The 144,179-nt window shown below is 38.4% G+C and overlaps 2 protein-coding genes across 5 annotated transcripts; both read left to right on the top strand.

The window, feature by feature from the left end:
- Positions 1-23,633: 23,633 nt before the first annotated feature.
- SLC35G2 (solute carrier family 35 member G2) lies at positions 23,634-27,694 on the top strand. The gene is made up of 2 exons (XM_036746235.1): positions 23,634-23,649; positions 26,439-27,694. Exons 1-2 carry the CDS (start codon positions 23,634-23,636, stop codon positions 27,692-27,694), a joined length of 1,272 nt encoding a protein of 423 aa, XP_036602130.1.
- Positions 27,695-34,876: 7,182 nt separating this feature from the next.
- NCK1 (NCK adaptor protein 1) lies at positions 34,877-123,255 on the top strand. 4 transcript variants are annotated; one of them, XM_036745816.1, is made up of 5 exons: positions 34,877-34,965; positions 72,078-72,127; positions 109,397-109,640; positions 117,132-117,844; positions 120,006-123,231. In XM_036745816.1, exons 3-5 carry the CDS (start codon positions 109,415-109,417, stop codon positions 120,198-120,200), a joined length of 1,134 nt encoding a protein of 377 aa, XP_036601711.1. In that variant the 5' UTR covers positions 34,877-34,965; positions 72,078-72,127; positions 109,397-109,414; the 3' UTR covers positions 120,201-123,231. The 4 variants fall into 4 exon arrangements, with proteins under 4 accessions (XP_036601711.1, XP_036601710.1, XP_036601712.1 ...); XM_036745815.1 differs by lacking the exon at positions 34,877-34,965 and adding an exon at positions 35,804-35,968 and having other exon boundaries at positions 120,006-123,255; XM_036745817.1 differs by lacking the exons at positions 34,877-34,965; positions 72,078-72,127 and adding an exon at positions 35,817-35,968 and having other exon boundaries at positions 120,006-123,068.
- The last annotated feature ends 20,924 nt before the right edge of the window (positions 123,256-144,179 follow it).

Genomic DNA, 144,179 nt, shown 5'->3' with positions numbered 1-144,179 from the left:
CTATTTGGCATTTAATGAATGCTTTTCCATGCATTTGAATTTTATTCTTTTATGGGGAAGAGGAAATGTGCAAAATAAGGCACACAGCCCTGTTCTTAGGTCAGACCCCCAAGTAAGAGAAACTAGATATCTCACTATGAGATAAACTATTTTGAACAGGCTGAAGTAGCCTTCCTGAGTTAAAAAAAAATAGCTTCTGGGGTTGGCTGACAGTACCATACTTAAAGATAACAGCCTAATAATGCTGTGGGATTTTAGGTTAAATTTTCCTCTGAGGACAAGAGGTGGAAGAATCTAGGTCAGAGCGGACCTAGGAAAAAAATAAGGTCTTCCTAGTAGAGCCACAAGGCCCAATTGATCAGACCTCTGAAAACCAGTAAATCTTTCCATAACTTATTTTCCTCCTTGTATTCACCAGTGGAGTGGACTTCTGAAGGCCTGATTCCACTGCTGACCTTGCTTGTGTAGCCCTCTTCTCAAACCAGTATCCTTCAATTCAGCCTATAGGAGTTAACTGGGGAATAGGGATTAATGAAAGCTCCACTCCCCCCACCCCCAACCCCCCCACTCTCCCCGCTCCTCCCACCTCCTGCCCCCATGAAGCCCTCCTGAATTCTCATTCCAACTCCTTCCTTAATGAAAGTCATTTTCCTTTCTTAGTAAAACCTGTGGGATTCACCTGGGGAGAACTGATTTTTAATTGTTCTAGCACACCTAAATCCTAATTAGAAATGCAGGATTACCGCATTGAGTGGTGGTCCAGAAGTCAGGAAAATTCCTCTTCTCCAGTTCAGATCTGACCTCAGACACTTACTGGCTGTGTGACCCTGGGCAAGTCACTTAACCCTGTTTGCCTCAGTTTCCTCATCTGTAAAATGAGCTGGAGAAGGAAATGGCAAACTATTCTAGTAACTTTGCCAGGGAAACCCCAAATGGGGTCATGAAGAGTTGGACACAATTGAAACAACTGAACAACAAAAACAACAGTGAAGCTAAGGTACTTGTCCCATGGAGACACAACTATTAAGTGTTAAGTCCCTGGTTTGAAGCTTTATCCCAGGGCTCTACGCCAGATGCCCCTTCTACTATACCATGCTACTTCACCATTCCACAAATAACTCTGGAGAAAGGACATGCAGGCTGGAATGATTATGAAGGATAACATAGACTGAACAGGAAAGGAGAGACAGAGCTGAGACCGAGTAGGCTAATGTAGCTGGGGCAGCTAGATGGTGAAAGGGGGAAGGGGGCGCTGAAGTCAAGAAGACATGAGTTCAAATCCAGCCTCAGACACTAACTGTGTGACCCTGAGCAAGTCACTTAAACCTGTTTGCCTCAGTTTCCTCATCTATTGACTGGAGAAGTAAATGACCAACCATTCCAGTATCTTTGCCAAGAAAACCCCAATGGGGTCACGAAGAGGAAGATATGACTGTACAACAACCATATTCTACAAGTTTGTGAATGCTCGATAGTTTTCCTACAAATCCCTCCAATCAACCTTTCTGCTGTGAGCTCCTTTAGTTGCAATCTTTCAGAACTACCATTTGCCCAAATATAAACCTTCTCCTCAACCCGACTCCTCTCTCCAATGTGGGCCCATTTCATTGCACTCTTTAGAACCCTCTCTTTAATTTCATTATGACCTTCAGATCCTCGTCTTTACTGTGAACAAATTCCCCGTCTTCTTTAATCTCTTCCTCTTAGATTTCTTCCACTTCTTGACACTAATTGAAACTTTGAATTTCCCTAATATACCACATCCCATATCTCTCTCTTCAATGTTGACAACTCCTCTCTCGCCCTCAGATTCACAGTCCAGGAGGAAGACTTGCATAATCCTTGTTTCCCTCTGCCATCTTCTGATTTTTGTGATTCTACCTGTAGTAAATAAATTGTTGAATGTGGAGCTCAACACCTGATTTCAAATCCAGCTCCAGACACAGCTATGTTATCCTGGGCAAGCTATTTAACTTCTGTCTTCCTCAGTTTCCTCAACTGTAAAATGGGGATCATATTACCACCTATCTCAAAGGGATAGTGTGAGGAGCAAATGAGATAATATTTGTAAAGTGCTTATCAGTACCTGACACATAGTAGGTGCTATAGAAATGCTTGGTCCCTTCCCCCTTTCCCTTTGAAGTTCATGCCCCCTAAACACAGGCACCTCCAAGGGCTATTGGTTGTCTTCTATTCTCTCTTTATACTTTTCTCATTAGCAATCTCACCTTCTCCTGTAGCATCAAGGAGCACTTTTATGTAGATAGCTCCCAAGTCGCTATGCCCAGCCCCAGTATCCCCCTTAAACTCTGGTTACAAATTCTCTAGTTGCCTATTGAGCATCTCCACCTGGATAACCTCAATCTAATGCAGCTGCCTCTGGGGAGCACCAAATAGTGCTGGACTGGGAATTTAGACGCCTAGGTTCTAGTTCTGATTATACTATTTGGGTGCCCTCAGCAAATTGCTTAACCATTGTAGGCCTTCACTTCCTCAACTTATAGATGAGGTCGTTAGACTAGATGATTTCTACCGGCTCTTTCAGTTTAAAAAAATGCTGTAATTCTATGATAACACTATGTTCATACTGATTGAGGGAAAACAGCAGCCAAAATAGGCTGAAATCAGCCTAGGATATATACTTTTGTATGGGACAAATAATAGGAGAGACATCTTTAAGAGAAACAAAGTAAATTTATTCTACAAACCTTGCAAGATTTGGGCACACCTCCATAAGGGAGGAGGCGAGGTAAAAGGGAACCTGCCTTAATTTATAAAAAATTCCCACCCACCTCTATCCCTTCTCACCATTGGCTGGGAGGCGGGCTTACAGTCTAGGCGCGAAAACTACACAGAGGACCAAGATTGATCCAGTTCGTTCAGGTTTTTCCCTATCAGAATGAAAGTCTAGGAGAGACCCTTCCTGGATCAGAGAACAAGTAGCTCACAGGAAGTTCATTATCTTCTAATATCTGAGAGAGAGAGGGGGAAGGGCATACCTTCTCAAAATTACAAGGCCAAATCCCAAAACCTCTCCATTAGACACACCCTGTGAAATCTTCACAATTATCCGTCCCATGCACTTTGCTCAGCAAAACAGAAAATTTAGTTACCAAGATACTACCACAAACTGGAATCACTTGAAGCCACCCAAAGACAGAACCTTATACACAAGTACTATACTAAAAAAAATATCTCTTTAGATGAGCAGTATCTCAGTGGGAGTCTTTGGTCTCAGTTGCCAGGACCAAGAGTGTAGGTTTGGGGACAACATTGCTCCACAGCATGCCTTAATGGTATTTGCATTGTCTATTTTACAAGGTTAGTATGATGGAAGTACTTTAAAAAATTAAAGTGCAAGCTGGGAATGATTATTATTATGTGGGAAAAATTATCAAACACAGTTCTGCATTGATGACTAGACAAGCAAATCCCTTAAGCTATAAGATGGTAGATGCCAGAAATCTCTCCAACTGGAAGCTAATAGCTCTATCTCCTCTGAATTTCATTAATCAAATAAAGCTGAAAAATTCTTCAGGAGGAGAACGTGGAAATTCACTTCAGTTCAACAAGCATTTATTAAGCAACTGGTACTAAATACCAGACACTGTACTAGGTAGTAGGGATGGAAAGGCAAAAATGAAACAGTTCCTATTCTCAAGGATGTGGTTGTTCAGTTGTGTCTGACTCTTCGTGACCCCATTTGGGGTTTTCTCGGCAGAGGTACTGGAGTGGTTTGCCATTTCCTTCCAGCTCATTTTACAGATGAGGAAACTGAGGCAAACAGGGTTAAATGACTTTCCCAGGGTCACACAGCTAGTATGTCTGAGGCCAGATTTGAACTCAGGTCTTCCTGATTCTAGACCAAGTGCTCTGTTTATATTCCCAACATGGGGTTAGGGATGATGGACAAGTATACAGATAAATAAACTCAAATTATATACAAAGTAATGTGTAGGAGAGGGAGAGCATTAACAATTAGAAGGAAGAAAAAAAATAGTACCATGGTAAGAGCACTGGACTGTATTTGGAGTCAGAGACCTAGCCTTCGAATCTCAGCTCTAACATTCACAACTGATATTACTTTGGGCAATTTCATTTAATCTCTTTGATCTTCACTTTTGTCACCTATAAAATGATGCAATTGAATTAGTCTTAAGATTCCTTCTAGCTTTAAACCTACAATCCTACAATCCCTTGCCATCAAAATTTTTCAAAATTTCTCCTATGTGATGGGTCCCAGTCCTTGTTTGACTATCCCAGTTAATTCTACAAGGACAATTCCCTTAGGATGGACACAAAATGTGTCCTACCCTTTTTTTTTTGTTTTTTTGGCAGGGCAATTGGGGTTAAGTGACTTGCCCGAAGTCACACAGCTAGTAAGTGTGTCAAGTGTCTGAGGCCGGATTTGAACTCAGGTCCTCCTGACCTCAGGGCTGGTGCTCTACTCACTGCACCACTTAGCTGCCCCCTACCCTAACTTTTAAAAGAGAAATCCTGTGTTATTCCAAAATTACAGACCAATTGACTCATTGTATAGTCTTTCAAAACATTATATATCAGCTTTCATCTCAACAAATTACTGGACTGAGTTTCACAAAGAAGTATCTTATATGTATAAAAAAAGAACCAGAAACATTTATTATACATATTTCTTTTTTTTAAAAAGTAATTTATTTATTTTTAGTTTTCAATGTTCATTTCCACAAGATTTTGAGTTCCAAATTTTCTATCCATCTCTCCCCTCCCCCCTACCCCAATATTGCATATATTCTGACTGCCCCTTTCCCCAGTCTGCCCTCCCTTCTATCACCCCACTCCTCCCCCGTCTTATCCGCTTCCCCTTTATTTTCTTGTAGGGCAAGATAGATTTCTATACCCCATTGCCTGTATATCTTATTTACCAGTTGCAGGTAAAAAAATGTTTAACATGTTTTAAAAACTTTGAATTCCAAATTCTCTCCCCTCTCCCCTCCCCACCTACCCTCATTGAGAAGGCAAGCAATTCAATATGGGTTATATATGTATAGTTAGGCAAAACACTTCCACAATAGTCATGTTGTGAAAGACTAACTATATTTCCTTCCATCCTATTCCTCCCCCCCATTTATTCTATTTTCTCCTTTGACTCTGTCCCTTTTCAAAAGTGTTTGCTTCTGACTAACCCCTCCCTCAAACTGTCCTACCTTCTATCATTCCCCCACCCTTCTTATCCCCTTCCTCCCTACATTCCTGTGGGGTAAGATACCCGGTTGAGTGTGTATGTTATTCCCTCCTTAAGCCAAATCTGATAAGAGTAAGGTTCACTCATTCCCTTTCACTTCCCCCCTCTTCCCCTCCATTGTAACAGCTTTTCCTTGCCTGTTTTATGTGAGAAAATTTACCCCATTCTATTTCTCCCTTTCTCCTTCTCCCAACATATTCCTCTCTCACCCCTTAATTTTATTTTTTAGATATCATCCCTTCATATTCAACTCACCCTGTGCCTTCTGTCTATATATATGCATATTCCCTTCAACTACCCTAATATTGAGAAAGGTCTCATGAGTTACAAATATCATCTTTCCATGCAGGAATGTAAACAGTTCAACTTTAATATGTCTCTTATGATTTCTCTTTCCTGCTTACCTTTTCATACTTCTCTTGATTCTTGTATTTGAAAGTCAAATTTTCTATTCAGTTCTAGTCTTTTCATCAAGAATGTTTGAAAGTCCTCTATTTCATTGAATATCCATTTTCCCCCCTGAAGTATTATACTCAATTTTGCTGGGTAGGTGATTCTTGGTTTTCTTTTATTATATTTCTGACCATGCCTGTTTATAGCTTTTTTCCCATATCATCCAGAGATGTAGAGTTGAGAACTCAACACTATTTGAAATATTCATCAGTCTATCAAGAATCTTGAGTTCATCTTTGAACCAAACTGTACAATCTTGAGATGGATCCTAGTCTATTTATGCTTCTTCACCTACTGAATCATAATCAGAGAAGACAAGAATGGGCTCATGACAGATACTTTTTTTAGTACTAAATAATATCAAATAAGGCTTTGTCTTAAAATGCCTCTAAATAATCTTAGCTCTGAACTTAGCACAACTATTAGGTGAATTAATTGTCTTGTTGCTAGAGAAGAAACGGAAATGAGCATCTTCCCTTATGCTCATAACAATTATATTGTCTCTGACTAAGAGTAGCTTATGAGGTAGTTGGGCCTGTTGACAGAGGGAGTGGCTCAGCCTCAATAATAAATTAAAACTGTTGTGCTTGGGAGGCATTTAATGAGTAATCTTAACCCCAATTATTATTCTTTTAAAATTTTTATTGATACATTTTGTTTTTATATCTTAATTTCCCATTATCCTTCTTCTCCCCTCCCCAGGAGTCATCCTTTAAAACAAAGAATAAAAAAGAAAGATGAAGAAGAAAATAATTTCAGCAAAACTAACACAATAACCAAATCTTACATTACACGTAGTGTTACACACCCACAGACTCCATTTCCACAAAGGACAAAGAAAGGGGAGAGATGTATTTTCACATTTCTTTTTCAAGGACAAGCTTGTTAAATAGCCTAATTTAAACTCATCAAGACCAATACAGTTCTTACTAAAATTAGACTTTCTATAGGAGCCAAACAGAGGCTCTTTTGTGGATAATGTGGCCAGATAGTTAACACCTGTCCTAAAAATGTTGTGGCTAAACTGAGTCTTCCATTTCTATGGTGCAGAAGTTTGAGGGTCTCTACCAAGAACTTACTTATATAAGTGCTTAAGAATATCCAAACCTCTTCCATGAAGAAAATATTGGCTCTGCCCATGAAAATTCATGCTATCTAGGGTAGTACTGAAATGTTCTGGCCTTCAGTTTGGGTAAGAATAAAGGTCTGACTGAACATAATGAGTAAAGAAAAGGATGGAAAGACTAACATGGACTGACACAAAGGGAACTAGAAGAGCCAAGAAAGCAATATACACAATGACCATAACAATGTAAATAGAAAGAACAACAATCACTAAACAATTAGAAACGAATGTTGCAATATTACAAAAAAAATTTGGTCCCCAAAAAGAGATATTGAGAAGACACTCAGGTTACTCCTTTGCAAAGTGGTAAGAGATATGGAACACTGTATATATTGTCAGATTTTTTTTTCCCAATATATTAATTGAATTTGCTGGGGGGATTTTCCCTCTTCTTGTTTTTCTCCCCTTTAAAAAACCCTTCCTTATTATATGAGTTGGTTCTCTAGTATTGAAAGGAAGGGAGAGAATGATACAAGAGGAAATTTAGGAGACATAAAAAACAAAAGAAATCAATGAAACTTTGTTTTAAAAAATACAAGTCAACTTTTAAACCTTCACAGCACAATGATAATATCGGAACTAACTCCCACTCCCCATCCTCAATGTCTGATGCCTAAAGCATATGCTTTAATCAACTGTACAAAATTTCTGAATTACAGATATTTCTTAGAAAATTGAATTATGCATTGGTTTCAATATAGCACCTGCTATATATAGATACTACATCTAATATCTGAGAGATTATCTAATAGACTATTTCTTCCAATAAATCCTACTCCAATGTGTTATTGCAGTTGAGTTGACCTTGGGTTCTTAAAGTCAATGCCAGTGCAAAATAAGCTCTGGCAGTTTTTGACAAATTAGAAAGGCTTCAAGAAAAAGCTTAGTGATGTATTTTGCTTAGTGACAATATCTTTTGTTTTTAATATCACTGGCTAAGTATATTAGGAAGGCAGAATTTATGATTTCAAAGAGAATCTCATATGTGCCTAAAAGGTCCGGAACCGCAGGATATAAGGAATTCTCTAGGCAGAAGGCAGGAGAACTAAAGCATGTATTTACACTCCACAATAACAAGCCCACAAACCAGCATCCCCATTTTGATATTTTCATCAAAAGCTTCCAGGCCCAATAAGTGCGCCTTATAAGAGTAACCAGGAGGCCACAGAGAAGCTAGATGGTATAAGGCAAAATCGTATACATGCTTCCCCTCTACGGTAAGAAGATTACCCACTAGCCTCTAGTCAGCTCTGCTACCGGCAGCTCAGCTTCGGCTGTAGGTGTCTCTGGCTCCAACCGGAAAAGGAAAGGAGGATCTTCAAGCTGTCCTCTCCCCTCTTATAGAGTTTTTGACATCATCAAGCGCCGCCTGAACGACCAGGGCCGATTGGTTCTTGACTTGGCCCCTCCCCCAGCGTAGACCACGTTAACACACCTCCCCTCAGCCAGCGCCACGACTCATCACACAGGAAGCTCTGGTCCTGCCCCGGAAGAGCAAGCCCCAGTGTCCAGGGAAGCTCAACGAGGCGAGCTGAGTCATTCAAAGAAAACAAAGTCCATTCTGGCTACACTAAGTTGGAGACATCAGTGGTTGGCCACATTATGATATTTTTTGAGCATATTTGTCTCCAAATTTATTTTCTTAAGTCATAAAATGGTTGAACTCTGCATTGGTGAAGGGAATAACCATCCTGCTGAAATTACAGGTCCTACTAGTATTGAAGTCCATCTATTGGATATATTAACTCTCCATGCTATCTAGATTCTAGTTCATTCTCTGCATGCCAGACCATTAGTGAACAAAGATCCTAGACGTTATTTTAGCTCTCTGCAGAAATGTCTTTATTCAGTTAGGATCTACTATTATGTCCTATGTCTTTTAGAGGGTTGGTAAATGAATCATCTCTTTGAACAGCACTTCTATTGTGTATGAAAACAAAGTTGAGGGTATTGTCTAATGACCTAGAGTCCCTTATACTAGGATCCATGTGATAAATTCCTGTCTGAATTTAGTTTTAGGAAAAAGTTTTCCTTCGCTAAAAAAAATAATTTGTTTTGTTAAAAAATCAAAATAAAAAATTTAATGTTCCTTCCTTTGCCAAGAAACAAAAAGCCTTATTTAGTGCCCAATTGCCCCAAATCAGTTTATCTCAGGTACCAGGTAGCATCTATGCAGTCTACTTCTACTTAGTAGAAGACAAAGTAAGTGCCATAAACAAACAGATACATAGAGACAGATGGAGAAAGAGAGAGAGAGAGAAAGAGAGAGAGATGAAAAAGCAATCACATGAATAAATAAGCAATCACAATGCTCTAAGTGTTCTAGATTCACAGTGAAAATTTCTCACCATAAAATAGACTTAAGGGAAATACCACCTGGACTTTGGTCTAAACACATTACATTTTGCTTTTTAAATGGTGTTAATTTCCTAAAAATAGCAAAAATATTTTCTTCTTCATCAGAAAGACTAATACCCTCATTTATATAATGTAGAAAGGCTTTAATACTAGCATGTTTATTTTTAGGTTGTATGAGTTTTTATTGATGGTTGTGGAAACTTATATGGGTTGATCATAAATCTATGGAGTTTCATTCAGCTTTTTTGTCAATCTCTCTTTAAAACTGAATCTCTATATTACAGCAGCCACTCTCAGAACAATCATAATACTGATCATAAAAGAAGCTTTAACTTGCTCTGTTTTTCCAGCCAGGACCAGTTCACTCCTATAAGGAGGGCAGCCTTGTGGCCCTCCATTACTAGGAGTTTTCTGGCTTTAGTGAGGATATCCCATCAGTTTTAGCCTTATTGCAGTTCAGAACTGCTGAATTCAGGTGGTCCACCAACCTCAGCCTCTACCACTCTAGACTAGTTCTTTTGCCAGGGAGCTCATACCACAGCTGAAGTAAATAAGTGACCCATTCTATTATGTGCAAAGTAGAGCTGGTAAACAAAAGAAGCATGAGGGAAATTTATTTAGAGCCAAGCTGGACAATGCTTTAAGCATGTTTTTTTCTGAGCTCATGGTATATTTAATTATTGTTCAGGGGTTCCCCTGGTCAGTGCAAACTGAGAGATGGACAAGGAAGGAGACAGTGATGTTTTAGTCAAATTAATTTTCACTTAGAGTTGAGCCTGGCACTCTGGAGAGAAGCTGACTCTAGCACTTTATATAAATGAATGAGTATAATTTAATTTGGAAAAGCAGATATGAATTACTCAATTCATTCAACAAGTGTTTATCAAACACTTTGTGCAAGGCACTATGTTAAATGCTGTTGGTAATACAAGGAAGGATAAGATGCCATCCTTATTCTCTTGGAATGATGCCATCTAGAAAGGCATTTCATTAGAATTTAGTTCACAGAAAGCTGGGAAGTGTGGCCACAGAAAACAGTCAAAGGGAGAGAGGCTGAGAACAATGATTCTTTAAAGATATGATCTATAGAACTTGAAACTAAGTTTTGTTGTCGTTGAGGGAAGATAAGGGAACTTACCATAAAGGAAGTCTTTATCTGGCTAAGGTTCCTGTTTGAGCTAGAAGCTATTCTGATTACTTTGAGGTAGTTTTAGAAATTAAATGGATATTTCATAAATCAGTTTTATTAAGTGGTACTTATAAAGATACTATTGTTAATTAAAAATTTGCATTGTTGAGAAAATACTGGCCTACCTGTAGCTCTTGAAGTCCAGGAAACTGGAGAATAGAAACTGCCAAAGAGCTTCACCTAGTGGTAAAATCAGTATACTACATGATTGTTATTTTTTGGCCTAAAAAAAATCTAGAACACAGTTCCCCAACTAGTAGATTTACTAATAGACCTCAAATCTTTATTTAGTAGATGGCCACACTGCTGTGGCTGCTACAGCAAGACTCCCCACCTTCTCCCACCTTCTTTTTGCCTCTTTCGCTATAGTTTGTAGGGATTCTCAGTGGAAAGAAGAGTATAGCTGGAATGATATCCTCTTCCCCTGTTTTACTTGGAAATCTTTCTACTTAGAAAATTATAGTGAAATCATAGAGATTAAATGAACTTTAGAAAGCATTTTGTGGATGATATATCATCCTTACCTTCTCACTCACTCTAACCACCACCATGTCCAATCAATTGCCAAGGTTTAAAGTTTCTGCATTGGAAACATCTCCTGTGTTTGCTCCCTTCATCACCCTAACCCGTGTTGCACAGGTCCTTATTACCTTACTGAAGGATTATTCAAATAATGCGGTGATTGGTCTCCTTGTCTCAAGTCACTCAGCTGTCAAATTAATCTTCCTAAAGTGCAGATCAGTACGTATCACCCCCTGCCCCCCATTCAATAAACTCCAATGGCTCCCTATTACCTCCTGGATCAAATATATAATCCTTGGGTTGTCTTTTAAATCCTTTCATAAGCTGGCCCCTTCCTACCTTTCCAGTTTTCTTATATTTTACACCCCTCTATATACTATGGGATCTAGTGTTCCTAGAACATGAAACTTCATCTCCCAATTTTGGGCATTTTCACTGGCTGCCCCCCCGTGCCTGGAATACTCTCCTTCCTCTTCTCTGATTCCTGGCTTCCCTTGCTTCCTTCAAGTCTCAGCCGAAGTCCCACGTTCTACAAGAAACCTAGTTCTTAATCTTAGTGCCTTCACTCCGAGACTACCTCCACTTCATCCTGTACATATCTAGTTTGCACATGGTTGTTTGCATACTGTCTCTCCCATTAGATTGTAAGCACCTTGAGGGCAGAGACTGTCTTTTGCCTTTCATTGTATCCCCAGTGCTTAGCACAGTGTCTGGCACATAGTAGGTGCTTAATAAATGCCAGCTGACTTACTGACTTGAGGAAACTGTGCCGATATAAGATAAACAATGGGTTTGAGATTACTCAATTCATAAAGAGTAGGCTTGGGCTTCAAACCTTAGTCTCCTACTTCATGGGTTATTGTGGTTTTTTCTTTTTGTTTTCACTATACCATGAAACTTTACTGTCAGCACACTTTCTTCCTCTTGCTCAGGGACTTTTACACATAGAACAGCTTCTTCCCACTGATGATTTCCAGACTTTTAGGGAAATTAAAATTAGTGTCTCCTTACAGAGGGGCTAATTAACTCCATCCTGGAACATAAGTTGAAAGCAGAATATGGAATCAAAAGTGAGAGCAATAGGTCAAATATACAAATTCTCCTTTAAGTTAATAAAATAATCCACTTTTCCTTTTCAAGTCCAGTTGAAATTTCCAGAGATGTTGTAAGGTTGCAATAACTAGCTCCCCTCTAAGGATTTCAAAGTACTTTCCTCATAACAATTCTGTGAGTACAAGGGACAAGTATTATTATTCCCAGTTTATAGATTAGGAAACTGAGGATCAGAGGTTAAGTGACTTGTCCAAGGTCATGTAACCAGTAAATATCAGAAATGGAATTAGAACTTGGATGTCTTTTGAATCCAGGTTCACTGGATCTGATTGTCTCATATCATGTTTGTGTAGGATAAGATACTCTCCATCACTATGGTTTCCATTTTTGCTCCTGTCTTCCTTTAGGCTTTTACTATCCTATGAAATCCACAATAATATTAGACTCTCAAAACCCAGATCACTCATTCCCAAGCAGTCCTGTCTTACTGATTTATCCAGAGTCAGAAGACCTGAGTTCAAATCCTTGTCCTGCAACTTCCTAACTTTGTGATCTTGGTCAAGTCACTCACCTAAACTCTCTGGGTTTCAGTTTCCTCAAATGAAAAATGAGACAGTTGACTGGATTAAGTGATTAATCTCTAAGGGCCCTTCTAGCCCTGAAGGTCTATGTTTCTATATTGAAAGGGAAGCAAGGTGTGAAGGACATCACAAGTAATAGGCGCTATCATAAACAGTAAGCGTAAGAGCTTTCAGAATGACAGGACTGGGGTTTCTTTAGCGGAACTCTAAAGGATAGAAGCATAGAATGTTAGAGTTGGAAGAAGTCTAAGGGATCATCCAGTCAAGGACCCTCATTTTCCAGATGAGAATCCTGAGATTCAGAGGGGTCATATAGCTAGTTAGTAGCAGAGCTCAGGTTTGAATTCAGGTTTCCTAAGTTCTAATCCATTGTCTTATTTTGGCACCATACTGCCTCCCAATTACGGTAATAATAACAATAGCAGTCTAAGCCCTTCTTAGGCCAATCACTTAAAAACTTCAAGATATTCACCCAAGTCATTCCCTCTTCTAAACTTTAGCTATCACCATGAAAAACCAGTGAAACCAGTCATATTTAGTACTTGCAAAGAGTATTTTTACAGTACTTTTGGAGGACTTTATTTCATCTTTGGTTTATTTTTAAAGCAACATATTTTTTTACATCACAAAAATTTTCCCCAATACCCCTCCCAGGCAGTCATTCCATATAACAAGTATTTTTATTTAATTTATCATTTATTTATTTTAAGGATTCTTTTCTTTTTAAATTTTAAGTTCCATATTCTCTCCCTCCCTTCCACTTATTCTCACACCCACTGAGAAGGCAAACAATGTGATATCAATAATACATGTAAAATTATGCAAAACATATGCTCATATTAGCCACATTGCAAAAAATAAATAAACAAATAAAAGCAAAGAAAGAAAACGTGAGAAAATTATACTTCAATTTGAACTGAGAATTCATCAGTTCTCTCTGGAAATGGATAGCATTTTTTCATCATAAGTCCTCTGGAATTGGATTGGATCATTGTAGTGATCAGATTAACAAAGTCTTTTATAGTTGATCATCATTACAACATTGCTGTAACTGGGCACAATGATCTCCCAGTTCTTCTCATTTCACTTTGCATCAGTTCATATAGGTCATGCTTTGTTTTTCTGAAACCACCACCCATCTACCCCCAGTCATTTCTTATAGTATAATAGTACTCCATCACAATCATATGCCATAACTTGTTCAGCCATTTACCCAATTAATGAGCATCCCCCCAATTTCCAATTCTTTGCCACCATACAAAGAATTGTTATAAATATTTTTGTACATACAGGTCCTTTTCGTTTTCCTTTGATTTCTTTGGGATACAGACCTGATAGTGGTATTGCTGAGTCAGAGAATATGCACAATTTTATAGACTTTTAGTCATAGTTCCATATTGTTCTCCAGAATGGTAGAATCAGTTCACTACTCAACCAACAATTCACTAGTATACCTGTTGTCCTTCAATCCCTTCAGCATTTGTCATTTCTGATAGGTATAAGGTAGTACCTTAGAGTTGTTTTAATTTGCATTTCTCTAATCAATAGTGATTCAGAGCATTTTTTCATATGACTATAGATAGCTTTGATTTCCTCTTCTGAAAACTGTTCATATTCTTTGACCATTTATCAATTGAGAAATGGATCTTATTTTCATATATCTGACTTAATTCTCTATATATTTGAGAAATGAGGCCTTTATCACAGAAGCTTTTGTAAAATTTTTTGATACTACTTTATTGTCTTTGTTACCTTTTAGCAAAACATAATTTTTCTGATTATTTCTTTTAATTAGGTCTGCTTTTTCTTTTGCTTTGTCTGAGATTATGTTTACCACCCCTGCAGTTGGCCTAGATAACTTCTTAAAATATGAAGTTTAAGCTCTTTTTTTAATCATGGCTTTTTGGTAGTCTAATAATTCTTAAATTATCTCTTCGTGATTTATTTTCCAGGACAGTTATTTTTCTCATGTGATAGTTCACATTTCCTTTAATTTTTTTCATGTTTGACTTTTTTTTATTGTTTCTTAATGTCTCATGGAGTCATTAGCTTCTAATTGCCCAATTCTAATTTTTTTCTATTTTTTTATTTTTTTAAATTTAAGTTATTTCATATATTTAGTTTTCAGCATTGATTTTCACAAGAGTTTGAATTACAAATTTTCTCCCCATTTCTACCCTCCCGCCCACTCCAAGATGGCATATATTCTGGTTGCCCCGTTCCCCAGTCAGCCCTCCCATCTGTCACCCCACTCCCTTCCCATCCCCTTTTCCCTTCCATTCTTGTAGGGCAAGATAAATTTATATGCCCCATTGCCTGTGTTATCTGATTTCCTAGTTGCATGCAAAAACTTTTTTTTTTGTTTTTGAACATCTGTTTTTAAAACTTTGAGTTCCAAAGTCTCTCCCCTCTTCCCTCCCCACCCACCCTCCCTAAGAAGGCAAGCAATTCAACATAGGCCACATGCATATCATTATGTAAAACCCTTCCACAATACTCATGTTGTGAAAGACTAATCATATTTCGCTCCTTCCTAACCTATCCCCCTTTATTGAATTTTCTTCCTTGACCTTGTCCCTTTTCAAAAGTGTTTTTGATTACCTCCTTCCCCCATCTGCCCTCCCTTCTATCATCCCCTCTTTTTTATCTTCTTCCTCCTTCTTTCCTGTGGGGTAAGATACCCAACTGAGTGTGTATGGTATTCCCTCCTCAGATCAAATCCAATGAGAGCAAGATTCACTCATTCCCCCTCACCTGCCCCCTCTTCCCTTCCTACGGAACTGCTTTTTCTTGCCACTTTTATGTGAGATAATTTACCCCATTCTATCTCTCCCTTTTTCCCTCTCTCAATATATTCCTCTGTCATCCCTTAATTTGATTTTATTTTTTTAGATATCATCCCTTCATATTCAACTCACCCTGTGCCCTCTGTCTATACATATATATACACATACATACATACACACACACATATATACATATACTTACATACATATGCATATATATGTATGTATATCTATATATGCATATTCCCTTCAGCTACCCTAATACTGAGGTCTCATGAATCATACACATCATCTTTCCATGTAGGAATGTAAACAAAACAGTTCAACTTTAGTAAGTCCCTTGTGATTTCTCTTTCTTGTTTACCTTTTCATGCTTCTCTTGATTCTTGTATTTGAAAGTCAAATTTTCTATTTAGCTCTGGTCTTTTCACTGAGAAAGCTTGAAAGTCCTCTATTTTATTGAAAGTCCATATTTTGCCTTAGAGTATGATACTCAGTTTTGCTGGGTAGGTGATTCTTGGTTTTAATCCTAGCTCCACTGACCTCCAGAATATCATATTCCAAGCCCTTCGATCTCTTAAAGTAGAAGGTGCTAGATTTTGGGTTATTCTGATTGTATTTCCACAATACTCAAATTGTTTCTTTCTGGTTGCTTGCAGTATTTTCTCCTTGACCTGGGAACTCTGGAATTTGGTGACAATATTCCTAGGAGTTTTCTTTTGGGGATCTATTTGAGGAGGTGATTGGTGGATTCTTTCAATTTCTATTTTACCCTCTGGCTCTAGAATATCAGGGCAGTTCTCCTTGATAATTTCTTGAAAGATGATCTCTAGGCTCTTTTTTTGATCATGGCTTTCAGGTAGTCCAATAATTTTTAAATTATCTCTCCTGGATCTATTTTCCAGGTCAGTGGTTTATCCAATGAGATATTTCACATTGTCTTCCACTTTTTCATTCCTTTGGTTCTGTTTTATAATAACTTGATTTCTCATCAAGTCACTAGCTTCCACTTGCTCCAATCTAATTTTTAAGGTAATATTTTCTTCAGTGGTCTTTTGGACCTCCTTTTCCATTTGGCTAATTCTGCCTTTCAAGGCATTCTTCTCTTCATTGGCTTTTTGGAGCTCTTTTGCCATTTGAGTTAGTCTATTTTTTAAGGTGTTGTTTTCTTCAGTATTTTTTCCATATTTTTTTGGGCCTCCTTTAGCAAGTCATTGACTTGTTTTTCATGGTTTTCTCGCATCATTCTCATTTCTCTTCCCAATTTTTCCTCTACTTCTCTAACTTACTTTTCCAAATCCTTTTTGAGCTCTTCCATGGCCTGAGACCAGTTCATGTTTTTCTTGGAGGCTTTTGTTGTAGGCTCTTTGACTTTGTTGACTTCTTCTGGGTGTATGTTTTGGTGGTCTTTGTCACCAAGGAAAGATTCCAAAGTCTGAGATTGAATCTGAGTCCGTTTTCGCTGCCTGGCCATGTTCGCAGCCAACTTACTTGACCCTTGAGTTTTTCGTCGGGGTATGACTGCTTGTAGAGTAAAGAGTACTTTGTTCCAAGCTTGAGTGGATGTGCTGTTTTTTTCAGAGCTATTTTTATACAACCAGCTCTGTCACACCAGCACTCCTCCTTCTCCAAGAACCACCAGCCTGCACCTGACTCAGATCTTAAGTAGGCTCTGCACTCCTGCTCTGATCCACCACTTAATTCCTCCCACCAGGTGGGCCTGGGGCCAGAAGCAACTGCAGCTGTAGTTCTGTCCTCAGAGCTGCACCACCTCTGCTGTCCCCAGGGCAGTGGCCAAACCTCAAAATCCTTCCACTCTGTCCCCTGCAGGTTTTCCCACTAACTTTCTCTGTTGCCTTTGGTGTTCGTGGGTTGAGAAGTCTGGTAACTGCCATAGCTCACTGATTCAGGGCGCTAGGGCCTGTTCCGCAGGGCTCCTGGTCTGATTGGTTCTGCTGCCACCCACGCTGGGCTCTGCTCTCCTCCACTCCCAGCTCCATGCACAATAGACCTCACCCAGCAACTATCCAGGCTGTCCTGGGCTGGAGCCCTGCTTCCTTCTGCTATTTTGTGGGTTCTGCAGTTCTAGAATTTGTTCAGAGTCATTTTTATAGGTTTTTGGAGGGACCTGGGGGGGGAGCTCATGCAACCCCCTGCTTTCCAGCCACCATCTTGGCCCCATCCCCCAAGTCTAATTTTTAAGAATTATTTTCTTTAGTGAACTTTTGTACCTCTTTTTCTATTTGGCCAATTCTGATTTTTAAAGAGGCTTTTTCTTTAGTGAATTTTTGTACCTCCTTTTCCATGTGGTTTATTCTGCTTTTTAGGGAGCTCTTCTCTTCAGTGAATTTTTGTGCCTTTTTTTTACCATTAGGCCAATTCTGTTTCTTAAGGTGTTATTTTCTTCAATTTTTTTGTGGCTTTTTTTAAACCAAGCTGTTAATTCTCTTTTCATAATTTTCTTGCATCATTCTTCCCCTCCCCCCCAATTTTTCCTATATCACTCTTGTCTCTTTCTTTAATTCTTCTACGAATTCTTGCTGGGCTTGTAAACAGTTAGCATTTTCTTAGAAGCTTTGATTGTAGTTGTTTTCCCATCATTGTCTTCTTCTGTGTTTGTTTCTTGATCTTCTCTGCCACTATAGTAGCTTTTTATGGTCAAGTTCTTTTTTGTTTGTTTGTCTGTTTGTCCTTTGCTCATTTTTTCAGCCTATTTCGTGACTTTGACCTTTATGTTAAAGTTAGGCTCTGCTTATTTCGGGATGGGAAGGCATTGTTCCAAGCTTTAGGCTTTTTTGTGCTGCTGTTTTCAGAGCTAGTACTGGGGGTCTGCAAGTTTTTGGTGCTTCCAAGGAGACAAGTGGTTACTGCTTTTCTGTCTTTTCTCTGGTCTTTACTGAGGAAGCATTAGTCCCTTGCAGCTGCAACACTAGTATTTCTCTTTGCCTTGGAACTGAAATAAGGGACCCTGCTCCCTTGTGACTGATCACAAGCACTCCTCGCCATCCTGAAACTTCAATCCAGAATTGTATGTGGGCAATAGAGTTGCCAATCAGCACCAGCTATATATCCAGTACCAGTAATGGGTCCCCTGTATTCTCTTTCTGACCAGTTGTGCAACCCCTTTGCTATCTCTGGGCTGAGAGCTCCCAAAGCTTCTGCTAGTGATGTGGTCACTGTCGCTGCCACCATGTATGTGTGCTCCAGGTAGGCCTCTACCCCAGTGTCACAGACTTCTCCTGCAGAACTCCTAAGTTTTCTTAGGCCAGAAAATGTCTCACCCTGATCTTTTGTTGGTTCTGCTGCTCCAAACTTTTAGTCGAGGCATTATTTTAAAGTTGTTTGGAGGGGAATGTTGAGAAAGTTTAGCTGGTTTGCTGCTTTTAATCTACCATCTTGGCTCTGCCCCATAGCAAGTATTTTATAAAGGAAAAAAAAACCCATCAATACATCAAAAAAGTCTTTCTACAGTATTTTCAATTATATGTTATCATAAAATTTGATTGAGTGTGTATAATTTTATTTCCCCGCTTCTGTACCAATTAGAGACAATGTTTAAGGTTCCAAGAGGTTTGACATGGTATCTTATAGAATGATACTTGATTAATAGCTCTCCTTTATACTAGTCATCCAATACTTAATAAGGGTGTCGCTTCCAATAGAATACCTCCTCTGCTGGCTGCCAAGGCTGATGGGTGGGTAGTGGGAAAGAGAGAGAAATCCTCTCCTCATTGACCCAAGAGTTATTCCAGTATAGAACCTGGATTCTTCCTGCTGGCTCCTGCCTAATTGACTATAGAACTAGCAGCTCAGCCTTTTAAGGACCCCCAAAAGGGGCAGATCTTTGTGAGCCAATGTTCCAATTCAATCAGAATAAGGTGGTAAAGGGATTGTAGAGTATTAGAGCTTTGTTAACAAACAACACACCATCATCCATCTCTTTATATTCTATAACTACATTAGCTAAGTTGGGGGGAGGGGTTATCATATCTCCCCTCTCCCATTATGTGAATAAACATCGCTTCAAGTTGTTTTGGTTCAAGTTGATCATCAACAAGAATTTGTTAAGTACTTATTGAAGTCGGTTAGCTGAGCAAAGATATGATAGTAGGAAAATCCTATTCAAAAGATCCATGACTATCAACATAAAATGCAATGGCCACAAGAAAAATCCTGTACAATTGGACTGAAATACTATGTCTCTGACCAAGTGGATAAATAACTAATGCTGCATTAAAATATCCACCAAATTCAACGAGGGAGGAATCCAAGAAAGCAATAATTATATCTACTTGGGGGTACATGTTGAATTTGAGGGATAATGCAGAAGGAAAAAAGGCAACGTGAACAAGGTAAAAGAATATTAACAACAGACATTTATATAGCACTTACTATGTGCCAGGAATTTTACAACTATTATCTCATTTGATCTTTACAACAACCCTTCGAGGGATTAGCCCCATTCTACAGATGGGGAAACTGAGGCAGGCAGAGGCTAAATGACTTGCCCAGGGTCACACAGCTAGTAAGTATCTGAGACCACATTTGAACTTAGATCTTCCTGTCTCTAGGCCCAGCACTCTATCCACTGTGCCATTACTTTGAGCAGGCTTTACTGAGGCAAAACACCACTCTATTTCCTTCCATGACCCCAAGATGTGAAATGCTGGTCAACTATTCCTACTAATGAAAACAAGTTATTGACAAATCAAAGCAAAGGGCATTATGGAGAGAGAAAACAGCAGGAACAAAAGCTATCACAGGTGTGGCAGTCCAGGTGACAGTCAAGAAACTGGTCTGATAAGACAGACATTGGACACCAAGGTTCATGTTGTAGACAAGTAGTAAATAAGGTGGAGTTAGTCTGAGGATTATGGAGGGCCTTGAAAGTCAGACAGAGAAGTCTGGACTCGACAGAATGGTCAATAAGGAGCCACTGAGCAGGAAGTAGCATGCTAAAAGGTTTCTGTTGTTGCTTTTAAGCAGATGTCGTAAAGCAATACGTAGAATAGCTTGGAGTTGGTGAGAGGCTGGAAGTCAGGGAGACAAGTTGAAAGGTTGTTCAATACTTCAGGCAGGAAATGATGAGGGTTTAGACTAGGATGGTGGCACAGGAAATAGAGAACAAGAAATGATCTGAAAAACATTTAAAAGAAACAAAGAAACAACAGAACTTGGAAATTGACTGGCTATAGGGGATGAAGAAGAGAGAATGAATCTATGAAAACTCCCAGATTTTTACTCTGAGTGTCTGTGAAAATGGTGGCACAGAAACAGAAAGTCAGGAAGGGATGCTGGGTTTAGGGAAGAAAGTAAGACACTGAACTCAGTTTTGGACATATGGAATTTCAAGTGACAGTAGGATATCCAAATAGCAGTGTCCTGCAGATAGTCAAAATCACAGGACTGGGGTGTTTTTCAGTGATGTAGATCTGGGACTCAATAGCATAAAGATGAAATTTGAAACTATAGGAATGAGTGATTTCATATTTTTACAGAAGCACATAACTATAAAAGAAGAAAAGAGGATCAAAGACAAGAGCCCTGGGGGAAACTCAAGTTTACACAAAGTAGGGGGAATAATCAAAAAAGTCAGAAGTAGGAAATTGCTATGTTGGGAGGCCAAGGATTACTAGAAAGTGGGACTTGTTGCCTGTCAGATGTTACAGGAAGTTCAAGGAGGATAAAGTCTAAGAAAAAGTCATTGGGTTTTTAATGAATGAAACAATCGAAAAGCACTTGTTAATAATTTACTATGTGCAAAGCCCTGGGACTACAAGTATAAAAGAAAGATATTCCCAGCTTCTAAGAAGCTTACATTCTAATAGCAAGATACACAGGAGGTTTCAGCCTCGTCAGGATAGAATGGCCAAAGTCCTTAGGACACAACAGCAAAGTGGATGGTAATACATCTTCTTTAATGTTATTTCTGCTGATAAAACATATCTGTTTCTGATGTTGAACCAAGAGTATGGTAGAGTCATGTCTAACCATCTGGTTCTTACATTTTCATTGTGAGCATTTACACCTCAGAGATCAGTAAGTGCTACAAATCAGAGCTTGATTTATTGTTTTATTGATTGTATAGACCTAAGAAAGTGTTAAAAATGCAAATTAAACTTCAGCACGTATGCATATTTTTTTTTCCTCTAGAGGCTGGTTTTTTAAACATTTTCCAGCACAAGCCTGTATTGCTCTATTGACATTGCTTGAGCTTAGCAGGAGTGCAGTCCAAGACTCAGGGAATGAGGTCATCAGCAGCCTGGAGGCCTGGTGACTGTAGGATAATATTCCTCACAATAACTGTCATTTACATAATGCTCTAAAGTTTTCAAAGTGCTTCACATCCACTACCTTATTTGAACTTCACAACTGTCCTGTGTTGAACCATTTGACAGTGATGAGGACTTTGGCGGGGAGATCTTTTTCTCCCCTAGGTCTTCAGTCCCTGAGGGTGCTGAGGAGTCTGGGGTATAGGATCTGAAGAGATAGTAATTGCCTTCTCTGCAAGAGTTGATCTCATAGGGGCGAGGGTAGAAAAAAGCCTAGTGTTCTGGGAGGTGCTGCCATTTTCAGAATTCTTGTTGGATAGAGAGATAGCCTTAAAACCATGAAGACCTAGGTCTCCCACTTCTTACACAGCCTGATTGTGTGACCTGGGGAAAGTGTCCCAGGGTAAATCACTTAACCTCTCAGAGCCCTAGACAACTCTTTAAGACTATGAGTTGCAGAGACAGTACCAGTCTGCTTTGTTAGAAAAAGTTTAATCACTCAGGAGTTCTCTATATCAATTAAATCATAGGTCCAGATTCTATGCCAACAGACACTTTTGGAGTCCCTAATAAATGCTTTTAGAATTTGAAGATGAATTCACTTACCACAAGCAATACCAAAAACCTAAACAAGGCAGCTCCCTGCCCCGTGGGGTTTTATTCTGGGTCAAAAGGTTAAATTACATTAATATGTCAAGTTTTTCAGATTTATCTAGACTTTTTTCCTCTCTTTTCAAATTTCAGTTCAATTTAGCAAACAAACACTTTTTATGTGACAAGAAGCTTGTCTGTCTTCTACCAATTTAGAAAGAAGGAAATTGTCAGTTATCTTAAAAAGAGAAGGCATAACAGGAAAACAGACTACAATGGATTAAGAAAAGAATTGCTGGGTAGGAAGCTGAGGCAGCAGGTGTAGACCAAATATTGAGAAGTTTATTTTCCAAAGGAAAGGCAGGAAGAAGACAATAGCTTAAAAAAGGGCAATTAGATCAAGTGAATGGTTTGTTTTGTTGTTTTTTTCTTAAAGAGAAGTGAGACCTGGGCAATATATGAAGAAGGAAGAGAAAAGAGAAAAAAAGCCATCGAAGAAGGAGTACAAGAGAGTAGAAAGTGTGCTAGATTTAGAGGCAGAGGTTCTTTGTTTCAACTGAGTTCTGACATTAGCTCTGTGACCTTGGGCAAGTCATCGATTTCCTCTAGGCCTCAATTTCCTCATCTGTAAAATGACGGGATTGAACTAGATGACCTCTAAGGACACTTTCAGCTCTAAATCTATCATCCTCTGATAATTGTGTCCTAAAGGAGGTATTCTGGATGGACTCCAGAAGAAAGATAGAGGCAGAAATTTCAAGAAAGAGAAACAAAACTTCTCCATTTGAGATCAGATGGAGGAGTGAAATGTAAAAAAAAAAAGTGATATGTTAAGGTGAAATGAAGGTTTTTGAGGGAGACCGTAGGGATGGTCTCTATCTGTTTTTTTTTAAAGAAGTCAAATAGATAACCCTGAGGTAGGGCAAAAGATAGAGACAAAGGATTGGTTTCTTAAGGACAGAAGATGTTTGGAGTAATGTCACGGGCAATACACTAAAGTGTCAACAAATTGTAAATGAGAGAATACTGAGAAGCAAGGAGAGTTAGATGAAACTGGAAAACATCAATCTTCCTTCAGCCAGGTTTGTATGTCTGTTCTAGTTATTTTTGTCAGTGGAGCAGGAGGGGAGACAGTAGAGAGTGACCAAAATTGGTGTACTAGGTTTGGCATAAGGGTAGAGTGCTGAAGAGATCAATAATGAAGTAACTTACTATGGATTTTAGGTTTAGGAGGCAGTCCAGTGTTGACAGAATGAGGCTAATGGACTGAACGACGTTGAGCTTGCCTGACTGATTAAATATCAAATTGAGGCTAGAAAAAATAAGTTTGGTTGGTATGATGAAGGAGCAGAAGAGATATTTCTGATCAGAGACGGAGGGGGGAAATGCCGGGATTTCGGAGGTAAAACAATCCCCTGAAGTGACAAGCCTCACAATTTACTGATTTATATTATTTATGTGATGCTGATTTATAGCTGATGTGGAATAAAAAAGGTTTGAAGAGTTAAAGTAGGGTGAGAGGCCATGAGATTCAAGAGTCTGAATACTCATCAAAACAGATATTGAAATTGCCCAGGATGACTATGGGGCACAGGGTGGAGAAGAAACATGGATTCCCATTCTACTTGCTCCATTTCCTTTAAGAAGGGGGAAACGATTGATAAAAGCTGAACTCTCAATGAGAGAGGGCAGTGGAGGATGTGGTGTCATATACAAAGGGTACTTTATTCATTTCATAGTGTGGGTTCTATAAGGCACAATGGAGAGAGGCAGTGGGGTGATAGAAGGAAATGGGGGGAGGGTGCACTAGGGGTATGAAAAGAATGAGAGTTAGGCTGGTGGCAACAAGAATTGAGTTTAGTGGCTAAAGTGGCTGATGAGAAGAATGGGCTAATGAGAGCTTTCAAGTGAAGGGCAGAATGTTGGGGTGGGGAGGGAGCAGAGGGAGTCCTGACGTAACAGGATATGGTTACCCAAGGAAACATAGGTAACTAAAGAGTACTGAAGGTTCACTGAAAAGAATGGGTTAAAATAGTTTGGTTTGGTTAAGATTTGGGTAAGGTACATGGACAGTCTAAGTCACACTCTAGCATGCCAAATAGGATGTTAAACATTTTTTTTTCTCTCCTGGCTGGATATTCAGAGTAGTTTGGTTTCCTCTGTGCTATTCCCTAGCAGAGTGTCACCAAGATGAAGTTTCAGAAATATCCTCTTTTAAAATTATTATCATGAAGTTAAATAGATTTTCAGATGAAAAGTTCCTTTTTTGCTCTTTAGAGGGGATCCCTGAGGAACAACTGAGATAATTTGCCAAAAGTTTCCTTTTCTCCTCTTCTCCTCATCGGATACAATTCAGATGTTTTCCATCTCTCACGAAGAGGTGGCTCTCCTCTACATGCATCCTTGATCCCATTCCATCCCATCTTCTCCAGAAGATTACTCCCTCTTTAATCTTCAAACTCTCCTTTTTTTGCTTTTCTTTGTATCCCTAGAGCTTAGTGCAGGGTTTGGCAGATAGCAAACACTTAATAAATGCTTGTTGACTGACTAACATGAAATGCAATACTAGCTCTGCTACTTGTGTGATCTTAGGCAAGTCACTTAATTTTCTGAGCATCACCTTCCTCATTAATCAAATGAAAGTCTGGACTGAATGGACATGAAGGTCTTTTCCAGCTCTAAATCCTATTAATCTATTTGAAATTAAAAAAATAAAATAAAAGCAATTCCAAATTAGGAACAAAGTATCACCTAGACTCACAGCAGTTTAGAATTTGAATGATAGTAGGATCATAGCTGTAGAACCAGAAGGAAACTCAGAAGCCTTTTAGTCCAACATCAACGTCTTAATTAATAGATGAAAAACCTGAGGCCCACCATCACACAGATAGTTGACATTTGGGGTGGAATTTGAAGGGCCTCTGACTCCTGAGTTAGCATCCTTATCTTTCCACTGTATTACACTGCTTCCTAGAAGGTCGGTTCTTCCTATTTTTCTTATAATTCTGATAATTAACAACAATCTAATAAGACAAAATATATATGAATAATGAATAATAAAAATATATGACGAATAATGGGACACTCCAGATCACATATAAAACATTTCAATGTAATACGCCTACAGAAGCTTTCATTGTTTTTGATTGTTTTTCTCAATGCTTCACTCATGGGGCAATTCTATTAAAAAAAAAACAACACTGTTTATTTATTAAGTGTCAACTTAGCAGGCAGGTTTCCTCAGCAAACCTAAAAATATTGTGTTTATCCAATTGTCTTGCAAGGACTTTTGGCACTTAGTCTGAAGTCTTTTACTAATTGATTGATTAATTGGTTCTTAAATATTCTTACAAGGCGCTGTACCAGGCAAGGGGAATACAAAATAAAATGAAACAAAAAGAAAAAGACTCTTACCTTAAGACTTTACATTCTAAAAGAAGGATCAACTTGTATATTTTCCAGATTCATATTCCACATTGCTGCCAATGCAATATTCCTAGAGCATGGGTCTGACCATATCATTTTTTTCACCATAATCCAGTGGACTAAGTAAAATCTAACTCAGGGAGAGCTGGGCATGCAAATATTGTTACTAGCTATTCAACACTCACAGATATAAGATTTCTCTATGGATGTCCTAAGTATGATCCTGGTATATCCAATGTTTTCATGAAGATAGAGTGACTGGGCATTTGGAACTTATAATTGGTTCAGAGCCATTTTTTATAAGTTTTTGGAGGGTCTCCGTAGGGAGCTCACATTATTCCCTGCTTACCAGCCGCCATCTTGGCTCCGCCCCCCGCATTTGGAACTTATAATACAGACATAATGGACCCAACAGCAAAAAGAAAAGGTTTGGTAAACTTGCTATTTTTAAAATGTATTTTCCTTGCAGGATAAGTGGGGAAGGGGGCTGCATAAAATAAGATTAGAATTTGGAATGAGAATAATGTCTAGTAAGGAAATAATTAGACAAGTAAAGGTTGAAGGTAGAACAGAATTGTTAATATAAAGAAAGAAAGAAAGATCTAGAGTGCTAAAGAAAGACACTATAGGAGATGACTAAGACAGGAGGAGAAAATGGGTGGCTCATTCCATGGGGTTCACGGTTCTTAAAAGGCAAATTTAGTTAGAGACTTTTCTGCAATCCCTGCTGCTGCCAGTTCACTTATGCTATAAGAGCTGTTTCTCCACCAATGAATTGATATGTAGATATCATATTGATTGAATTTTCAACTGAGCAAAAGTGTAAATCTATTTTTTTCTTTTTTATTCAAGTGTAGATCATTTACCTGAAGAAATGGATACTTCTCCCTCCAAAAAATATCCGGTTAAAAAACGTGTGAAAATACACCCTAACACAGTGATGGTACAATATACTTCTCATTACCCCCAACCGGGAGATAGTGGATATGAAGAAATAAATGAAGATTATGGAAGCTTTATGGAGGAAAATCCAAAGAAAGGACTTCTGAGTGAGGTGAAAAGAAAAGGAAGAACTTTCTTTGGGACCATGGATAGTCGAACCCCACCAACTGAAGACCCAAAAGTCAACGAGATTGAACAATTTCAGAGCTTTGCAGAAAGAAATATTTTTCAATCTAGAAAGACTTGGATAGTGTTGTTTGGATCTGCTTTGGCTCATGGATGTGTGGCCCTTATCACTAGACTTGTTTCTGATCGTTCCAAAGTGCCATCTCTAGAACTGATTTTCATTCGATCTGTCTTACAGGTATTTTCTGTGTTGGTTGTGTGTTACTACCAAGAACCCCCTTTTGGACCCAGTGGATATAGACTGCGGCTCTTTTTCTACGGAGTATGCAACGTCATCTCCATCACCTGTGCTTATACATCTTTCTCAATTGTTCCACCCAGCAATGGAACGACAATGTGGAGAGCAACAACCACTGTATTTAGTGCTATTTTAGCTTTTTTGCTGGTAGATGAACGAATGGCTTACGTTGATATGGCTACGGTTGTCAGCAGTATCTTGGGTGTTTGCCTCGTCATGATCCCCAACATTGTTGATGAAGAAAACTCTTTGCTGAATGCCTGGAAAGAAGCATTTGGTTACACCATGACAGTCATGGCAGGACTGACCACTGCTCTTTCCATGATAGTGTACAGGTCCATCAGGGAGAAGATCAGTATGTGGACTGCCTTATTTACCTTTGGTTGGACTGGGACAGTCTGGGGAGTATCTACTATGTTCATTCTTCAAGAACCCATCATCCCATTAGATGGAGAAACTTGGGGATATCTCATTGCCATATGCATCTGTTCTACTGCAGCTTTCCTAGGAGTTTATTATGCATTAGATAAATTCCATCCAGCTCTGGTCAGCACAGTACAGCACCTTGAGATTGTGGTGGCTATGATCTTACAGCTTCTAGTGCTGCACATTTTCCCCAGTGTCTACGATGTCTTTGGAGGGGCAATCATCATGATTAGTGTTTTTATCCTTGCTGGTTATAAACTTTATTGGAGAAAGTTAAAAAGGGAGGACTATCAAGAGATACTAGATTCTCCCATTAAATGAGACTCAACTTTCATGTTCTGAACCGTGTTCAATTATGTGCACTGCCGTGTCGTATTCATGTATCAATGTTTTTTGTGTTGTATAATGAACAGAGTTCTACATAATATATAGTTGTAAAAAGAGGAAAATATGCAAATGTAGAAAGATTTATATTAGCCTAACATTATAAATGCAAATATTAAATATATGAAATACTGTGGACTTTGATCTTTTAAAAAACCTACTTATTTAATTAAGGGTAATTGATAGAAAAGTACATGAGCCTTAGTTATCATCAATTTCTGCACTAATAGAAATTCCCCCTTATAAGAAAATTTAAGCTTATGGAAATTTACAAATTAGAAAAAGTTAAATGGTATTATGGCACCTTTCATAGCTATAGTTGTTTCAACATGAAACCTGAATCCCTTCATATACACAGTGTACATTCCTGAAAAGCTGGCTGTAAAAAGAGATTCTAATTATGAAACCTGATTTTCCCACTGATTTGCATTATTAAATTGGAAATTGGCAGTAGCAGAGTAGGGAATTGAGGTAGTGTGGTTGGGGTCAGAAGGTACTGGAGAAGGAAGGCTTTTCAGTGACTCAACTTTGGTTACACTAAGAAAAATCATGCCAAAAACCTGGTTTTTCCCTGGGTTGCCATGAACAGTGGAGGTGGGGCAGAGGTGAGTTTTTGCTCAGATTTTGTGGATCCAATGCACCATTCCATTGCTGAGGCAATGTTCTTTTCCATTTAGCTTCACAGGTTTACAAATCTCTCCTGGCTCCTGCCCTCTTACCTTGCAACAGAAGGAGTGCTCTGAGCTATTGGCAGAGGTGCCAGCAGTGGAAATAGCAAAGGAGTAAATTAATGTGGCATGTTATTTAAAGATTTTCCTCAAGGGAACCAAAAAAGTCTCAAAGGCATATATTAATGTGTCATAATACATTTGCTTTCTACTCTTATTAATTCAGTTAAAACACTGTTCTGTCTATTGGATTTGCATGGATAGGATATATCAATAATAGTTGAAACCTTATAACTAAATTTCAGCCCGTAGTTGACTTCTTGAAAATGAAATGAGAATGCAGAGGTGTTTTTTATTCTACAATAATTAATGGGTTATCTGACTTGCCATAATAATGCTTTATTTCAGATATTTAAATCCTGCTCATATCAACTTTCAGTTGACAACTGAGTTCACAGAGGTAGAATGAGGTCATAGAAAACTCACTGAACTGGGAGTCAAGAAAGTTGGGTACTTATGCCAGCTGGTTACTTCTTTGATATGTTACAACCTCTCTGGAACTCAGTTTCCGTATCTGTAAAATGAATTGAGGTAGATGATATCCTCCCTCCCCCCAATTTGAAAACTCTGATTCCTTCCTTGGACCTTTAAATAAATAAAAACATAAAAAACCAAATTCAACATCTTTCTGAATGAGGTACATTTGAGATGCTTTTAATTAATAAATGTTTGGTTGATTTTCTCACCCTTTGGAGTCTGAGTCAGTAGGGAAGGGAATGCAAAGGTATCTTGCTTGGAGTACCATTCTTCTAATACTAAAATCTGAATTTGCAATATATCTGAAGTTTACAAAACCATTGTTCGCTCTATAAAGGGAATCATTAGGCAGAGAGGTGGTACAGTGGACAGAGTGCAGAGCCTGGAGTCGGGAAGATTTAGCTTCCTGAGTTTGAATCCAGCCTTAGACACTTATTAGCTGTGTGACTCTGGGCAAATCACTTAACCCTGTTTGCCTCAGTTCCTCACCTGTAAAATGAGCTGGAAAAAGAAATGGCAAATCACTCCAGTATCTTTGCTAAGAAAACCCCAAATAGGGTCACAAATTGGGGTCACAAATTGAAATGACTGAACAACCATAAGAAAGGGATCCACTGTAGATTTCTTCCGAATAGATATCTTTTCTACTGAAATTAAACTATATGTTCCAAAAATTTAATTTATAAACTTTTAAAGGGTACATTTATTTGATCATTCAACAAATGTTTATCAAATACATATCAATTTGACAATATGTATCTATTTACTTATTTATTTATTGAGCAAAGACACTGTGCTAGGTATTATGAAGTCTACAACCAAGAATAAGAGAAGTACGGTCCTGTGCTTAAGATGTGAATAGTCTTATTTCAGAAACAAAGCATATTCATTAAAGTTAAAATAATATAGAGCTGTTTTAGTATTTTTATTGGCAGCTGTATGAATGACCTACTACTATGGTCAGGAGTGGCATCTGTGGTGATTGCCTTGCTGTATCCCCGATATTAATGAGAGCTCTTCACAAAAAAATTAACAACACGAATGAAGTGCCACATGAATGGTACAGATAATGAGTGCCATTGGAATTTAGAAAGTGAGTGATCAATATGGGCTAGAATAGACTGAGGAGTCTTCATCAAGAGGTGAGGCTGGATAGATGGGGAGAATCTGGATGGGTAGAAAGGAGAAGGAAATGCATTACAGGTTGCGAGAGAAAGAAGTAGAAATGTGAAAGGTATGTTTGAGAGAGAATTAATAAACTAATCTGGCTGGATCATTTTGTTCATACGGAAAAGATAAATTTGGAAAAAGATAGGTAGAGGGCAGATTATAGAAGGGCTTAAATGTATATTTTCTCAGGCCAGGGTTCTCAGACTAATCCTTCTGTTATTTAAAGTATATTATGTTGTTCTTTGTCCCATAACTCAGAAGAATACAAATTCTGGTTAACAAACTTTGTGAAATAAAAGTCTAGATAATAGTGGTATAAACATATTAAGTACTATTAATTTACAGGATAGTGATAGGTATTATACCTGTGATTTCTTGGTTATAGGGTATTCCCTGGAGAATGAAACTCCCTCTGCCAAGCCAATTGGCACTGGCTCTGAAATTTATGGTCTTAGAGACTCATCCAGAAGCATTGAGAAGTTAAATGACTTACCCAGGATCATAAAGTCAGTCTGTATAAGAAGTGAGACTTAAATCCAGGCCTACCGAAATTAAATTAATTTTAAAAAGCAGAAAATTTGGATTTGAGACCACTGCTTTAAACAATGGGGAGCCATTAAGTTTTTTTTTATTATAGTAACACAATGAAAGCCATATTTAGTAAGATTAATGTAGTATTGATATGGAGGATGTAACAGAGAAACTAGTGATAACTTCATATAATGGAAAAAACTTGGGACAGAGTCAGAAGACTTGAGTTCTGGTCCTTGATCTGATGTTAACTAGCTGTGACATTTGTCCCTTTACAGCCTCTCTGAGCTTTAGCTTCTTCATTTGCGAAATGAAGAGGTCAGAGCACATTATGTCATAGGTTACTTTCAGTTCTACAATTCTGAGATTGTAAACTAGCTAGAATGACTATTAAAATAATTCAGATGTGGGACAATATAAATAATATTGAATTTGGAGTCAGATGATCTGGGTTCAAATTCTAGCCCTGCAACTTAGTGCTTGTGTGACCTCAAGAAAGTTTTGTTTGGCTCTTATAAGGCCTCAGTAACCTCGACTGTAAAAATGAAAGGGTTGGACTAGATAACCTCTAAGGTCCTCTCTACTATCTCTAAATCTATGATTTTATGCTTTTATGATAAAATATGAAAAGGAAAGGAAAGCTTCAAGGGAAAAGAACTGAACTTAAGACCAAGAGACCCATGGATTCCAATTCCCCATCACTTATGACTAGCTATGTGCCTTGGACAAGTCATTTAACCTTTCTGTGTCACAGCCTGATCTGTAGAATGGGGATAATATTAAGTATACTACCTACTTCATAGGAGTATTGTAGGGAAAGTAAATCTTATATAAACTTATATGAATGAGTTGGGTTTTTTTTTGAGACATTAGGCAGGAAGAATCACAGGACTTAAGTGCTTAGTTGGATATATGTGACAAGAGAGAGGTTCCAAGTCTTTGTGAGAAAAAAAAAATGATGGTTCTATTGATAAGAGTAGGGAAGATTTGGGTGGCATTTTTTGGGGGAAAATGATAACTTCATTTTCAGTTCAATTCAACAAACATTTATTAAGCATATGCCTACCATGTGCAAAGCAATCTTGAGCTTGAGGTGATGGCATGAAAGCCATGTAGTTTAGAGGAGAGGTCAGGCCTGGAAACCTCTTTTTGGGAGCCATGTACATAGAAGCTATAATTGAAATGATGCATGGCTAAGTTCTATGAGATACAGTGTATATAGAGCAGGGCAGCGGGCCTATTCCAACCTTGCAGAAAGAAGAAAAATAGGATAGTAGGAGGAGAGTTTCAAAGAGGGGGTAGTTAACTGTTGAAGGGTAAACTGGGCACGAGAAGTGATCAAAGGTCATTAGATATAACATTTAGGAGATTATTGATGACCTTTGAGAGGTTAGAGCAGAATGCTGAGGGCAGAAAGTAATAATAATTACATCTGGATAGAGCTTTCTTCACCACAAGTCTGTGAGGGTTAATAGTTGGTATAATTGTCCCTACTATATGGATGGGGAAACTGAGGCCCCGAGAGGTTAAACCCAAGGAGGTAACATATGAGAACTAGAATTTGAAAGCAAGTATTTCCTAAATTTAAGTCTGGTATTCTTCCCATTACCTTGGCAGGTTTTGGAGTGAATAGATGATGAAGAAATACAAACAGCAGACAGCTTTTGGAAAAGGATGACTGTAGGAGGAAGAGGAGGAAAAGGAGACTAGGGAGAGGGGGGCATCTATTTTATAAATGGCAATATATATCTGTTGTATTACACCATCTAAAATAAACATTATAGTTTTTTCAAATTTAAAAAATTTACAACTGAAATTAATTGGTAAAAATTAATATTACAAACCATAGGATTTAAATTTATCATTGCTAGGCTACTTTCTATTTCATCCTAGGGTTTTAAGAACCTCAGGTGAGGGAGCGCCTTAGTTCTACAAAGTTCACCCAGCCTCATTGTTTTCCTAGACTACTTAGTTCCTTCAGTTACTTCCCCTCATCCCCACATCTCTCTCTTTAATATATATTTTGTTTTTACATCTCCTAAATTTCTTCTAGCATCCCTCCCTAGCCTCTCCTAGAGAGCCATTCCATACAACAAAGGATATTTTTTTTTAACAGAAAGAAGCAATCAGCAAAACTGAAAAATATATTGAAAAAATCTGAAAATATATGCTAGGTTCTACACCTGTGGGCTTCCTATTTCTTCAAAGGAATTGGAGGAAATGTCTTATGTCTCTTTCTTTGGGACCATGTTTGTTTTTTGTAATTTTGCAACACTCATTTTTGATTATTTTGTGGTGGTTTTTCTTTTCACTTACATTGTTGTAGTTACTGTGTATATTGTTTTCTTGGCTATGCTTACTTCGCTCTGCATAAATTTATGTCTTTCTTTGCTTTTTTGTAGTCATCCTATTCCTATTTCTTATGGGATAGTAATATTCCATTATATTTATCTTCTATAATTTGTTTAGTTTATAATTTGTCAATCGATGACTTTGCTTCTAGTTCTTTGCAAATAGTGATGCAATAAATATTTTGGTGTAAATTGAGACTGCTTCAGTTATTTCTAATTGGTTACTAGCAATTGTCACCAGTGGTCACACCCTCGAATAAAATGGTCAAATATACTGTGTAATTCAAGCCAGGGAGAAATCAGGAGGATTTTTCACCTTCCTAATTTCTAGCTCCTACCACTTATGGATAGCAATGAACATCATCCCATTTATCCTATAATCTTTTTGCCATTCTCAACCCCTTGATCTCATTCACTCTTCAGATCCAAACACACTGCCAATCTCGTTGCTTCTACATTTATAATATATGTCCCTTTCTACTCACAGAATTTTCATCCTGGTGTAGGACCATATCTTACAACTGACTATTTCAATAGATTTCTGGTTGGTTTCCTTGTCTCAAGTATCTCCCCACTCTAGTCCCACTCATTTTCTAGGGTAATTTTTCTAAAGTGTAGTTCTGGCTTCCTTCAAGACTGAGCTCAAATTTTACCTTCTGAGGGACTTTCCTGACCTCCCAACCCCTCAGCCACTGATGCTTTCCCTTTTAAGGTCATCTTTATCTCTGTATATATCTTTGATGTACGTAATTATTTACGTGTTGTCTCTCCCATTAGAATGTATACTCCTTCAGGGCATTTTTTTCTTTCTTTATGTCCCCAGGACTTTGCATAGTACCTGTCACATAGCAAATGTTTAATAAATGCTTTTTGACTGTCTGTGTGATTTTGGTCAAATAACTTAACCTCCCTGGTCCTCAGTTTTCTGATCGGTAAAATGGAGATGTTGGACTAACTGGCCTTTGAGGCACCTTCTAAGGTTTAGATTTAGATCCCTTGCATACAGCTCTGCAGGAGTGAAACGCCTAGCTCCAAAGCTTCTCTTCAGCTCTGATTCTAACCGCTCTGTCTCCCTAGACTGTTCTTACTTCCTAGCCCAAACAACACTTATTCTTGATTGGGGAAGCGGATTTGATGTAGTTCAAATACAGAACAAGCTTAAGAAGATTACGAGAAGGGAAAAGGACCAGCGAAAGATAATTAAGCTTCAGGGATGAGGAAGAGAATACTCTGGATAGGTCTCTGCCTCTATCACATTCAAGTATTACGTTTCTAGTGAAGGTATTCAATACATAACTCATCTCCTTTTTTTTCTTTCCCCTTTGCTTTGCCATCTCCCTCCCCCCCCCCCCCACCCCTCCACACCTTTTCTTTGCCTTTCTTGTCTCTTTCCAGTGAGGGTCCAGAATGAGAGACGAGAGCAAAACAAATCAACAAATAACAGACGTAGAGGCAACTGAAACCAGGCTTTAGAAGGATTAATCTCTTTCAAACAGTTGCTTCTATGAAGGTTGAACTACAGGGAGGAGGAACTACGGGATTTGAAGAGATGTAGGTTTAAATCTTGGCAATTAGACATAGAGGAAGTCAGATGACTTCCAGCCTTTAGCACAGTGCCTCGAACATAGTAGACATCTAGTAAATGCTCGTCAACTTGACTTAGGTTCAAATACCTGGGTAAGTTATTTAACGTCCCCAGGTCTTAGTTTCTTCACTTACAAAATTAAAGGGACTAGACAAGATGATTTCTAAGGCCCTTCTGGCTCTAAATCCCTCGAACACATCCTTTCAGTGCTGTACAGTCTCCTAGGCGGTGGTACCCATTAAATTTGCAGACTTGCATCCGAGTCAGGCGCTGATGTAGAAAAAGCCCTGGACCGAGCAGGTGCCAGGAGGTGGCATACCGAAAGAAGACAATGACCAAGTCACTGCTGGCTTTTTAACTTGTCAGGTAAATATCTTGCCTTTGTCCCCCTCCAGCCCCCCGCTTTTTTTTTCTTTTGTAAGCAAAAAAAGGAAGTTGCTGTTTAGGTTGGAGGTGGTAAGAAGTGAATCTCCCTAGACCACAGGCCTTATTGTTTTAGTTCGTGTGTCTTTGTTGTTATTGTTCTGGTCGACGAGATCGGGGTGAGAATGGGGGAGCCCGCCTGCCTGGGCTCAAATGAAGATGTGTCCACATTTCCATCCTCCACCAAAACTCCCAGGGGTCCTAGAACGAGGATGCTGCAGACTTTCTGCGTCGGGGACGGGGCTGCAGCTGCCGCCCAGCCCAGACACAAGCCGGAAGGGAGATTGCAATTTTAAACCTCCAAGGTCAGTTGTGCAACTACTGGGGAGGAGGGGGATGAGTGCCCAAAGGAATGCTCAGACCCAACTAGGAGACGACGAAGAAGCGGCTTGCTGCCCTGTCTCGGTTTTCGCCCTTACGGTCACACAGACAACGGCAAGGAAAGGTACAGGGCAAGCGAGTGACATCTGGCCCCTCCAAACCCCAGCCACCAGCCAACCCTTGGGCTCCCTCCCAGCTCGCGCGCGTGCCCGGCGACTTTGATTGACAGATAGCTCCGCCCAATCCCCTCCTGCTCTCCGAGCGCTCCTCGAGTCAGCGTCTTTGAGCCAATCTCCTGCGGCCAGGCGGAAGTTTCCTGGGGGCGGGGTACCGAGCTGGGGAGGAGTAGGAGGAGCGGACCAAACGGATCGGAGCGAGGCTGCCGCGGGCGGGGGCTGGTGGGTACCGTGTGCGCGCCCGTGCGCGCTCTTCCTCCCTCCCTCCTTCCCTCCCTCTCTTCGAGGTGCCCCTCCCCCTCCCTCTCGGGCAGGAGCTACGCGGCGGCGCCGAGGCCTCCAGCCCGGTAACGGCCGTTCCCCCTCCCCCATCCCCGCCGCGGAGGTGGCAGCGGCAGCGGTTTCCTCGTCTCCCCTCCAGCTCCTCGGCTGAGCGGCGGCCCTGCGGGGTAAGTGCGGGGCCGGCTCGCGGGCTGGTAGCCCGGCTGCCCTGAAGTTGGTCCCGGGTGGGGGGAGGGCAGGCGGGGGGGGGGCCCGGCCCGGCTCCCGGCCAGACGGCAGTCGGCCGTTCCCCGCCCCCTCCCGTTCTCTGTCTCATCTTCCCTCCCCCTCCCCCTCCCCGCGCCCTATCTGGTGTTCTTGCAGGCCCTCCCTCCCCGCACACTCCTCCTGGGCCAGCCTCCCCCCCGCCCTCTCCGACTGTTCATCCATTCCTCTGTTCCTCCCTCTGGGTCAGTGTCGGTCACTCATAGTCCACGGCGGCCAGTGGGGCCAAGCCGCCGCCCTTCTGGGACCATCCGGGGCTGGAGACGAGTCTGTCAGTCAGTCAGTCAGCAAGCATTTAGCGAGGGCTGGGTACTGTGCTAAGCTCCTGGGATGCAAAGAGTGAAAAACCAAAACAAAAAACCCCAAGTCCCCCCAAAACACAGAGCCCCCGCTCTCCGGGAGCTTTGTTTCCTTCAGGGAAGACCATATCTAGGTTAGGGATCCTTAACCTTTTGGGGTCTAGGTCCTAGGACCGCGTCTCGGAGCAATACTTTTAAATGCATAAACACAGGATTTGCAGAAAAAGACCAATTACATTTAAATAGTTATAAAAATATTTTTGAAACAACTAAGTTCACGGACCCCAGATTAAGAACAACCCTTTTAATCTAGGTGCATACCTGCAAAGGACAAGAGTCTGTGAAGGCGTTCTGAAAGGGCGTTAGCGGCTAGAGGGTTTAAGAAAGGGGGTATGATGGGGGGAAGATTGTCCGCCAGTTTTTTATTTCTTTTTAAAAGTTCTGTTGTATATTTATTCTAAAATCAGAAGTATAGTATAGTATCCTGAGAAAGAAGGGAAAGGTGAGGATAGATATGATAGGGGAACTCCCATAAGTTTATTATGGCAGAAGGGAGTTAGGCACCTAATGGAGACTTGCCTCCGTTTGGGAAATGCAAACCTTTAAAATTGGCTTTTCCTTCTCCTCCCTTGTTCCCCTCTCTCTAAGTCTTTTTTGTTGTTTATTGTTTTGGTAGATCCTGAGCCCCTAATAAATTTATGACTAGTGGAAGGCATATTTCTTTGAAATGGTGCTGCAAAACTTCATTGGTGGATGTTGTTTGTTTGAGGTCTGTGCTTGTATTTGGTAGTGTAGATTGGGAATGTCATTTGGTAGATGCACCTATTGTGAGTTTTGTGTGTCTTTGTGTAAAAATTAAGCTTAGTAGCAAGAACTTGGTTGTAGACCAAAGCTCAGAGGAATTGGGGGAAAATGATTTAGGACTAAGAACTCTACCAAAGCAGTCCTGAAAGAAACAGTAAGATTTTCAAAAGAATAATTTAAAAGTGGTGTGGTTTTTTACTTTTAGCCCTACCTAGACATTAGGTAACTCTAGATGATAGGTCACCTAAAGTCGAAAACAACATATTGCAGTGGGATCTAAAACAAGAGGAACTGGATTCAGATTCAGACTCTGCCATTTACTATCTGTGTATCTTCTGGGAATTGATTTTAAATTTTTAGACTTCAGTGTCCTCAGCCATAAAATGAGGACATTAGACTAGAAAAACTATGGCCTTTTCATCACTCTCTTTATGATTTATGATCCTAAAACTAGAAGGTCTTGCAGAAGATAGGAATAGAATCATATATGAAAGAAGTCTCAACTGGTTTTACCTTACTTAATTTATTAATTTTCTGATAAATTTAGTATCAAAAAACAAACATTTATAAAGTACCTACTTTGTGCCAGGCTGTGTTTGAAGCACATGTTAATTAATAGTTTATTTGTGTATTATTTTTAAGCACGTAGATCTGTAAACCTCACTGTTTATTATTACTTCTAAAGAGTACGTTATGTAACAGTGGTGACCTACCACTACCACCACCATCACCACCACTACCACCACTACCACCACTACCACCACTACTGTGTTTTATGTAATTTTCCAAAGTGTCTGCCTTTGACAAGACTGCATTCTAAAGGTATGGCAGTCCACAAAGAAAATTTTTGTATTTATATATAAGCACAATTAAATATCTCAATAACTCTTAGTGTATAGTGGCTACTCAATATGAGATTAGTTTATTGATAGGAAACTGTTGCAGTTAACTTGTTCTGTGTTGTTGACTTGTTTCAGTGGTGTCCAACTCTTTGTGACCCCATTTGGGATTTTCTTGGCAAAGATACTTAAGTGGTTTGCCATTTATTTCTCCAGTTCATTTTACAGAGGAGGAAACTGAGGCAAAGAGGGTTAATTCACTTGCCCAGGGTCCAACAACTAATAAGTGTGTGACCATAAATTTTAATTTAGGTCTTTCTGACTCCAGGCCCTGTGCTGTATTCACTTTGCCAACTAGCGGCCCCTAATTCATCTTGGCCACAAGATTTTTCCAGACTTGATTCATGACCATTCTCTGAAAATCTAGCAGCTCTGTACTGATGGCGTATACGTGTTCAAGCACACTTTCTTGCATCTGTGGGACTTAGAAAAGATCTTGGGAGGTCATCTGTTTCATCTTTCTGCCTCCTGTCTGGATTAAAAAGAATCACCTCTGAAGGAAGGTAATCTGCTCTAGTTTTGTGAAAGCTCACAACTTGCCTCTGGTTTCTTTGTAATGCTACTTAGGTTTTTGAAGTGGGGAATAGTTTTCTTTTGTTCTAGGTTAAATTTCTCCTGTTTCTGTGTGTTGGCCCACTTCTTTTTTTTTTTTTTACCTCTGAGGGGAGATGGCAGCCTTGGTGGGATAGGGGAAGAGAAGAAGGAATTAGCATTTATATAGTGCCTACTAAGTGTCAGGCACCATTCTAATAACTTTATAAGTAGTATCTCATTTGGGCCACCATGACCTGTGTTTGGAGCAGGGGAATTTTTCTTTTAAAAAAAGGTTACTGGATGCCATGTTTTTATATCACTTTATTTCCCTGCCTCTCTTCCAGAGTGAAAAAAGAAAGCAAAAAAAGTTAAAATTTATCAAGAAATACACCATTCAACTTGACATTATATGTAGTTGTCCATAGCCTATAAACCCCTAGTCTTCAAACAAAGGAAAGATAGATTCTCATATCTCTTAGGTCAGATTTTTTCATTATAATTACGAGCATTCAGTTTCAATTTATTGTTCTTCCATTAGGCTGTTATAGTTTTGTATGCTGTTGTAGTTATTTTGTACATTGTTTTCCTGGTTCTCTCCATTTTGCATCAGTTGTAAATTTCTTCCTATGTTTTCCTGTATTATATGTATCTTTTCTTGCAGCACAGTAATATTCCATGCATTTATACTGTTTGTTTAGTCATTCTCCCACTGGTGGACATCTACTTTGTTTTCAGTTCTTTGATACTATAAAAAATATTGCTGTAAATATTCTGATGTGTTAGAGATTTCCTTGGGGTATAGTGGGATATCTTGCTCAAAAGATAAGGATAATTTATTCCAAGTTGCTTTTTGGAATGACTGGACCAGTTCACAGCTCTGTCAGCAGCACATAGTGTGCCTTTCTTTCCACAACCCCATATGAGAATTTGGTAATTCAACCAACATTTAGCATCTGCTGTGTTCAAAACCCTGAGCTAAGTACTGTGATTGAAATAACTATTTTTGAAGGAAAAAACCTAATAAGAATTTATGAAATGTCCACCACTTGCCAGAACTGGGGTAGCCCCAGGGAATGCAAATACGAAAGTGAGATGGTCTTCACTCAAGGTCACTTTCTAGTTGAGTTTCCACCTCTAGGGAAGAGATCATCTGAAAAAGGTTTGGAGATTTTAGAATACTGAAAAACCAGTATAGCTCAAGTATGTTATAGCTGCCAAAAAATGTAATTCAGTCTTAGATTGCATTGAGAGGTATGATTTTATAAAGAAACTTAGAGTCTCTATGTATTTTGCTGTGGTCAGACCACAACTGGATTGTTATGTTCAGTTCTGGCCATCACATTTTAGGAAGAACATTGATAAACTGAACAATATCTAGAATACAGCAACTAGTATAGTGTCAATGAAAAGGATAGTTTGAAGGAACTAGGGATGCTTAGAATGGAGAAAGACTTTTGTAGAGAAGAGGCCTTTGGCTTGTTTTGCTTGTCCATTCAGTGTTGGATAGATTCAGAAGTGATGGGGGGCAAGGGTTGCACAAAAGTATATTTCTGCTGGATGTGATAGAAAATTTTCCCATTAGAATTATAAAAGTGGGATGAGTTGTCTCCGGAGATATGATACTGTGTTTCCCTTCACTAGAGGTCTTAAAAGCAAATGCTAGATGAACACTTCTTGGATTTGTTGTAGAGGGGATTTTTTTTTTCTTAAATAGATAACTTCTATTGATATATTTTTTTAATGTCACTACATTTCCCAATATATCCCTGAACATTCTTCCTTCCGGACAGCCCCTTATTACAAAGAATAAAGGAGGAGAAGGAAGTTCCACAATCCAGCCTAAAGTCAGACATTATATAGAAGTGTTCTATACATATAGTCCTGCTCCTCTGCAAAGTAAGGGGGAAAGTATCACCTCATATCTCTTCTTTGGGGCCTAGCTTGGTCATCATAATTTTATAGTCTTCATAAGATCACAGATGTAGAGCTAGAAAGGGACCTTAGAGGACAATCTTCTTGTTTTACTGGTTAGGAAACTGAGGCCCAAAGAGGTTAAATGACTTGTCCATGGTCACATAGGTAGTGAGTTGCAAAACCAGGTTTCATACATGTCTTTTTTTCTTAAAGTTTTAAAAATTTTCTCCACTTAATAGTCTTTAATTTTTTCCCCAATTACATGTAAAGATAGTTTCAACATTCACTTTTGTAAGATTTTGAGTTCCAGATCTTTTTCTCCTTCCCTCTCCTATTCCCTAAGACAGCGTGCAATCTGATATGGGCTATACATATGTGGTCCTATTAGACGTACTTCCTTTAGTCATGAGTCTTTTGGAATTGTCTTAGATCATTGAGGGCTGAGAAGAGCTAAGTCAAAGTTGGTCATCGCACAATGTTGCTGTTACTGTACAGTGTTCTCTTGGTTCTGGTCACTTCACTCAGCGTCAATTCATTTAAGTCTTTCCAGGTTTTTCTGAAATCTGCCTGCTCATCATTTCTGTGATATTTTGTGATCATTGATAATATTAAGTATCATTCTTTTTCTTCTAAGCTTCTGTGCCAAATGTAGGATAGAAGACTTATTTAAATCTCTATCTAGAATATATTTTTCCCTTTAAAAACATCATTTTATAGAAGTATGGAAGTTCAGTCTTATTTTTATTTATTTGTTTGTTTATTTTTGGAGGGGGGAAGTGACTTGCCCAAGGTCACACAGCTAGTAAGTGTGTCACATGTCTAAGGCTGGATTTGAATTCAGGTTCTCCTGACTTCAGGGCCAGTGCTCTACTCACTGTACCACCTAGCTGCCCCGTTCAGTCTTACTTTCACAGATCAATAAATTGAAACCCAGGGAAGCTCAATGACTTGCTCAAAGTCAGAGACATAGAGTTGGGGATTAAATCCTGTCCTCCTGACTCCCAGGGGTTCAGTGCTGCCCCCACTACACTGCATGACTTCTTTTGTGGTATACATCATAGAATTAAGATCATAGTTCTAGCTCTGGAAGATACCTCAGAAGCCATCTAGTCCAAGGCCCCTCATTTTACAGATAAGGTGGCTAAGGCCCAGGGAGCTTTAGTCTGTAGGTTAGTACTAGAAAGGTAGAGGTGGAATTTGATCCTAGGAGCATTAGAGATCATCTAGGTCAGCCGCCTCTTTTTAGATACAGGTAGTGTTGTACAGTGGGGAAAGAGAGCTACTAGGTGCCTGGCACTTTACAAACATTATCTTATTTGAGCCTCACTATAGCTCTGTGAGGTAGGTGCTATTATTATCCCAGTTTTACAGTTCAGAAAACTAAGGCTAACAAGAAGTGAAGTGACTTTCCTAGATCATACATCTAGTAAGTGCCTGAGACCAGATTTAGACTCAAGTCTTCCTGACTCCAGGCCCAGCTCTTTGTCAGGAGACCAGGGTTTAAATTCCACCTCCATATACTTACTAACTGTGTGACCTCGGGCAAGTCACTTAATAATAATAGATAACATGTATGTGGTACCTGCTATGTCCCAGACACTGGTACTAAGTGCTTTTTACAAATTATCTCATTTGATTCTCATGACAACCCTGGGAGGTAGGTGTTGATGTTGTTACAATTGAGGAAACTGAGGCCAACAGGTTAAGTGACTTGCTTAAAGAGGCGCACTAAGTGTCTGAAGCTGGATTTGAGCTCAGATCTTCCTGACTCCAGGCCCACTGTGCCACTTGGCTCTCAGTTTCTCAGGCTTTCATTTCCTTTTCTGTAAAATGGATATGCTAATACTTTCAAGATTTACTTAACAGATTTGTTGTGAAGAAAGTGCTTTGCAAGCCTTAAGACATTAATAACTTTTATTTATGTGTTATATTTACATCATAGCCATCCAAAGAATTGTAACTTGTCTAAGATGAGTCATCTATCTGGGAAGTGGGATTAAAACATAGGACTTCATAGACTGTCGTAGAGGAGTGGGACAGACCCAATCCTTGGAGACAGAAGATCAGAGCTCTAGAGCTAGAAGGGACCTTGGAATGCATCTTGTCTGGACCTTTCATTTAAACATGAAGAAACTGAGGCCCACAGAGGTTAACAGCTCAGTGTCACACAGGCAGTAAGTTAGAACTCAGGTCTGTGAATTCCATTTTATGTGCCTCGCCCTATCCCTTATCCGAAGAGTACTGTATTCCAAGTCAGCCTTTCTCCTTTACCCAGTGTGATCTTGCCTAAGTCACTTAGCCTCTCTGAACTTGAGTCTTCTCATCTGTGAAGTAGGGATAATATGCCTTTTGCATCTGCCTCACAGTTATTTTGAAGCTCAAATGAAATAATGTATGGAAAGCATTTTGTAAACCATTGAGCGCTAGGAAAATGTTTATTAGTCTAGTGTTCTTTTTTACTATTAACAGGATGCCTTCCCAATCATAATGAATATTTTTCATAGTTTATTATAGATGCAAATTTCATGCTTAGAAACTATATAATATATGTTTTGAAATTTATATTAATAGTTATTCTTATTTGTTTTGCAGCCATGCCTGAAAATAGATGACTTAATAAAGATTACTGAAGAAAAAATTTGGAGTCATTAGGAAGTAAACCACCACCAGATTAATGTTGCATATTGGTGGGGTATTTTTGCCATGAGATATTTATTAAGGCCACCAGCCCCCCAAATTAGGGTTGGGTTAAGGTTTTATCTTTCTGGACCAGACCTATGATTTCATTGGTATAGGGAACTTTCAATAAGGAAACTTCCTTTGCTAGTTCAGACTTGCATCTGCAATTTTTTCCCACTTTATCTCAGGATTCAGGTACTACTGCAGTCACAGCTAGTAGAAAAGTGTGTAACAATGAGGTGCAGGTGAAGAACCTGATTTGGACCCTCACATCAGGGAAGGCAAAATGGGAGTAAGGACAAAGTTACACTAATGATTGTGAGAGAGAAAATAAGATGAAGTGCCATGTTTCCATACTCAATATCTGAGCACAGAACAGACCAAAATAGCTTCTCAGAAATTCTCAGTTATCCTCAGATGTGTCTGGTTGAACTGCAAAAGAAATCACGCATTCAATGAAAGATAGTTTTGGCTTTAGACGCGTAGAAGAGGGAAACAGAGATAAGGGACTTGCAATGCCCCAGATGTGAGAAAAGCAGCTTTTGAATTCTCTGCATGGGAAGCCTCTGTATAGGGCCTTTTTATTTCAAAGTACTAAAAGTGGTTCTGGTGTGTTCTCGGCACCTGTACCATGTATGAGCAGATAGGGAATACATTTGAAAGTATCAAGGATCAAAAGTCAATAGAGGAAAAGAAAGGAGGAAATCAAGGCAGTAAAAACAACAAGAAATGTTAGTTTATCCTTTGGATATTCACTAGTGTCTTTTTAAAAACACTATTTATTCCCTATGTAAAAATTAGAATCAAGTAGCATGAGAATAGTGATAATTATAATCCTGGCAGTTCCTTTCCAAAACATTGCCAAGAGTAGAGAAAAGTCTTGTTCCACTTCTGTTTCTCATTTTTTTGGAACCATCTTCTGTCCTAGCCTGGCCCTTATGTAGCTTTCTAAGCTACAGATCTTAAGCACACTTGTCACCTTTGAGCCATAGTGGCATTGCCCTTGGCAAAAGTTTGAGCAGTAAGAGGGATTTGGGGATTGAGAATGGATAGGTGGGAGATAATATAAAATTTGGTGTGTTGTATCCAGCTACCTTCTTTTGTTATTTTAAGTTTGTGACAGGGTTATATATTTAAGGCATGTCATCATGACACTTAAAGATATTGAAACTTCCCATATTCTGACCAACAACCTATACTTAATATGTAACATTAAAAAAAAAAGATATTAGATAATGGGCGGGGTAACAACTTAGCATTTCAGTGTTTAAGTTCATTTCCTCAAAAAAAAAATCAAGAGTGATGGTGCTGTTAAATGATAGGATGGATAGAAGTGAACGATAATTGTGCCATGGGCTGACCAGTATCAATTGCTGCCATTGCTTGAAAGGCTCAGTGGATAGAGTACTATATCTGGAGTTAGGAAGACATGAGTTCAAATCCTGTCCCAGATACTGAGGGAATTGAGATTAGGACTGCAGGTGTTTAATTGTGGGAATTGACACTGACTCCTTCTTGTGACTCAGTTTTGGAGCTATCTCGGTTCCCTTTCTATTTAATTATGGTTGTAGTCCAGGGGTGGGCAGTCTGTGGCCTCGAGGCCACATGTAGCCCTCTGTATCCTCAAGTGCAACCCTTTGACTAAGTCCAGACTTCACAGTACAGATTTGTTCTGTTCCCCACTCCTGACTCTAGTCCAGTTTATTAGATCGTGGGCATTGGGAGAAAACCTCATTATTTTTGAACCCAGCTTTGTGTGACTAGGAAGCTGGACTGTCTCTATTTAGGACCTGAGTTATGCGACCAAAAACCCAATCAGACTCAAAAATTGATGCAAAGAGCTTTCTCACAATTGTACAGCTCAAGCAACCATATGTCTTTTCAGAAAACTGGTCCCATATTGATCAATCACTTGTTTCCATATTCTTTCCATTGTTTACAGATACTTGCGGGAGAGTGGGACATCTCCTTTTTCTGATTTCTAAATTGTACTTGTTTGCTCTCCTCCTTCCAACTTGGAAAGTGTCTAGTCTTTCGTCCAATTAGAAATCAGATTACCTAATGTTGTATCCTGGTTAATTGGCAGGAATGGATATAGAATAGTCAAATGGTTATGATTCCCCTCTCTTGGAAAGGGCTGAATCTACCTCTGAGTTTGATGTATTTCTTTATCAAACTGTGTGTGCGTGTGTGTGCGTGTGTGTGCGTGTGTGTGTGTGTGTGTGTGTGTGTGTGTGTGTGTGTGTGTGTGTGTGTGTGTGTATTCAACCCACTCTTGTCCATTTCTGATTAGTGAAGTTCATTCAGTGCACACTACTCCAAAGCTTAGTCTTTCTGTATTCTTCTTCTCATTTTTCCTGATTATGAGAAGTAGCAAGCTCCTTCTTCCTCCTCTCTATACTAGTTTATTCCTCTTTGTACCATTCCTTCTATTTCCCCTCAAACCCTCGGAACAGAATCGATCCACTCCGTGATGTTCTTTTTCTTATTTAGCTCCCTCAATATTCTTTGAAGATATTATGGTTCTGAAGGGACACTGGTTTCTTTTGCCCCAGTGGAATGTTAGTACTATATGTACATACAATGCCCTTTAATTATTAAAATAAATATACCTTTCTAGATTTCTCTGGACTCTTGTGTGTGCATTTCAGAGTTCTTGCTTATCTCTGGCCTTTTTATCAGAAGTGCTTGAAAGTATTCTATTTCATTAAAAGTCCATTTTTCCCTTGTAGGATAATATACTCACCTTTGCAGGGAAAGTTATTTTTTGTTATAAGTCTCTTTTGCCTTTTGGAATATTGTATTCCAAGATCTCCTCTCTTTTATTGTAGAAGCTGCCAGTTCTTTTTTCTGACTGTGGATCCTTGGTATTAGAACTACTTTCTGAATGGTTGCAGTATTTTTTTTCTTATTTTGTAGTTTGACCTGAGAGTTTTGGGTTTTGCCTATGACATTCACAGGACTTTTCCTTTTGGAATTCCATTTAGGAGGTGATTGGTGGATTTTTCTATTCTTTTCTGGTTTATTTCATGATTTTCAGGAAATTCAGTGATTCTTAAATTCTCTCTCAGCCTTTCCCCTCCTGCTCTTTTGGGTGATATGGTTGACTTTGGTTGATCCTCAGATTTCTTGAGCTGACCACCGCCTCCTGAGGTTTCTTCTCTCTTGTCTCCCCCCGGCCCCCCCCACCTCCCACCCCATACAAAATGCTCTGTTAGGCATTCAAAACCCTTCATAATGTAGCCCCTTCCTATCTTTTCAGTCTTCTTATACCTTACTCTTGCATATGTACTCTTCAGTCCAGTGACACTGGCCTTATGGCTGTTGAATGAACAAGATGAGTCCATCTCTCAGCTTTGGGTATTTTCTCCGGCTTTTCCTCATACCTGGAATACTCTTCCTCTTCAGTTTTGCTTACTGACTTACCTGTCTTACTTTAAGTCCCAATTAAAATCCTGTCTTTTCCTGGAAGCTTTCTCCAACCCCTTTTAATTGTAGTGCCTTCTTTCTGTTAATTATTTCCTATTTATCCTGTATATAGCTTACTTTGTATGTATTTGTTTGCATGTTGTTGCCCCTAGTTGATTGTAAGCTCCTTCGGAGCATGGATTGTCTTTTGCTTCTTTTCGTACCCCCAGCACCTAGCATAGTGATTGTAATATAGGAGGTACTTAATAAATGTTTATTAATTTATTGAGCACTGTGACATCAGGCCAGCACCTCTCAGATTTCCAGGGTCCCCATCCTGGAGTTTTCTCAGGAGGGCCCTTGGTTCTCCTTGCCTATAAAAGCTTTTCAGGCTATGTGTGGTCCCTAGTCATCTCTTGTGCTGGCACTCATTTTGGTGTAGGGGGCCTCCTTTCCTATTGCCTGTTGGCTTCCAGCCTACTTTTTTGCACTTATGGCGAGGAAGAAGTCATTTATTCTAGTTTCTCATTGGACTTCTTAATCATTACTTGACTTGGTACAAATTTTAGGGACCCAGGCAGTCTGCCTCTTGTTCAGACAGCCATTCTGGTAGGCTTTATCTGATTCTTGAAGGAAAAGAATTTTCTGAGTTCAGGAGGGAGTTCATTCTGGCCATAAAGGGGATGGCCTTTGTAAAGGTACAGAGATGAAAGAATGGAAGGTCTTGTGTGAAGAAGAGTGCAGTGTGGAAGGAAAATAATATACAGTGTTTAACGAAGGTGGAAAGATGGGGGGGGGTCAGGTTGTGAGGTGCTTTTAAAAGCCATTTAGAGGAATTTATACAGTTATTGCTTCCACATTGTAGGGGTTAGGGGTGCTACACAGTACTCTGCGATCTGGAAAATTTACATAAAACTTTTTGGCCCTCCCTTAGTACCGGAGAAGAAGTCTGAATTATTATGGTATTAAAAGATAAAATATGTTGATATTATACAATACTATCCATATATTTTATGCATTTCTAAGTTTCTGAACTTTTTCAGTGTCATATGCTGGTCTTCTCAAAACTACCTCAAAACTCCCATTTAATTTCTTATGCCCACCTGCGATATGTCAAGACTGATGGGGAAAGGTCATGATATGGAAGGGATGACTGTATTTTACTCTCGAGGCAATAGGGAATCACTAGTCTTTTCTTCATAAAATGTAAACTCCTTAAAAGAGTGGGGATTATGCTTAGTGTAGGGACTTGATGAGTCCTACTTGTAGTCTCAGCTACCAGGGAGACTGAGTCTGGCTGATCTTTTGAGGCAGGGAGACCCATTAGGAGGTCATTGCAATAGTCTAGGCAAGAGGTGTTGAGGGCTTGAATTTAAGGTGGTGAAATGGCTCTGTGAGTAGAGAGAAGAGGTCTGATGCAGGATATGTTATGGAGGATAGAATTGACAAGAGTTAGCAGTAGATTGAATATATGGGGTGGGGAAGAATGAGAAGCTTAACATAAAGATTATAAACCTGGGAGACTGGAAGAGTGACAGTTCCCTTGACAGACGTAGGAAATTTCGTTAGAGATAAAGTCCTTCTGAATACTTCATCACTACCTCAAATTCAGCATGTCTCAGACTAAGCTTATCATTTTCCTCCCCCCACCTTCAAACCAGTTCTCCCCTCTCAATTTTTCTCCTCATCTCCAATAGCATTTACTAAGCACATATATGTACATGTGACCTAGACTCCAAACCCCTCTCAGAAACAAATGATTATATGCTTCTTAAATTTTGAGATGTAACCCCCACCCCCAAACAAATGTCTATATAGATTCTTAGTAAAGTTAGTTAAGTTATATTTTAATGTTTTGGGGGATAGGATTTTTTCAATCTGAAAGGGCTCAACCTTTTAGCAGTGGCAGTTCTTCTGTTTTGGGTGCAATTTTTAACCACATCCTTTTACTTAAGCTTATTCCGGAAGTATTTATGTTGCAGGTGTTTATTTGATAAGCTTTGAAAAGCATTGTCATTTAAAGTTGTTTGTGTCTTTGCATTAGCAAGACCAGGATATTTTAAGTAGAATATAAACTTCTGCTATATGTCAGATCTCATTAACCAAATTTCATGGAATGTCTACATTGTTTATTCTAGAGGAATTTAGTTGTCAGAATACACTTCTAAAAGTCATATTATCAGTCTGCAAAAAGCTATTGCCAAAATATTTTCCTTCAGAAATAGCAAGTAAAAAAGGAGTGCCCTGAACATATGGGAAAGAAGGGAGACATCCTGTGTATCTGCCACATCCTCTTCCTGTGAAACTCCTGGATGTTTTTGTTCTGTTTCAGTAGGTGCTATGTTGGAAGGTTGGGGAGAGTTTGGGATTTTTTTATATACATCTTGAGGGTATAAAAATTCTGCATAGGTGGTGGTGGTGGGGGCAGCAGATGGTTATGAAGTGCTTTGAATGCCAAACAGGATTTTATATTTAATCCCAGAGTTTATGGGGAGCCACTAAAGCTTATTGAGTCGGAGGGAGAGGGTGACATGATCAGATCTCTGCTTTAGTAAAATCACTTAGGCAGCTGAGTGTAGGATAAACTGGAGTAGAGAGGCCAACCAGGAGGTTATTGCAATAGTCCAGGCATGAAGTGGTTGAGGGCCTGTACTAGGTTAGTGGAAGTATCAGAGGAGAGAAGGGAGAGTATGTAAGAGATGATACAAAGGTAAAGTTGACAGGCCTTGCCAACAGATGGGATATGGGTTATGAGAAATAGTGAGGAGTCAAGGATAATACCTAAGTTGCAATTTAAGAATCGTTTGCCTAGAGATGATAATTGAGTCTATGGGAACTGATGAGATCACCAACTGAAATGGTATAGATGGAGAAGAAAAGAGAGCCTAGGACAGAGCTCTCTGAGACACTCACAGTTAGCGGGCATGATCTGGATAAAGATCCAACAGAAAAAAACTGAGGAGTGGTCGGATAGGTAGGAGGAGAACCAAGAGGGAATGCTGTCCTGATAACCTAAAGAGAAAAGAGTACCAAGGAGAAAGAGGGTGGTGGATAGCATCAGAGGCTGCAGAGAAGTCAAGAGGGGTAAGGATTAGATTTGGCAATAAAGAGATTATTGGTAACTTTGGAGACAGCAGTTTTAGCTTAATAATGAGGTTGGGGGGAATTGTGGGAGGTTTGAGGAGGAATGAAAAGTTTGGAATAGTCATTGTGGTGAGTAGGATAGTAATTTAAGCAGGAAGATAGAAAGGGATTGCTTTGCCATAGTGAGGGCCCAGTTAAGATTGTGTAACAAATTTCTAGTGGACCCAGCCAGAACTTTTTCCACAATTTTTTTTAGCTTTATTCAGCAGTATATGAGTGAGAGGGAATCAGCAGATGGTGGGAATAATCCAAAGCTGAGGCTTGGCAGGGCTAGACTCATGATAAGATAGGGGGGCAGGGACTCTAGAGATGAAGACAGTGTGGAGTTGAACTTGTTTATCAGAGAGTTGATATGAGGAAGGAATGAGAGTGTAGCTAGTGCAGGGTTGATGCCCAGGGAATGGACTGAGTGGTGGAGCGATAGAAGACTGGGGTTTGGGTGTCAGAAGGAAGGTGGAGAGGTGGAATGACAATAGATTGTGGTCAGATAGGGGAATTCATGTACAAGGTGATGGCAAGAATCAAGGGTGTGACCATCTTTGTGTGTAACTGAGATGGGGTGGAGAAATAGGTCATGAGAAAAAAAGTAAATCGAAAAATTGGGAAGTTAGACTATTTAAGGGAATTGGTCTTCTGATTCCAAGCCTAGCATTCTATCCATGATGCGATCTAGCTGCCTTTTTATTATATATTTTGAAATCCCTTAGTAAGGGGGCAAGAGTTGGGATGGAGAGAAGAGTGTGAGCTGGCATTTAACTCATCAAGGAAGAAGGAGGATTGTCCTGGAGGTTGGTAGACAACAGCTATCCAGAATTTTGACTGGGTGCTTGATGCGGATTGTGTGACCCTCAAAGCAGAAGAGGTTACTGAGTGATGGTGGTAAATGGAGAACCTGTAAGTTGTAATGGGGTGCAAGGAGAATTCTAATTTCCTTACCACAACCAGTCATTCAAGGGGTATGAGTCAAAGTGCAACCAGTGCTGGAAAGGGAGGCCTTTCTGAGGAGTGAGCCTAGTCTCTTTGAAAGCCAGAAGATGGTAAAAGAAAAGATTTAAGATGAGAGCAAGTTTGTTACCTACAACAAGCATTTCAGAGAGTAATGTAATGGAAAGAGCAGGTAGCTTTACGGTGGAATTTAGAGAGAGGGGAAAGTTGGGTTGAGGGGAATGGAAGTAATGGATACAACAGTGGGGGACAGATAACAGGGTTTGAATTATGATCCCCAGGAGTTCATTGTAAATCATTGAGGAATGAGTTCAGATTCCTAGTCTGTTGATGTCGCTAGTTCAATACTACCCACTTTTGTATTGATACTAAAAGAACTACATAGGTAGCAGCAAAAGGCTATATAGTTCTCATTCTGTGTCTGTTCTTTCTGTTTTTGTTGATTTTGATTGGCTTTCTTTTCATCGAAAGAAAAAAATTCATGGAGGTTTTGGTAATTGAAGATATCAAGTAATTTTTGCTTTTGCTTCACCTCTGGTCTAATACAGTTATTAATAGAGCTGCAACTCCTTTCTAGTATGACTTGTAAAAGTGTGTGAAATCCATACTGGAGGCAAAACAGTTGCTATATTATGATTTTGGTATATTTTTCTTTTATGACATCACAAAACCATGTTGATAAGGTCCATAACAAATTTGTTACACAATCTCAACTGGGCCCTCACTTGGCAGCATAATCCTTTTCCACATCGAAGTCATCCCAGCATATATCCCAAACTTCTTTTTTAATCCCTTGTTAAACCCCCTATAGTACTTCTTCCTTCCTCTCCCTCTCCCCTCCCCTCCATTCAGCTGAGGACCCAGATTTATTCTTCACTGAAAAATTGAGGCTGTTTACCAAAAGTTCCCTCTTCTCAGCTCATATCACTAAGATGTTTTCCTCCATCATTTCCTTCTTGAACCCTTTTTGACATGAAGAAGTGGCCAAGACAAACCTTTCCACATGGCTCTGGATTCCATCTTACTGTGCAGAGAGCCCCTTCTATCATTCCCACTCTTATTAATGCTCAATCTCTTCTGGACTATAGGGTACTTCTCTGCTATCTGTAAACACATTAATGTCTCACTTAAAAAAAAAAAAACAAAACTCTCACTTGATCTATTCTTCCTTGCTTACTGTTGTCCTATATCTCTCTTCCCTTTCATAGCTTACCTTCTTAAAAGAGCTATCTATAATTCCTGCCTGCACTTCCTTTCCTTTCACTCTCTAAACCCTCTGCAGTCTGCCTCTGACTTTATTCAACTGAAGTACCTTTCTTCAAATTTAACAAATCTAATGATGTTTTTTTCAATCCTCATCCTTCTTGTTTTCATTGTAGCATTTGATTCTATCTTGTCTTTAGGATATATTCTCTTGAGGTTTTGGTGACCCTCTTCTCCTGATTCTCCTCCTATTTGTCTTTATTGTTCTCTTTTGCCTCCTCTTCTTCTAGGTCACATCCTTGGATGTCTCCCAAGGCTTTGTCCTGTCTCTCTTCTCTTCTTTCTTTACTACCTCACCCGGTGATTTCACTAGCTCCTATGGATTCTGCTGTTGTCTGTCTACAGACTAATTTCAGATCTATTTATTTAACTAACTTCCCTCCTGACCTCTCCACATTGCATAACATCTGTATACAGCTTTGATGGTGCAGTGAATAGAGCACTGGGTCTGGAGTTTGGAAGACCTGAGCTCCAATTTAGTTTAGATGCCTTCCACTTGTGTGACCCTGGGTAAGTCACTTAACTTCTGCCACAGTTTCCTCAGCTATAAAGTGGGGATAATATTTACCTCACAGGGTTGTTGTGAGTATTTTTAAAGTACTTAGTACAGTGCCTGAAACACAGTAGGCACTTAATAAAGGCTTATTCTTTTTCTTCCCTTCCCTTTAGACATCTCAAAGTCGATGTCTTATAGACATTTATAAAGAATACAGTTGACTTCTTCACCCACTAAAAAAGCCCCTGGGAAGCTCAAAAAAACTCTTGAGTCAGTCAGAGTAAGACCTGAAGGAATAGCCACAACCCAAAGCCCTCTTTTCTCTCTTGCAGAATTTGTGTATGTGTGTATGTGTGGGTATATGTATGTATATATGTGTGCAGTTTGAATATCAACTAGTTGCCAATTTCCTGTTTGCCTAGCATGAGTCAGCACCAGTCCTAAACCTTGACATATATCCCAGGTCCAAGCACCTCTCTTCCTACTTTCAAAGCTTGGTTCTGTTTGACATATATAAAAACCGTATAAAACCTCATGACACTTTACTAGTTGGAAAGAGGGTACCCTATTCTCTTTAGGACCCTTGTGGAGGGAATGGGGAGGGGTGTCCCATTTCTACCCAGAGCCCAGTGGACCATTTCTATTCTCCCTTACTTGTCCATAGTTTTGTAAGTATCTCCCCTCAATAAAAGCTGCCATGATTTACTGTCTCGTGAGCTCCATGTTTTTGGTTTCTTTTTTGGAGTGGGGGGGGCAGCGTTGTGGCATTTTGAACCTCAGGTCCAGCACTGAACTCATCTTTTCCCCCAAACCCTTCTTTCTTTTTAACTTCCCTATTACTGCCTAGGGCAACATTTCTCAAACTTTTTGGTCTCGGGACCCCTTTATGTTATTAAAAATTATTGAGAACCCCGCCATGAGCCTTTTGTTTATGTGGGCTGTATCTATTGATATCTGCTGTATTAGAAATTAAAGTTGTTCAGTAAAATTATGAAAATAATCTTGTCCTTATGGTCCACTCTGAGAGGGTCTTGGTGATCCCCAGGAGTTACCTGATCATACTTTGATCCTCTGGAATAGGGTGCCACTGTCCTCCCAGTCACCCAGATGCATATCCTAGGTGTTACCTTTGTCCCCATATTCAGTCAGTTGCCAGTTGCAGTATCTCTCGTACAATATACTTTCTTTTCTCTTCTGATGTAGCCAAACTTTTATCAGAGAAACTCTTTGCAAAAAAAATTTTCCCTTCTAATTTTTACTAATTAAATTTGTGCAAAAACTTCTAAATTTTATATAATCAAAATTGTCCATTTTCTCTCGTGTGATCTTCATTGTTGCTTGTTTATTCATGAACAAGATTTCTTCCCCATTTGTTAATATGAATGGCATTTTCTTTGTGCTTTTAATTTGTTTCTGGTGTCTGCCTTGGATAGGGTGGTGTTGTCCCACGACATCAGGTGATTCTTTGTGACTGGAAAACAGGGGTCGGAGATGTATTTAGTACCCTGGGCAGGGACAAGGCAAGCTCTGTGGAGCTGTAGGTGGCTGGAGAGGGTATTTGCAATGTGACAGAAATTGGCTTTTGTCTACTGCTGCTGCTTGCTGCTTCCACAGCTCAGCTATTTTTGTTTCTAGAGTTATAGCAAACTATATTGAGGGACACTTCTAAAATGTTAAGAGATTTCCCAGCCTTTTGCGTTTTCTGGATCCTGTTTTTTGTGGACATCTTATGACAGTTCAGACAGTTGAGAATTTTTTGATTTATTAGCCAGAGGTATTTGGATGGTGGTACAACACAATTTAGTTCTATTTTTCTTAGGTTTCAAGTGAAGTATACTGCTGCTTCTTACATTTCTTTTCATAATAGGATCCATATGTTTTCTTTTCATTTTACTAGCTACACCCCCCAACAACAAAAACAAAAAAACTCAACTCATCTCTAGTTATCAAATACTCACTTAAAAAAAAAAACCTAAATGAGGGATTTTACATTTATCTTTGTTGAATTTCATCATGTTAGATTTTAGACCATTCTGGACTGCTGATATATATGTATATATATTTGCATCTCAATTCCCTCCCCATTGTATCATATGCAAATGTGAGTCTCAAAAATATTCACATTAGTCTTAACCTGGTGAAGGGTGATGGTGTTCTAGATTTTTACACATAAGGTGATTATTTCATGTTAACGGAGGCTACCCAGATATATTCTAAGAAATAAATTGTTATTTTCAGGCTAGAATACTTGTGTGTGTGGGGTACGTTGTTTTCTGTTTTCATCTAAGTCATTAGTAATTGTGAATTACTAGGTTTGTATTGGTTGTTCTAACCTTTACAATTTCACCTGATTACTATCATTCAGTTTACGTTTTGCCTCCTTTAAGAATGTGATGGGAAATTTTGTCAGATGCTTTTCGGAAGTCAAAGTATACAATATTTATGCTATCTCTTGATCTACAAATCTAGTCAGAAAAAGAAAAGAGTAAACATTTCTAAAGAGAAAGTATAAACCAAGAATGAAAGACGTTTTGCAAAGGGGTTGAACAGTGGAAAGAAAGCACTGAATTTGAAGTTGGGCACTTCACTTTAAATGCTGGCTTTGCTACTTTTTACTACCTGTGTTTACTTTGGGCAAGTTACTTGGCTATTCTGGGCTTCAGTTTTTTCATCTGTAAAATTAATTTCTATTTCTAAATCCTCCATATACTGATTAAATTGCCTTTGAGTAATTCCAAGTATCATTTATTATATTAATTACAGATTATTTCTGTCCTATCCTTAAAGCATATTCCTTAAGGACCTTTCCTAGATAACATTTTGATAGCCTAGTTACAGTTAGGTTTACTTAAAAGTAGTAATATATAATCATGAAATATTTTTAAAAACTACAAAGTTTTTATTTCTTTAGCTTGGTTTTCCATCTACTAAGTCCAGATTAGTGAGGCTGTACTCTGTTGTTTTAAACATTGTCCTGGATTCCTACAGAATCAATCAGTAAACATTTAAGTGCCTATTATGTGCCAGACACTGTACTAAACTGGAAATTATGAAGGAAAAAATGCTATAAAGTTCATATTTGTGTTAATAAATACTTGTTAATTTCTGCTAAGTAAAGCACCCGACTTTTACAAGACAAACTTTTAATTGAGAAAGTGAAATTTAATTTCGTAGTTGAATTTTACACTTAAGTTGTCAGAAATATTCACTTAACCTCAGCCCCTGTGATGAAGGAGATTATTGATGGTGTAGATTTTCACATGCAAGGTGAATGTTTCTAACAGAAGTGACACGATCTCTTAAAAAAAAAAAAGTCCTGCTCCAAGCCAGAATAACTGACTTGAGGCTACATTCTCTACTACTCTGATAGGAGGGTGGAGGCCTAGCAGAGTGAAAGCTCAAGAGTTCAGGGAGTTAGAGTTAAGGAGAATTAGGTCAAAATACCAAAGTCAGTTCACTTCAACATCAACACATATTTCTTCAGTAAGGCATTATGTTAGGCAGTGGGGATAAAATGAAAAATGTTACAGTTCCTCACCTCAGTGTGCTTACAGAAATATAATCTGATGGGATAGGGAGAGGGAGATCTGAAATGTATACCATTAGGGTACTGGGTACTTGGAAATCTGTTTACTTAGGATTTCAGATCCTCAGGAGATTTCCATGTGAGCACTATGTGAGCAACACTAAACATTTATTAATTGCCTTCTAATGGTAATACATAGTTTTCGGCACTAATTAACATAGAAGAATTAAATAAGACAGAATTTATTATGTGGCTTGGAAGCCAAATCCCTGGCAATGTGAAGCTTATCTTGAGTCAGAGTGAATTCAGTATTGACGTTCTCTGTGAGGAAGAGACATTAAGAGAGTTTCTTAGATCTTTGAAGAACATTGGACGAAGTTAGAGGTTGGGCTTGGGAGGGAAAGGAGATAAACTTGCAGATGTTGAAAGAGCATTTTTTTGGAGTCAGCTGAGGGAAGGGGAAGAAAGAGAAACAGGATGGGTTAGGAATCTATGCTGAGACCAGGGCAGAACCCAGGGTTAGGGAGAAGGATATTAAGTTTGATTTTTGTATCCTTGATTTCTTGCTTCCTCTTTCTGGCATTTGAGAAAGTCATTTTAGCTCAGCATTTTCATGAACCCTCCCAGGTTCTAGTAGCACCACTACATTCATCGCATCTAGGCACAGCCAATAGAATAAGTATCTCCTCGTTGATACTGATTGAGAAGTTACTTAATTCCTTTCTTTTTCTTCTATTACTTTAAAAAGTATTCTTATTTTGAACTTAAACACCAAGACATTGGTAACTTTGGAGGATCATTTTCAGTTGAATGATGAGTTCACATGCCAGGGTACAGAGGAAATTTAAGAGAATGGAGAGGAAGGGAAAGCACCCAGTGTAGATGACTTTTTTCAAGCAGTTTAGCTAACAAGGGGAGGAGGAATATAAGACAAGAAAATAACTAGTGGAGTTGATGAAATCTCAAGATAATTTCTTAATTATGGAGGAGAGTTGGTTGTATTTGTACATGACAGGAAAGCACCCAGTAGATAGGTAAAAAGTTTAGAGATAGAAGGAGAATGATAGTGTAAGTAGCCTTAAAGTATGAAGGAATGAGATCCCGGGTACATGTAGAGGGGCTTGGCAAGGATAAGTACTACCTCTTTATCAGAGTCTGAAGTGAAAGATGAGTTAGTGAGTGATGATGTCAGTGATATGAGAAAAAAGTGTTTTGCTCAGGGTGAATGGCCTCAAATTTTTTCAGTGGAATTTGAAATGAAGTCTTCAGGTGAAAGGGTTAGTGCTGTGGGAAATTTGTGGAGAGAAGAAATGTAGTCAGTTTTTTGGTGAGAAGTAGATTAACTACGCAGGTTCATGCTATACTGATCTTTCAGAGGTAGGCTCACTGTTTGGCCTGAGAGGCACAGTTGGGTAGAAGTAGCTTCATTGTCTTTGGTCGGGGGGATCATATACAAGAAGGGATTGCAAGAAGGGATTCGTAATTCCCATGTCTAGAGTGGTGGTGGACCCATTCCCCAACCTCTGTCATTCTCGTAAGGGCAATCAGTTTGGTTGGTCAGTTCTCTATGGGGCACATGATATTTGTTATGGGCACTCATATATTCCCCAAACATATGCCTGGGGGAGGCATTAACAAAATTCCTCCATTGGTCTTGATCTCAAAGGATGAGAGCTTTTGATTGCCCAGTCTTAATCTCTCTAGTCCCTAGAACACTTACCCAGACCCTTTTGCCCTACCAAACCCAAGGCCTTCCCTAAATCCCCTGTCCCACTTGGTAGTTCCAATCCACCAAAGTTGCTGTATCCAGACTTGAAGAACAGGCAGGATAAGTTCCCCAGGGCAAAGGCCAAAGTTTCCCTGAGGTGTGGGCCATGCCAGCTATAGTAGAGAAGTGGGAACCAGAGGCCATAGGGCTAACTTGAAGTGACCTGAAGAAAGAGAGGTGTGCCAGAAATATAAGGAACTTCTGTATACTGGCAGCCAACTTACTATAATGCTGGGGAACCTCCAGTGGTCAACTGGGGCAGTGTAATTTCCCTCAGAGGTTTTGGGGTTAGACCACTGAAAGAAGAAGCATCCTTGAGTAGGTGAAAGTGGCTGGAAGACTCATACACCCTCTTAACTTCATCTTCCCACACACAGTTATGGTGGTTAGCATAGTGGGGAAGTGGACTTCATGAGTTCTTGGTGTTTATTTTGTTGCTTTTGGCAACATTTATATATTATTACTAACATAGCATCTCACATGTAACACATTCCTAAGAGGATTCATTATCTTTCCTCCTAAACCCAGCTACCCCTTAATTGCCTTATTATTGTCAACAGCATCACTGTCCTTTCAGACACTTGAATTCACAACCTCAAATCTTGACCCTCAGTCTCATTTATCCACATTGCCCTATTTTGCAGTTATGCAAGATACTGCCGTATCTTGTAGTTTTTACCTTTACAAATCTCTCTCGTACAGTGTCCTACACTCCATTCACATAGCCATCACCCTAGTTTGTACCTTTATTATCTCTTGCCTTAATCATTACTGTAGCCTTCTAATTTGTTTCCCTGCCTCAATTCTTTCGTTACTCTGATCCTTCCTCTACACAGCTGTCAGACTGATTCTTTTCATGAGCCTTTGATACTCCCCAATCAGTAGACTCCAGTGACTCTGTATTACTTCTAGAATCATATATAAAATCTATTGTTTAGCAACTAAAGCTCCTCTGCAGACCCCTTGGCACTGTCATATGTTAGTGAGTCTAAAAATATTTATCGAGTGCCTACTGTGTGCTAGGCACTGTACTAAGCTCTGAGGATGCAAAGAAGATAAGTTCTGTGCTCTCTAGGAGCTCAAAATCTAATAGAAGAAGATAACCTGTTAATGCCTTCCACTCTATGGTTATCCTCCATCTGCTCTGTATATATCTATGTACATGTTATCTCTCCCATTAGAATTCCTATGGTGACAGGAATGTTTTGGCTTTTACTTTGTATCCCTAGAACTTAACTCAGTGCTTTGCTCGAGTAAGGACTTAAAATAATATTTGTTGATATGTCATATATGTATCCCATAGAATGTAAGCTACTTGATCCCAGATACTATTTTTTCTTTTTCTTTGCATCTCCATTGCTTAGCCCAGGGCCTGGTATATAGGAAATGCTTAATAAATTCTTTCTCATTTCTTCCTTCTTTCCTTCCTTTCCTTTCATCCTTCTTTTACTCATTCTTGTCACTCTTTTCAAGAATCGGTAATTCATTCAATGAGCATGTTGAATGGGCCAGGTGCAAAAAAAAAAAAAAAAAAAAAAAAGCAAAAATAGCCCTTGCCCTCAAGGAGCATACATTATAACATAGGGACACAGTACGCATTGTGGAATGGTCATTAGAAATAGTGCCATTTGCCCAGTAAATGGGGTCTTCAATTTATCAAATGCTACACTACTGTGTTCTATTCTGTATGTTATATAATTAATTTGTTTCACTGATTGACCTCTCTTTTTCTTTTTTCTCTTTTAATACTATTTTCCCTATTACACATATAGTTTTCAACATTCATTTTTGTAAGATTTTGAGTTCTGAATTTTTCTCCCTCCCTACCCTCCCCAAGATAGCCAGCAATCTGATATAGGTTATACACGTACAGTCATGTTAAACGTATTTCCACATTTATCATGTTGTGAAAGAAGGGAAAAACCATGAGAAAGAAAAAACAAAAACACAACAAAAAAGTAAAATAATTTGCTTCGCTCTGAATTCAGATTTCATAGTCCTTTCTCTGGGTGTGGTTAGCATTTTCTATCATGAGTCCTTTAGAATTGTCTTAGATCATTGTATTGCTGAGAAGAGCTAATTCTATCATACTTGATCATCATGCAGTGTTGTTACTGTGTACAGCATTCTCCTGGTTTTGTTTACTTCATCAGTTCATGTAAGTCCAGGTTTTTTTGAAGTCTGCCTATTCATCATTTCTTTTTTTTTTAATTTCTTTTTTTTGTTAATTTAGTATTTTATTTTTCCCAAGTTACATGTAAAAACAATATTTAACACTCGTTTTTAAAACAGTTCCGAAGATGGTGAGTGGAAAGTAGGGACATGCCTAGGGCTCTCCCCCAGGACCCAATAAACACCGATAAAAAGTGGCTCTGAACAAATTCTAGAATTACAGAACCCACGAAATAGCAGAGGGAAACAGGGCTCCAGCCCAGGACAGCCTGGATGGTTGCTGGGTAAGGTGTATCGTGCACAGAGCTGGGAGTGGAGCAGAGCCCAGCATGGGCTGCGCACAGACCAACCAGACTGGGAGCTGGGTGGAACAGGCCCTAGTGTCCTGAATCACTGAACTGTGGCAGTTACCAGACTTGTCAACCCACAAACACCAAAGACAACGGAGAAGGTTAGTGGGAAAAACTGCAGGGACAGAGTGAAAGGAGTTTATGGTTTCGCCACCACCCTGGGGCAGCAGAGGTGGTGCAGCTCTGAGGACAGAACTACAGCTGCAGTTGCTTCTGGCCCCAGGCCCACCTGGTGGGAGGAATTAAGTGGTGGATCAGAGCAGGAGTGAAGAGCCTGCTTAAGATCTGAGTCCAGTCCAGGTTGGCGGTTCTTGGGGGAGGAGGAGTACTGGTGTGGCAGAGCTTGCTGTGTAGAAATAGCTCTGAAAACAACAACGCATCCCCTCAAACTTGGAACAACAAAGTACTCTCTACTCTACAAGCAGCCATTCCCCAACGAAAAACTCAAGGATCAAGTAGTTGGCTGGGAACATGGCCAAGCAGTGAAAATGGACTCAGATTCAGACTTAGACTTTGGAATCTTTCTTTGGTGACAAAGAAGACCAAAACATACAGACGGAAGAAGTCAACAAAGTCAAAGAGCCTACGTCAAAAGCCTCCAAGGAAAATATGAATTGGTCTCAGGCCAGGGTGAGCTCAAAAAAGATTTGGAAAAGCAAGTTAGAGAAGTAGAGGAAAAATTGGGAAGAGAAATGAGAATGATGCGAGAAAACCATGAAAAACAAGTCAATGACTTGCTAAAGGAGACCCAAGAAAATATGGAAAAAAATACTGAAGAAAACAACACCTTAAAAAATAGACTAACTCAAATGGCAAAAGAGCTCCAAAAAGCCAATGAGGAGAAGAATGCCTTGAAAGGCAAAATTAGCCAAATGGAAAAGGAGGTCCAAAAGACCACTGAAGAAAAATACTACCTTAAAAATGAGATTGGAGCAAGTGGAAGCTAGTGACTTGATGAGAAATCAAGATATTATAAAACAGAACCAAAGGAATGAAAAAAATGGAAGACTGTGAAATATCTCATTAGAAAAACCACTGACTTGGAAAATAGATCCAGGACAGATAATTTAAAAATTATTGGACTACTTGGAAGCCATGATGAAAAAAGGAGCCTAAATATCGTCTTTCAAGAAATTGTCAAGGAGAATTGCCCTGATATTCTAGAGCCAGAGGGTAAAATAGAAATTGAAAGAATTCAATGATCACCTCCTGAAAAAGATCCCAAAAAGAAAACTCCTAGGAATATTGTCACCAAATTCTAGAGCCCCCAGGTCAAGGAGAAAATACTGCAATCAGTCAGAAAGAAACAATTTGAGTATTGTGGAAACACAATCAGCATAACACAAGATCTAGCAGCTTCTACATTAAGGGATTGAAGGGCTTGGAATATGATATTCTGGAGGTCAATGGAGCTAGGATTAAAACCAAGAATCACCTACCCAGCAAAACTGAGTGTCATGCTCCAAGGCAAAATATGGATTTTCAATAAAATAGAGGACTTTCAAGCTTTCCTAGTGAAAAGACCAGAGCTGAATAGAAAATCTGACTTTTCAAATACAAGAATCAAGAGAAGCATGAAAAGGTAAACAAGAAAGAGAAATCACAAGGGACTTACTAAAGTGGAACTGTTTTGTTTATATTCCTACATGGAAAGATGATGTGTATAATTCATGAGACCTCTCAATATTAGGGTAGCTGAAAGGAATATACATATATATATAGACAGAGGGCACAGGGTGAGTTGAATATGAAGGGGTGATATCTAAAAAAAATCAAATGAAGGGATGAGAGAGGAATATATGGAGAGAGGGAGAAAGGGAGAGATAGAATGAGGTAAATTACCTCACATAAAAGTGGCAAGAAAAAGCAGTTCTTTTGGGAGGGAAGAGGGGGCAGGTGAGAGGGAATGAGTGAATCTTGCTCTAATTGGATTTGACTTGAGGAGAGAATAACATACACACTCAATTGGGTATCTTACCCCACAGGGAAGAAGGAGGAAGGAGATCAAAAAGGGGGGATGAGAGAAGGGAGGCAGATAGGGGGAGGAGGTAATCAAAAGCAAACACTTTTGAAAAGGGACAGGGTCAAGGGATAAAATTGGATAAAGGGGGATAGGATAGGAAGGAACAAAATATAGTTAGTCTTTCACAACATGAGTATTGTGGAAGGGTTTTGCGTAATGATACCCATGTGGCCTATGTTGAATTGCTTGCCTTCTTAGGGAGGGTGGGTGGGGAAGGAAGAGGGGAGAGAATTTGGAACTCAAAGTTTTAAAAGCAGATGTTCAAAAAAAAAGTTTTTGCATGCAACTAGGAAATAAGATATACAGGCAATGGGGCATAAACATCTACCTTGTCCTATGAGAAAGTAAGGGAAAAGGGGATGGGGGGAGTGGGGTGACAGAAGGGAGGGCTGACTGGAGAATGAGGCAATCAGAATATATGCCATCTTGGAGTGGGGGGGGAGGGTAAAAATAGGGAGAAAATTTGTAATTCAAACTCTTGTGAAAATTAATGCTGAAAACTAACAATATTAAATAATAAAAAAGATGTAAATTGGTTAAAAAAAACTGAGTTCCAGTTTTTCTCCTTTCTTCCCTCCCCCTTCCTCTTTCCCTCCATTGAGAAGGCAAGCAATTTGATATAGGTTATACATGTGTCTGCTCATCATTTCTTATGGAACAATTTATTCATATACCACAACAACAATTTATTCATATACCACAATGGCTAAACAGCCATTCCCCACTTAATGGGCATTCCCTCAATTTCCAGTTCTTTGCCACCATGAAAAGACGTATTTATATACGTTTTGTACATGTGTGTCCTTTTCCCTTTTTGATGATCTCTTTGGGATATAGACCTAGTAGTGGTATTGCTAGATCAAAGGGTGTGTACAATTTTATAGCCCTTTGGGCATAGTTCCAAATTGCCCTCCAGAATGGTTGGAACAGTTCACAACTCTACCAGTGATGCATTAGTGTTCCAATTTTCCCATATCTTTTCCAGTATTTATCATTTTTCTTTTCTGTCTTATTAGTCAATCTGATAGGTGTGAGGTGTACCCCAGAGTTGTTTTAATTTGCATTTCTCTAATCAGTAGTGATTTAGAGCATTTTTTTTGTATGACTATAGATAGCTTTAATTTCTTCATCTAAAAATTGCCTGTTTATGTCCTTTGACCATTTATCAATTGGGGAATGACTTGTATTATTATAAATTTGACACAGTTCTCTCAGTTTTAGAATGGAGGACTTTATCAGAGACACTGGATGTAAACATTGTTTCACAGCTTTCTGATTTCCTTCTAATGTTGGTTGTATTGGCTTTGTGCAAAAATTTTTAATTTATTATAATCAAAATTATCCATTTTGCATTTCATAATGTTCTCAATCTCTTTTTGGTCATAAATTCTTCCTTTCTCCTTAAATCTGACAGATAAACTATTCCTTGCCCTTCTAATTTGCTTATGATATAACCTTTTATGTTTAAATCATGTACCCCTCTCCATCTTATCTTGATATATAGGGTGTGAGAGGTTGGTCTATGCCTAGTTTCTGCCATACTATTTTCCAGTTTTCCCAGCAGTTTTTATCGATTAGTGAGTTCCTATCCAATAAGCTGGAGCCTTTGAGTTTATCCAACAGTAGATTACTATAGTCATTTACTACTGTGTCTTGTGTACCTAATCTGTTTCACTGATCCACCATTCTGTTTAGCCAGTACCAAATAGTTTTGATGATTGCTGCTTTGTAATTTAGTTTTAGTTCTGGTATAGCTAGGCCCCCTTCTTTTGCATTTTTTTTTCATTCCCTTGATATTCTTGACCTTTTGGTCTTCCAGATGAAATTTGTTAATATTTTTTCTAGCTCTATAACATAGGTTTTTGGTAGTTTGATTGGCATGGAACTGAATAAATATATTAATTTAGGTAAAATTGTCATTTTTATTATATTGGCTCGACTTACCCATGAGCAAATGATATTTTTCCAATTGTTTAGACTTTATTTGTGTGAAAAGTGTTTTGCTATTGTGTTCATATAGTTGCTGGATTTGTCTTGGCAGGTAGACTCCCAAATATTTTATATTGTCTACAGTTATTTTAAAGGGAATTTCTCTTTCTATCTCTTGTTGCTGGGCTTTGTTGGTAATATACAGAAATGTTGATGGTTTATGTAGATTTTTTAAACTATCCTGCAACTTTGCTAAATTTGTTAATTGTTTCATGTAGCTTTTTAGTTGATTCTCTAGGATTCTTTAAGTATACTGTCCTATCTTCTGCAAATAGTGATAGATTTGTTTCCTCATTGCCTATTCTAATTCCTTTGATTTCTTTTTCTTCTGTTGTTAAAGCTAACATTTCTAGTACAGTAATAATAATAGTAATGGTAATGGCATCCTTGTTTCACCCCTGGTCTTATTGGGAATGCTTCTAGATTAACCCCATTACATGCAATACTTGCTGTTGGTTTTATATAGATACTGCTTATTTTATTTTTTTGTTTTGGAGGGGGGAAAGGTGGGGCAATTGGGGTCAAGTGACTTGCCCAAGGTCACACAGCTAGCAAGTGTGTCAAGTGTCTGAGGCTGGATTCGAACTCAGGTCCTGCTGACGACTCCAGGGCTGGTTCTCTACTTACTGTGCCACCTAGCTGCCCTGATACTACTTATTTTAAAGAAAGCTCCATTTATTCCTGTATTCTCTAGTATTTTTAATAGGAGTGGATGCTGTGTTTTGTCAAGAGCTTTTTCTGCATTTGTTGAGATAATCATTATAATTTGTTAGCTTTGTTACTGATATTAACCTCTCTTTTTAAATAGTACAACTAGTGCAAAGGAAGATTATTATTTATCATTACTTGATCTCAGAGTGCCTTACAAAGGCAGTGATCATCAAAATGACTTGGTATTGATTAAAAAAAATAGAGGTCAATCAGTGGAACAGATTGGATCACAACATACAGAAGCAATCAAATGGAGTAGCTCAGTGTTTGATATACTCGAAGACCCCGTTTACTGGGTAAAGGACTCACTCTGACAAAAACTGCTAGGAATACTGTACAGCAGTCTGGCAGAAATTAGGTTCAGAGTAACACCTTATAGCATATGCCAGGATAAGCTCTAAATAGATACATGATTTAGATATAAAAAGTCACCTCATAGACAAATTAGAGAAGCAAGGAATAGATTACCTTTCAGATCTATGGATGAGGAAAAATTCATTACTAGGATACTGAGAGGATAATAAGGCAAAATGGAAAACTTTGATTATATAATTTTTAAAAAAAATTGCACAAACAAATCTCCTGGTTTGATTTTAAAATCTTTTTTTGTTTGTTTTTTTTTTTAAACACTTTCTTTAGGTCTTCTAGGCATTTTTGTTGGGCTTCTGTCCAATCTGCATTTTTCTTTGAGGCTTTGCTTATAAGCGTTTTCAAATCGTTATCTTCTTCCAAGTTTTTGGCTTGAGCTTCCTTGTCTTCATATAAGCTTTTTATGGATAAGTTCTTTGTTGTTGTTGTTTACTCATTTTTCCAGCTTGCTTCTTGACTTTGGATTTTATGCTCACCTTTGGGATGGTGGCCAACTTGAGTTTCTGCAGCTTGATATGTGGGCATGTACTCTTAGGTGGTATGATCTAGGGAGGGGTCTGTCACTGCCTTCCTATTCTGTGCTCTGGTCCTTACCCAGGTAGGGTCTCTGCTCCCTCCTGACTGTGACTACTCTCCACCGTGGAATTTTGACCCAGAACTGAGTAAAAGATTGCAGAGCTGCTAAATGGCTCTGGACCCATTGCTAACAAAGCAGGGGTGGCTTGGAATCTCTCTCTGAACAGGTATTCAAGTTGCTGGGCTGTCCCTGTGAGTTGAGTGTGCCAGGTGTTGCTGCTGCAGCTGCTACCTCCAAGGCTCACAGATGGTAGAGCTTCCACTGTAACCTGTATGCTTTGCTTTCAGTCAGCTTCCACCCCTGTGGCTACAGATCTCTCTTTCTCTCTATCTCAGCTTCCCTGGGCTGGGATAATGACCAAATCTTAATTTTTGTTGTAGTTCTCCAAGGCATATCTCCCAAGCTATCAATAGCCATCAGAAAAAATGCCCTAAATCAGTGCTAATCAGGAAATGCAAATTAAAGCAACCCTGAAATCCGGCCTCACGCCTAATCAGATGGGCAAAAATGAGAAATGTTGTAGGGAATTTGGGTAGAGAGACACTAATGCACTGTTGGTGGGGCTGTATATTGGTCCAGCATTTCTGGAAAGCAATTTGGAACTATGCCCCCAAAGTCACTAACTGAATATCCCCTTACCCAGCTATATAGCTATTTAAACTGATCCCACACAGAGATCAAAGAAAGGAAAAAAGACCCATATGTACATAAAGATTTATAACAACTCTTTTTTGTAGTAACAGCTATAAACTGGAAACTGAGTTGGGGCAGAGGGTCCTTGTTTTGGGGAATAGCTAAACAAATTATGGCATAGGAATGTAGCGGAATATTATGGTATTACAAGAAGCAACAAAATGAAGAGTTTCATTTCATTCAGTTTGTGGAAACTGGGAAAGACCTCTTTGGAGTGATGCAATGAAATGGTCATGACCTCATCAGCCATTTATACAATGACAATCTTATACAGAAAAACAACTTTGAGAAACTTCAGAATTGTGCTTAATGCAATGATAAATCATATTTCTAGAGCATTGAATGTGAAAAGGTGATAGATTTGAAATGCTGAATGAGACATACATTTTTGAACATGGCTAGTGTGGGACTTTGCTGTATAATGCATATTCTGAAACTTTTTAAAAAAATGTATTGTTCAGGTTGGGTGGGGGGAGGACAGAGGAGAGAGTGATAGTAAAGTCTTGTTTAAAAAAAAATCCAACGCCTTATCCCATCTCCTTCATGAAATCTCTCAAAACTCCATTCTATATTGGTCTCTCCTACTTCTGAACTTCTGTACCATTTATCTGTCACTTCTTGTCCAGCTGTCTCCACTGACAGCCAACCAAGAGGCAGCATGTACCAGAGAAATCAAACAACCATCACTATTGGGACCATTTCTCCTTAGATTTTGATGGACACATTCCAGAATCCTGAACCTGTCTGACTTGCAGTTGAAAACCTTCCATTTGTGTTGTCTCTCCCATTAGAATGTGAGGTGAGATCAGGGATTGTCTTTTTCTTTTTGTATCCTTAGCACTTTGGATATAGTAAGCGCTTGATAGAGGTTTTATTCATTCATCCATATAGACAGTAGCCCTAACTTACGTGTATCTTTTACATGTGGATTATCACATTAGAATGGCTGACCACAAAGACAACAGGTAATATTTTTAATACATGACACTATTGCTTGGGAATTACCTCCCCTCCTAGTTTTCTTTCATTTCTACAGGTCCCACAGCTGCCTGGGATTTCCCTGACCCTAGTACCTACTTTGTACTCAGCCCCAGTGGAAATCTAAGGCTGGATTTGAAGTGGTAGGAGTAGCTGGAGAAAAGGAAGAAAGAATTGGCCCCAGTGCTGGTCAAAAGGAGGGATCCTCTTGAGGTGACTTTGACAAAAGGTTTTTTGACCACAGACATCAAATTTATGGGGCCCTGACTTACTCTGTGGCCTTTTAGGTTTGGGGTCCCTAAAATTCGTATTGCACTGGTCAACACTGACTGACTAGTAGTGCTCATAGATTGTTCTGTGTCCCTGCAGTGTATAAAATTTGATTTTACAGAAATAATAAAAGTAGAAATCTTATGCTTTCAGATAATGGATTTGGTATTGGATACCTATTGAATAATTCTTTTAAGACTGAAATTCTTCATATTGAGTTACCATATATCAGGGTATAACTGCAATGCAGAATTTTTTAACTTGAAGTCTGAACTTGTTTAAAAAAAATTTTGATAACTGCATTTCAAAATAATTAATTGCCTAAGTATTTTATTTTGTACATTTAAAAGCATTATCTTGAGAAGGGGTTTATAGGCTTTATCAGACTGTCAAAGAGATCCATGACACTATAGTGGGATTAGATTTAAATCTGCATAACATAACAGTTGTACATAGATTTCCCCAAGCTTTCTGTTGTTATCTTTATGAAACCCTCTGACCTGTGGCAGTTCTGAGAAAATGAGGAATGGATTAGATGATCTCTAAGGAACCTCCTTAGGTTTATAAGTATAACATTAAATTCATAAAATTTCTTTAATATGGGTTCTTTTTAATTAAATTTTATTCTTCAATAAGCAGAATTCCATCCCCCTCTCCCAGCTGAGAGAAAAAGAAAAACAAACTAACAGATTTCTGCATTGGCTGTGTCCGAAAGGACACACACATATGTATGCATGCATATATGCATGTACACACATACACATGAATATGTGTATATACATACATGCCTATTCATATACACACATATTATATGTGTCTCATTCTGTACTGTATACTATTAGGAAGTAGGTAGCATGTTTTATTGTTAAGTCTTTTGGAGTCATAATTGATCAAGAGTTCCTAAGTCTTTCCAAAGGGTCTATCTTTACGGTATTGTTGTCATTGTATAAATTGTTCTCCTAGTCTATTCACTTAATTCTATATCAGTTCATACAGGTCTTCTAAAGTTTCTCTGTCAACATTTCTTAGATCACAATTTATTCCATTTTTGTATGCCATAACTTGTTCAGCCATTCACCCCATTTCACTTCTTTGCCACCTCAAAAAGAGCTCTTTTTTGTATGTCCTTAGAGTTTGTTTAACTTAAGACTTATCCATCCCTTAACCTACCCTCCTTCTAATTTCCTTTTCTCTCTTTTCCTTCTTATTTTCCCTGTGGAGTGACCTGTATTTCTATACTTAACTCTGTGTGTGTGTGTGTGTGTATCCTTCCCTTCTTTGATCAGTTTTTAGATGAGAGTGAGTTTCAAGTATCAATCACTTACCCATTCCTACTGGTTTGTATTGATACTTACTTGCACACACTTATTATGTGACATGTTTTCCCTAACCTTCCTTTTCCTCCACCTCCCCTACTTCACAGTATATTCTATTCCTCCTCCCCTCTCTTTCCACTTCTAGTTTTTCTGTATAATTAGACTCTCTTTATGACCCCTGTTGATGGTAGGTTTCAGAGGGGACATGAATCATTTCCCCACATTTGAATTTAAGCAATTTATCCTTTAGTTCCTTATAATTGTTCATTTGTGTTTGCCCTTTTACATTGTACATAGTGTTTCAGCTTCTGCGATTATACTTCAAAGTTCCTCCATAGTTCTGATCTTTTCAACAGGAATGTTTGGAAGCCCTCTCTTTTATTTTAAGATTCGTCCCCTCCCCCACCCCCGTAACATTATACTCAGTTTACTGGGTAAGTTATTCTTGACTGTGAGCCTATATCCAATGATTTCTAGAACATTGTAATCCAAGCTCTATGCTCCTTCATTGTGGTGGTTGCTTAGTCATGGGTGATCCTGACTTATGACTCCTTGTTGTTTGAATCCTTTCTTCCTAGCTGCTTTCAGTATTTTTGTTTTGATCTGGAAGCTTTGGATTTTGGTTACACTTTTTCTGGTTGTGTTCATTTGGAGATTTCTTTTAGGAAGTGGTCAATGAATTCTTTCTATTTCTCTTCCCTCTGGTTCTAAGAGGTAGTTTTCTTTAGAAGAAATAAGGAAGGGAAAGAGGAAATGCATATTTATTTAGTCCTTGCTACGTGCCCAGGTACTATTCTAGACAATTTTACAAATATTTTCTCATTTGATCCTCATAACAATGCTGCACGGTAGGTGCCATTTTGCAGATGAGGAAATGGAGGCAGATAGAGGTTAAATGACCTGCCCAGAGTTACAGAGCTAGTAAATAAATGTCTTGAGTTCTGATTTGAACTTAGGTCTTCCTGACTCCAAGCCATGTTCTCTATCCATTGTGCCACCTAACTGTCTCTAAGATTTCATGAAATATGGCTGGATCTTTTTTTTTTTTTTTTGCGGAGGGGAAGGTTTCATGGCTTTTAGGTAGTATAATGATTCTTGAATTTTTTTCTCCTTGATCTGTTTCTCAAGTCAGTTGTTTTTGCTGTGAGATTTTCTTCTATTTTTCTTCTACATTTTCTTTTATTTTTTTCAGTCTTTTGATTTTGTTTTTAACTTTGTAGTATTTTTTGTAATCTTATGGAGTCAGTGGCTTCTGTTTGGACCGTTCTAGTTTTCAGGGAGTTTGTTGCTTAGGCAAGGTTTGTACTTCTTGTGCCAAGTTGTTAATTTCCTTTCCTTACCTTCTTCTATGACACTCGTTTCCTTTCCAGTTTTGTCCTCTTGCATTATCTTCTCATATGTGTAAACATTTTAAACTTTTTGTTTTTAACCTTCGCTTCATATCTTTGAGGAATTATAATTGAATTTGTGCAACACCTATGGTTTTCTTCAAGACTTCAGTTGCAGATGTTTTAGAATCCTTCTGTTTTTATGGGTTAATATTTTGAGGGCCCTTATCAACATAATACCATAATGCTCTTTCTTCCAGCTTACTTTTTGACTTCAGACTTGATGTTAGGGCCAGGTTCTGTACACTTTTGGAGGGAAGGTATGGGCTGATGCTGTTGCTGTTTTCTTGGGCTACTGAGTGTTGTGTTATTTCAGAATCTCAGGGTCAGCTCAGGCCTAGACACCAGCAAGCTTTCAGCACTCTGAAAATCATCTGATCTAGGGCAAAGTCTGATAACTGCCTGGTTGTCTGAACTCTGCAAGTTCCTGGTCTGGGTTTTGGTCCAAGCAACAATAATATGTTGCTTTACTCATCACCGTCAGATAGCTGGAAAGCCAGAGTGAAAGAACTGCAGGCTTACCCTTTGGGCTGGGATTCCTGCCCTGATTATTCGTTTGCAAATTTCAGACTAAGATGGAAGCTATAACTAAGACCCTGCTCTGCTCTTAGTATCTGAGCCATACCACTGCTGCTTGCTTTTGAACTTAATCCTTTCCATATGTCTCCCAGTGTATTCTACCCTTTCTTATCCCTCAACCACTGGGTGCAGATCTTCTCAGTCCACCCTGATCTGTGACCTTAGACTTAGATAGTGGGTAATAAAACTGCTACCTATTCCTGGATATTACATGAGGTCACAGTAGGGGTGTGGGATCTCTACTTGCCCTGGAGCATAGCCTGTGCTAGAATGCTCCATTTTGTGGTGTTTCTGTCCACACCACCTCCCTAATGTCTGTAGACCTTTCTTTCTTTGTCTTATGCCTACCTGGGCTGGAAAAATGACTCACTATGACTTTTTCTTATATTTCCCCATCAAAATTCAATCTGGTGTATTTTATATATCTGTTTAGAGGAATTTGGGTGAGAAAACTTAACTACTTCCAGCTACTCTGTCCACTTGGCTCCTTCCCCTGTGAGTTATTTCTGTTGAGGAACAATCAGAATGTAATATGAAAACTGGGGACAGCTGGGTGGTGCAGTAGATGAAATGATGGGCCTAGAGTCAGGAGGACTCATCTTGAGTTCAGATCGATCTGGCCTCAGACACTTAATAACTGTGTGACCTGGGTAAGTCACATTACCATGTTTGCCTCAATTTCCTCTTTTGTAAAATGAGCTGGAGAAGGAAATGGCAAACCACTTCAGTATCTTTGCCAAGAAGACCTCAGATGAAGTTGTAAAGAGTCAGATGCAACTGAAATGACTGAACCATGTCAATAATATAAATATTATGCTAATATTTTTAGTAGTTATTGTTTATCAAAACTTGATTGATTTGATGTTAAGTGCTTTGGATAAATTCCATAAATATTGACTAGAATTTCTCTTTTCATAGGCACACACACTGAATGTAAATTTGAAGTAAGAAGAGTTAATGTAACAAAGGTATGCATGTCTCAATCTTTGCTTTGGTAAAGTGTAGAATATATTGCTTTCCTACTTTGAGTAATTTTTATAACAATATCTTTAATTTATAGCACAAATAGTCAGAAAACTAAAAAATTATTTTAAAAGGCAGTGGTGCCCTGATTATTATAGCTTCTTTTATCTTTGAAAAATTTTTCTCTGACTATATTCAACAAGCATTTATTAAACACCTACTATGTGCAAGGTAATTTGATAGGCACTGAGAATCCAAAGATAGAAAAATGAATTAGTCCTTGATCTGAAGTAGTTTACTATTTTCTGGAAGAACTGCACATATATATGTAAGTAAATACAAAGTAAGTGTAGGGTATATATAACTAGTAACTTGAGGAAGGACCTCTTGTAGGAGGTGACAGTGATCTGAGTCTTGAAGGAAAGTTTGCCTTCTAAGAGGTTGAGAATACATTCCAGTGCAAAGGCAGGGATGTAGTGTGGAATTTCCCTGGATGGGAAACAATAAGTAGACTAGTTTGACTGGATATAGAGTGTGTGAGGGACTGAGATCTTAGTCTGATAACAACAGTCCACATTTACATAGCAATTTAAATTTTCAAAGGGCTGTATTTATATTTTGTTCTTTCTTTATATCTTTTTTTCTTCATATCATGGCTCATTTGATCCTTACAAATTGTTAGCTAGGTTCAGTTCTTATTAACATTTTCGACATAGGAAACTAAAGCTTAGAAGTTAAGTGACTAGCCCAGGGTTGTTTAGGAAGGAAGTCCATGTGTGAGGCAGGAGTTGAACCCATATTTTAGCAAGTCCAGTCTTTCTTGGAGCCAGATTGTGAAGGGCTTTAAATGCCAAACAAAGAAATTTGTATTTTATCTTAGAGTTATTAGGGAGCTACTGAAACTTCTTGAGACCTGTGCTTTGGGAATATCAATTTGTTGAGTATGTGGAGGATTAATTGAGAGTAGAGAGATTGGAGGCAGGGAGAATTAGGAAGCTATTCTAATAGTCTGGGTAGTGGTGATGGAGTCTTGAACTAGGAAGCTGGTCATGTGAAAAAAAGAGATGGGAACAGATTTAAGAAATGTGTATGGTAAGTATCATGGCAGAATGGAAAGAGAGCTGGTTGTAGATTCAGAGGACCTGAGGTTTAAATTTTTCCTTTGTAAACTGCCAGTGTGACTATGGGCAAATCACCAACCTTTCTGGACCTCAGTTCCTTTATCTTTAAAATGAGGGGGGTGGACTAGATGGTCTTTGCATTCCCTTCCTGCTCTAGAGCTAACATCCTAAAATCCTAAGAGATAGAGTTAAAAAAGACTTAGCAAGTGATTGGCTATGGTGGGGTTTGGGTGAAGCAGGTAGTGTATCTATAATAGAGTGGAGTTTTGAGAATGTTAGAAACATACTTACATTGCCTAGGAATAAATAATACTTGTTGGGAAGCCAGGAATGTTTTAATTATATTTTACATTTATTCAGTCGGAATAAATGGGCATGTCCCCTGAACAGAGTACAGGAGAGTACAAAGATTCAGATGGATGTCAGTCCTTTTATTGACCCCCACTTAGAATCTCCCACTAGGGTCTTCATTGGCCAGATGCAACCACCTGACTGCCTATGTCATGCCCTCCTCAAATGACTCGTTTAAGCATGTGTACAGGCCTCTAACCTTTCACCCCACCAGAAGCCTGGTCTATGCTAGATCACAGCTGACTAGAACTAGTTCTTATCAGTCACCTGACTTATATTCTGCTAAAGTTGGGGGGGAAGAGGGGAGAGAGGGATACTTTCAACTCTGTAGAAACAAAACTGCTCCCCCCATTTCTTACAGTTCCCCCTCTTTTTTTATTCAAATTTTTGTTTCTACATCTTTAATACTCCCTTACTCTCTTTCTCATCTGGATTTTTCCCCTTAACCGTCACCCCTTTAAGTAAATATGGGAAGGGGTAAAGGTTGATTGACATCTTAACAAATCAAAGGGGGCAGTCCCCTTTATAAATACAGATACAGAGACCCAAAAGAAAACAATAATGCAGTTGTCCCTTTAAGATTCAAAAGTCTCTTCCTGTAAGGTTGTCTGGCAAGGAACATTATCAATGAAGTCCTCTGGTCCTTGGTGTTTGTTCCAGCCATCTCCAGCACAGCATCATCTTCTTCTTGTTGAAACCAGCTTTCTTTCCATTCTCCTACAAAAGTTACCTTAGCGCAATTTTAAATTACCATTTCTAATCCTTATACCCTGATCATTTTTACATATTCAAAATTGGAGCCTTGACCAATTGTCATATTTAAGAAATTCACATCAGAACCCCGTCTCTTATACTTTACATTAATTCATTATTAATTTCCTCACCAGGAGGATGAGGTTTCACTAAGAAATTAACAGCAGGCTCCAGTGCGTACATAAATACATTAAATAATCAATTTTAACACAGTATATATAAAATCTTAATCTTTTAGTCATGCCATGTTTCTTTTAAGGCATTTACAAAATAAACCACAAGCCATTCTTCTTTTAACGTTACTAATTGTAACAAAACTTTAGACAAACATGATATTAACCAAATAACAAAATAATATTCTCACAAGCCCTTGACCTAATTTTCTCCATACTATTACCCAGAATTAAAGGACCCTAACTTATACAAGACCCTAAACAAGGCCCTTATGAAGTACCCTAACTTATATAGGAACACTAATCCCAGTCCTTTAGTAACCTAAGATGTTCCATAATCAATTATTTTAATAGATTTGTTACTGTGCTTACAAAACCTTCTGATTATAGAAATTTGCCACTAAGAGATTAGGGACTTATAGTAAGGGGACAATATTTCCCCATCTTCCTGTCAACTCCAGGCAGAAGTTATGTCCAACTGCAAATTGCGTTGACCCAGGCTTAAAGTCTGCCAGGTTTCAGTTAAGGAATCAAGTCAAGAGAGTCCCACCTCAGCATATGCAGAACAGTTACCCTCTCAACCTTCCCATGAAATCATACCTGCAGTTCATACTTGCCCTTCACAGGGCTGCTGGCATAATGGATCAGTGACTCAGACATCCTTCCTTTTTTTGTCATTTTTTTTTATAATTAAGATTTTTAATTTTTAATTTACAATGCTCAGATCCACATAATTTTGAGTACAGATTTTCTTCCCCCCCTCCCCCTCCCCAAGACGGCATGGGATCCCATATATCTTCCACATATAACTTTGCATTGAACTTATTTACACAATAGTCAGGTTGTAAAGAAGAATTATGACCAATGGAATGAGTCAGGAGAAAGAAGAAACAAAACCAAAAAAAACCAAAAACAAACAAAAGAAAAAAAAACAAAGGGAAAAAAAGGAGAGCAAACAGTGTGCCTCAATCTGCGTTCATATTTCATAGTTCTTTCTCTGGATGTAGATAGCTGTCTCCATCATGAGTCCTTTGGAGTTGTCAGTCAACAATCCCATTAAGTCTTTGAATAGCAAGTTCCAATTATCAGTTTAAGATATGACTGTAATCTCACATTGGTTAAGGAACATCTCCAAAGCTAGCTCTAAATAGCTTGCATGCATTTCCACCCATGTTCATAAAATCTTCCCATTAAGATCATAAGTTATTGTTCCAACACATTTACATCAGTTTGCTTTTCTATTCTCCTCTAACTATGCCTGATCTGAAAGAATGAGATATGTTTAAAGAATTGAACCATATAAATATGATAGGTTCAAATACTAACTTTATCTTTACGTTTTAGACCATGGAATGAATTCAAATCCAAACAACCACATTTAACTTTTCCCATCAATGCAAAAGTATTCTATGACTTACCTAAGAAACTTATACTGAAATTCGTTTCCCCAAACTGAAAATGTCTCTGATTGAATTCCAGTAATTAATTACACCATTTGTCTTAATACCCAATTGCTCTTACATCTCTTTGAAACATTTAAGGACCTTATTCCACATAGATACAAGGTAACTTTAAATCCCAGCCTTAGTCTATGAGATAATGATTCAACCTTACATTTCTATCTTTATTTCACAAACTTCTTTTTCCCTTTGTCTAATTACTCCCATTAATATGTAGAAAGAATGTTATCTTTCATATGACTATACAAGAGTACCAATTTATCCAGTCATTTGAAAACAGCAAGATTTCACATATTTGCGTTCATCAAATTTTCCATTTTTCTCCATAAAACCTTCTATGTCTTTGGGTACCACAACTTCACAATAGTAACAGATTCTGACAGTTATCACTAACTACTTATTTTGATTAGAGAGACCTGCCATAAAAAAAAGAGCACATCAGATGGCAAGTTTCACTGATCAGAACTTTACCTGGACCCACTTCTCAAAATCTAATCTTATCCTAAAAACCAATTACTAGAAATCAGTTCTGCTGACTTCAAAAAGTCAGGTTCGGAGGTCAGCTGGTTTCTGACCCCTGCTGTTCTCTCTCTTTCAGTAAAACTTAAAACCCAGTAACTGCTGCCCCTCCCCCTTCCTCCCCTTCAATCAGATGGGGATAGCTAGAGCTCTCCTTATCTAGATAGACAAAAGGAGGGGAGGAGAAGTGGGAGGAGGAGGCGGGAAGGAGACTCTCCATATTCTCACTCCAATTTCAATCCCTTTTTTTCCTAATCTTGACCCAAACTACCTCAAACATTTCAAATAAATGAAAAAAAAATAGTACTCATGAAGTACTCTTCATCTGCTTTTACCTTAAAACTTAAAGTTAAATGTCTAACATTTTAATCACATTCTAAACAGACCACTGAACCCTTGAAGTGATCATTCCATTATCATACAGAAGATCCCCTTTATTTCTGCAGTTTTAAAACACTTTGCTTGATGTCAGATACATTGAGTTAATGCAAATACACAGATTTTTTTTTAACCTGTAGGACCTAATTAAACCTTAATTCAGAGTCCTCAGCTTTCTTCTCCCTATCAGCTCTCTTCTCTGGGCTGCTTGGCTCTGATTCCTTATCAGTTCTAAAACCTGCTAGCTTTTCACAATTCAACTTCTAGTCTAGTATTCCAACTTAGCCAGTGTTGGAACCAAAAAGAATCTTAATTTCCCACTAAAAGCCTAAGAAAAATGGGAGTTCTTTGCCAATCTTAAAACCTGAAGTTAAGTGACGAGCAATTTGCACACTAAAAGAGCTTATCTCCGTCCCCCAACCTCAGTTTTGTTTCTCCACAGCGTTCCAGAGATCTTTCTTTTGCTAATTATTTCTTTTAACCTCTCCGTTCCTAGAGTTAAAAATTTCTATAGGAACATAAAACATAAAACTTTTCTTAAACACACAGACAAGACATTAGACAAGACATTGCAGATGAAGAATTTAGAATTCGAATTCAGACCCATCCCAAGCATTAAAAATAACACATTTCATGCTTCACATCTCACCTCATGGCTGTATGTTCTACACCAATCTTATCCTTTCTACGAAGCAGTGAGAGGTTTTGAAGTGCAAATCAATCTACCTCTCCTTGAGAGAGAATTTTTACCACCTACAAGCTTCCAAATCCTTTTTCTAGGTCAGCCCCCTGGCTGTCCCAGTCTGCCAGCTTTTTTCTTCATGGGCTATGCAAAAAAATGCTAAGAGAAATCCATTCTCCTCCGCCTTGGTCAGATATTCTGAGAGCTCTCTTCCCCATTTCAAGCAAATCTTATTTCTCAACTTGGAGTGAATCCAGACATGACAAAGTAGTACTTTAGTTCCCAGATCTTTCCTACCTTGCTCAGGTACCTGACTTATGCTGTCTGTGGCCATTTTCCTTCATTTTTTTCCTTTACTCACGTTCCTGGTTTCCCAAGGATTCCAGAAGAATACTCCCAGGAAGTTAGCAGTCTGAAGAAGGGAAATTTTCACCTGCAGATACTAAGGCCTACTGCAAACCAGTGAGGGCACCTCCCAGTCTCTGGGGCACAATATTTCTTTCTTCTGAAGCTATATTTATCCCAGATGAGCCCCCAACTGTTAGAAACATACTTACATTGTCTAGGAGTAAATAGTACTCGTTGGGAAGCCAGGAATGTTTTAATTATATTTTACATTTATTTGGTCCAAATAAATGGGTACATCTTCTGAACAGAGTACAGGAGAGTACAAAGATTCAGATGGATGTCAGTCCTTTTATTGATCCCCACTTCGAATCTCCCACTAGGCTCTTCATTGGCCAGATGAAACCCCCGACTGCCTATGTCATGCCCTCCTCAAATGGTTCATTTAAGCATGTGTATGGGTCTCTAATCTTTCACCGAACCAGAAGCCTGGTCTAAGTTAGATCACAGCTGATTAGAAATAGTTCTAATCAGTCACCTGACTTTTACCTTCTGCTAAAGCGGTGGGGGGGGTGGGGGGATGGGGAGCAAAACTGGAAACAAAACTGCTTCCCCCATTTCTTTTTGTTTGTTTTTTGGGTCTTTTTTTTTGGAGGGGGGAAGGCAGGGCAGTTGGGGTTAAGTGACTTGCCCAAGGTCACATAGCTAGTAAGTGTGTCAGGTGTCAACTCCTGACTCCAGGGCCAGTACTCTACTCACTGAGCCACCTAGCTGCCCCTACTCCCCCCATTTCTTACAAGAATGACTCTAAAATTGCAAATCTGAGTGTTAAAGTGGTAGTGTGCTCAACAAAAATAGGGATGTCTAGAAAGAAGTAGAGGGAGGATTGGAGAGAAAAATAAAAGCTTCCATTTTATATAGCTTGAGTTTGAGGTGCTTAGGGGATATCTAGTTGGAAATGTGCAATAGGCAGTTGGTGATGTGAGCCTGGAGCTTGGGAGAATAGTGCTGGATGTATTAGCCTGAGAGTCGTTTGTATAAAGATGATATTTAAATCCCTGGATGCTGATAAAATCACCAAGAGTGTGTAGAGAATGAATACCTAGCACAGAGCTTGGATGAATCCAGTTTGGGACCTGAATGGTGATCCAACAAAGAAGACTGAGGAGTAGCCAGACAGATAAGACAACCTTGAGGAAGCAGAATCATGAAGCTCTATAGAGTGCAAAATGTCTAGGAAAATGGGTTGTTAGTTGTGTAAAATGCAGGTGAGATCAAGAAGGGTGAACCCTGAGAAAAGGTCATTGGATTTGGTAATTAAGAGATGACTGATAACTCTTGGATTGAGTGATGATGTCAGAAGTCAGATTGCAAGGACCTGAGAAGTGAGAGGGAGGCAGGAAGTAGTAAATGCAGATGGCTTTGCCTAGGAGTTTAGTCTTGGAAGAGAGAAGAGCTGTAGAGGGTGATAATTTGAGGGAATAGGTTCAAGTGAATGTTGAAAGAGTGCCCTGAACATATTTGTAGGCAGCAGGAAAGAAGTCAGCAAATAGGGAGATTGAAAATTAGAGAGATGGATTGATTGAGAGATCAAACAATTGAATAAAATGGGATCTAGGGGATAAGGATCACTTCTTCATTAGAGAATGAGGGATGTTCACAAGGAGTTATAGGATCATAAATCTGGGAGTTGGAAGGGACCTTTAGAGAAATATAGTCTAAGCCACGCCTCAATTTACAAATGGGTAACTGAAACCCAGACTTGCCCAAGGCTAGTACTAAGTGACCAAATAGTATTTGACCCCAGATCCTTTGTCTCTATATCTGTCCACAGTTAGCTCTGAGGTATAGAATAGGGGATAAAGAGAGAGTTCTCAGCACTGCATGAATTTCCTTAGTTGTGTGGCCTCTAGTACTATTTAGTGGCTTGTTGCTGTTAAGTTGTTTTCAGTCATGTCTGACCCTTCGTGACCCCATTTGGTATTTTCTTGGCAGAGATACTGCAGTGGTTTGTCATTTCCTTCTCCAGCTCATTTTTACAGATGAGGAAATGGAGGTAAACAGGGTTAAGTGATTTGCCCAGGGTCACACAGCTAGTTAAGTGTCTGATGCCAGATTTGAACTCAGGAAGATGAGTGTTTCTGACTCTAGTCCACTGTAGCACCTATATGCCACATGAATGCAAATGGAAAAGGTAGATGGTGTGGATAACCTAGTCACTTGGTAAGAATTGAAGCAGTAGGACCAAGGGACAAGGGATTGAAAGCTGAGCTTAGTATAATGTTGAACTGATTAATGAATTCTACATTTTGCATTGGGAAGGAAGAGAAATGAAGTCAGAGCAGGAGTAATGAATGTCCTGGGAGAGGAGCCAGAACCGAGTGACTGGAGGTCAAGGTAACCCAGAAGATTAGGGGGAGAAACTGTTGATTATAAAGCAGTTTAGCCGTAGGCATTTGTAGATGAATTGGGGAAGAGTTTCTGTGATTTCAGGCTATTAACACTCATTCCAACTGTATACAGTAGTTCATTGCTCTTTTATTTCCTCAATCCTCATTAACTTCCTACAAATTCTAATTGAATATTTCCTAAATCTTTTCCTTATATCTCCAGCAAATTTACTTGACACTTGTGCACAGTGACAACTTTCATAGCTCCTTTCACCTTAGATATAAAGGAAGTCCTTTTAGAGCCTGTGATCTGTTGAGGAGAATATAGAAATATTTCTTACTAACCTCTGTGTTGATCTTTTATTATAGTTATTCTAAAATTTCCCTTTGTAATTTGCACTTAAATATCCTATTTACCTAACCTTTCTCCTCTTTATGGGATGCAGCCTGCTCCTTATATCTCAATATTTTAAACCCTTTTCTGCTATAGAAATTTATATTTACAGATTTAAAAAAAATTTTAATTTACTTTTAGGCTGATAAAAACATCTTCATCTTAATTGTGGTTGGGTTTTTTTTTTAAATCTAGACCTATATTGGTATAAGGAGCAGTCTCATAACTTCTTTTTTTCCTGTGCAGATGTATATAAATCTGCAATTTATAATCCTAGAAAGTTGTCTAGGGCCCTGAAAGGTTGCTACTTGTCTAGAGTCAAAGGCCAGTATGTGTCAGATGTTAGACTTAAGCCCAGGAACACAGGTCATGCTGGTTAAGAGGCCAACTCCACTATATTAGGATGTTTCTCTTATAGTCGCTGTATTTTAATTAGTTTCTTTTGCTCTTGTCATATCTTATTCTGAAGGAGTCTGGTATCTTTGCATTTTGTCTAAATCTTGGCACTGATAAAATGGTGTTCCAGATGGCCAAAATGTGGGGTGCTATCTTGGTCATTTTCTAGCCCTTACTGCAAAAAACAGGACCTGTAATCATGCTGTCAAACATAATTTCAAAAACAAAAACTTACAGTACATATAGAGAGAAACAGGGAAATTACATTATGCTGAAAGGAAACAGACCCAATATCAGTCTTAAACTATATGTTCCAATTGTAAGTTTAGAACATGTAAATGTATAAAGGATGTAAATTTATAAAGAAAAACTGTATTCTAAGAAGATGTAGGTAGCAAAAAAACATTAGTAGTAGGAAACTTTAATATCCATTTGTTAGATATGGGCAAATCTAATAGACAAAAAAAGGGAAATAAAGATTTGAGCAGGTGGTTGTAAAAACTAGAGCTAAAAAGATATAGAATATATTCTGAATGTGACTGCTTGGAGATATTTATTTTTCAGCACTCTGTGAAACTTTTACAAAAATTTTCTGTGTTAGGAAGAAATTTATAAATACATCTTTTACAGATTATAACGATAAAAATAGTATTCTACTTAGGGATCATGAACAAAAGACACCAACTTTAATGGACATTCAGTAATGAAGTCCAAAGTAACAAGTGAGTCAAAGAATAAATCAGGGAAACAATAATTCTGTAAAAGACAATGATAATGATGAAAAAGTATTCCATAGTTTGGATGCCACTAATTCCCCATCAGGGAAAAAAAAATTTGTGGCTAAAAACATACATTAACAAAATAGAAAAGGGGAAGATTAATGAACTGAATAGTCATTTTAAAAAATCAGAGAACTAACAAAAGAAAGGACAAAAGAGATTTTGAAAATTGGAAGAGAATGGCGGCTGGAAAGCAGGGACTTGCGTGAGCTCCCCACCACATCCCTCCAAAAACCTATAAAAATTTCTCTGAACAAATTCTAGAACTGCAGAACCCACAAAATAGCAGAGGGAAGCAGGGATCCAGCCTAGGACAGCCTGGCTGGTTGCTGGATGAGGTCTATCGTCCCAGGCCCACCTGGTGGGAGGAATTAAGTGGTGGATCAGAGCAGGAGTGCAGAGCCTGCTGAAGATTTGTGTCAGGTCCGGGTTGGTGGTTCTTGAGGAAGGAGGAGTGCTGGGGTGGCAGAGCTGGCTATATAGAAATAGCTCTGAAATCAACGGCGCATCCCCTCAAGCTTGGAACAAAGTACTCTTTGCTCTACAGGCAGTCATACCCCGACGAAAAACTCAAGGGTCAAGTAAGTTGGCTGGGAACATGGCCAGGCAGTGAAAACACACCCAGATTCAGTCTCAGACTTTGGAATCTTTCTTTGGTGACAAAGAAGACCAAAACATACGGCCTGAAGAAGTCAACAAAGTCCAAGAGCCTATACCAAAAGCCTCCAAGAAAAACATGAACTGGTCTCAGGCCATGGAAGAGCTCAAAAAGGAGTTGGAAAAACAAGTTAGAGAAGTAGAGGAAAAATTGGGATGAGAAATGAGAATGATGCAAGAAAACCATGAAAAACAAGTCAATGACTTGCTAAGGGAGACCCAAAAAAAATACCGAAAAAAATATTGAAGAAAACAACACTTTAAAAAATAGACTAACTCAAATGGCAAAAGAGCTCCAAAAAGCCAATGAGGAGAAGAATGCCTTGAAAGGCAGAATTAGCCAAATGGAAAAGGGAGTATATTAGGAAGGCAGAATTTATGATTTCAAAGAGAATCTCATATGTGCCTAAAAGGTCCGGAACCGCAGGGTATAAGGAATTCTCTAGGCAGAAGGTAGGAGAACTAAAGCATGTATTTACACTCCACAGTAACAAACCCACAAACCAGCATCCCCATTTTGATATTTACATCAAAAGCTTCCAGGCCCAATAAGTCCGCCTCACAAGGGTAACCAGGACACCACAGAGAAGTGAGATAGTATAAGGCAAAATCGTATACATGCTTCCCCTCTACGGTAAGAAGATTACCCACTGGCCTCCAGTCAGCTCTGCTACCGGCAGCTCAGCTTTGGCTGTAGGCTCCAACCGGAAAAGGAAAAGGAGATCTTCAAACTGTCCTCTCCCCTCTTTTAGAGGTTTTGACATCATCAAGCGCCGCCTGAATGACCAGGGCCGATTGGTTCTTGACTTGGCCCCTCCCCCTAGCATAGACCAGGTTAACACACCTCCCCTCAGCCAGCCCCATGACTCATTACACAGGAAGTTCTCTGATTCCTGGCATGGTCGCTTGGCTTCCTGCCCCGGAAGAGCAAGCCCCAGTGTCCAGGGAAGCTCAATGAGGTAAGCTGAGTCATTCAAAGAAAACAAAGTCCATTCTGGTTACAGGGGGTCCAAAAGACCACTGAAGAAGATACTACCTTAAAAATGAGATTGGAGCAAGTGGAAGCTAGTGACTTTATGAGAAATCAAGATATTATAAAACAGAACCAAAGGAATGAAAAAATGGAAGACAATGTGAACTATCTCATTGGAAAAACCACTGTATCAAACTTTTTAAAACAGTTAAGGCCAATACTACACAAATTATTCTCAAAAATAAAAAAGAAACCACTTTTTCATACCCTTTTTATAAGACAAATATAATCCTAATACCTAAACCAGGGAAAGGTAAAACAGCAGACTATAGACCAATATCATTAATATTTTTTTTAGAAAAAAGTTTGCAAAACGTTTTGCATATGTTATCTCATTTGATGTCTTGCAAGAACCCTATGAGGTAGTTACTGCTATTATCGCCTTTTACAAATGAGGAAAGAGAGGTTTCAAGGGTTTAAGCCCAAGATCTCCTGGGTAGAAGGTGTCTGAGGCAAGAGTCTAACTTGGGTCTTCCTTACTCCAAGGCTAGCACTATCTAATGGGCTACCTAGCTGCTTCCAATTCAGAATTTTAAAATAAAATTCTATCAAAAATGGTGTAACAATTCATCTAACAAATCTTTGATTATGACAAGTTGGATTAGAGATGAAAAGATGGTTCAACATTAGGGAAGCAATCATCATGATAATACTAAAAACAAAATCATCCACATTCATATGATAATCTCAATAGGTGTGGAAAGAGCCTTTGACAAAGTACAGTGCTCATTTATGCTAAAATCTCTACAAAGTATATATATTGGGGGATTGTTTAAAATAAAGTATTTATCCCAAAAGTAATCATTGAGTGTAATGGGCAAACACTGAAAATTTCCCAGTAAATACAACAGTAAAGCAAAAATACACATTCTCCCCGATATTTGGTGTAATTCTAGAAATGCTAGCCATAGTAGTAAGATAAGAGAAAGAAATAAGAGGAATAAAGATGGTTAAAGAGGAGATAAAACTATCACTTTTTTCTGACATGACAGTTTACTTAGAAAATCAGAAAAGATGCCAAATGAGATAATAGCTTCAGCAAAATTGCAGGCTACAAAATAAACCCATTAACAATAATAGCATTTGTATATAAAAATTTTAACAACTTTTAAAGAGGCAACAATAGAAAGTGAAATCTCTGTTCAGATAACTACCAAATACATAGACTAGGAATCAGTCTACCAAAACACACTGAATACCTATATGGATTAAATTACAAAGAGGTTCTTAAAGAAATAAACAACAACTTAAATACCTAGATAATTAATCAGTATTCATAGCTGGCCCATGCTAATATAATGAAAATGACTGCACTGTTAATTTGCCTTTTAAATGCCATACCAATCAAAAACGGGATACTCTAGAGAACTTCATGAAATAATAATTCATTTGGAGGAACGGAAATCTAGACTATCAATGGAAATAATGAAAATACGAGATTGGGGTGAAGTGGTAATATCATTTCCAGACCACAGACTATATTATAAAGCAGTAGACATCAAAACTATTTGATATTGATTCAGAAACAGAGAAGTGGATCAACAGGACAGACTAGAAAGGGGAGTCAGAAATAATGGAACTCCATAACATGATAGTTGATAAATCTCAAAATATACATTACTTAGGAAAGAACTACTTGACAAAAACTGGGAGTATTCAGTGCAATTTGGCAGAAATTAGGGTTAGACTAACACTTGATACTATCTTCCTTAATAGATTCAAAATAAATATATGACTTGAATATTAAAGATCATAGATATGTGTATATATAATCATATATCAATATATGAAATTAGAAGAGCAGAGGATTTTATATATGTTATAGCCATGGTATATTCTTAGCCAAATAATTATAAAAGATAAAATATATCATTTTGATTATATGAAATTTTAAAAACTGCTGCACAAACCCAACTACTGCATCTAGAATAAGAAGGGAAGTGGTCAGAAGGGAAAAACATTCTCGTATCAAATTTATAAGGGTTTAGTATCCAAGACAATACACATGCATATATTAAGCATACAAATATGCATATATCTATGTGTATGTGTACGCATATTTGTGCATATAAATATAAAACCCCCAAAGCCACTCCCCAGTAGATAAGTAGTCAAAGGATATGAGCAAACAGCTCTCAAAATGAGAGTTCTAAATGATTGACCATATGAAAAAATGTCCCAAATCACTTAATAAGTCAAATGTAAATCAACACATTCTTAGTTTTACTTCACACCGGGCAAATGGGCAAAGATGATTAAAGATGGTAATAGTCAATGTTGGAGGGGTTGTTGAAAGATAGTCACACTAATGCATTGTTGAGTACAGCTATGAAGCAATACCGTTATTTTGGAAATCAGTTTGTAATTATACAATTAAAGTAACTAAAATGCCTATACTCTTTGACTCAGATATTCCACTACTGGGCATTGAAGTTCTTGATTAAAAAGCAGCTAGGTAGTGGAATGGATAGAGGCCTGGGCCTGGAGTCAGGAGGACCTGAGTTCAAATTTGGCCTCAAACATTAATTCTGTGACCATGAGTATGTCACTTAACCTCCGTCTCCTCAGTTTCCTCAGTTGTAAAAGAGGATTATAATAGCATCTACTTTGAGGGTTGTTGTGAGGACCAAATGAGATAATATTTGTAAAACACTTAGCATAGGCCTGTCACAGAGGTGCTATATAAATATTGTTATTATTATTATTATGTCTTCATAGGCAATAAAATATTTATAATAGCACCTTTTGTGCAAACAAAGAAGATGCCCATTGATTAAGGACTGGCTAAACTGTGGTACATGAATGTAATGAAATATTGCTGTACAATAAGAAATGATGAATTGATAAATACAGAGAAGCTTGGAAAGATTTACATGAACTTATGTAAAGTGAATGTAATCAGAGCCAAGAAAATAGTATAGTATACACAATGACTACAGCAATGTAAATGGAACAAACAACCACTACAAAACAGTTAAAAATGATTGCTTCAGAGTTACAAAGAACAAGCATGGTCCCAAGGAGGAGATAGAAGAAGATAACTTCCCTCCTTCCTCCAGCCTCTTTGCCATAATGGAGAGGGAGATGTTTTGAACATTACATATGTTTTTGTTTTTCAATGTATTGATCAGTTTTATTGATTTTTTTCTTTTTCTTTCAAACATATTTGTAATATGGAATAGCTTTTTGGACGGTTTCGGCATATGGGGGAAATTGAGGTGATGTAAATACAAAATGTATCAATAAAAATTTATTTTTAAAATAACCTGTGTCTACTACAACTTTATTGTCCCACATAATATATTTCATATTACCTTTCCTTCCCCAGTATCAGCATGGATATATTACCTTTAACAGAATCATCTTGTTTAACTAGATCTTATTGTGGCTTCCTATTCTTGTAATGTGAATTTCACTGTGTCCTTTTATCCTTAAAAGAGTCTACTATTTTCAAAGGGGACTACATCTGAGGCAGGACATATACTCATCCCAACAATAAGGTTTAATCACCTATCTTTATCTGACTTTGTGTTATGGTATAATTATACTTTGTTTTCTCTGTATGTTCCTAAAAAGTTATATATAGACAGAATTATTTTAAAATGGCCATGGAGAGCTTAATCTTTTTTGAGGAATGTTTTAGTGAATTCTTTTATAAAGTGAATAGCTATACCTTAATTTTTTTTGTTGTTTTATAAGTTCAGAATTTGGCTTTTTAGATTTTCTTAAAACAAATCATCTATAAATTGGTATAGATTACTGTGGTATTTTTAAATATTGCATGCATTTTCTTCATGAAATTATGGATTAAGATAATTCAGAAAGTTTTAGTTCATGAGAACATAAAAGTAGATCTAGAGCTGAAAAGGGACCTTGGAATTCAGATCTGAGTATCTTAGCTTTTTCCTGGGCTTGGTCTCTGGAGATTTATTTTGGGAGAGAGGGATCTGTAGTAACAGCATGATATTCACCTGCATGTTTTAAAGGATCATATAGTGACAAGAAAAGACCACAAAAACAAGCAGGGCAAGTCACTAAAATGTGAGGATAGGCGATATGAGAATGGGGATATGAAAGGAAGGAAACAAGCCTTTATTAAGCACCTACTACATACCAAGTGCTTTGATCCTCACAATTTTGGGAGGTGGTAGGTGCTATTATTTCTCCCATTTTACTGTTGAGGAAACTGAAGAAGACAGATTTAAACAACCAGGGTCACATCTAGTATTTGTCTAAGGTCAGCTTTGAATTTGGGTTTTCCTGACTGCAGGCCCCGGATACTATCCACTGTACCACTAACCTGCCTATCGGTTGGATAGGAACCAAACTTGTGATTTCATTGATAAGAGGAAACTCCCTCTTTGGACTTTGGAAACATACTCTTCGAGAGTTGTTTGGAACAGTGAGAAGTTAAGTAATGTGTCCAGGGTCACACAACCAGTGTGCGTCAGAGGTGGAACTCAGACTTGGGTCTTCCTGGCTCCGAGGCCAGTGCTGTATCCAATAGTTCAAATAATCTTTCGTAGATAGATGAGATCTTAAGATAATTGACTATAAAGGAGGCCAAAATTAATATAAGTTTATATAAAACATTATATAAAAAGGAAAACAAATGAAAGAAAAGTAAATGTTGAGAATGCAGAACTTGAAAGATGTGTGGTACTATTACTCCTTGTTTTACAATTACCCACTTTGCAAATAGCCCACGTACAGGTCCTTGCATTTGCTCATAGTCTTTGACGAGCAAGAAGTCTATTGGGTAGTGGTCTGTGGGAGGTTACATATGTTCCTGATGCTTCCATGTTCCATTCTTGCTTTGTACCATGAGATTCCTTTTCTTGCATGCAATTGTGAAAGAGTACTGGTCTGGCGGTTGAAAGACCTATATTATAATTCTAATACTAGCAATATGACATTGGTCAAATCACAGATTCCCTCATTTTGAAATAGAATTGGATTGGATGATACATGCAACTTTAAAATGATTTGACCAATGACTAAAACAAGGATAGATGTTTTGAAGTGGATTTTAAAGGTTTTTTTTTTAAGTGGAAATTTATCTAACATATGGAATCTGTTCGCAACAATCATCCACAGCTTCTGGAAATAATTTTTTCTAAATTATATTATTTCACCACAAAAAAGAAGTGTAGTTTGCAGAATCATAGAGTTTAAAGTTCTTTAGTGTTTAGTCCGATCTCCTACACGATGTGTTGGCTACTTTAATGGCTTACTTCATTCTCTACCTTCCCAATTACTCTCACTCTGGCCTTTAGTCAGATACTAATTCTCCAGAAGACAGTTACCAAATAACAAAATGTCTTTTCCTCCTGGGGCCAATATCAGGTGTAAAAATAATTCCAACAGTTCAGAATTTTTTTTATTATTTGATTCTTCTAGCCACCAGCTTTTGACTCTGGTTTTTATTCGCCTTTCCTCCCTCCGAACCTTTTACCTCACTGACTTCCTTCATTGATTACTTCTATCCTGTCTGAGAACTCTTCTTATGCTCTAATAAGTTGAAGCTAGAAAGGGTATTCCTCAAACAGAAAGATCAGCTTTCTTTTAACACCTATCAGATAGGTGATTGCTTCTGTCAGGAAGACCAGTGTAGCACAAGCTGGTCAAGGCATTGGAATATATAGTTGCCTCATTTTCCATAACTCCTATTTCTTAAATGGACTTAGATGCCTTATAGGTTGTTCTTGGGAATGTTCTTTAATCCACCCTATCTTCTACTTGACATTTCTTTCTTTGCTTGACTGCTCATGTTAGCAGTTAGCACTAGTTAGCTCAGTTTGACATCAGCCCAGGCTCCTTAATCAGTCACCAGACAGAGATCCAAATATTCCAAACTCTTAACCTTTCCTTTCATGGGTACTGGCTTTTTAATTGCATAGAGGGCTTCTGGGTTCAGTAGGACAACCAGTGAGTCTGCAGTGCTCAATTATAGGCCATTGTGGGCTTCCTCCAGCCTTTTTTCCCTTCCCTGCCTGAGCACAGGCTGCACCCCCCCTTTCCTCCCACTCTTTCCTTTTTACTAAGATTGTCTCATCTGCTCTCTGCCACAATATTCCCAGATGCCAGATTCAATATAGAACCTATTCTCACTGGGTTCTTCTCCCCCCATCCCCCACATGCCTCCTTTCTCTCTCTTCTAGTGACTTGAACATTTTTGTAAGTATTTGTTATAGCTTTATTTGTCACCCTTTGTGTAGCTCATTAAGGAGCATGATCTGTCCAAGTTATCTTTGTTGATTTTTGTAGAGGTCTCTCTCTATATATATATATATATACACACACACACACACACACATATATATATATATATAATGTTAAATATCACCTTTAGAGATACTTAGGTACCTCCTCAGCCTGTCCTCTTTGTCTCAGTTAGTCCCCGGTGAGCTTTAGTTAGTGGCTTTATGTGGCAGAGCTAACAAATTTTATCTGCTTCAGTGTTTTCCATGTTTAGACTCTAGTTCTATATCCCTACTTATTATGTATATGAAAATATGGTTTTGCTTCTCAGAACTTCGTAACTACAGTTGCTATTCTTCATTCTGAGGAATGTAAGTGACTTAGTATTGCTTGTTATGGAATATATGCTTGCATATACCCGTTTATACCCATCTATATTAGTAAGTAAGGCCTTTTTTCCTTTGTTAGGATCTCTGTGTGCTGGAAAATTTTTCCCTACGAAATCTGAGTTAGCATTTTAGAGGCATAAGGGAGCCCACCAATACCTCTTTAAGACCTCACTTGAGAGAATAACCCAAGGTCATTCTGGCACCTATCAGATGTTTTGGGAAGGCAGAACTTGAGATATATATGTATATGTGTGTGTGTGTGTGTGTGTGTGTGTGTGTGTGTGTGTGTGTGTCTGTCTGTCTGTCTGTGTCTGTGTATATGTTAGCATAAGTGACCATTGTTTCTTTTTCCTGCTGAGAAAGTTCAGTTGAGAAAGTCTTCTTCTCTTTTCCCAATAATAACTTCAAAATTAAAAGTTCCATTTGGCTCCCACAGCACCTGGAATTACAGGTAGGACCTGTCATTGTCATTATTATTATTGTTGAGACTCTTGTTAGTTAATCTTTTATAATAAATCAGGAAACATTCTAGACCCATACTCTTGTCTCCCTCAGTTACAGAGCTCAAAGATCCCAAAGCATAGGTCTGAAAGTAGAGGTAACATATAAAACCTTGTTCCCCACAGTGAGCACCTAGAAGCCCCTAATCTCCATTCCTTCAAAAGGACGTAGTATCTCTAACACATAAGAAATGAATGAGACTTCCTATACAAAAAAGGAAAGTTGGGAAGCCATTTTTGTAGCTTCCGTAGCTCCCCAGTCTGGAGTACTACCATACTATTACCTAGATCTGCATGCAGATCCACAGCAGCCTACTTTTGTCTCCATCCAGCTATAAAAAATGTCTTTTAATAGATCTCTTCTAGATATATTAAGTGTCCTTTCCCCCTCCCAAGTGGAAATGGGGAAGTTATCACCTAATCCCATTTGGAGGGTGTAACAGCAACCTCGCTGACATATCCTGGATGGCTGCTAGTACAGGTTCTTTTATCTGCTTTTGTCTTTTTTTTTTTTTTGGAGGGGGGAAGGCAGGGCAATTGGGGTTAAGTGACTTGCCCAAGGTCACACAGCTAGTAAGTATGTCAAGTGTTTGAGGCTGGATTTGAACTCAGGTCCTCCTGACTCCAAGGCTGGTGCTCTACTCACTGTGCCACCTAGCTGCCCCTTTATCTGCTTTTCTAAGGAAAGATAGCTGTTTCAGGGGTCAACAATCTTTCTTTTTTAGTCACATAAAATATAAACATAGGAAATACAGAGGAGAGAAATAAAGACCAACAGACAGGGCTCTACTGCCTGAATCAAAGCTTTACATCTACCACTGAATAGGGAGAGCCTTTATCTCTGAGGAGTCGCGGAGCTCTGAACACAGCCACTCAGAGTCTCGACCAGGGAATCACAACATCTTTCTCATAAGCAACCCTCCAAAGCAAAAGCTCACCTCTTGGAATATATACTCTTTAGGCCCAATGCCTAATTAGAAATTAACAAAAGGTGTGCAAGCCTTCCTATAAGCAAGTTTCCCTTAATGGGCTCCACATGAGGCCTATTAATGGGCAGGGGAGATCTTGCCACCCCTCCCTCCCATTAACATTACAGAGGGGCATTTGCAGCTAAATAAAATAGGAGAAACTAATCAAGTAACTTTCTTATTTTTAAATTCCCTGAACTCAGAACCCTTTTTTGAAATGTTTTAATAAATGACCCTAATTTACCTTAGGATCAGATTCCTTTATAAAGACTCAGTTTATAGCCAGTCATTGCATATAGCCTATTTATAATAATGATAACAATAACATTTATGAAATACTTTAAGGTTTACATACCTTAGGCTTAATTTGAATCACCTTTGTAGGCATGGTTCTTTGCAGGCATGGTTCTTTGCATTCTAAAACCTTTTAGTACCTGAGTGTCCAGTGATTTCTACTAGTTCTAATCCTATTCGAACATAAGGTACTGGAGAACATATAAAGTCAGAAGTAAAAAAATGTAAAAATTTAGTTTGACTGTTTTTACATAGTTCCCTATGAGAACTGCCTACAATTTTGCATAATTTCTGGGAAGTACAATAAGGATTATGCATATCATTAAATATCTCATATTTCTTTTCTGGTCTACTTTTTTTTTTTTACAGCACTCAGTACTTTGTGTAGATTTGGCCTTTATAGAGAATAGAGAGAATATTTCTTGTTACCACTCTAAAGCCTAGTACATTCTTAATACATAATACAGTGAATTGGATATTCTTTTCCTTCATCGTGGTTTTGGGATTGGACGTTGTAAACTTTTAAAATAATTAAGAAAATCATGCTTAGCACAGTTCCTTTTCATCAGTTATGACTTATGCCTTAAGAAAATGAAATTTTAAAGTAATCTTTGCTTATAGTCAGACCATTAATTTTTGATTCTTACTGTAAGCTTTCCATCTAAGTTTAATTTGCTCAAGACAATTAAAATTATTTAGGAAGACTATAAAGTTTGGGGGGTTTTAATTGAAATTAAAGAATATTATTTTATACATGCTTTTATTAATTACTGTATGTTTTAGTTAATTATTTATTGGGTCTCTTTTTCTTCTTCATTGTTTACAGAGAGAGCTGCAGTCCACCCAAACTTCCTGAGTTAGTCATTTGGGTATTGTTATGGTAATGATTTTTATCAGAACAGGAAACTTAAATTATGTGTTAAAGTACAACAGATATTAAAGCTTTTTATTTTCATATTAAAGTTTTCCTTAGAAGATTTTTTCTCCCACAAAACTAAGTAATCCCTCACCTATTTCTTGAAAATAAAGTAGTCATTTCTACAAAAAGTTATATTTTATATGATCAAAGGGAAAAAAAAGTGTTGTTACTAGTTTTGGTTCTGTGTGGTGTATGATATAATAAAGAACTCTGTAGGAGGAAATTACTTATTTACATTAGGAGAGAAGGGTATTTAGTGCACATCCCTTAAATCTTTTCTGTATAAAATCAAGGATGTATATAAGCTAACTCTTTCTAAATTAAATTCAGGTTAGACATGAACATTCAATATGATCTAGATACTGTGGGTCTCTTATACAGATTGATTAATTGTATAACACATGACTATAAAATAGGGCTGCTTTCACAAGCAGCATAGGAAAATGTAATTAATCACATGGGCTGAGAAACACTTTTTAACATCACTGAATGTATAGAGATACATACAATATATGCTTGAAAGCATTCTGTCATATATGTGTGCCATTTCAATTCCTGTCTTGCAAAGCTCATCTGTCCTTTTTCAAACTTGGTGAAATTTTCAAACTCTTCTAAGTTACTCTTTCTCTTTCCTTCTTTCCCTCATTTGATGGCATGTATGCCGCAGCTGGATGTAGTGGAATAAAATATTTGCCTAAAGCCCATTTTAAAAAACAAAACAACCCCTTTCCCTCCACTCTCCTTCGTCCCTATCCAGATATGTCTTCTGGAATAATTTGAACCACTGACCTAATCCAGTACCCTGCTTTCACATTAAAGTTGGCCTCTCTTATCACAAAAAAGTGGAATCCTGTCCTTGTAATAAAGATCTCCAGAGAAATAGATTCTACAACCTTCCTTAGTTTTCATAGCCTATTGATAAAGTACTTTGGCTTCAACTTGTGTTCTTTATTTATCATAACAAAGTAATGCCAGAACTGGGATTGGATATCTGTATCTTAATGCTCTTTTGGGCGCCAGACACCTTATTTGTAAAGTAAAAGGTTTGAACTTCACTAGATGATATTTATTATGTTCCCTTGCTTAGTTCTAAGAGGCTGTGATTCTACGGTTTTTTGCGTATTTATGCCATTAATCTATGGAGACCACTTAGGGATACATTTGGGAGGTGACTGGAAGATTGGAAGATCAATCTGAGCAGAGGAGAGCACACAAACAAATATCATATTCTGTGGATGATGTGGACTCTGAATTCTGTGATGTCACCAGATAAGAGCACAGGGAATCTGAAAAGTTTCAAACAGGCAGACAATCAGTAGATGTCCGCTAACTAACCTGGCAAGTTTGGCCATCCATATGGGGAAGCAGTTAGAAAAGGTCCTTTCAGGCAGATAGTAGGATCAAGGCATGGGAAGCTAGAGCAGTTGGGTTCAGGAAATTAATATGCAAGGATGGGAACCTAGTCCCTGGGAAGCCAGCAACTTAAGTTGCTAGGAAATTGGGATACAGGAACAGGAGAGTGGATCACCAAGGGCAGAGTGGGACCAGTGGTAACATTTCTATGATGCAGAACCAGAATATTACTGAACTGGGGCTATTCATCAAAAACAGTTTTTTAACCAATCAGTAAACATTCATTAAATGCTCACTATGTTCCAGGCATTGTACTAGGTGCTAGAGATACAGACAAAAATGAACCTGTCCCTGGCATCAAGGAATTTACAACGTATACATAAATACATACAGATAAATACAAGGTAAATAGACCTTTGTTAGGACAAATAGAACATCAGGAGTGGATGTTGTTGTTGTTCAGTCATTTCTGACTGTGCATGACTGCATTTGGGGTTTTCTTGGTGAAGATACTAGAGCAGTTTTTCATTTCCTTCTCCAGCTCATTTTACAGGTGAGGAAACTGAGGCAAGCATGGTTAAGTGACTTGCCCAGGGTCACACACACTAGGTGTATTTGGTAGAGTTAGAGTTGTTTATTGGTATTCTTTATTAGTACTCCAACTTGAACCTAATTCGTATTCTTAACATGATAAAAATTTGTTACAATTGAAAATTGTTTAAGTGGTTTTGTTTTTCTCCTTTGATATACGAAGACCTTTTCAGGGATCTTATGGTCATTTTCATTATCTTCATTATCAATAATCATTCATAAAATGCTTACTATTTGCCAGGTACTGAGCTAAGCACTGGGGATTGTATTAGCAGGGCAATAATCACAATATAGATGATAACTGTCAAAATGCCTCTGTGGTTCTGTATCGCAAAATATAGGAGACTCTCTACATAGAAGGTAAAAGAAGTAAAACATTTATTTAGACACCAGAGGACCAGATCCTGAAACCAATAAGCCTAGTCCACCACAGCCCCAAAGAAATATACAATATCACAGCAGAGAACCACTGCATCCCCAAACCATCTGCCCCACTGCTGGGGCCTTTCCACAGATACACTCACAGCCGCCACACGTCTGCTCTCTCCCTCAGCTCTAACTGCTCTCTCTGCATATCCTGTGACACACTTTCCTTTTCTTCTCAGCAAGCTCCTCCCATCACATGTGACAGACTTCCTGTGATGTAAGCAGGTCACATGGCCTATTAATGGGTGAGAAAGATCTTCAAATCTAAATTGTCATTAAAGGGATACAAATACAAGCAAAAAGAAAGACAGTCCCTACCCTCAAGAAATTCACATACTAATGGGGAAAGGCAATAAGTAAAAAGGAAGCTGAAAAGGGGGAAGGGCAGGATGATTGGATCCTGGGGGCCAAGCAAGGTAGAGAAGTCCAAAGTGCAGCCTGGTGAGAAATGAATTCATAGCTGACCTGGGCAGCCTCTTCAAATGGTGGATCTGAGAGAGACCATCCATTCAGGAGGGGCAAAAGAGTTGAATTGCAGGGCTGGTGTGATGAAGATGTTTCTGGGGCATGTCAGAGAAGGCAGTAGTATAGCCTAGTGAAAAATAAAGACATCTAGATATAATTGGGATATGGATCCTTCCTTTTTCTTTTTCACTAGGGTGAAAATAGCTCTCATTTGTGTAACACTTTAAGGTTTGCAAAGTACTTTACATATATAACCTCATTTGATCCCAGTAATAAAATGGGTATGATTATTGTCATTTTCATTTTACAGATGAGGAAAATGAAGCTTGGAAACGTTGTGCCTTGCTCGTGCTCCTACAGCTAGAAATCGTTTGAGACAGAATTTGAACGTTAGGCCTTCCTTTCTTCAGATTTAATGCTCTGTCATCCACTATATGCCAGGATACCCCAAATGTTTGATTTTTTTAAGCCAAAAAAAAGTTTATGAAGAGAGAGTGTTCATGTGGGAGAACAGAGAAAAACTATGATTCTGAACAGCTTTTTAAAGCTTTCCATTATTATCATTGCTTAAGGCACAAGCACATGGCATGACCCTCCTTTTTATTCTGAGTTACTTAGAGCTGTAACTATTTAGAGTAGTCTTTCTTCCTAGGTCCCACACGTTTCTGGGTAGACTTTCTACTTTTCTCAGTCTTTGCATTTTATCTGGAAGTTAGTCCACGTTTTACCATTGTTTTCTCACACATTCTAAAGCACATTTTTCTAATCACATGCTTGACCAAAAAGTGCCCCAAATATACAGTCCTGTTATACTGTAATTGTTTATACTATATATGCAATAGTTTGTTGACTACTAAAAAAAATGGCATCTGCTTCAGGAGAGCAAAACGCAGCTATAAAGACTCTTCCAACAAGGTATCTCCCATGGATGTCTTAAGATCATGCAAGAGTCCTTGATATGTAATTTGCTATTATCAAATGAAAAGCACCTTAAACCTTGAAGTGTGATATAAAATTAGCTATTATGTGTGTAACAACAGAAATGATTTTGTTCAGCTGTCTTCTGGCTAAAATCAAATGAGAGAAGACAAGAAGACACATGCTTATCTCTGTTCAGTGTAGCCTGAATGGAAGAAGGACCTTGTAGATGTATAAGTACTCCAGATACTCCTGTTTACAGAAGACGTTGTGTTGATTGCATCAAACCACAAAGCATTGCAGAGACCAATAATCATTCAAAAGAGTTCATTTTAATGCACATAGGAAAAATCAAGTGGATGAAGATACTTATTTTCTACCATTATGATGTATAGAATAATGGACTGTCTACACACATCTAGACAGACACTGTGTGATTTGTCCTTCATTCTCAAAGAGGATCGTGACATCAGGGAGGTGATGCCACGACATGCAAGTGAATTGGATTACAGTGAGGGAGGACTGTGTAAGGTGACCAGCCTCACTTTCTCCTCTGACGCCATCTGGGTCCAGTGGCCAGATATAGATCAGGATGACAAGAGATGGCCAGTAACTGGGCCTAGAATTGTACAGGAGAAAGAGAGTGGGCTAGATTGGATTTGGGAAATTTTTCAATGTTTTCTTTGAACTCAAACCTCTCCCTGGAACAAAAACCCACCTTTTAAGACTAATATTTTTTCTAATGATATGACTACAAATTGTGGAATACTACAGTCTCTATAAAGTATCAAAATTGCAGATCACACAGAGGGCAGAAGAGAGATGCATAGTGTGAATAAATATTCTGCAAGAAATTATTAACAACAAATTACATCATTTTGGGTTATAAGTTATCAGAATGGTTCATCCATAATAAGTTATAAGAATGGGTTCATCCTTAAAGTTTAAGAGGTAAATAGCTTGTATGTTACATTAATATCTGTATAATGTCAAGAGACCCAGAAGAAGGCCTGGCATTTCGGAGGGGACCCCCTGTGAAAGATTCATGGGATGACATGAAAAAGAGTCATACAGATTGATAGATTGTAGATGGGTTCTAGTCTGCATCATTAGAGGGAATATACCACATAGATAGAATCAAAAACCCACTGAAGAATTGGAGAAGGATGATACATGATACCCAACCAAAAGAAAATTATAATCTAATTAGGAACATAAAATGAATATGTGCATAAAAGTATTGAACATTAAGAAAATACATAATCAAGTGCTATAAAAGGGAACTCTAGAAAGAGAAAATGACTTACTGAATTAGTGTCAGTGGTGTCCAGAGCCCAGGACTTTTGGCTTCCAGCCCAGGATTCTTTTCCATTAGAGAACTATTATTATTACTATTTCTTTAGCTAGGGAAGGCTTCATATAGGAAATGGGACTAAAGCTGAGTCTAGAAGAAAGGTGGAATTTGTTTACTATAGGAGAAGAGAGGAATGGAGGGCATTCTATGCTGGAGATAGGGGGTGGAGGCAACATACCCTTCTTTCCCCTTCCTTTGTACTCAAACATAGAACAGTCAATAGCATGGACGTGAGACTACACATTGTATATTTGTTCGACATTGAGGAGACAGATATTAGAATAGAGGATACATTTTGAGGAGTAATGGAAAGTAAAAATAAAGACACCCGCATTATACACGCACATATATATGGTGGGGCAAGATTATAGAGGTCCTTTTTTTTTTTTTTAAATAGAAGTCCTTGAAAGCAGAGTTACTGATGGTAGCTCAGGTTTTTGAAGTGTAGGGTGACATGATAAAGTAATGTTTAAGGAAAGTTAGTCCTGACAGAATTATATTGGAAATAGGGAGGGGGATTTGTTGGAAGGCTATTACCGTGATCCACTTATGAGCTGATGAGGATCTGCACTAATATAGTAGTTGTGAAAATGAAGAGGAAGGGACAGATGAGGGATATTTTGAAGAAAAAAACCCTATAATTAATAGATCTTTGCTGAGGACCTCTCTTCATACTTCACTGAAAAAAAATTGATGCCATTTGTCATGAGCTCTGACTTCTCTTCTCCCCATCTTGTCTCTCTGACATCATCCTGTAATATCTCCTTCATTCCAGTCTTTGATGGTGAAGTGGCATACCTATCTCACCCCCTCACCTCTTTTCTAGGAGATTATAAGTTGCTTTGTTACAGAATCTAAGAGACAAAGTCTGAGAAAGGAAAAATTGATAGGCTAACTCATCATCTCCATTTTGTTTCTAGTCTTCAGTCTCTTCCTCTGCTAACTCCCTCCCTTCTATCTATAAACACACCTGCATCTTCCCTATCCTTAAAAAAATCCCTTGCTAGATTCTACCACGCTCACTAAAGTCCTCTGTGGTGGTTGCCTTCACTTCCTCTCCTCTGCATTGTGGCTTCCATCCTTATCACTAAACTGAAACTGCTCCCTCCAAAGTTAACAGTGGTTTCTTAATTGTCAAGTCTAATGACCTCTTCTGGATATTCTCTTCTCTCTAGGTTTTTGTAACTGATATCTTGATTATCCTGACAGTGCCCCCTAGCCTCTCTTGTTGGATCTTTATGTCCTTTCTGCTAACTCTTAAGGTTCTGCCCTGGGCCTTCTCTGTACACATTTACTTGGAGACCTCATCAGCTCCATGGAGTCATTTGTCTCTATTTAGATGATTCATATATATATATAACCAGCCTTAGTCTCTCTTGAGCTCCAGCCCTGCATCCACCACCTGCTTTTTTAGGCAGTTTGAACTGGATGTCCCTTAGATATCTCAAACTCAGTGTGTGTCCAAAACAGAACTCATTATTTCCACACCCTTCCCTTCTACCCTTCTGTCTTATCAGCCTCCCTATTACTGCTAAAGACACCACCAATCCACCCACCCAAGTTCCTAACTTTTGGGTCATCCTCAACTCTTCCCTCACTTATTCCACATATCCAGTCAGTTGTTAAATCTTCTAATTGCTTCCTCTGCTTCATCTCTCATTAACTTCCCCTTCTCTCCACTTGCACAGGAACTAATTTAGGCCCTCATCACTTTTCCATCTGGATTGTCATAGAAGCCTTATCATGGGTTTTCTTCGGTGGTGGGATTCAAATAAATTAACAACCGATTGGTTCTCTGCCTTTGAGTGAATGTTGGTGAATGTGTGTGTATGTGTGTGTTTGTGTGTGTGTATGAGAATATGTATAGTCCGTGTGTCAGCTTGTGTATGTGTGTGAATGTGTATGTGTGTAAGTGAACATATGTGAATGTATATGAGTCTGTGACTGTGTGTGGATATGTATTTGTGAGTGTGTATGAATATATTTGAGTGTATGAGTGAATGTTGGTGAATATGTATGTGTGTATGTGAATGTGTTTGTGATAAGGCATTGGACCAGTTCAGAAAAATGGTCTTGTGTTGGGTTGTATACATGGGGTTATTGTACCTATGGACTTTCAGCCCAGCTTCTTCCAGGAGTCAGCTGACACCATCCTGAGGCCTATAGACATCAGAACTAACTGGCTCAGGGCCAGGGGAAAAGTTGGAGTTTCTCTTGAACAGCTTTAGTTACACTAAAAGGCTAAGTCTGAGGCACCAAGGACAATCTGACTTTTTAGCACATCTGCCCCCATCCCCCTCCTCCTGCCCCCCATGGAACACTCCCTCTGAGCTCTTGGTATCCTTGATTTCCATGACACAAGGGTCCCTCAGTCATCAGGATCAGTTGGGACCAGCTCTGGTCAGGGCTCAGGCCCAGGGAGAAAGAGGCAGGCTGATTACAAGAAGGGGAGAAGGGTGCTGGCTGAGGGAGCAGGGTCAGTAAGGGCCGGGCCAGGTGTATAAGAGCCAGAGGATAACAGTGGTTAGGGGCAGCCTGGGGGAAGTGGGGGGGGCGCAGCAGAGACCATGTGTTGGGTGGCTTCCACCATTAGTACCTTCTGCCTCCTGGCTCTAGGTACAGTAGGAGTGGCAAGCAGGCAGGAGGCAGAAGGCCCTGGGAGGAAGCCCAAAGTAACTGCTTGCTTTTTCTAGCCTTTACGCCAAGACTGGGTCCCAGCACTCTAGCTTTGATGCTGGCCCCTGGAGGTGTGGCTTGGCAGGTGATTCATTCACAAGGAGATGGAGAGGGAGGGAGCAGGGGAGGGGGTAAGGTCTAAGCCCATGGAAGCCTCTGCTGCTGCTGCTATCTCACCCCACCCCTCCCCCGAATGTCCAGCTCTCCCTTGCCCCAGCTGCAGCGGCTTCTGCCGGGGGTGTAGCCAGCCCTCCCATCCTGGGCCTGGCTTTCCCCTTCCCTTCCTCCTTCCATCTCGTGCTGGTACCTCATTACTGCATTCCAGCTTTCCCCTGTGCCTCCATCCTAGACCCTATTCCCGGGCCTGGACACAGCACCGCCTTTGGAGGGGGGGGGCAGGGAATATGTATTTGTGATTTCTGCATTGGGCGGCTGCCCAGGCACCCACCTTAGAAAGAATCCTGATTACAAGTGCCATTTTAACAACTGGTTCACTGAACTCAACATAAAATTAGGTATCAGTTCTACCAAACCCGTGCGAACCAGCTGAATCCCACCATTGGTTTTCTTGTCTCTCACTTCAATCTGACCCCCTACAGTGCTGCTAACATAATTTTCCTATAGTATATTCATTCCATACATAACTATGGCCCCCTATTACCTCCAGGATAAAATATAAAGCCCTTTGAAATTTAAAACTCTTCAAAACCAGGTCCCTTTCCACCTTTCAAATCATCTTACATTCTTATCTCCTAACTCTGGAATTCTTTCCTTTCTCACTTCTACTTTCTGGTTTCCCTCAAGTCCCAGCTAAAATCCGCACTTGTACAAGCAGCCTTTCTATTCTTCAGTGCTAGTGCTTTCCATCTTTTGATTATCTCCAATTTATCCTGTATATATCTTTTTTGTCTATAATTGTTTTTGTGTTGTCTCTCCCATTAGGCTGTGGGCTCCTTGAGAGCAGGGACTCTTGTCTTTCTTAGTCTCCCCCAGTGTTTAGCAGGTTACCTTCAGTTTACCCTACTTATCTTCTATATTTTATAAATGCTGTCTCTTTCCCACAAGAAGCTCAGTCCTTGGGACAAGGACTTCTTGTTTCTTCTTATATCCTCAGCACCTGTCCTGTAGTAAAACACTTAGTAAATGCTTATTGATCAAGTGATTGATTGATGACTGACTTTGTATGAAAGATGATGTGGAGAGCAGTTATGTCACTAACAAAGACAGGGAGGTTGGAAAAGGGAGCTGGTTTGGAGCATCTTTAATTTGAGGTGACAACAAGATACCTAAGTAGAAATCTCATATGGGTTATTGTTGACACAAGACAATAGCATGGTTGAGAGGCTAAGATTATAGATATTTGCTAAATTAATCTATTTGCTGACTTGCATATGTGTGTGTGTGTGTATTCCATTCTGAAGAATTAGAGTGCATATAACATTATATGTAACATTTTTCCTACTTGGAATACTTCTGTCTCAGCCAGCCTATCTTTATCCTTTTATAAAATTCCAAATTAGAAAATTCACCTTTTCCAGGAAACCTTTCCTATTTTGATTTTACTTTAATCAGTCTTTGGATATGTTTTCTCTGTGAAATTATATTTCTTATATGCAGAATATTAATGTGCATATACCCACTTGATTATTTCTTTATAAACATGATTTTATGGAAAAAAAGCTTGTTTTTTCTGCTTAGTCAAGTCTTACATGTCTTTTAAGGACCAGCTACAATTTTTTTTCTCTATATCTTGTGTTGGTAAGCAAAATGGGCTCTTAGCGCTTAGTTCAACAAGTGCCCTTGAAGAGTTTGGCTTTGTTTCTTTTGAGCAATTCAGTGTATTTCATTGAGCCTTACTAGGTGCTAAGCCCCAGGCCCAAACCCCTATTAGGTGTGGAACCTATGTGGGTGTGGATTGGTGACTGGGGTGGGGCCCAAGGTGGGGCTGGCTAAGGGGAGGTGCTAACTCCAGAGCCATGCCTGTCTTGAGTCTTATTAAGTGCTAAGCCCCAGGCTCTAACCCCTATTAGGTATTAACCTAACCTATGTGGATGTGAACCTCCCAGGGTCCTAAGGGGAGGGGCTAACTCAAGAGCCAATCGTAGCAGCCTAAGTTCTGGCCATTCAGATCATGTTTGATGATGTCTGAAGCCCTATAAGAAGAGAGGACAGAGCCATTTGCGGAAGGGCTCTCACTGGTGATGGTGCTGATGTAGAGACTCTGGGCAGCTGTAGCTAAGGAGCCCTCCAGCTCGTAAACCTGGATGCTGAGACTTTGTTGAACTCTGGTAACTGTGTATTGGGATTTGAATCAGACAAGGTCTGTCTGTTGATGTTTGTAATTTGTTTGTATTTTGCTGTGAAGTTCAGTGTGCTGGCTTCTTCTCCTGAACTAAGTGAATGATATTTGTATGCTGAATTAAAGTAAGCTTGTCAGCCCCTTCACCATGCTTTCCTTAGTTAAGCAGATCAAAAGAACCTGTGCTGTTGGCAGCTTTCTACGTGCTAGCTGTGGGTGGATCTTACACCCCCACAGAAGCTGCTAGCCGGATTGTTGAAACAAATCTTTTCCTAGATCGTTCCAACCTACAGTTGCATTTATTGCCTTTATCATTTTTGAAATAAACTTCAGAGATTTTTAAAATTTGCATTTCTCTTATTAGTGAGTATTCTTTCATATGGTTATCAATAGTTTGCAATTGTTTTGAGAACTATTTGAGTTAACATGTATTTAAAATTTTGGATAGTGTACTAGGTGCTATGGGAATACTTGTTGTGGTTTGTGCTTTATTCTCAATGAGAACTATGGTATCAGGAAGGTGATGGTCATGACTTGCAAGTGAATTGGATTTAAGTGAGGAAGGTCTGTGCAAAGTCACCAGCTTCACTTTCTTCCCTGGAGCTGCCCTGGGTCCAGTGGCTAGATATAGATCAGGGTGACTGGAGATGGCTCCCGCTGTAGTGGGAGATCTTGGTTTTTTTAAGTTTTTCCAGGTTTCAGTTTGGCTTAGGCAGCACCCATTCAGTGATTAAGGCTAGGTGGGAAATAGGGCAAAGAATTGCTTCTTGCCTAGTCAAAAAAAAAAATCACTCTGGGAGGGGAAGACCCTCCAGCTTTGTAGCCAAAACAGAAACAGTTGCTTTTTACATTTACTTGGTCAGTCTGGGCCCAAACAATGAGCAGTGAATGGGGCTTAGGCTGGGACCTATTGTTGGCCAATCAAAGAGAGCCAGAGTGAATTGAGTTTAAGGCATGGTCCTTTAGAAAGAAATCTACCCTGTAAACCCAAGATATCTTGTCAGGTTTCAGAGACCAATATTTACATTCCTTTGGGCAGAGTACCTGCTGGTAAGGGTATGATGCCTTGTGTCAGAGATTCCCAAACTTATTTGGCCTACTGCCCCCTTTTCAAAAAAAAATTACTCAGTCCCCCAACCCTAATCCACTTTCTTTAACCCTTTAATAGTTTGTTTGAAAGTTGTGTCACCCAAGGCTACTACTGGGTACCCCGCCCCATCATTCCAGCACTGTCCAGGGGGTGGTATCACCCACTTTGGAACCTATGCCCTAAGTGGACAAAAGAGGAGGAAGGAAGAAAGGGAAGGGAAGGAAAAAGAGGAAAGGAAAGGACAGAAGAAAGGAAGGGAGGAAGGAGCTGCTCGGTGCTTTATAAATATTATCTCATTTGATCCTCATAATACCCCTGGGAAATAGGTGCTATTTTCCCTGTTTTACAGTTGAGAAACTGAGGCAGAGAGATGTTAAATGATTTGCCCAGGGTCACAGAGCTAGTAAATGTCTGAAGTCAAATTTGAACTCATGTCTTGACTCTAGGTCCAGTGCTCTGTCCACTGTACACCTAGCTTCCTGATATTTATGTACTATATGAGGGAACTTAATTGAGTTTGATTAGCTTTAGTGTATTACTTGAGTTAGAAAGTCACCTAAGAAATACATGTGTAGAATCTAAAAGCAAGGCACCTGACTAGAGGGACTTTGGTGGAAGAGGAATTTTGTCATTAAAGAATGCCTTATTCATTTTTGAGATCAAAAGAGCTACAGAACCCACAAAATGACAAAGTGAAACAAATCTTCAGCCCAAGACAACCTGGAAGGTTGACAGGAAAGGTCCATCACACCAGGCTGGGAGCGGAGTGCAATCTGGCATGGGCCGCTGTGTGGGCACAGATGGGGCCGGAGCAGGCCTTGGGAACTGAATCACTGGTAACTGTGGCAATTTCCACACTTCTCAACCCATGAACGCCAAAGACTACATAGAAGATCAGTGGGAAAACTCTGTTGGACCTGGGTGAGAGAGGAGCAAGGTCCGGCCTCAGCCCTGGGGCAGTGGAGGTGGCTGTGGCAGGGGCGGCAGTGGCTGATTCCAGAGCTCCGGGCCCACAGATGGTGGGGGGATCAAGCAGCTGATCAAAGGGGGATTTCAAGGATCTCTTTGCAGACACTGAGGCAGGATTCTTTTGCTTTGCCCTGCTTGGATCTGGGTCATAGTCCTGGGGTGAGGAGGAATGCTGGCATAACAGAGCTTGTGGCGGCTGTGGAGAGGGAATCCTTCACAATTCCAAGGCAGAAAGGAGTGCTTGAGGTCCCTCACAGACCAGAGCACAGGCCAGGAGGGGAGTAGAAACCTCTCCTTGGATCATACCACCTCAGAAGAACTGAAAACTTACAGATGCCTAGAAGTATCTCTGAAAACAGCTGCACAAAACCCCTGAAGCTTGGGACAGAGCACTCACCAGTCTGGAAGCAGAGTCCTGCCTTGACAAAGAGCTCAAAAGTCAAGTAATTGGCTGGGAAAATGAGCAAACAACTCAAAAAAAAAAACCCCTCGGACTATAGAATCTTACTTTGGTGACAAAGAAGATCAAAGCATGCAACCAGAAAACAGAAAAGTCAAAGCTCCTACGTCCAAAGCCTCCAAGAAAAATATGAATTGGTGGCAGGCCATGGAAGAGCTCAAAAAGGATTTTGAAAATCAAGTAAGAGAAGTACAGGAAAAATTGGGAAGAGAAATGAGAGTGATTCAAGAAAATCAAGAAAGATGAGTTAACAGCTTGCTAAAGGAGACCCAAAAAATACTGAAGAAAAAGAAACGTGTATTTATGGAAATGATCTTGTCTTAGATTTCCTCAGTTGTCTTCATTTTTAAAATGAGTGGTTTGGATTTGTTGATCCTCTTAAGCTTCTTTTAATGTGCTTTTCCCCCTTCTAAATGATTGTGCATCATGTTGCAGTTTTTTGTTGCGTGGACCAAGCCTAGAACAGTATAAAGAATATGCTTTAGGTACACAATGTGACACTTTCAGTATTGAATGCTACTTCATTGCTTTTTAAAATCCTGCTTTGGTTCTTTATGTACTCCTTTAATTTCAGTATCAAAGTGATATACATATTTGTGTATACATACATATTTGCACATATATTACATTTTTCATCTAAATAGTGAAGAGTGCTTTGTTTTTAGTGACCTTCCTTGCATCTTCTTTCTTTCTCTTTTATTTCATTTTTTCTCAATTACATGAAAATTTTTTTAACATTTTTTCATCCCTCTTCCACTTTATTTTTTTTCAGTCTTAGCACTTTTTTTCTTTTTTTCTGTATATATTTTATTTAATATTTCAGTTTTCAACATTGATTTCCACAAGATTTTGAATTACAAAGTTTCTCCCCATTTTTACCCTTCCCCCATTCCAAGATGGCATATACTCTGATTGCCTCGTTCTGCAGTCAGCCCTCCCCTCTTTCACCCCATTCCCTCCACCCCCATCCCCTTTCCCCTTACTTTCTTGTAGGGCAGGAGAGATTTCTGTGCCCCATTCCCTATATATCTTGTTTTGAAAAAAAAAATTAATTTTTTTAAGCATCTGCTTTTAAAATTTTGAGTTCCAAATTCTCTCCCCTCTTCCCTTCCCACCTACCCTCCCTAGGAAGGCAAGCAATTCAACATAGATCACACATGTATCATTATGCAAAACACTTCCACAGTGCTCATGTTGTGAAAGGCTAACTTTTTTTTAACATTTTAAAAAATATTTTGAATTTCAAATTCTCTCTCTCCCATTCCCCCTTTTTGAGAAGATAAGCAAAATATTATAGATTATACATGTGAAGTCATGCAAAGCTTATTTCCATGGCCATGATGCAAAAGAAAATACAGACCAAAAGTAAAAAAAAAGTATGCTTCAATCTGCATTGAGACTCCATCAGTTCTTTCTCTGGAGGTGGATAGCATTTTTCATCATAGTCTTAGAATGTTGTATTGCTGAGAATAGCTAAGTCATTCACAGTTGATCATTGTACAGTATTGCTGTTATTGTGTACAGTGTTCTCCTAGTTCTGCTCACTTCGCTTTGCCTTACTTCATATAAATCTTCCCAGGTTTTTCTGTAACATCCTGTTCATCCTTTCTTGTAGCCCAGTAGTATTCCATCAAAATTATATACTACAATTTGTTCAGCCATTCCTCAATTGATAGGCATCCCCTCGATTTCCAATTCTTTGCCACAAAAAGAGATGCTATAAATATTTTTGTACATATAGGTCCTTTTCCCCTTACTTTTGATCTCTTTGGGGTATAGACCTAGCAGTGATGCTGGGTCAAAAAGTATGCAGTTTTCTAGCCCTTTGGGTATAGTTCCAAATTGTGTTCCATAATGGTTGGATCAGATCACAACTCCACCAGCAGTAATGTGTCCCGTTTTTTCTACGTCTCCTCCAACATTTTCATTTTTCTTTTGTCATATTAGCCAATCTGATAGGTATGAGGTGGTACCTCAAAGTTGTTTTAATTTGCATTTCTCTAATCAATAGGGGTAGAGAGGATTTTTTAAGACTATAGATAGCTTTGATTTTTAAGAGTACTTTGAATATCATTTTAAGTCCTGTTTTAGAGAAAAGAAAATTTTAAAAAAGTCTCAGTCACAGATGAGCCTATTAATAAGGGGCTAATTAATGAATGATGTGATTTTGTTATTGTGGGTTTTTTTTTAATATTTATCATTGATTCGGAGACATCTGAGGAAATACAGATTTTAAAGTTTATAAATATTTTTCTGTTCTTTAGCAAAAATCCTTTGACCAACATCGATGTGTCAAACTGATAGATCTCTGCTTTTTTCTACTATAGTCTGCCCTAATATTTGCCCCTCTTAAAAGCATAAGTTCTAAAGATGTGAAGATAGTATTTTAACTAAAACTGTATTTCTTTCCCAATTGTATTCTTTATACCCGTGTGGACTCAGTAAACTGATGAAGATTAAGCTTTTTTTCTTATGTAGAAATACCTATCATAACTATATACCATCCCATTATTTGGAAGGTAAGGGATGAAGGAATAGGAAAAAATGACGTTTAGGTGCTGTGTGCTCTGTGAGGAAATGATATGAAGGCTACAAGGATCTAGTGGCTAGATTGTAGCCCTAGGCTTTAGGCTTCATTTTCCAGGTTAATTTCCCAGGGCACAAGTTCCTCTTTGAAACTAGTCCAAGGGACCTTGCCTTCAACCCTAAGGGCTATTTTAACTTGTACCCTTTACTAAAATTCCCTGATGCCTGCACGCCCACTCTTGTACTTTCCTTGCCGCTGAGCTGATTTGATTCCTTCAGTTCAGACATATGGTTCACCTCATCCCTAATTACTTGTCACTTCTTCTTTCTTTCTTCTGCCACTGTTTGGGAGTATTCTTTTCTAGAACCTACTTCACCTTTCCCTTTTACTCCTAACCTGTCTCCACATATTCAAGATCATAAAATAGGATTTATTAAAAGAAAAGAGTATGACAAATTCAGAAATAATACAGCAGAATAAGTTAATTAGAATTACATATAATACAACCAACAATATGACACAAAACAACGTTTATTAAACACTAACTTTGTACAGAGTACTGTGCTAGGCTTGAGGAAATACCAAGTTTAGATAAGGCATCATCCTTGTACTGGTAGGGCTTTTAAAGTGCTAGAAGAACAAAATACTAACACAGATAACCAATAATATACAGTATAAATATATTAGCAAATTAAAACACAAAATCCTAATTAAGGACTAAGTGTAAAAGAATAGGAAATTCTGTGTGTGTGTGTGTGTGTGTGTGTGTGTGTGTGTGTGTGTGTGTGTGTGTGTCCAGTTTTCATCCTTCATGGAAGGCAGTGTGATGCTGTGGAAAGAACACTTTGGATAGATTCAGAGGACAAGTGTTCAAATACCAGGTGATCTTGGACACTTCACTTAGCCTCTTTAGGCCGCAGTTTATCTATATACTGAGGGAGTTGGAGTAAATAACCTTTAAGTTCCCTGCCATTTCTTAAGCTACCAGTCCTGTGACCTTGGTCTCTCTGCAGCATTTGACATTTCTGACTTCCCCTTTTTTCTGGATGTTTTTGTCTCCTTGACTACCAAGACAATATATACCCTATTGTTCTCCCTGACACCTCTAACTGTCTGTCGCCTTTGCTAGCTCCTACTTTTGGCCCTGTAAACAGGACAAAGTAATTTTAAAATAGAGAGATAACAATGGTTTGCTAACAGGTATGCCTTTTTCCAAATGTTCCAATATCAAATCAAATTAGAAATTCAAGATCTTTTAAAAGAATATGTAGAATATACAGATAAAAAACTTGGGACTTGAAAAATCTAAATTCAAACCAGCATGTAAGTAGTATCATACATCCAAATACTGTCTTCAGCCCTGATTTCTTGGCATTTTGTCTTTACAGATAAGGATCTTTTAAAGGGAATAATTTTTTATTTTCTCTGCCTTTTATATTGACAGTGCCAAAGCTGCTAGAAGATGGCAGAAGAGGTGGTGGTGGTAGCCAAATTTGATTATGTGGCCCAGCAAGAGCAGGAACTTGACATCAAGAAGAATGAAAGACTTTGGCTACTGGATGATTCCAAGTCCTGGTGGAGAGTTCGAAATTCTATGAACAGAACTGGATTTGTGCCTTCTAACTATGTTGAAAGGAAAAACAGTGCTAGGAAAGCTTCTATTGTAAAAAATCTAAAGGATACTTTAGGTAAGTGTTCAGTCATGTCCAACTCATTTTGACCCCTTGGGGTTTTCTTGGAAAAGATACTGGAGTGGTTTGTCATTTCCTTATCCAGTTCATTTTACAGATGAGGAAACCGAGGCAAATGGGGTTAAATGCCTTGCTCGTGGTCACACAGCTGATGAATGTCTGAGGACAGATTTGGACTCAGGTCTTCCTGATTCTAGGTCTGGAATTCTATCCATTTTGCCACCTCTGTAAATGTTAGTAGGTGGCTAATAAATGTTTGCTGCAATTGATTAAAATACTTAGCTGAAGTGGTATCGTGCTGAAGCCTGGGTGTGTTAATGGCACCAGGTTAATCAGGTAGGGCCAGACTCAAGAGTCAGCAGTATAGGGGAGGGTTTGTCAAATAATATAGATTCAGGTAGATAACAGTTCAGGTTCAGAGACGTCAGTCTGCCACTCCATGCTACTCTATATAATTTACTGTAGTTTTGAACAAAATGTTTCTAGAATTCGTAACGTCGCAGTCAGCAAGAATGACTCTAATGAATAGGTTTGTAGACTGATTGCAGAATGTAGAGGAGCTGCATGATACAGTGGAAAGAATACAGTACTCTTTGAATCAGAGAAGCTAGATTCACATCCTATTTCTGATCCCACTACTTGATGCCACCTTGGCCGAGTCACTTCACTTCCCTGGGTCTCAGTTTCTTTGTCTATAAGATGAAGGGGCTGGACTGGATGACCTCGGACTGGCTTTTAGACCTGTTATCCTATGGTGTTTACTGTCTGCCCCAGTCTTCAGCACTAGCTCAGTAAGGGCAATCTTAGGCCTGTAGATGTTAAACATTGCCACGTCGGAGGACTGTAGGTAGGGCCTGTGCCCCAGTTGAGCCAAAACCAGATGATACCTCATTTAAAGTTTAAACGCAGAATAAGTTATTATATTTGACATGAACTTAAATGCGTACAGGCCTACTATTTAAGCTACTGGTTTCCTAGTTAGGAATCTCAACTTTAAAAAACATTATCTCATTTTTTTTCCGTAGTTTTAATTATGGAATCCTATGTAGTCAACCACAAATAATCAGCCTTTTGCAGTCTCTCCCTCTTTTTTTCTCCTGTTCCGTTCCTTCTCTGATTCCTTTTTCCTCTGGATCCCTTTGTTGGTGCAAGAAAACAGAGGTCCTTGCTTTACTCTTCCCTTGGCTGAGCTGAGAGGAAGGAAATGTGGAGGGGTGAGGATTGACCTCTGTTCTTTGTCCTTTCCCTCTTGGCTGACAGGAAAGGAGTTGGGGAGGGACTGGATTTGATCGCTGGTATTCAGGAAAACATGCCATTACCTAATATTGTGCTTTCTACGTATGCAGAAAAGAATGTTGAAAAATTTCTACTTGGAAAAATAATTTGGTAGCTAAAATAATTGGCTGAAATAAAATACTTTTGTGTTTTGCCACTGACTAATTGTCTTAAATTAGTTCTTATTGTTTCTCATGCATCCTCATGAAGGCGGTGGTTATCACCCTCCTTTCTCCTTTTAATTTATCATCAGTAATAAAAGTAAAAACTAATGCTTTTGAATAGACAATTGTAGCATTTTCAAAACAGTAACAAAATTTGTCACAGATTTAGAGTGTGATACAACACATAGAACAAATAATTTGCAAGCATGAAATCAGCAACATTCCAGAGTAATTTTAAGCACAGAATATTAGCTGATCTAATTAGCTAATATTAGCTAAGTTGATGATCACTGACCATCAGGTGATACATTTGAAGTAACTTTTGCTTGGATCTTCAGAATTTGAACAATTTGTGAACATTATGCTTAGAGGTTTAGATGATTTGTCCGTAGTTACTGGTAAAGCCAGAATCAGAACCAATAGTTTCTGATCTTTTAAACCCTATATTCTCAACAAAACTGTACGTACATGCTGATTGAAGGACATGGAAAGAGCAAGTAAACTTTCTTAGTCAGCCAAGGATATATACAAGTCTTCCAGTTTTTCTAAAAATTACTAGAAGTTGTTAAGAAGATAGGATAAAAGTTTTTGACATTTGGCAAAGGATATTTTTAAAATTAGTGTGATGGGGGGGGGATTCTGATTTTAGTGCTTATTAATGTAGTCTTTCAGAAACCAAATTAGGTATCTTTAAAATTATTTGTTTATACAAGAAAAACCTTACTGTTTTCCTGACAGTAGTGATGATGTTTTAGTCAGCTGTTTAAGCCACAGTTAACTAGTATGTGATTTATTTCTTTTCACTTTTATGGTGCTGCTTTTTTAGGGGAACTTAAAATGCTCTATGAAATCTGTTTTAAGTCATTTGTTCATATAGCTGGAATGATGTTAATAATCTAGTGATTTCGTCCAGCTAACCATTTCCCTGTACTTTAAACTTTTGCACGCAGCCATTTGTTATTTTGGAAATTCCCCAAAGTAATTAATGGACCAGACTGCTCCTGATTATACGGGTTACTAAGAGTTAAACAGAAAAAGAAAGGGAAAATACCAAAAAGGATGGAGATAGTAAATCATTTTAGTAAATAGCAAATGATTAGGCCACCTTTTAAAAAATTTTTACATTTGAAACTTAAGAGTGTTTTTTTGTGGCAGACATGACATACTTGTTAAACAAGTTCTTGTAAAGATCAAAAGTTTCGGAATGGGAGAAGCCTCAGAAAAACTTTTATTGTTTGGGTATGGGCCAAGTCACATGGATTGGGTGTGGGGAGTTTCAGTGTTGAAGAACAGACCAGGAAGCTCACTGAGAATTATCCTGTGCTGTATGACCAACTGAAAGAAAGAGAACACAGGATTTTGAACAAAATGGATTGGTTGAACATCATTAAGGACTTTTTCAGTAAGTTTAAGTGTTTATTAGCTCCTTAAATCTGCTTCAGTATTTGTGTTTCTTTGAGCTAGACTTTCTCTCTTTAAAGATGTAAATGTTCCATAAAAAAGACCTGGCCTATTTATGTTTTGTCATAAAGTTGATGTTTTTCATTTTTTGTTATGGAATATGTGACTAATTATAGGGAATTTTAAATAAAATTAGTTCTGTCTTAGATGAAGCTAGAGTACTAAAAGTATTTGTAGAGTGGCTAGTGACACAGAGATGAAAATATAGATTATTCCAGTATGCTAATGTTTTCTCTTAAAATCAGCATTGAAAATAGAATAAAAACTTTGGTAAACCACAGAAATGACTAAAGTTCATATGAACAAGTTCACACAAATGAGCTTGAATTTTGAGTTATTATCTTTGAATTTTGAAGTATTTTAGCAGTAATTTTTTTCCTTAATCTTCGGAGGGAAAAAAGATACAGATTATCAGAAGCTAGATATTGGTTATAAACATTTAAAATTAACCCAGTTACAATCTGTAACCAATAGAGGTTGATATTTTTGTGTATGTTTGAACACTTTGGAAAAGTTGCCAAAACTCCTTACCGACTAAAATACTAAAAGAAAATCGTGTACTTGTAGGATTGTTTTTGACGTGTTAAAATGATACGAACTTAATCTCTATGTCTTCTGTGGGCTTTTTAAAAATGGAGTTTTTGTGATCACATAGGTCTGATTTGATCTACATATGTGTTTGTTTTATTTTTCTGTAAAACCAGTTAGAGATAATCAATTTCTCCTATACCAGAGGCATTTGAGGAAGCTGAGAAAAAAGTTACCAAGGAACTTTGTATTTGCTCTCAGAAGCCAGATAAGGGCTGAGGAAGGGAAGGTGCCCTGCCTTCAACTCACACTAACTTTCCGACCCTGGGCAAATAATTTTTTCCTCTCTAAAATGGGGGTAACAATACCTGTGGTATGTACTTCACAGAATTCTCGTGAAGCTCAAATGAGACAATGTTTGAAAAATGCTTTGCAAACTTTAAAGTGTTATAAAAACAACCTTTATTTTTTGAGGAATGAATTAGGAGATGAGAGAATAACTCAGTTACTCAGATATTTGAAAATGTGTCTTGTGGAAAAAGGAATAGGTATGTTTACTCGTTGTAGTCCCAGAGCACAGGATGAGAATCAACAGGTAGAAGTTATAGAGAGGCAACTTTCAGCATTTAACACTTAGAGCTGTCTAGTGAATGGCCATTTGTGAGAAACTCATTTATTCATTAAGCATTTATTAAGTGCTTCTGATGTGCCAGGCTACGTGCCGTACTGGTGCTAAGTACTAGTAAGACAAAAAAAAAAAAACCAAAAGAAACCAAAAGTCCTTTTCCTCAAGGAACTTGTGGCAGGAAAACAATGTACACAGAAAACTAAATGAAATTCAAAATATATACAAAGGAGATATAAAATCATTTTAGAGGAAGGGGCACTAGTATCTGGAGATGAGGGGGAGGGGCAGATTCCTGTAGGAGGTAGCACTTGGGCTTATTTTGGAAGAGATGTTCCACATGGAGTGAGGAGCTGGGTGAGATACCCTTGAGAGCAGAAATTCTTAAAACTTTTTTTGTATCATGGACTCCTTGGGCCTTCTGGTAAAACCTATGGACCCCTTCTCATAATAATATTTTAAGGGCATAAAATAGAATACATAGGATTGCAAAAGAAGATAATTGACAGAAAATTATAAAAATAAGTTCACAGACCCCAGTTTACCTGTTCTGTAGCCCCTTTAAATCTAAGATGCCATGATAAGGTGGCAGCCAGATAAGAGTTCAGAATAAGGAGAGAACCAAAGGAGGAAAATATGGTATATGGCTAGAGGATCCATCATAGAAAGGCATTAAGGAAAGAGATCGGAAATTTCTTGACCAGTCATTTCTGGTTCCAGATCCAGGGGGAGGGTGGATATTAACTCTATGGTTATCTCTGTGACCTTTTTTTGACCACATCATGAAAAAGATTAGTCGTTAGGTGGATACATTTCCTTCATTTCACATGTTATCCAGATATATTTTTCTTTTTAAAATTTTCCTTTTTTTTTTAAAATTATGGACTTAACCTAGCAATCATTTTCAAACACCACACTTTTCACTTACATTCTGTTTTCCTTTATCTAGTAAGTAAATGGCTATAATTGACTTGTGGAGACTTTCTTGGTGGACCTTCCACCACAGGCAAGAATTACAAGTGGAATTTGATGAGAAAACCAATGGCAAAAATAGGACATGAGCGATGACTGACTTTGATAGACTTAGCTCTTCTCAGCAATGCATGTATATGTAGAGCCTTTATCAGATTGCACACCATCTTGAGGAAGGGGGCAGGGAGGGAAGTGGAGAAAGTTGAAAACTCAAAAGCTTATGGAAGTGAATGTTGAAAACTAAAATAAATTAATTTGAAGAAAAAATAGGACATGAAGTTTGGAGAAATATATGGTTGGTTAAGCGATTAAGAGCATGCTGACACATCAAGAACTGGTTAGAGTGAAGAAAGATGATATTTAACTGTGGTTGGGAAGGGGGTGAAAAAAAGATTGATATGTATGGGTTAGGGATTTTGACTTCTGTGGAAGCCAAGTGTGCATCTAGTTATTTAGGGAATGGTAACATGCTTGAACTACTCCGACATTTTAAAATTGAATGCAACTTTTTTGTTTGTTTAATTCCTTTTCCTCTGTCCCTCCCCCAGTTCCTGTGCTAATCCCTGACCTGAGCCAGAAGGTGATGAATAGAAATACCTTACATTTGTATAACACTTAATTTCTAGAAATGCTTTCATATTTATTCTCTCATTTGATAGCAGATCAATGAGATTGTTAACTTAAAGACCTGATCTGACAGTTGGATACCACAGTCACTGGCCAGTGGTCCACACCTCTGGCTGTAAACAAGACATCCTAACTATATTCTGACTCTGAAGCATGAAAGTTGAAGGGATTAATACCGTAAGATTACTTATCTGTATTTCTACTTTTAAGGATAAAATGAGCAACTACTATTATTTTCTTCTCTGTGATTTCAATGAGTTTGCTAGTCTAGTTCTTCCTACTAATTTAGTATGTTCATTTGGGTTTAGAGGTGATTTCTTTAGGATATCTTAAATAGAGAGAGAATGGTAATGATTAAAGACTATTTTTGTAATCAGCACATTTTACTTCTAGAGTTGACTTATTTTTTGACCATCTATAATAAATTAAGTCTTTTTGTTTTCTTTTTGAATTGTGGTGCTTTTTAAAAAAAAAACCCAAAAACTTAACACCGTCCCTGCCCTATGACATTAGAATCTTTCTTTGAGACAGATGAGGGGTATAATGGATAAGGCACTGGGCCTGGAGGTAGGACTATCTGAGTTCAAATGTGGCCACAAACACTAGCTGTGTGACTTCGGGCAAGTCATTTAACCTTTGTTTGCCCCAGTTCCCTCAGCTATAAAATGGAGATAATAACACACCCCACCTTGCAAATAAGATAATAATTGTAAAATACTTAGCACAGTACCTGAAATGTAGTAGGCATTATGTAGATACTTCCTTTTCTCCCTTCTACCTTGTAATAAGCAAATATAATTAATTAGCAAAACAGTTCACTGTGTTGGCTGTACGTAAAAATGCTTGACTCCCTTTAAACCTATATAGTCTACCACCTCTTTGCCAGGAGGCAAGAGGTATGCTTACTTCATCAGTCATTGCATTAGTTATTTCATTGACCAGAGTTTTGAAGTGTGTTTTAGTGTTGTTTTCTTCTGTATTGTTATAGTTATATAAATTCTGTTTATTTTGCTCTGCCTACAAATCTACAAGGTTCTTTACATTCTTCGCATGAGTAATTTCTCACAGTACAATAATATTTCATTGTGTCCGCATGCCATAAGCCGTTCCCCCAATTAATGGATACCTACTTTTGGGGGATTTTTAAAAGTAAGAGCAACAACTATTTGACTTGTGTATTGATAGCTTTAGGTTTTAATCTACTTTTTTTTCACATGTGCATGTACAGTTTTCAGAAGTAGGACTTTTAAAAAAGAAAATATATTAAAGTTCAGGATACTATATTACCTGCATATAATTATTCAAAATAATTATAATAATTGCTGACACTTATATAGTGCTTACTAGATGCCCAGCAATGTGTTAAGCACTTTACAATTATTATTTGATCCTTACAACGACTCTGAGAGGTAGATGTTGTTGTTAACCCCATTTTACAGGGGAAAAAAAAAACCTGAGGCAAACAAAAGTCAGATGATTGCTCAGGGTTACACAGGTAGTAAGTGTCTGAGATCAGATTTGAATTCAGGTCTTCTTGACTGTAGGCCTGCTTCTCTCTCTATTCTTATCTCCATCCATATTTCTGTCTGTGTTGCTTCCATCTATTTTTTGAGCTTCTGTGAACAGTAAAAGAGTGGCTATTGTCAGTAGATAAATTATGTCATATGGATAATAGGATTTAAGTCCATATCACTAGTGAGAAAAAAATTTTATGTTCATTCCCAGAAAGATGTGCCACATTGAAATTTGAAGACTTTATGAATAATGATAAAAGGATAACTTCTTTATAATTATTGCTTTCTTTTTCTTTTTCCACCCTAATTTTTATGTAAACAGGTATTGGAAAAGTGAAAAGGAAACCCAGCGTGCCAGATTCTGCATCTCCTGCTGATGACAGTTTTGTTGACCCTGGAGAACGTCTCTATGACCTCAACATGCCTGCTTATGTGAAATTCAATTACATGGCAGAGAGGGAGGATGAATTATCTTTGACAAAAGGGACAAAGGTGGTTGTCATGGAGAAATGCAGCGATGGTTGGTGGCGGGGGAGCTATAATGGACAGGTTGGATGGTTTCCTTCAAACTATGTGACTGAAGAAAGCGACAGTCCTTTGGGTGACCATATGGGCTCCTTATCAGAGAAATTAGCAGCTGTTGTCAACAATTTAAATAGTGGACAGGTGTTACATGTGGTACAAGCTCTCTACCCATTCAGCTCCTCCAACGATGAAGAGCTAAATTTTGAGAAAGGGGAAGTGATGGATGTTATTGAAAAACCTGAAAATGACCCTGAGTGGTGGAAATGTCGGAAGATTAATGGGCAGGTGGGCCTGGTGCCAAAGAACTATGTTACTGTCATGCAGCATAGTCAACTAACCTCAGGATTGGAACCGTCACCTCCACAGTGTGATTACATTGGCCCATCAGTCACTGGCAGATTTGCTGGCAACCCGTGGTATTATGGGAAAGTCACTAGACATCAGGCCGAAATGGCATTGAATGAAAGAGGGAATGAAGGGGACTTCCTCATTCGGGATAGCGAATCTTCAGTAAGTCATTTTTCATTGATAAATAACAATCAGGTTCTCAGTTTTCCTTAGAACTAGAAACTATGTAAATAAATCCTCTGATTTGACATTATTTCTTTGTTAGGTTGTTTGGTTTTGCATTCTGAAATACTGTCTTGTGCATCAAACTGAGGAACTGAGAAAATTAGAAATTGACCAAATCAGAATTGATATTGGTTGTGAAAAATGGAAACTAAAATATATTTTAAGTTGGGAGATTTGCCTTTGAATTAAATATTCAAATATTTTCCTATAAGAATATAGAGAAGTCCCAATTTATAAATAGACTGTATTCCAAGTTTCTTTGCATGTTGTTTGGAATTCAGCAGGCATTTTCCTACCCCTCAAAAAACCAAAACAACAAAACCAACATCAGTGATAAAATCTGTATTATAAATGATAATTCCCAGGTCAGTCTGTACGGTATAGGTTTATTTAACCTATAATCTACATATCTACATAGAATTAACCATTTTCATTTTAAAATAAAGGAAAACAATTCTATGTTAATACTAGTAATGAAATAATGCTGAAAAAGCAGAAGAAATAAAAATGGTTAAAAACAAATGAACCCTGACACTATTATAATACTTTAGTTTACAAGTGTTTTGCATATGCTATTTTATTTGTTCTTCACAACAACCCTGTGAAATAAGTACTACAGTTATTATGATGACCTTTTTACAAATGAGAAAACTGAGGCTGAGATTGTTTCTTGCCACAGGCCACAAAATTAATAAGTGCAAGGTGTGATTAGAACCCAAGTCCTCCTGACTTGCTACCTATCATGCCACACTGCCTCTCAAATGGGCAAAACTTGAAGGCACCAGGTTAATTTCAGGAGGATATGTTTCGTAGTAGATAGAGATTTGGTGGAGTTCTAAGAAGGGTTTTTGGACGTTTTCAGGGATCTTAAGAGGTTGATTACATAAATTTACTTTCAGAACTTAGTTGCTTTCCTTTTCTTAATGGGGCAACTGGGTGGCTCATTCAGTAAGCTCACTGGACAGAGTCAAGAAGTTCTGGGTTCATATTCTGCCTCATCTGCTTAACTGTGTAACCCTAGGCAAGTCAGTGTATCCTCTAGCTTCAGTTTCCTCATCCGTACAGCTAGGTAGTACCTCTCTCCCAGAGTTGTTGAGGACCAATCGAATTAACATATTAAACAAGCCTTAAAGTGCTGTATAGATGTTAGCTGCTATTTTCTTTTTCTTACTCATATAAATGTGTCATAAACATGGTTTAGCAACCATAATTAAGGTTTTTTTTTTTAATTTCAAAAGGAATTAAGGGGGACAATTTTCTTGAGGTATGAGAGGAGGATGGATGCTCAGTGTATATTTATGCCCTGGCCCCCCAAAAAAAAGATTGTAATTAGTGGTTTGGAAAAATAAGTGGCTAGCCAAGTATCTGTGCCGCACAATGAGGTTTTGATAGACGTTAGGTTAGATGGTTTCTTGTGCTAATCATTGCCTTGTGGTGCCATCAGCTCTGTATAGCTTACTGCTGTCCACAGGAGTGAGAGGTAGGAGAAAAGGAAAGGATTAGTGATGGGGGAATTAATGTGGTGGCGTGTAAGTCAGTGTCCAACTAACTATCGTTTCATATGTTTGGGAAGGTCAAAGTCATGTGTTTCTAACTCAGAAAACTGCCTGTTGAGAGGCTTTCTGGATTGCTATGGAACATAAAGGTGTAGTTTTGAGAGCAAATGACTGCATTTTTTTTTAATAGATATTTTTGCAAGGCCAAAACATTTAACAGAAAATTTCCTAATGTACTACTGCTTCCTGTTGTGTAACTTTGAAGGCTTAAATTAAGTCTCTGCTCTGGAGCCTTTTGGATAGTTGTTGCAAGTTCCCTTGAAAAGCTTCATGTTCCTTTTTCCTTTAGGACAATCATTGGTTATTCAGAATTTTTTCCTAAGAATTTTTTGTTACCAGGGACTAATTGTAAGGAGGTGCATGAAGCATTGTTGTTCCATATGTTTATCAAATAATCTTTGCTTGGGGGTATAAGTAGATTTTGTCTCACAACTGAGAATTTATTTATTGTAGGCATAATCTATATTAAAATTGTGATAGCCATATCTTTAATTTTTAGTAAAGATGACTAAAGTTCTAAATGTATATTTGTTTTCTTTTAGCCAAATGATTTCTCAGTATCTTTGAAAGCTCAAGGGAAAAACAAGCATTTTAAAGTCCAGTTGAAAGACACTGTTTACTGCATTGGACAGCGTAAATTCAGCACCATGGAAGAACTTGTAGAACATTATAAAAAGGCACCAATTTTTACAAGTGAACAAGGAGAAAAATTATATCTCATCAAGCATTTATCATGATAGAAAGATGACCAGAATAACTGCTGCAAATTTCAAATTAGAAATATAATTGAAGACTAAGAAGATGTTGGTCCAATCGTGCCAGACCGGAAATTGATGTTTTTAACTCTATATGAAATTGACTATAATACATATGTATTTTTATTATAACATAGCAATGCACATATATGCCATTTTATGTAAAAAAAAAAACTTTGTAAAGCAATTGCTTCCATCTTTTGATTTTCAGCTTTATTGTTACTTTTCCTTTTTCTTGTTTCCAGTAATAAGTTCTATATTTTTTCATCATCAGTTCAGTGAAGGACAGACATCTTTAAATTATAGACATCCTAAATTACTTATCCTTTATTTTTCTAGCAGGGTTACCGTATTAGGCAATTGCTTTTGTCACACTGTCTCTTGAAGTATAAATTTATTGTGTCCGTATGATGAAATATTCTAAAATAAATTTCCCTGGAAATACTAATCTTTCCTATGTAGGACTGAAGAGCAATAATCACTGTAAAAGATTAGAGGTGGTTTCCAGGTGCCATTTTTCTCCTAAGCCATTGTAAATACCAAATAAGCCTGTCTGTCTTAGTTTTTCAAAATTCATTCACTGCCTGTGTTTCATGTAAAACATGAAAGTTGGAAGAAATTCTGTGGAGTTTTAATTTACAGCTATTGAGGGGGCAGGGGAAATACCCTAAAGAACTGAAGTGCCCTTTTCTAATTATTCTCCATCTGTTACTTGTGTGAAAACAAAGCAATCTCTGTGAGATACATTTAGCTTTTAAAACGAGAAATGAACTCTATAGTGTCGTTTTTTCAAAGGGTTTCACTTCAGGATGTATTCTTTCTGTGCCAACAAAAAATAAGAAATGGCAAAGTTTTGGGGAAAAGAATAAACTGTAAGATACTTGACTTTTTCCTAGGCAACATCAGCATCTGTTAGACATAATTTAAAAAAAATTATATCCTACTCTCTGCTTTCTAGTTTTGATAGGAGACAGTCAGGATTTGTACCTAAACACTAAATCTAGTGTTTTGTTCCCAGATATGCCTTACTTTGAAGAATTTGTGAACCGATCCTGCTTTTCTGTGGGAGAAACAGGACTTATTCATGTAGTTATGGATTTTATTTCAAAGTCTATTTTTGTAGATGCTCTTTAATCGTGGGTTTTTTTTCCTAACCAAGCACATTGATTTCTAGTGGAAATATGAGGCATGACTATAGTAATTAAACTAATTCTGTGTGCCTCATTGGAAAGTTGGTATCATTACTTTATAGTTACACCTTGTTGAGTATTTTGCTTTATTCACAGATTGAAACCTGAAGATTTCAGCTGGACGGCCAACTGAAAATGCTTATCAAAAATTAATTTCAGATGTTTATTAGAGCTACTTCATTTAGTAAATGGTGGAGAATCAGTAAAAATATAAATAATGAGCAATATTTTGTGGAGTTTTAAGGTTAGGATGATCCTTTTGGTTTTTTAAGCAAGAATTCTTCAATGTTTCTTAAATATGTGAACTATTTATCTTTCTGTGGCTCTAAATGTTATTTACAGACTCTTAATGAACCAAAAGAACTTTAAAAAATTGAAGTCTGGAAATTTAATTCAGTTTTGAAAAACATAATTATCTTATACATGATTTTGTCTTAGTTATTTATTACTTTAGTGTTGCCACTGGGTGGCAGTCCTGGCTTCAGAAACTTTGCTAATCTACCATAAAATGATAGAACTTTCCAAATGTTATAAAGGCAGTGCTGTTAAGGTGATCAGCATTATTCCTCTTCTGCTTTTCTAGCTTAGTTAATATTGATCTTTCTAACTCAGTGACACTTTGTTTATAAAAGCTAATTGTTGTTAGAAAACTTTGATAGTAATAAATGTGATGTATGCTTACTATTTTTACAAATTTTACTTATCAGGAATAAAAGTAGATCATTAGACACACCAATTAATACTTCTGCAGATTTACAGGAATACCTATTGGGAATGGGCCTCAGTTCCTTCATATATAAAATGAAGGGATTAGACCAGACACTCTACAGACCTTTAACACTGTAAAAAGAGAAGGAATAGGTCCAGTCTCTGCAAATAGGGTAGAATTTACCTTCATTGTGGAAATGTTTTTTTGAATAATGAAAGATTAATGCTTGAGAGTGTCATAACTCAGTTCTCTTCTCATGTATTGTGTTAATGTTGAATGGGATTTTCAGAAAGCAGCTAAGAACATGCATTTCTTGACACAATTAGGTCATTATTGCTGTTGCTAAAAATGCCTTGTGGAGGTCAGTGATGTCCATATTTTCTCGTATTATGTCCATTCAGGATAATGATCATGCCAAAGTGAACCACATATTTATTTTATACCAGTGGGCTGAAATATTTTCATGTAAGCCTAACACACCTAAGTGATATATATGCACAGTTTTTTTTTGTATTACCAACCTTCTTTGCTCTTTAACCTCATTGTCGCTTCCCAGTATCCTTCTTTTCTCATAGATAGAAAATTCCCTTATGACAAAAGAAGTTAAGTAAAACCAGCCAACACATTGACCATGTCTGAAAGTATATGTAGCATTCTATATTGATAGTCCCATCATCTGTCTACCAAGAAGAACAAAGTATTAATATTAGTGAGCCATGAAAAAATTGAATCAGAAGAATCCAGAGCAGCATAGGCAGACTTGAATGAACTGATTCCAATATAAGTAAGCAGAGCTAGGAAAACAAAATAAATGACTTGCCAACATTGTAAAGGTTGGGGTGGTGGGGTGGGGGGAGAAACAATACATTAATTATATCTGAACTTCATCCTGGGAAAAAATGAAAAAATGCACCTTCTTTGTAGAGGTGAGAAGCTGTGAGTGTGAAACATTGCATATACTGTAAAACTCAGTTGGTGTCTTAGTTTTGCTGAACTTATTTTTTATTTCTCTTTTATTTGTTGCAAGGGATGGCTCTCTGGGTAGGGAATGGGGAAGAGCTATGTTCAGAAATGAAGGTGATGTAAAAATATATAGCAATAAAAGTTGAGGGGGAAAATAAAATATGTTTCACCAGTCCTTGGCAATCAAAATTGACCATTATGTTAATTTGCATTCTGATATCTTTTAGTATTTTTTTTCATTAGTATGGTCACTTTGAATATTATCCTTTTGGTTTTTCACTCCACATAAGATCATATGACTCTTCTCAACATTTCATATTTCTCATTTTATGGCCTAGTAATATTCTATTACGTTAATGTCATAATTTGTTCAGTCATTCCAAAATTGATGGGCACCTACCTGGTTCCCACTGTTTTTGCTACCATAAAAAATTACGCTATGAATTTATTTTGGTCTACCTGGGAACTTTTCTTCTATCTTCAACTTCCTTTGCAGGATTTACTATTGTTATCACTGGGTCAATGTAATTTAGTTACTTTGCATAATTTGAAATTTTTTTTCTCAATATTTGGAACAGTTTGATTGGCCAACAGTGTAGTTAGTATGACTGTCTTCCTATAGTTCTTCCAACATTGAATATGAAGATACTTTATCATCTTTACCAAGCGGTTGGTCGTGAGGCAAAACCTCGGGGTTGTTTAATTTACACTTCTCATTAGTGATTGAGTATTCATAAATGCATATTCATAATTTGCAGAAAATAATACCTCCTGAGTTAGCCATACCATTTCTTTTTCATGTGTGTAAAGAAAAACTTGTGGCTGCTTTGTATAACAGTGTCTTGCCCTCAGAGCTTTAGGTTTTTTTTTACTTTGTGTGCTTGGGTTTAAAGTGTGCCAGTAAATCCAAATGTAAACACACACACCCATTCACAATATAACCCCTCCCCAAAACTGGACAAAAGAGTTCCTAGACTCTTTCCCTCTCCCTCTCTCCCTCTCCCCCCCCTCTCTCTCTCACTCACATGCTCTCTCATAGTTTTAAAAAAGGAAACAAATTATTACTGTAATTGGATTAGCATAAATGACATACCTTACAAATATTTACTGAAGTAGAGTTATGAGCAAACTTTTTAGTTGAATCTTTGACTGTATAGACTGCTTTTCTCTGCCCCCAATCACTCTTAAAATTGACTTATATAGGATTAAAATTTAGGATCCTATTCTAGAAAGTAAAATACAGGGAACCCCAAAAGTTTTAGTGCAGTTTTAGTTTTAATACCTATTAAAGAAGCTTAAAACTGCACTGACTTTTGGGATATCCTGTATAGTATCCTCTTTATTCATATAGCACTTTGAGGTTTACATGATGCTTTCCTTCACAGTCTTGCAAGTACTATTTTCCTCATGTTGCAAACGCAAAAACTGGCTAAGCGCCTTGCCCATGCTCATTCATCCATTAAGTCTTAGAATTGGGCTTTTAATCCAGGCTTCCCAATTGCAAGTCCATCATTCTTTCCATCACACTACACTTGGGGAAATTACTTCATAAGTCATCTTCATTCCCCTATCTTCAGGAAGAATTATGAATTACCTATGTTTCAAAGAATTCTAATGGAGGCAGGGGTTCCAGCTTGCTTGGTTGAACTAGATGCTTGCTCCAGCAGTGCCTTTATACTGCATAGCAGTTTTTGTGGTAGGAAAGAACTGGAAGTATTCAGGGTCCATTGATTGAGGATGAGTGTAATGGAGTATTATTTTCACTAAGAAGTGACAGGAATTGATAAAAATATAGAACTATGAATTAGTAAAAGTGTGCTATTTATAAAATCATTTATTAAAAGTCTACTATGTATCAGGACTTTTAGCCACTTTGGGATACAAATACAGTAAAAATTCCTTTTCGCAAGGAGATTACATTCCAATGGAGCAGTTAACAATGTAAAAAAGTAGAAATAATTGAATTCAAAGTAGTTTGAGAGGGAGGCTATTAACAGTTGAGGCAATCAGGAAAGCCTAAGTGTAGAAGGGAATGCTTGAGCTGCTTTTGAAGGTGGAGATTTCTATGAATTGGAGATGTAGAGAGTATACTTCAGGCTTAGGGGACAGCCAACATTGGAGAGGGGAATTGGAATGTCATGTGTGAAGGCCAGACAGAAGGCCAGTTTGCTGAATTTGAAATAGGAAGGGAGAATAAGTTTATTTAAAAATGTATTGGGGGGCAGCTAGGTGGCACAGTGAGTAGAACACAGGCCCTGGAGTCAGGAGGACCTGAGTTCAAATAACAGCCTCAGACACTTGACACACTAGCTGTGTGACCTTGGGCAAGTCACTTAACCCCAGTTGCCCTGCCTTCCCCTCTAAAAAAATGCATTGGGATTAGGGTTATTAAAGGGCTTTAAAAGCTAAATAGTATGTTTGTTTCTAGTCAGGCAGTCACCCAATCAGATCTTTGCTTAAGTAAAATAATTTTGACAGCAACGTGGAAAATGGCCTGGAGACCTAAGGGAAGCCAATTAGGAGGTTATTATAAAAGCAGGGGGTGGTGAGGGTTTAAGCGAAGGTGGTGGCTGTGAGAAATAGAAAGGATTAGGTGTGGGAGATGTTGAGGTAGAAATGGCAAGATTTGGCAACTGATTGGATATTTGGGGTGAGAAAGAGGGAGAACTGATGTATGGGTATAGAAATGATAAACTTATGGGAGTTGATGAGGTCACAGAGTGTAAGAAGAGAAAAATAGGACAGAGCCTTTTGAATACCCTCATTTGGGAGTATGATCTAATAAAACAGCGATTGAGAAGAAAATAGTCAAATGCAGCCGATAGGTTGAAAGGGAGGAGGACTGAAAAAAGACCACCAGAGTTGACATTTGAGATCTTTGGCTATCTATAGCAATGTAACCGGAAATTGAGCGATTAAGTATAAGCAATGGGGAAACAAAATTAATACTCTTTATAGATGATGTGATTTACTTAGAGAACCCTAGAGAATCAATTGAAAAAAACTAGCAAATCTGCAGGATATGAAATAAACTCCCATAAATCAGCTTTTCTGTTTATTACCAACAAAATCTAGGAGAAAGAGCTAGAGAAATTCCATTTAAAATAACTACAGAACACATTAAATACTTGACATTCTTACTGCCAAGACACACAGAGGAATTACATGGATACAACTACAAAACACTACACACAGAACTAAAGAAGTGAAGGAAAAAAATTCATCTGGAGGGACAAAAAGTTAAGAATCTCCAGACAATTAATGAAGAAAGATAGGAAGGAAGGGGACCTAACTGTACCAGATCTTAAACTATACTATTGGTAGTAATGGTCAAAACAGTTTGGTACTGAATAAAAAATAGGTTGATTAGTAGAAGAGATTAAGTACACAGTATGTAGAAGCAAATGGACACCATAGCCTAGTCTTTGATAAAAGTAAAGATCATGGCTACTGGGCCAAGAACTTCCTATTAGACAAAAACTTCAAAAAATTGGAAAGCAGTCTGACAGAGACTACACATGGAACAACATCTCATACTGTAACACTAAGTTAAGTCATAAAGGGTGATCTCATAAATTAGAGGAGCAAGAAAGAAATTACCTGGCCAATCCACGGATAGGAGAGTTTGTGAGCAAATAGAAGATCTCAGAATGGTAAAAGGGATGATTTTGATTATGTAAATGAGAACATTTTTGTGCCATCAAAAGCATTCAACTAAAATTAGAAAAAAAAATAGAAAAGTGTTCTTAATGTTTCTCTGATAAAGGTCTCATTTCTAAAAACAGGGAATTGATTAAGGTTTGTAAGAATAAGAGCCATTCCCTAATTAATAAATGGTCAAAGGATAGGAAGTCAGCTATCAGAGGAGGAAATCCAAGCTATCAATAGCAATATAAAAATGTTTAAAATCATCAAAAATTAAAGAGATGCACATTAAAACTTCTAGGTTCTACCTTACACTCATCAGATTAGCAAAGTTGATGCTGAAAATGACATGCGAGAGGGTTTGTGGGAAGATGGGTTTGTTAATACAATGTTGATGGAACTGAACTGGTCCAGCCATCCTTGAACTTTGGAACTATACCCTTAAAACTATTAAAATGTGCATACCCTTTGACCTAGTGATACTGCTACTAAATCTATAGCCCAAAAAGATGAAAGAAAGAAGAAAGGAACCCACATAATACAAATATTTGAAGCAGTTATTTTTGTGATGGCAAATAACAGAAAAATTAGAGGTTGCCTATTAAGGAATAGCTGAACATAGTATATGGATACGATGGAATACTATTGTACTGTAAGAAATGAAGAGGATTGTTTCAGAGAAACCTGGGAAGACTTAATATGAATTGGTAAGTGAGCAGAAACAGGAGAATAATCTATGCAATAACAACAATATTATAAAGACAAACAACTTCAAAAGATTTTAAAACTCTGATAAACACAATGACCAGCCAGAATTCCAGAGGACTCACTCATGATGAAATATGTTATCCATAATGGACTCATGGGAATTTGTTTTGCTTGACCATATGTGTTTGTAACAGTTTTGTTTTTCTTACTTTCTCATTGGAGAGGGGAGGAGAAAGGGAGAAAAAGCAGGATCTTCATTTGGAAAAAAAATTCATCCTAGGTACCTTTAGATAACAGTTTCAGTCAAGTGATAAGGTCAGAAGCCAAACTGAACATGATTCAGAGGAGAGTATAGATGGTTCTTTAGGACTTTAACTAGGAAGGGGAGGATTGATACAGAATTATGGCTTGAGGGATGGCAAGATCTAGTGAAGGACTTTATACAAAAAAGGTATATACAAATAAATTGGATAATTACAGATAAATTAGAAATAATTAACAGAATGAAGGCAAAAGAACTAAGGAGGATCAGGAAAGGCTTTCTATAAAAAAGGGATTTTAGCTGGGAAGGTAGAGATGAAGAGGGAGAGTATTCCAGACATTAGGGACAGCCAGTGACAATATCTGAAGACATAAGATGGAGTGTTTTATTCAAGGAATAGAAAGAAGGCCAGTGTCACCAAGTTGTAGAGTTTATCAGGTGTGAGGTGTTAGAAGGAGGGGGTAGGGTGGGTTATGAAGGGCTATGAATGCCAAACAGGATTTTATATCTTGGAGGTAATAGGGATCCGTTGAAGGTTATTGAGTAGAAGGGGTGACATCATCAGACCTGTGCTTTTGGAAGATCATTTTGACATCTAAGTGGAGGGAGGATGCACTGGAGAGAGAAGTGATTTGTGGCAAAGAGAGGAGGCTATTGCAATTGTCCAGGCATGAGGGTAGAAGGTCCTGCACCGAGGTGGTGGCAAATGTCAGAGGAGAGAAGGGGTATATGTGTGATATGTTATAAAGGTAAAACAGGCTTTGGCAAAAGAGTGGATATGGGGGGTGAGAGAGTGAGGAATTAAGGATGACATCTAGGTTGTGAACCTAGGTAACTGGAAGGATGGTGGTGCGATCGACAATAATACAGAAGTTTGGAATGGGGCAAAGGGCAAAATGAGTTCAGTTTTAGACATTTTTGCAGAACATCCAGTTTGAGATGTCCAAGTTGGTGCAGTGGATAGAGTGCTGGCCTACAGTCAGAAAAACTTCCTGAGTTCAAATCTGATCACAGACACATTAGCTGTGAGGCTCTGGGCAAGTCGCTTAACCCTATTTGCCTCAGTTTCTTCGTCTGTAAAGTGAACTAGAGAAGGAAATGGCAAACTACTTCAGTATCTCTGCCAAGAAAACCCCAAATGGGGTCACAAAGGGTTGGACATGGCTCAGAATGACTGAACATCAACAACAACAACAACAAAAGGCATTTGGAGAGTCAGAACTGGAGGTCAGCAGAGGTTAGGGCTGGATAAGTAGATTTGAGAATAATTAGCATAGAAATGATAATTGAATCCATGGAACTGATGAGATCACTAAGCGAAATTGTATAGAGGGAGAATATAAGACGGCTCAGAGCCTTGGGGGACACCCAAGGTTTGTGGGTGTGACCTTGACGAGCTAGCGAAGGAAACAGGAGCAGTCAGATAGGTAGGGGGAGAACCAGGAGATGCTGGCCTTGTTGCTATTCCTCGGGTAAGACATTCCAACTTCCTGGTTGTTCCACGTGCCTGGAATACTGTCCCTCTTCATCTTTACCTCCCGGATTCTCTGGCTTCCTTCAAGTTCCAGCCAAAAGCCTAGAGACGAGATAGTATCAAAGACTGCAGAGAAGTCCAGAAGGATAAGAGTTGAGAAAAGGGTATTAGATTTGGCAATTAAGAGATCATTTGTAACTTTGGAGAGCGGTGTCAGGTGAATGATGACACGGGAAGCCAGACTAGAAAGTTAAGAAGAGAATGAGAGGAAAGTAAATGGAGACACCTATTGTAGACAGCCTTCAGTCACAGAAAGAAGAGATACGGGATGACAGCTAATGGGGGTGGATGGAAGAAGCATGGGCATGTTCGTAGGCAATAACAAAGCAGAGTATTAGCAAGGCAATAATCATAAAATAGACGATAATTGTCGATAGGCCTATGTGGTTCTGTATCGCAAAATATGAGATTCTTCATATAGAAGGTAGGAGTAAACCATTTATTCAGACACCACAGAACCGGATCCCAGAAGCAATACGCCCAATCCATCACAGCAGCAAAGAATTCAATACGTGATATCACGGCAGAGAACCACTCTATCCCATAACCTTCCTGCCCCCTGCTGGGGCCTTGCCACCAACAAACACACAGCACAGCACATGTCTGCTCTCTCCCTCAGCTCTAACCACTCTCTCCGCATTTCCTGTGACACAACTTCCTTTTCCTGTCAGGAAGCTCCTCCCACCACATGTGACTTAGGCTTCCTATGATGTAAGCAGGTCACATGACCTATTAATGGGTGAGAAAGATCTTCAAATCCAAATTGTCTTTACAGGTAGTAGGCAGGGAGAGATTGAAGATAAGGGAGAGGGGAGATGAGGGAGGAGGTAATCTGCTGGGGGGGATGAGATTAAATGGATCATTTGAGAATATAGAGGTGTTTACCTTGGCAGACAGAAAGGTCATTTCTTTATGAGAGACAGGGGTGAAGGAGGAGAGAGCTGCAGAAGACATCTAGGTCATGGGAGATGAGGAAGACGGGAGACCAGGGAGCTCTTAGTGAACGTCCTCATTTTGCAAGATTCTTGGCTGAGAGTTGTGGGAGGAGGAGCCATGAGAGGTTTTGAGGAGGGATGAAAAGCTGCTTTATTCCTGTGAGAAGAATAGTGAGTTAATGAGGATGAAGTTTAGAGAAGGAGGGGAGAATGATTGAGATTATAATCTTCTGGACAAGTCAGAGGGGACTATAGTAATATAAATGGAAACGCTGAAAGGCAGCCAAACTCCAATTGATGGTAATGATTAATTATAGCCCCAGAGAGCATGTGATGAAACACTTCCCTGCTTGCTGAATGTTCCATATGTTGTCAAAAGCGATCCGTCTGGGTTGGTTTCACTTAACTATTACGAGGAAGGATTCAGTGGGAAGTGATGATTATAAAAAGTGGAGGCAATAACATCTTCAAAGGAGAGTACTTCACGTCTTAAATGAGGTTCCAGCTCCTGAAGCAGCAGCTATTAAAGCAATGTGTTGTTGGATGGATGAATGTGAGGTCTCACATTGGGGCAATGCCTGAGATGCTATCACCTATTGCTTCAGCTGTCTTGCAAATGTAACCTACTACCTCTTCTATCATTTTTATCTGACATCAAGGGCACAGCCATATATTAATTTAACTTTGTTTTTAGCCTAAGAAGAAAATGCTAAAAGACTAAAGAGCAAACTGGATGGTGATATAGTTCATTTATTCGTTCATCTTCAAAAGCACCTAATACAAAAATAACCAAACCTCTTTTAAAAATGCAATGTTTTATTAAAAACGTAATATTGAACATCATACTACCAACTAAACTTAATAACTGGATATATTTAAATTATATTTAATTTATTAAAATATATAATATGTAATATAAATAATCATAGAATTATATAATATTAAAATATAAAATAATATATATACATTTATGAACACAAATTTATAAATAAATTTAAATTAATTTCAATATCAGTTCCATCTAAGTCCCTGTCCAAATTCTTTGTCTGTTCATTGTCTTTCATATTTTCTTATATATCCCATTCTTCTGATGCTGTACTTTTTGGGGACATTGTATTATTTCATAAAGATCTTTTCAGATTTCTTTTTTTATTTCTCATACTTGTCTTAATGGCATAATGGCATTACATCAAATTAATGTGCCATAATTTATTTAATTATCCCCCCATTGTTGTCCATTTATGTTGCTTTTTTTGGTAATTATCTAAAAATATTGCTAAGAAACTTTTAACAGGTAGCTTTTTTTTTTTGAGCAGTGTGACTTGAAGTACTTTTGGGCCGTATTCCAGACAATAGAATTATTGCTCCAAAGGATATTATTTTTGTTAGTTGTACAACGTCCAGTCAGATCGTTCTCCAGAAATGTTCTACAGGTTTGAAATTCTCCTTCTAACACGTGTGGACGCTTGTATCTCCACGTCCCTGCTAGCATTGAGTTTCATTGCTCTTCATTATTTTTACCAATTTGGTAGGTTGAGTTGTAATAGTTTTAATCTGAATCTCTGATTATTAGTGAGATCTCAACCTTTTTTTTTTTTTAAATGCTTTTCGGGGCAGCTAGGCTGTGTAGTGAGTAGAGCACCAGCCATGGTGTCAGGAGGACCTGAGTTCAAATTCGGCCTCAGACACTTGACACACTTACTAGCTGTGTGACCTTGAGCAAGTCACTTAACCCCAATTGCCCTGCCTTCCCCCATCCAAAAAACAAAACAAAAACAAAACATAAAAAAATGCTTTTCTTTGGGGAAATTGTATTTAGTAATGTGTTTTCTTTCTCCACAAAAATAAAAGCCTAAAGAAAAATCTCAAAACAATCCCTTTAAGGTAATAATCAAGAGTAACAAATGGAAATTCACTAGAATTTCTTTTGAAACCCTGTAGTTCTATATCTGTCATTAAAAAAAAAACGAGACAATGGTAACGCATTACTTATTTGAAAGGTGGGAAATTATCATTCTTTAAACATTTTTTTCTCATTGTCCTTTTCAATGCTTATGGTTATTTAGACCATTCCTGTTTTAACTGGATGTGGCAGTTCAGTTTTTTTTTTCTTTACTAGGAGACATCCTTGAGTCCAACTCTGACCACTTGGCTTCTGCTATCAGTGAAAATTCCCTTCCATTTACCACTCAGCACTTTTCATGCTGGATTAGTTCTACCCAACTTATGGCTCCCTTAGATCCAGCCTATTGATCCATTTAAAAATCTGGACCACCTCCTAGGTCAATGAATAATGGTCACGACAACCTTCCTGGAGCTTGACGCTACCCATACATTCTCAACTGATCAATGGCTACCTTGTTTATGTCACTCTTCCTGCTCTCAAGAGATCACTAGATAAAAATTACCATTAGTGGATAGAATTGTTGGGCCTGGAGTTAGGAAGGCTCATCTTCCTGAGTTTGAATCTGGCCTCAGACACATACTAGTTGGGTAATCTTGGGCAAGTCACTTAACCTTGTTTGCTTCAGTTTCTTCATCTGTCAAATGAGCTGGAGAAAGAAATGGTTACTCTGGTCTCACTGCTAAGAAAACCCCAAATGTCATGAAGAGTCAGACACAACCAAAAACAACTGAACAACAATAGACCCAAAAAAGCACAGACACACCTTTCAATTATATAGCATTTTTATTTCTTTTAAAATGTTTCCCATTTACTCATTTTTATCCTAAGAATGCAACTCTGAAGTTGGTTAGTGCATGTAGAATGATAACCTAATTTTACTTTCATTCTCTACAATGCTTATTTGGATTTTTTAAAAAAATGAATGCTAAATAACTCTGGGAGCAACCAGTGTTTGGCTCTGATTTAAGTTATGTGGCATTGACATTCATAGCAAACCTGTTAAGTTAGTTTAGCAAGTTTGCATATTTATTGGCTATATTACCTTCTCAGTATTGATTTAGACTAGCAAACTCCACACCCTTATTTCATGCTGCTACTTGAATTGCACTGAATGACTGGGGAAGTCAAATTCACTTTTCTAATTAGCTGTAAAATTAATTTTCTTTTGGCTTAAGAAAAAATTTGAATTTTTAAAGTTTTTATTTAGTATTTTATTTTCCCCAGTTACATGTAAAAACAATTTTTAACATTAATTTTTAAAACTTTGAGCTCCAAATTCTCTCCCTCTCTCCCTCCCCACCCCACTCCCTCATTGAGAAGACAAACAATTCAATATAGGTTATACATGTGCAGTCATGCAAAACATATTCATAAGTCGTGTTGTGAAAGAAAACAGATGAGAAAAAAACTCAAAAAATAGTAAAAAAAGTATACTTTAATCTGTATTCAGACACCATCAGTACTTTCTCTGAGGATGGATAGCATTTTTCATCATAAGTCCTTCAAAGTTGTTTCGGATCGCTGTATTGCTAAGAATAGCTAAGTCATTCATGGCTGATCATCTTAGAATATTGCTGTGTACACAGTACATTTCACTTTGCATCAGCCCATGCAACACTTCCCAGGTTTTTCTGAGAGTATCCTGCTCATCAGTTCTTATTCTACAATGGTATTGCACCATAATCACACACTACAACTTGTTCAGCCATTCCCCAATTGATTGGCATCCTCTCAACTTCCAAGTCTTTACCGCCAGAAAAGAGCTGCTATAAATATTTTTGTACATATAGGTCCATTTCCTTTTTGTTTTTTTTTAATCTCTTTTTGAATACAGACCTAGTCATGGTATTGCTATGTCAAAGGGCATGCATGGTTTTATAGCCCTTTGGGCATAGTTCCAAATTGCTGTACAGAATGGTTGAATCAGTTCACAGCTCCACCAATGATGCATTAAAGTCTCATTTTTCCCATATTCCCTCCAACATTTGTCATTAACCTTTGCTGTCCTATTAGCCGATCTAATAGGTATGAGGTAGTACCTCAGAATTGTTTTAATTTGCCTTTCTCCAATCAATAGTGAATTAGAGTATTTTTTTCATATGATTATAGATAGCTTTGATTACTTCATCTGAAAAATGATCATATCTTTTGATAACTTGTAAATTAGGGAATGGCTTTTAGTTTTATAAATTTGACTCACTTCTCTCTATGTTTGAGAAATGAGGCCTTTATCAGAGAAACTTGCTTCAAAATTTTTTTCACAGTTACTATTGCTTACTATATTTCCCTCCATGCTGTTCTCCACCCCCATTTATTCAATTTTGTCTCTCCTTTGACCCTGTCACTCCTCCAATCTGCCCTCCCTTCTATCACTATCCCCTCTTCTCCTATCTCCTTCCCCTCCTTTCTTTTTAAAATTTTTTTAATTTTTAAAAATATAATTAGATAGTTTATTTTTAGTTTTCAACATTCACTTTCATAAGATTTTGAGTTTTAAATTTTCTCCTTCCCCCTCCCCAAGATGACATGCAATGTGATATAGCCTCTACTTATGTATTCATTTTAAACATATTTTTACATTAGTCCTGATAGTCATAATAAAGAAGAATTAGAACTAATGGGAGGAACCATGAGAAAGAAAAAAACAAAACAAAACAACAAAAGAAAAGGAAAGAAAATAGTATGCTTCCATCTGTATTCAGACTCCAAAGTTCTTTCTCTGGATGTGGATAGCATTTACCATCATGAGTCTTTTGGAGTTGTCTTAGATCCTTGTATTGCTGAGAAAAACTAAGTCTATCAAAGGCAGGTATTGCATAATGTGCCTGTTACTGTATACAATGTTCTCCTGGTCTGCTCATTTCACTCAGTATCAGTTCACATAAGTCTTTCTAGATTTTTCTGAAGGTCACCTGCTTATCATTTCCCATAGCACAATAGTATTCCATTACATGCATATACCACAACTTGTTCAGCCATTCCCCAATTGATGGACATCCCCTCAATTTCCAATTCTTTGCCACCACATAAAGAGCTGCTATAAATATTTTTGTATACATGTGTCCTTTTCCCATTTTTATGATCTGTTTGAGATACAGACCTAGAAGTGGTATTGCTGGATCAAAGCATATGCACAGTTTTATAGCCCTTTGGATATAGTTCCAAATTGCTGCTTTCCAGAATGGTTGGATCAGTTCACAACTCCACTAACAATGAATTAGTGTTCCAATTTTGCCACATCTTCTCTAACATTTATTTTCCTGTTTTGTCATGTTAGCCAATCTGATAAATGTGATGTGGTACCTCAGAGTTGTGTTGATTTGCCCCTTCTATTTACTTGTAAGGTAAGATAGATTTCTATGCCTGCTTGAGCGTGCATGTTATTCCCTCTTTGAGCCAATTCTGATGAGACTAAGGTTCACTCATTCCCTCTCACCTTCCCCTCTTCCCTTCCATTGTAAAAGCTTTTTCTTGCCTCTTTTATGTGAAATAATTTACCCCATTCTACTTCTCCCTTTCTCTTTTTCCAAGTACATTCCTCTCTCACCCCTTAATTTTATATTTTAGTTATCATCCTTTCATATTCAACTCAAATTTGTTTCACTCTGTATTTTTGTGGGTTCTGCTGATCTAAAATTTGTTTAGAGTAATTTTAAAAAGGTTTTTGGAGGGGTTTCGGGGGAGCTCAGGAAAGTCCCTTCCTTTATTCCACCATCTTGGCTCTGCCTCCCTGAATTTTTTTTTAAACTAGTAAAACCTAAGACTCTGTACAGAAGGTTTTGAACAAAAATTACAGTTCTTATTAGCCATATTATCACAAACATTTTAAAGCAAGACATTTTATTATTATTTAAGATATTTATACCATGACAAGACATTTACCTTAGCACCACATGTTTTTAGAATGTAACTGGTTCTTGTAGAAGTGATTTCAGCAAACATTTTAAAATTTTGTTCTGCTAGAGCAGCCTAGTAAGCTTAAATATTTATACTTTAAAAAATGTTTGTAGTTATTCTCACAAGAATGATTTGCCGTGGTGGAAATACATGAAAACATTGGCCCTTTAAAATCAGGCCACAACTTTTTGAAAAGGTTCCCATTTATATACATTTTAACGTTTTCTTTTCCAAGTCTAAAATATCCATGTTTCCTTAAATGACAGGCAAATATCTGATAATGGCATGGACATCAGCTCCAAGTAATAGATTTGTTATTTATATGAACAGACACCATTCCTAAAGACCTACTCTGATGCCTTATCATTCTGTTCTACTTCAGCTACATACAGAGATGGCCTTACCCTTTAGTTTGCCATCAACCACAAGTTTTCCACTTCTGTGTTCATGAACTCTGAAATTCCTTCATCTAAACATGATCTTTTATCATCTATATTTCCCTCTGCCTTTTGACTGCTAAACCTGTTCTTTATCTTCACTGTGACTTCCATTCCCTCTCTCCTTCTATTCTTTCCCACAGCATCATCCCTGCGATGGCTACACCTTTCCCCCTTCCCTACCTTGACCCCTTAGTGAGCCAATTCAACTCTCCTTTATCTTGTACACTTGAGACCTTTGCCTTCTTATGCTATTGTCAATCATATCTTGATAAGCCTCAACCTTGAATTACTCCCATCATGCATCTGCTGCCTTCACCCCTACTCACATACTGGACAGAGTTAGAAAATATGATAAAGCCATTCTTCCTAAGTTCACTCCAAGTTTATGTTATATAATCTCAACTGGGCCTCACTGTGGCAAGGCAATCCTTTTATATCTCCCTAATCCATTCATTATCCCACTCACCAAAGCAGCTATTTCAGACTTTTTCATCCTTTCTCAAGCTTCTTATGGCACCTCTTCCCCCACCCTTTCAACTGAGAACTTTGCCTGATAACTCACTGAAAAAATTGAGGCTATTTACCAAGAACTTCCTCTTTTCTCTTCCTCCCCCTCATCTTACATCACTTAGATTTCTTTCCCTACTATCTCCTGCTTTACCCATCTCACATGAAAAAATGTTTTTTTTCCTTGACATCCATCTTTGATCCTATTCCCTCCCATATTTTCCAGATTGCCTTCTCTATCATCCCCAATATCACTAATCTTCAGTCTCTCCTTTTCTATTGGCTTATTCCCTGATGCCTACAAACATGACCATGTCTCTTCTTACCTTAAAACCCCCTCATTATTTGATCTTACTATCCTTGTTACCTATTGTCCCATATCTTACCATACCCTTCCTGGCTAAAAACGTCGAAAAAGCCCTTTGCAATCAGTGCCTCCATTTCCTATGATCTTATTGTTTTTTGTCCTAATTTTGGCCTGACAATCAACACTAAGAAAACAGAAGCTCGGGCACCATTGATTGCATTACAACATGCATACAGGGAACTATTGGTTACAGCAAATAGAGAAATTTTGAATGTTGTGGATAAGTTCACTTACCTTGGCAGTATACTTTCTGTGGATGTACACATAGATGATGAGGTTGGGGCACATGTTGCTAGAGCTAGCTCAGTGTTTGAGAGGCTCTGAAAGAAAGTGTGAAAGAGAAGGGGTATTAGACTGCCTACCAAAGTGAAGGTCTATAGTGCTGCTGTGCTGACTTTATTGTTGTATGCCTGTGAAACCTGGATAGTCTGCCAGCACCAGACCAGAAAATTGAATGACTGCCATTCGAATTGTCTTAGGAAGATTCTGAAGATTACCTGGCAAGATAGGGTACTCAACCTTGAGGTCCTCTCTCGAGCTAAGCTGCCAAGCAATCAAACTCTACTGAAGAGAATACATCTCCTATGGGTGGGGAATGTAACCCAAATACCCACCATATGTTTGCCTAAAAGACTATTTTACAGAGAACTAGCACAAGGCAAGCGCTCACACAGAGGTCAGAAGTGGTACCAGGACACTCTCAAGGTCTCTCTGAAGAACTTTAGTATCAGTTGTGAGACATGGGAGACACTGGCACAAGATCTCCTAGCACAGTGCACCCACATCAAAGAAGGCTCTGTGCTCTACCAGCAAAGCAGAATTGCAGTAGCACAAAGGAAACAGGAGATATGCAAATCTAGAGACATCTCTTTACCAAATGTTCAAATGGACTATTTGTGTCCAGTCTGTGGTAGAGCCTTTCAAGCTCATATTGGACTGATCAGCCACAGTTGAACTTACTGTACCTTGGCCCCAACATTATGATGTCATTGGTCCTCTTCAAGTACAAAGGATGAACTTTTTTTTAAAGCCTCTAGTCTAGTTTCCGATCTTATCATTCAACTGAAACTGTTCTTTTCAAAGTTATAAATGATCTCTTAATTGCCAAATTCAATGGCTCTTTCTAAATCCTCATCCTTTTTTTTTCCTGCTTTACAGGTTTTGCTACTGTTCATCACCCGCTTCTTGATACTCTCAAAGTCACAAAAACCTAGAAAAGAGGGAGCTCCTTCATAGGTTTTTCATGACATTTATCTCTCCTGGTTTTTCTCCTATCTTTCTCCTACCATCTGACCACTCCTCAGTCTCCTTTGTCGGCTCTTCACGGAAGTCACAACTGCTCTAGGTAGGGGTCCTCCAAGGGGCTATCCTTGACCTCCTCTTGCTTAATGATCTCATCATCTTCCTTATCTATAAAGATGATTGTTAGATCTATTTATACAACCCTAACTTATCTCTGACCTCCAGTCTCACAACTCCAATGCTTATTGAACATCTTAATCTGGATGTCCCCTAGACATCTTAAATTTAGCATGTTAAAAACAGATCACATTATCTTTTCCCCAACCTCCTCCCTTTCTTCTGAACTTACCTATTACTATAGAGGGCACCACCATCCTTCTAGTCAATTAGGCTCACAACTTGGACATCACCCTTGATTCCTCATTCCTTCTCACCCTACATATCCAACCCATTGCCAACTCTTGTTTCTACCTTTGCAACGTTTCTCTTTTAGTTTGCTTCTCTCCTTTGATGCTCCCACCACCCTAGTGAAGGCCCTAATCACCTCACGTCTAGACTATTACAGTAACCTGCTGGTTGGTCTCCCTGCCTCAAGCCTCTTACCCCTACAGTTCATTCTCTACTTGGCTTCCCAAGTTATTCTCCTAAAGCACAGATCTGACCCCTTTCCCCACCTTAGAAAACTCCAGTGGTTCCCTATTATTTCCAGGATCAAATATAGAATCTTATTTGGCTTTTAAAACCCTTCACAACCTGGCTCCTTCCTACATTTGCATTTTTCTACACTTTACTTCCCTCCATGTAGTCTCTGTTCCAGTGACACAGGCCTTTTTGCAGTTCTTCATGTTTCCTGACTCCTTGCCTTTTCACTGTGTATTCACCCTAGGTCTGGAATGCTCCTCCTTTTTTTCCTATCAATTAATGTATTTTTAGTTTTCAACATTCACTTCTACAAGATTTTGAGTTCCAAATTTTCTCCCCATCTCTCCCCTTCCCTCCACCCCAATATGGCGTGTATTCTCTTCCCCCAATCTGCCCTCCCTTCTATCACACTCTGCCCCTTCTCTTATCCCCTTCCCCTCTATTTTCTTGTAGGGCAAGATAGATTTCTATACCCCATCGTCTGTATTTCTTATTTCTAGGTTGCATGTAAAAGCAATTTTTAACATTTGTTTTTAAAACTTTGAGTTCCAAATTCTCTCCCTTCCTCCCTCCCCACCCACCCCCCTTGAGAAGGCAAGCAATTCTATATAGGTTATACATGTGTAATCATGTAAAACACTTCCATAACAGTCATGTTGTGAAAAACTAACTTTATTTCCCTCCATCCTATCCCACCCCCAAATAGTCTATTGTCTCCTTTGACCCTGTCCCTCTTCAAAAGTTTTTGCTGCTGATTACCCCCTCCTCCCTATCCCCTTCTCCCCTACTTTCCTGTAGGGTAAGACAGATTTTATACCCAATGGAGTCTGTATATTATTCCCTCCTTAAGCCAAATCCAATGAGAGTAAGGTTCACTTGTTCCCTCTCACCTCCCCCTTCTTCCCCTCCATTGTAAAAGCTTTTTCTTGCCTCTTTATGTGAGATAATTTACCCCATTCTACCTCTCCCTTTCTCCTTCTCCCAATATATTCCTCTCTCATCCCTTAATTTTACTTTTTAGATATCATCCCTTCATTTTCAACTTACCCTGTGCCCTCTATCTATACATACACACACACACACACACACACACACACACACATACACACATATATATGTACGCATGTATATTCTCTCCAAATACTCTCCAACTCCATTAGCTAATACGCTAATACTGAGAAATGTCTCATGAGTTACAAATACCTCTTTTCCATGTAGGAGTGTAAACAGTTCAACTTCAATAAGTCCGTTATGAGTTATCTTTCCTGTTTGTCTTTTTATGCCTCTCTTGATTCTCATATTTGAAAGTCAAATTTTCTATTCAGCTCTGGTCGTGTCATCAACAATGCTTGAAAGTCCTCTATTTCATTGAATGTCCATTTTATTTTCCCTGAAGGATTATGCTCGGTTTTGCTGGATAGGTGATTCTTGGTTTTAGTCCTAGCTCCTTTGACCTCCAGAATATCATATTCTAAGCCCTCTGATTCCTTAATGTAGAAGCTGCTAGATCTTGTGTTATCCTGACTATGTTTCCACAATACTCAAATTGTTACTTTATGGCTGCTTACAATATTTTCTCCTTGACCTGGAAACTCTAGAATTTGGCTACAATATTCCTGGTTTTCCTTTTGGGATCTCTTTCAGGAGGTGATCATTGAATTCTTTCAATTCTATTTTACCCTCTGGTTCTAGAATATCAGGGCTGTTTTCCTTGATAATTTCTGGAAAGATGATGTCTAGGCTTTTTTTTGATCATGGCTTTCAGGTAGTTCAATAATTTTAAAATTATTTCACCTGCATCTATTTTCTAGGTCAGTTGTTTTTCCAATGAGATATTACACATTGTCTTCTATTTTTTCATTCTTTTGGTTTTGTTTTATAATTTCTTGATTTCTCATAAAGTCATTAGCTTCCGTTTGCTCCATTCTAATTTTTAAGGAATTATTTTCTTCAGTGAGCTTTTGGACCTCCTTTTCCATTTGGCCAATTCTGCTTTTGAAGGCATTCTTCTCGTTAGCTTTTTGCTCCTCTTTTGCCATTTGGGTTGTCTATTTTTTAAGGTGTTATTTTCTTCAGCATTTTTTTCAGGTCTCCTTTAGGAAGTTGTTGACTTGTTTTTCACGATTTTCTTCCATCACCCTATTTGTCTTCCAAATTTTTCCTCTACTTCTCTTATTTGATTTTCAAAATCATTTTTGAGCTCCTCCATGGCCTGCAACAAATTCATATTTTTCTTGGAGGCTTTGGATGTAGGAACATTGACTTTGTTGTGTTCTTCTGGTTGTGTGTTTTGATCTTCCTTGTCACCAAAGTAAGATTCTATAGCCTGATTTTCCCCCCACTGTTTGCACATTTTCCCAGCCAATTACTTGACTTTTTAACTCTTTGTCAAGGTAGGACTCTGCTTCCAGTGGGGGAGAGGGAAGGTGTATGGTCCCAAGCTTCAGAGGTTTCATGCAGCTCTTTTCAGAGATATTTCGAGGGACCTATAAATTTTCAGGTCTTCCAAGGGGATATGATCAAAGGAGAGGTGTTTATTCCTCTCCTGGCCTGTACTCTGGTTTGTGAGTGGTCACAAGCACTCTTTTCTGCCTTGGAAGCGCAAGAAGGTTTCCCTCTCTACAACCGCGGCAAGCTCTACCATGCCAGCACTCCTCTTCAACCCATGACTGTCAATCAGGAGTGCAACCCAGATCAAATCATGGGCAAAGCAAGAAAATCCTGCCTCAGTGACAACAAACAGATTCCTGTAATCCCCCTGTGATCAGCCACTTGATCCCCCCACTGCTGCTGCTGCTGCTGCCCTGGGTCTAGGGCTGGGCCTGGGGCTGGACCATGCTCCTCTCTCACCCATGTCCTATAGACATTTCCTACTAACCTTCTAATTTGTCTTTCACATTGAGAAATTGCCTTTTGGAGTTGAGAAGTCCAGAAACCTCTGCAGCTGCCAGTGATTCAGTCCCCTGAGGCTTGCTCCAGCTGTCCGTGCTGGCACGGCCCGCGCTGGACTGTGTTCGTCTCCCAGCTCAGTGCAACAGACCTTTCCTGTCGACCTTCCAGGTTGTCTTGAGCTGAAAATTTGCTTCACTCTGTCATTTTGTGGGTTCTGCTACTCTAGAATTCATTTAGAGTCATTTTAACAGGTATTTAGAGGGGTTTGGGGGAGAGCTCAAGCAAGTCCCTGCTGTTACTCCTCCATCTTCAATGCTCCTCCTTCTTGTCTCTACCTACTGACTTCCCTTGTTTCCTTCAAAACTCAGCTCAAAGCCTGCCTTCTACAAAATTATAAGTCTCCTCTCCCCACAGCCCAAAATCTTCTCTCTGAGATTACCTATTTGTAGCCAGAATGGACTTTGTTTTGTTTGAATGACTCAGCTTGCCTCGTTGAGCTTCCCTGGACGCTGGGGCTTGCTCTTCCGGGGCAGGACCAGAGCTTCCTGTGTGATGAGTCGTGGCGCTGGCTGAGGGGAGGTGTGTTAACGTGGTGTACGCTGGGGGAGGGGCCAAGTCAAGAACCAATCAGCCCTGGTCGTTCAGGCGGCGCTTGATGATGTCAAAAACTCTATAAGAGGGGAGAGGACAGCTTGAAGATCCTCCTTTCCTTTTCCGGTTGGAGCCAGAGACGCCTACAGCCGAAGCTGAGCTGCCGGTAGCAGAGCTGACTAGAGGCTAGTGGGTAATCTTCTTACCATAGAGGGGAAGCATGTATACAATTTTGCCTTATACCATCTCGCTTCTCTGTGGCCTCCTAGTTACTCTTGTGAGGCGGACTTATTGGGCCTGGAAGCTTTTGATGAAAATATCAAAATGGGGACGCTGGTTTGTGGGCTTGTTATTGTGGAGTGTAAATACATGGTTTAGTTCTCCTGCCTTCTGCCTAGAGAATTCCTTATATCCTGCGGTTCCGGACCTTTTAGGCACATATGAGATTCTCTTTGAAATCATAAATTCTGCCTTCTTAATATACTATTGTATACCATAACTATATCTAGATAAATATCTTATGAATACATAATTGTTTTCATGTTGTCTCCTCCATTAGAATGTTAACTTCTCGAGGGCAGGGAGCTTGTTTTTGCCTTTCTTAATATTCCCAGAACTTAGCATAGTGCCTGACACTTAGCAAACATTTAGTGGCTTATTGATTGACTTATTACTTAATTGACTTATGTAAGAGATCCTAGATTCTCAAAGGCAATACCAAAAAGAAATGCAGACCATGGACCTACCTAACTGGAAAGACTTAGAATATGACCCTAGCAGGACCAGCCATCAGGTCATGATTTCTTTTAAGAACAACAACTCATGAAGACAGTTTATAAAGTGTAAAAACTTTTGGGTCATGTGACCAATAGGATGGAACACTAGATGTTTTCTCTAATACTCTTGACCTTTCAAACCTTTCCAAGATAAGAAGGTAAGAGATAAAAAATAATTGTAGCTGTCTCCACAGGTTAAGACACCAAGAAACCTAAGGAGGTGGCAACCTGATGAAAATGGCAGAGAAGGCTAATCCTAACATACTCATTCGGAACCTCCTATCTACCACCCCACGCTCTGTAGGCCTGCACAAGGCATCCATGGATTTATGTAATGAGACCCACTCAACAATCCTATTGTTACTGCTATTGTCTTGGCCACCACACCCTCTTGATCCAGCCCTTACCCTATATTCTGTAGCAATAAGCAACAAAACTCTGCTCTCCCTACCCTATACTGCTACCTAACCCAGCCCTATGGGGAAGTGTAGAGTATGGGAAAGCATGAAGCTTGCTATGACTTGGGCAGCAGTGTGATGTCTTGCAGCAATAATTAGAGAACTAAGAAACAGAGGGAACTGGATGAGGGCAGCAGTGTGTGTTTAAGGCTCCACCAAGCTTGAAGGAATAGGGACTGGAATCTAGATGAGGCCAGTTCTGTCCTTGCTGAAGTCACTTAGGGCAGACATTGAGTCTGGTGAAATGTGACTGCCCTATCATATGAAGAGACTGAGGTCCAGTGCTCAGGGGATCCA

This window comes from Trichosurus vulpecula, chromosome 2 (genome assembly GCF_011100635.1).
Source record: "Trichosurus vulpecula isolate mTriVul1 chromosome 2, mTriVul1.pri, whole genome shotgun sequence".
In the NCBI taxonomy this organism is placed as follows: domain Eukaryota; kingdom Metazoa; phylum Chordata; class Mammalia; order Diprotodontia; family Phalangeridae; genus Trichosurus; species Trichosurus vulpecula.
Note: the sequence above shows the minus strand (reverse complement) of the source record. Positions and strands in the feature narration are given on the sequence as shown.

Excerpts from the sequence above, each read along its gene's own strand:
- NCK1 (XM_036745815.1), top strand. The coding sequence starts at position 109,415 with ATGGCAGAAGAGGTGGTGGTGGTAGCCAAATTTGATTATGTGGCCCAG. Across the intron at positions 109,641-117,131 it reads AAATCTAAAGGATACTTTAG|GTATTGGAAAAGTGAAAAGG; the intron begins GTAAGTGTTCAG and ends TTATGTAAACAG. Across the intron at positions 117,845-120,005 it reads TTCGGGATAGCGAATCTTCA|CCAAATGATTTCTCAGTATC; the intron begins GTAAGTCATTTT and ends GTTTTCTTTTAG.